We start from the raw sequence: 140,581 nt of genomic DNA on the forward strand, positions 1-140,581 counted from the left end.
TCTGTGCCTTTAGTCCAGTTAGGGATGGATTTTTGGTGACTGAGTTTTTTGTGGTTCCTTCTCTCAGGCCGGAAGAATGGGTAAGGAAAAGACCAAAAAAAAAAAAAAAAGGGAAAAGCCAAGCTGCCGTGGAGCCAGAGCCGTTCTCCCTCTGGCTCAGGAAATTCCAATGTTAATGAAGCCACCTTGGAAGGGTGGGGGAGGGTTCAGAGAAATAGGAGAGTAGCACCTCGGAATATAGCCAAAGTGGCTTATCTTACTTGGAATGACAATTTTATCTGAGATTCCCGAGGGGCGTGTCGCCTATGTGTGTGCTGGCTGTGTGGAGATTGCCCCTGAGGGTCTGTCCCGCTGAAGCCGCGGTCAGATCCTCCGCTGCCAGTCCAAAGCCCAGCATCAAGGTTCCCCTGCTGGGACGCTGCACTCCCAGCTCCAAAATCACTTGCTGGCTCCTGGGGACTTCTCGTCCCGCCAGCCGCGTAACCGTGCTGCCCCCGCAGACTGGCTGGGCCCCCTCCCGGGTCAGTTCATGGGGGTAGAGCTGCGCCCCTTGTCTGGGCCATCACAAGATTTTAAGTTCAGCTCCCCTGGCCCAGACCTAAGCCCGGCGCCAAGGTTACCTGACTGGGACGCTGGCTCCAGGCTCCGAAAACAGTCGCTGCTTCCCCATATTTGTTCGTTCTCCATCTCTAAATCTGTGTTTGTTGTTCAGGGTTCGTAGTTTGTTATGTATGTGATCGATTCACTTGTTTTTCCGAGTCTTTGTTGCAAGAGGGACCCGAGGTAGCGTCTACCTAGTCCGCCATCTTGGCCCCACCTCCTCTTCTACTTTCTTGATGACCCTCTACTTTACCAAGCATGACATCCTTCTCCTTTAACAATTCCCTACTGATAACATGTCCAAAGTACGTCAGACAAAGTCTCGACATCCTTCCTTCCAAGAAGAATTCTGACTGTACTTCTCCCAAAACAGATTTGTTTATTCTTCTAGCAGTCCATGGTATATTCAACATTCTTTGCCAACACCACAATTCAAATGCATCAATTCTTTGGTCTGTCTTATTCAATGTTCAGTTTTAGCATGCATATGAGGTGAGTGAAAATACCGTAGCTTGGGTAAGGCGCACCTTAGTCCTCAAGATGACATCTTCTTTGCTCTTTATACTTTAAAGAGGTCTTTTGCAGCAGATTTGCCCAATGCAATACATCGTTTGATTTCTTGACCGCTGCTTCAATGGGTGTTGTTTGTGGATCCAAGGAAAATGAAATCTTTGAAAACTTCAAGAATGTTTAAAATGATGTCTCTTCAGTTTTCAGATATGAATTTTAGTTTTCAGACTTGGATTATAAAGTGTTTGGAAACTATCGAGGACTGCAGAAAACTAACAATGTTGAATGTAAACAAGTGATGGATATGTGAGGGCTCTCTGAATTCACCCAACAATTCCTTTTTACTTTTTTTTACTTATTTTTTATCACCCACAAAACTGTGAGCCACTGAGTACCAGAATACTGTCTTATTTACCATTGTATCTGCACAAGAGATTATTGTCTATAAAATGTAGATATCAGTAAATGTTGATTGATGTAATGTTAATATTGGACACTAAAATTTGAATTTTTTTTTTTACTTTCAATAAGACCTACATTTGAATACTGAATCAGTAATTTAATTTGATGTATGATGTTAGACAAGTAATTCATTCACACTGTGTCAAGATTTCTCGTTATAAAGTGTTGGTAAGAATAGAAAATGAACGAATAGTATCATTGGGAGGATTAGAATAGGTAACCCAGATTAAAGGGATCAGAGAAATGCCTCTAATTAGTAAACAATAAATATCGGCTTTTACTATCCTTTTAAAGTTATCATCATTAATGTTGTCAATACAGATAATACCACATTAATAATGACTTCTTGGCCAGTGCCTTATCTATTCCACAGAGAGCTAATTTAAACTTTTCCCATGTCCCTCAAACCTTCTTTCACATTTCAGGCATTCTAGCTTCATGTAAATGGCTTTATATCTGATATCACTTAAGATTTTATGGTTCTCAATGCATAAGTTCATAAATTATCTCACAAATGTTAATTTCTAAATATACCTACAGTTATGGTTACCACATTGCTACCCATTTTTTAAACTGGTGTCTTAAATCTGGGTTTATGATTATTCAGTAAAGCAATTGTTTACTTCAAGGACCATACAATAAGTGTTCAGCCCTGGAAATATGCTGCTCTTCCCATTCAATTTCTCAGATGATGATAGCCCGGCAATTAAAGCAAAACTTTTAGTCATAAATTATTTTAACAGAAAGCACATATTTCTTTATTTAAAAAAATGAATTCAATATATTACTTGATGGTGCTTCAAAGTGAGGTACTTATTAACAAGGAGTTGTTGGAGGTAATACTTTTTCACCCAATGATTTTCACAGCAACCGATGATTCTTGCCCCAATAAATGATTATTAACGTTATGGGGGTTGCAAAATAATTTTCCATATCCATAAGTCATCTTACATTTACTGTCATCTCCTAAGATGGTTTATTTAGTGCCTCCAGGACATTGTCAAAGACCCAGGTTCTCTCAATTCTCTGTTATCATCAGGGTGTTTGCTTTTGACTCTAGGCTGGTGAACATTGTGTCACAAAATGTCAGTTCCAGGCATCATATAGAAACACCGTCCAGAGGCATTTGTCTCTGGACAGAGTTTCTTTTTAGAAGCAAGGAAACCTCTTGTAGAATTCTCCTAATAGTCATCCTTCCATATCGTACTGCGGAAAACAGACTCAAATGACCGTTATAACCAGTCACTGACAGAAGGACCGTTAAGACTATGTTACATAAAATGGGACCCACTCTCTGTTGGTGGGAACTAGAAGTGAATTACCGATTCCCATGTCCATTTAGAGTAGACGACATAAATAAACAAAAATGGAATTTTACTAGGGATCTGGAACCATGGTGGTAAAGACCATGGTTGAAAAATTAACATTAGCTGAAGATCATGAAGAATCTCTGTTCCCCAGCATCTGTTTTCTGTCTTATATAATATATTAACACTAATCTCACGCTCAGGAGTATTATTGACAATTTTGACAATGCACTGCTTTAAAAAACCATTAGAAAATAATTTTCTGTCTTTTTTTTTCTTTTCTCTCCTCAGAAACAAGTATTCCAACTTCCTCCAGAATGAATTCTTCTGCTCCATCTGCATGAGTTCTTTCATAGATCCAGTCACCATAGGCTGTGGGCACAGCTTTTGCAGGCCCTGTCTCTGTATCCGCTGGGAGGAAGCCCCAAATCCTCCTTGCTGCCCTGTGTGCACGGAATCATCATATCAAATGAGCTTTAAAACCAACATAGTTTTGAAGACACAAGTGTTCCTCACCAGAAGAGCAAGACTCTCCTACTTACCAAGTTCTGCACAACAGATGTGTGGGATACACATGAAAACAAAGAACTTCTTCTGTGAAGTTGTCAAAGACATACTCTGCTTGCTCTGCTGTAAGTCTAAGGAGCACAAGGCTCACAGACACTGTTCCATTGATTGGACTGCTGAGGAATACTCGGTAAGCAATGGATGTCAAAGGAGGTTGAACCTGGGGCATCCCATACCTGAGACATTAGGAAGAAGAAAGTGAACATAATTATTAGTAATTCATGTAACATACATATTTACTGAGCCCTAGTCATTTTAGTCACCAATCCTGGTGACATAGTGGTTAAGAGCTATGGCTGCTAACCAAAAAGTGGGCAGTTGGAATTCACCAAGCACTCCTTAGAAACACTATGGGGCAGTTCCATTCTGTCTTATAGGGTCACTATGAGTTGAAATCGACTCAGTGTCAATGGGTTTGGTTTGGGTTTATATGCAAGTCACTAGGGATAAATGAGGAAAGAAAAATTGTCACCAATCTTATATAGCTTATATTCTTACCATTTAACATCTTACAACTAGTGTTAATAATGATGATGATGTTGGTGGTGGTTGGAATTATGATAATCCATTGTAAGACTGAGGTGAACAAATCCGTAAATTCCATTTATCATTACTAGTAACTCTAACCATGATTGCCAACAGCCTAATCTAATGAAATCCACTTAGAAACACTGGTTTATAGCTAAAAGCTACAAGAGAAGGAAGCAAGAACTAGCATCAGACAACTAAATCTGAAAAGAAGATTCAGTTAGGAAACTTGGTCAGGGGATATAAAATTTGAGGGCCAGATATCTCAGTGGTAGAAGACCCTTAACACGATAAGATATTTATTCTACTGTTAGAATAAAGTTTCCAAGATTTGACAATTAAGCAGTGAAAATGCAGGAGCTCCTCTGAGCTCTTCAGTGCTCATTTACTTCACATTTCTGCCCCTCTCCATCAGTGGATCCAATATCTTCAATATTAGCTTCTTTAATGCCCACCTTCATGGTTTTTTTTTTTGCAGCAAAAGCTCCTCAAACAAATGAGGGCTGTATGGGAAAAGACACAAGAAAATCAGAGAAATCTTAACAGAGAAACCAGCAAAATCAGAACTTGGGAGGTAAGTAAGGGACTCTTTCCCTCAGAACCATCTTGGGACACATTGTAATTTTACAGTAAGAAATCGAGCTAAAATCATAATATCTGTTGGCTTGTAAGAGGTTAGAAACAGAGGCAGGTACCTATCTGGTAGAGAGAATGAAATTGAACATGTCTCAAACTAAATGTATTTTCCTACCCCAAACTTGCCTTTCCTTCTCTATTGTAAAGGCCCTGAGTTCTGATGTGAAATTTGAGTGTGACTTTTTTATGAGAAATATACTAACATAAGCATACCAGATGAATGGAATTGCACGTGGAATGAACCAGACTCAAAAAAAAAAAAAAAAAAAAGACTCAAGGAGACAGACTGCTTGTTTATTGGGGAGCCTTATGTTTAATATGACAGGAGTGTATAAAGAGAGAGGATCAATAGAGTCCCAGATTAAGAGACAAAGATAAGTTCATGCCATATACTGCAAGTTCACCTAGCATATACTAATAAGTTCAAGTATATTCCGAGTACAAATAAAAGCCTCTGAAGGATTTTAAATAAACAAATATGATCATGATTATTTTTTGTAAAGTTCATTCAGTCTGCAGTTTAGAGAGACAGGATTGGAAAATTTCAAAATGTAAGCCAAGAAAGCAAGTAGAAGAAGTTGCAAGAATCCTTATAGAAAAGATCAGAAATAAATTGATCACCAACAATGGGAAGTGAAAGGATTCAAGAGAGATTCTTGATAGAGAATACCAGAAAACAGTGATTTGTTTGAGGCACAATGTTAAAAGGGTAAAATCAAGAATGAGTGACATATTTGGCTTTGAAACTGAGGCAACCTGAGGTTAGTAATGGAGGAGGTGAAGCTGGGTTGGATTTGGTGGGATAATAAATTTAGGTTGAGAGGTGTTAGCTTTTAAGATTTTGTGAGCTATCCAAGTTGAAATATGTAGTAAGCAATTGATTGAGAATGATTGAGTCTGGACCGGGATATTTCACTATCATCAGCATATTCTAGGTTTTGGAGTAGATGATAGCACACGATGAGAATTTTTAGAGAGAAAAAAGTTTTCAGGTGGAAGAAAAAAAATAACTTGAGGACTCCCTGTGCTGATGTGTCCGGCTAGGAAAGGGGAACTGGTAAAAGTGGACTGATAGAGGAAAACCACCAAAGGATTTGTTCGAAGACTAGTTACATGGGTTTTATACAAGGAAGTGTTGGTAAACTGTAAGGAAAGCCTTAGTAATATGGAAATAAATGTTTGGATTCAACAAAGGAGGATCTTGATGAGGTGAAAAGTCTGGTTTCAGTAAAGTGTTGGGAATGGAAGAGAGATTTCATTGAACTGATGAAAGATTGAGAGTTTCACAAATGAGTACAGTAAATATACACATGTGGTCAATATTAGATGTTTTGATTTGTTTCAAGACAATCGGCGTAAATAAAGCATATTTGAAAAGTTGAGAGGAAAGTAAGGAAACAAACTGAACATAAGACGGAGGGAATTAATACTGAAAGGGGGTTGTCTGTTGAACAATGCCTCTAAGAACCCTATGGAAGTTGGCTAAGTGGCATGTGTGACCTTGGATAAAAAGAGCAAATTGAACACATAGAGATAGACAAGGTTCTGGTTAGTATGCAATTTGTGGACCTGGTGGTAAAATTTTTAGAAAGGTCACATCTTATCCTATGATGTAATATTGGCTATTCTTGAAAGTGAAGAGTTACTCTACAGAGTATGTGAGGATAAAGGAGACTAAAAACTCTTAGTAGTAAGTAGGTTTTAGTATGTTACATGGATAGGAGCCCTGGTGACACAATGGTTAAACTCTGACCTGCTGACCAAAAGGATGAAGGTTTGCACTCACCAGCTGCTCCACTGGAAAAAGATGTGGCAATTTGCTTCTGTAAAGATCACAGCCTTGAAAGTACTATGGGCAGTTCTACTCTGCCTTGTAGGGTCTCAATGAGTCAGAATAGACTCCAGGGCACATGGTAACAACAGCATATTATATAACACAATTAAGTATAAAACCACAAATTCCTTTTTTAAAAGAAAATGTGGACATTTGAGGGAAGTGGTTGGAGATATTACTATTGTTGAAATTAAAAAAATAATGAAGTGGAAGAAAAGAAAAAAAGCAAAAGAAACCCCCAAATTTTTGGTTTAATAAACATAGCAAATTGACAGAAGACAAAACAGTAGCTTAGAAGACATGGACGAAGACAACCTAGTAAATATTCCATGTATTCACTACCAATTCAGGGTTATGTGAATCTACGCAGGAAGATGATCTATGCTGAATATCGAAAGGTGCATCTATTGCTCTATGAAGAAGAGCAAAAATATTTAGAGAGACTAGAAAAGGAAAGCAAAGAGATTTTTCAACAACTCCAGGAAAGTGAAAACACTATGGCCCTGAAGGGGAAAATCCTAAGGGGAATGTATGAGGAGCTGAAGGAAATGTGCCATAAACCAGACATGGAACTGCTCCAGGTAAGGACAAAGGAAGGGGAGTCAAGACGCTGCTTGGAAATGATGTCCGCGTTCTCTTTGTCTTCCATCATTGGCTTGGAATGTGCTCTCTGATGACACGATAAGGATACTGTCTATCCAGGTAATACTGCAGATCAAGGGTCAATCTTGCCTCATTCAGGACCAGTGAAGCTTTGTAAAAAAAGTAGGCATTACCACCCCAGAGAAAGTGCTCTTCTAAAAATTCTCCTAATATGCATTCAATGACTGAAAAACTACAACGGAGAGCCTTATTTTAATATATTTACATTTGTATCTTGATTTGACAATAGAAACAAATTTGGGAATCTATACAATATATTTTCTTATTCTGTTTCCATGTCTTTGATAAGCACTGCCATCATGTTTGGGTTACCCTATCCTTTGGAATAGGGTTTTATGTGAGAACACTATGAATCTTGTTAAATAAATACTAAAACTTTCTTTATTCTTTTGCAACATTTCACAGACCTGATGAAAAGGTAAGCTTGCACCTATATTTTAGTTGTAAGAATTGTGACAGTGATTATACTGAGTGGGAGCATAATTTATTTATTATAATAATATAATTTCAGAGTCTACTTATCTTTCTCAAAAGGTAGAGAAGGCTTGGTTGTCTAGCCTAAGAAGAAGCGGGGTGGTGGTGTTAATTGCAGGTGTCTACAAAGAAGTTGTATGATGACAATTCCATTGCTGCTTATGATTTTCACAAGTATAAACACATGTCAGGGGTGACTGGTGTGGATTAAAAACCACAGCATTCTTGTGCAGTATGTCCTCCTGGTCATCAGGTCATTTTTCACACCCAACCCCTGTACTTGGGAGGAAGTAACCAGACACAGTCATGACTGAGATGTAATTGTATACCAGGACTGAATGGCAGATTCGATTTTAGTGGGATTAGATCTTATTTTCATAAAATAAATTGCCATTTGCAGCATCTCCCCCTTTCAGGGAACATAATTGTGAGGATCCTGAGGAAGCATCTTTAGTGGAACACTGACATAATCACTGGGATGAAAACTCTGGGCCCAGTAACAGTAACTGAGTCTTCTTCTTTGCAGGAGTGAGCTGGTGCAGCTGCTCGTGCTCCAGCTGGTGAACCCAGAGATCAGTTCGTGGCCCATCACTGGATTGATAAACAGGCTCACTCGTTTCCAAGGTAACAGACAGCCCTTTGGTGCAATAGCACCTCTGGGTCCTTTTTCTCCATTACTGCATCTATGGTTTCATTTCAGGAAACTTTTAGAATCAAAATTTCCATTTTAGAAAAAGCTAAATAAAATCTGAGGAAAAGCCAAATATGATACATTGTAATAAGCTGGACACCCTGGTTGTGTAGTGGTTAAGTGCTACAGCTGCTAATCAAAGGGTCAGCAGTTCAAATATGCCAGGCGCTCCTTGGAAACTCTGTGGGGGAGTTTTACTCTGTCCCATAGGGTCACTATGAGTCGGAATCAATTCCACAGCACTGTGTTACTGGGGTATCTACACAGTAATCAATCATAATCATCCAAATGAAATATGCCACTAAAAGTAAGACACTATGTAAAGCCCCTGTCCTTCAGGACTTGGTAACTGTTTTTTTTTTTTTTTTTTCTTTCTGCAGTTCATATTTCCTTGGACCATGAAATAGTCACTAGCCATGTTCCCGTGTTTGAAGATCTGAGACGTGTGGTCTTTAGTGGTGATCATCTCGATGTGGACCACAATTCAACAAGATCTAAGAGTTTTCTTGCCTGGGGAGCCCAGACCTTTATATCTGGCAAATATTACTGGGAGGTGGATGTGGGGCACTGTTGGAACGGGGTTATTGGACTTTGTAATGATTCTTGGACAATGAGCAATGACATGCTGGTTAGCTCCGAGGGAATTTTTCTACTTTTTTGTGTCAAAGAGAACAATCAGTACAGTCTCTTTACCTCGTCCCCACTCTTACCTCAGTGTGTAAAAAGACCTCTAGGACACGTAGGGGTGTTTCTGGATTATGAACGTGGTGTAGTGAGCTTTGTTAATGTGAATAATGATACCCGCATTTGTAGATTGCTTTCATGTTCCTTCTCTTCCCCTCTCAGGCCTTTCCTTTGCTGTGGACCCCAAGGATCAGGGACAGTTCAGAAATTTGTCCATGTCTGAGAATGCTAATACCTGAGACCCTTTCCTAGTGCCAACTTGCTTATCTTTAACCTCATTTACATTTATTATTAGACTACTGGTTGTATTATTCTTAAAAGTGTGATAATGTTAAGTGCAGGAATTTGATTTGATTTTCTTTAAATAAAAACAACTCTCCTGGAATACTGTGCAATCTTTATGCTGTGTCTATCATTGGATTTCTAAGCCAGCTGAACGTAAAAGAATACCTGGCTGTTTGATCCATTTTTTTAATGGGTTAATGCAAGAGCACAGAGCTTTCTTAGTACTGACATTGTCACAGTTATCTTAAACCATATAATTACTAGAATAAACAGTAAAATTCACTCTTTGCTTTGAAAAAAACAGAATATTCAACAGCCAAGGTCCTTTTTAATTAGGTGCAAAAATCCCAACCCAATTGCAGTTTTGACTCTTTCTCATCCCATAAAAAAGTGACTAGCTGACACCCTCTCTCCTCCCACTTCTCTCAATGAGAAAGCTTCATTTCCTACAGGTAGGAATCCCTCTCTTCATTCTAGGGCCTCTCATAGCTGCCTCCAAGTCAGTGCTAACTCACTGAACTGAAATGTTTGGTCTCTTGGCCTTCAGTAAACTGTAAGCTCCTCCAGGCCAGATATAATATTCTCTACTATTTATCTTTGAATCTCCAGCCTCCTTTGCCCTGCTGCCCATGAGACAATAGTTTATAAAATGGTGTATTGGTTCATTAAATATAAAATATTTGTCACCTGCAGTATACTGTGAACACTGGTATGTAATGAATCTGGCAATATGGAACTATACTATTGTAAAGCAGACCGATTGATTAACAACATCGTAAAGCCAGTGTCTATCCCCAGCACTGAGACACACCAGGAGAAACTCTGAGTGCCACAATTTCAACCCAAAGGGATTCTCATTCCCACCTTTCCTGGCCCAGCTGCTCTTTCATCTAAGCGCTGAGGGCAGCCCAGGCTTGGGTCCCTGGGAATGCTAGCACTGGTGCTGAAGGGTGCAGACTCAAGAGTCTCAGGGTGAAGTGGAGCAGTTTGGGGGCCACGCCGCCGCCCCTTTGCCTTCAGCACTCATCAAGCAACACCCACCGTGTGGGCCTGGTCTCCCTCCGCGCCTTCCCCGCGGGAGGCACTGGGTGAAGCAGCCCGCCTGGGCCTCAGGGTCCTAGGAGCGAGCTCTGGAGGTGGGCACGGGGGACTGTTAAGGTTTAGGCTCCAGGGCAGCCACGGGCCTGAGCAGGGAACGCCTGGATCTCGGCCACAAAACTCCGCAGGGTCCCCATCTGACCCAGGGTCCCCATCTGACCCAGGGTCTCCGCAGGTTTCTCGCATCTGAGTCCCGACACAGACGCCGCCGGCAGGTCACGTACCTGTGCGAACACCCGGACCACCACCTTCCAGCACCACCATTTCCTTCAAGAGCCTCCAGGACCCCTTGGCACCGCCAGTCGCTCCGGACAGGACTGTAAATTCCTAGAGAACCGCTCATTTCACGCCCTAAAGTCTCCCCGGGAAACCTTCCTGGCCGAGGGACGCTAAGGCCTTTCCTTGGACCCTCCTGAGATTAAGTCCTTGAGAGTGAGAAGCCCGCACCGAACCCCACGTTCCTGAGAGCCTGAGTCTGAAGCATTGCCGTCCTGGAGAACCCCTTAATCGTCCCCGGGCTGGGACCACAAATAATGCCTTCCTGCTGCTGCCCTGCCGCCTGGATGAAAACGTGCGATTTCTCCAGAGGCGGAGCTTGCTCCAAGCTGGCGAGAAGGTCTTCTGTACCTACCGAGCCTGGGAGCTGGGTTTGTTGGTGCAGGAGCCATCTAGGGTAGCTGGATGCTGGGGCCAGGGGCTGAACCTAACCTCCTTGAACTTGGCTGCCCTCTGCCCTGGACAAGGAAGGCGGGATCTCTGAGTCAGAGTCCAGCGGTGCGTGTTCACTGCCTGATCTGAGGACCAGCTTTACCCTTCCACACTCTATTTTTCCATAGCTCAACTTATACTTTTACTAATTTGTTTAATTTTTGGTAAAATAACCTCATAAAGCTAAACGATAATCAATATGATTTACATTTTCAAAAGATAACAAAAATAGTTTAAAAGTGCAATTTATCTATATTTAAAAAAATCAAAGCATATAAATTGCAAACAATAAATAAATTTTTGACATTGATTACAGGACTAAAAATTCCTGAAAGAGGAGACTAGAATTGTTTTCAGACAGAAGAACTTGATTTCTGTTCTTTTCCTTCTCTTTTTGAGAAAACATGATATGCAGAAATAAGCTTGTGTATGTCCAACGTCAGTGCTCTCAATGGTAAAGTCAAATTCCTTTTTCTGGTCGAGGTTTTGATGCCTAAGAAAAACTACCTAAAGTATTTTCAGGTTCATTGCTTTTGTTATTGTGTGCCCTTGAGTCCATTATGACCCTGATTAATATCCACAAAAAAATAGGTAACTTTGTGCACAAGACGTAAATACTATTGCTAAGAACTGAATCGAGGCAAATCCATGTCATTTTTGACTGAGATTTGATTTATATACTATCTGCAAACAGTACACATAGCCTTCAAAACTCTCACTATCAATGGACACCTAAAACTTACAGCCTTTCCGTAACCTCAAGTGTTCTATCTTAGGCGAGAGTGGCAAAACCAAAAAACCAAACCCACTGCTGTCAAGTCAATTCCGACTCATAGTGACCCTGTAGGACAGAGTAGTTCTGCCGGATAGAGCTTCCAAGGAGGGCCTGGCAGATTCCAGCTGCCGACCTCTTGGTTAGCAGCCATAACGCTTAACCACTACCCACCAGGGTTTCCAGGAGAGAGTGGCAGGAGCCCTGAATACTTCACTGTAGCAGGTGACACTATTGATACTGGGCCATAGACCCCTGTCGGTCCTCTGGGGATTTGATGTGGCTGCTTCGGGGCTGGAGCCCTGGTGGAGAAGTGGTTAAGAGCTAAAGCTGCTAACCAAAAGGTGGGCAGTTGGAATCTACCAGCCTTTCCTTGGGAACTCTATGCGGCAGTTCTACTCTGCCCTATAGGGTTGCTATGAGTAGGAATCCACTCGACAGCAATGGGGTTTGTTTTTGTCCTTGTTTTTTTTTTTTTGCTTTGGGCCAAAATAAAAGTTCTAATTTTTTTTTTTTTTCTGGGAACACAATCTGTGGGTGGCGAGCTAAGGTGCCAGGTCTCTCACTCTTGGCTCTTGCCTTCTGCAGCAATCATGAAAGGAACATGAACTGCCAGCTACAGAGAGCTGCCCTGTGTATGTGCAGAGGGGCACGCTGGGAAACACTTGGATGGGGATTGCTTCCTGCTGCCAACACACGCACATGCAGGGATCTGGTTTCTTTTCTAAGGGCTTCTCCACTGTTCCCTATTCAGTCCTGCTTCCTGTCTCCTCAGGCATTGCTGAATCAGGCCATGCTGTATCCTCCTGCTGGACGCTAGTGGATATAGCAACATTCTCCAGGTCCCTATTTTGTAAGGACATTGTTCTCATAATTTTCCAGGAACATAAGAGATGCAGATACCCTGTAGGTGGTGCCACACTGGTTCCCAGTGATGGGGGCTGCAGGAGTCCTGGAACCCTGCATTGCCCCTGAGTCTGAGTCGTATTCATCCCACTAGGCTCCTCATCCAGGGGATTATTTAGGACCCAGGATTAGGTGAGTCATCAACCACTCCAGCTAGCGCAAGACTACACTGTATCACCACAGTCCAGAGGAACCCATCAAAATTTTATACCCACATACCCTTTAATGCAGCGTATCATCTAGTCCAGTGTCCATTAAAGATAAGACTTGTAGGCTATAGAAGGATGGATGATTAAAAAAGGAAAATAAAATCTTTTTAGAAAGCACAAGGATGGAAGCCCAGGCTGTGGACTTGTCACTGTAGCTTCTTGTAGTCTGTGGTGGGCAGAAGGGAGTGGAGGGAATTGCAGCCCCTTTTGCCCATCCAGGCAGGGGCCTATTTATAGAAAATAGCACCCATGGCAGTTTTAAATTGCTGAGTGATCTTTCACAGCTGGGGCTGGAAACAGCAATGGCCGATAGGAGCTGCTCATTAGTGCCCCTCCTCAAGCAGCACCCAGGTCATGTGCTCTTCCTGTCATACCGTAGTTACCCCTCAGCATCCAGGTGTAGTGCTCGGTTGCAGGATGAGGTGGTGGCTATTGTGCACCCAACCTCACACCCCCGTGGTTTTCAGGACCCAAGCACTAAAGAAATGTTTGGGGGCCCAGGGAGCCTCACCTTGTGCCATCCCCTTCACCACCCCTGAGTAGATCAGGGAATGAGTCTTCATGATAGGTATTCTCAAAGTGAGGTCCTAAGACCCCTGGAAGTACATACAATCAGAATTATTTTTATCCTAATACTTGGGCATTATTTGCCTTTTTGACTTTTATTCCCTCGTGAAAGTAGGGTAAACATATACAGGGTTACATGACATAAGATGTCATAAAAGACTGGACAGACAAACAGATAAGAGAATGTGGAGGTATTGTATTAAGCCTGACATTAAAGAGATTTGTTAAAAAGTTAAAAAATAAAAAAAGCTGCTCATCTGATTAATATATTTATTGTTATGGTTTTAAAATATATGCTTTTTTTTTAAATACTATGTTCCATATTGTAGTTTTACAAACATTATTCTCAATGATTATATAAAAAGTGTCATTTTTTCAGTTTTTGTTTCTAATACGGCAAACATTGACATTAAAAAACTTTTGGCTTAAAAGTTCCGTGGGTTCTCAATAATTTTTTATCAGCTTAATTGAGGTAAAATGTACATACCATGAAATTCACCAACTCAGTTTCTACACTTTGATTATTTTTAATAAGTTCCTATTAAATGTATTTGTGCAGCCATCACAACATCTATTTTTATAACACTTCCTTCCCTCCCTTCCTGCCCTTCTGCAGTCTATCCCTACTCTTACCCCCAGGAAATCACTGATCTTTCTCAGTAGTTTTGTCCTTTTTTAGAAACATCATAAACATGTAATTATAGAATATATAACCCTTTTGTGTCTGGTTACTTTCATTTAACATAATATTTTTGAGGCTCATCCGTTTTTTTCGTGCATATCAGTAGTTTGCTCCTTTGTATTGTTAACTGGTATTTCACAGTATGAATGTATCCCATTTTGTTATCCGTTCACTAACTGATTGATACTGGATTGTTTCCAGTTTGGGGCCTTTATGAATAATGATGTTATGAACATTTACATGCAAGTTTTTGTGCGGACATATGTTTTCATTTCTCTTGGGTGGATACTTAAGGGTAAAAGTTCTGGGTTATTTGGTATATACATTTTTAATTTCTTAGGAACCTACCAAACTGCTTTTTTCTAAGTGGCTTTACCACTTTGCTTTGTTACTAGGAATCTATGAGTGTTCCAGTTCCTCCACATTCTCGTGAAAGCTTAGTATTGTCGGCCATTTTTTATGTAAGCCATCCCATTCTTTAACGTGTAGTGGTATCTCACTGTGGTTTTAATTTGTATATATGTTACTAATGAAGAATGATGTTGAGCATCTTTTATTCCTTGGTTCTTCTCCCTCTAACTACATTTACTTTCAATATTCTAGGGAAGAGGATAAGGGATGTCCTTCGATTTAATTTAATATTCAGTATGTGTCCTGATTTTTGACCTTGGATCTTAGTACTCTGAAAAAAAAAAAAATTGAAATCTAGATCATCAAAAATGATAAAAGGGAATGAATTGAATAAAATACCCAGAAGTTTTGTGAAAATGTGATATTCCTGGCATAGGAAAGCCAGAGAGTTTGCCTAAACTCCAGTCATACTGACAATACAGCATAACTTAGTTGGTTTATTTCTGGATTATGATGAGGTTTTGATATTAGGTAATTCACTAAAACAATTCCCAACGTTAATATGTTGTTGTTGTTATTGGGTGCCACTGAACCAGTTCTGACTCACAGCAATCCTATGTACAACAGAATGAAACACTGCCCGCACCCGTGCCATCCTCACCATTGTTGTTATGCCTGAGGTCATGGTTGCAGCCACTGTGTCAATTCATTCGTTGAGGGTCTTCCTCTTTTTCACTGACCCTCTACTTTACCAAGCATGATGTCCTTCTTCAGGGACTGGTCTCTCCTGATAACATGTCCACAGTATGCCTGGCTGTACTTCTTCCAAGACAAATTTCTTCATTCTTCTGGTAGTACATGGCATATTCAATATTCTTCACCAGCACCATAATTCAAAGGTGTCAATTCTTCTTTGGTCTTCCTGATTCATTTTCCACATTTCACATGCATATGAGGTGATTCAAAATACCATGGCTTAGGTCAGCTGTACCTTAGTCCTCAAAATGATATCTTTGCTTTTTAAACTTTAAAGAGGCCTTTTGCAGCAGATTTGGCCAATGCAATAAATATATCATTTGATTCCTTGATTGCTGCTTCCGTGGGTGTTGATTGTAGATCCAAGTAGATTGAAGTCCTTGACAGCTTCAATATTTTCTCCATTTATCATGATGTTGCTTATTAGTCCAGTTGTCAGGATTTTTGTTTTCTTTATGTTGAGATCCAATTCTTACTGAAGACAGAAAGAAGTCTTTGATCTGCATCAGCAAATGCTTCAAGTCCAATTCACCCTGAGAAAGCAAGGTGGTGTCATCTGCATATTGTAGATTGTTAATGAGTCTTCCTCCAATTCTGATCCTGCATTCTTCTTCATATAGTCCAATTTCTCAGATTATATTCTCAGAATACAGACTGAATAAGTATGGTGAAAGGATACAACCCTGACACACAACTTTCCTAACTTTAAACCACGCAGTATCCCCTTGTTCTGTGAGAAAGACTATCTCTTGGTCTATGTACAGGTTCCGTATGAGCACAATTAAGTGTTCTGGAATTCCTGTTCTTCACAATGTTATCCATAATTTGTTATGATCCACAGAGTCAAATGCCTTTGTATGGTCAATAAAACACAGTTAAACATCTTTCTGGTGTTCTACCTTTGGTTTATTTAATATTCTCATTTCTCATCTGCATTTCTATAATGGGAGGCTAAATGGCCTTTCTTACCTTCAGAACAGACTCTTTCCAATATGATTTCTAGTTGAATATGTTTGAAATACAAAGCTGAACATTATTACCCAGTTACTGTGACTTTTCTCCATCACCGTAGAAATAAAACTCAAATTATTCAATGTGACATAGAAGTCCCTTTAAGGAGGCATTGATTCTCATTCTAAATGGTGTTCAGTACACTCATTCCCTGTGATCCACTATTACCCAATTGCTTGTAGTTTACCACTTCATGTTTTCTCCGGCCTCATTATTGTACTTGTGAGCCTCTGTCTGGTAAGTCTACCCCTTCTGGGATAAATGTAGGTGTGCTTTAAAGCTCAGGAACAGCACTATCTCCACTGGGGCCCAAGGACGTGTCAACAGCCCTTTCTATCTTGGTTTCCTAGTCCCTGTGAGTTAGCTTTGGATGACTTTATTACAGTGTGAACTAGATGCTCCCTTAAATAGCTGTTATTGATACTACAGCAGTCATTTCAAAGAACCTATCTTGGTTATCTGTTGTCACTAGGTGTGCCTATCCAGGCTTGGAAATGACAAGCGCAGAGCTCTAGATGACAGTGATACCCAAACTTGTCTACACTTTGCAATCATATGGAGAATTTCAAAATGTGCAGATGTCTATGCCCCATTCCTAGGGATCGTACATTAATTGATTTAAGGCGTGGCACTGGCTCTGTAGTGTTTAAAACATTTCAGGGTAATTGCAACATGCAGACGTGGTTCCTGGAATCCTGGGCATTTGCTAGGGAGCCATGATTTTTAAGCTAGTTCTGAAAAAGTTCATTTGACACATAGTCATGATACTAAACTGTGGCCCTCTTTTTAGTTGATGAGTGAAAAATAAGGGTCTGAGAGTTGCAGATAAGAAGTAGGGAATTTGTGAGAGAACATTCAGCAGCATGGAAAAACAGGCAGCTGAACATCCATAACCCAGGAGCATCCCTGAGTTGTTTAACTCTATCTGCATATGATAGAATGATTGTCATCCTTCATGTAACAGAGCAGAGAGGCTTCCCCAGGATCACCTGTCTTACCATTTCTCCTTGTCTGGACTTACTAACAAACTACAACAACCCAATGCCAACAGTCTCACATATGCTCTTCCCATGATGTCTGCTACTGCAGTTAAGACCTGAGCTCCCCAGCAATATAATCACAGAATCCCGGGGAACTGATATGACACATGGTTTTATGGCTCTTATAAACCTCGTATTTCTCAAAACCTCAGGTAATATTATGTAAATAAAGCCTCACTATTCACAGATTTGGTGTTGTGAATTCGCTTACTTGCTAAAATTTTCTTGTAACCCCCAAACTCACTGCTCCTTCTAGGTCATTCCAGGACAAGCTGTAAGAGCAAATACAAATTAGAAGTAGGAAAGAGAGAGAGGCTTAACTCACCCTGTTGAGAAAGGGAAAAGACTCCCCGCTCCCTTTTCTTAGAGCATTTACTTTAGAGAGCTTGTAATCAATCAGGATTTTTTTATTTGGAAACTCTGTGGGGCAGTTCTACTCTGTCCTATTGGGTCGCTACGAGTCAGAATCGACTAGACTGCACTGGGTTTGGCTTTGGTTTATTTGAAAAATAGGTAAAATCTTTTAAAGGCTAAGTAAGCCTCTTTCCAGTTTTACAATCCATGAAGTTCCTAGAGGACCTGGCAGCCATCTCTTGACTCTAGATGTAAAAGAACTTTTCCATATATTTCCAAAATCCATAGGAAAAAAAGTGTTAGCTCAGACCAGACTGGAAATCTTGGTTCTGTAGGACCCCAAGCGTTGCCATCACTTTAAAAACAAATGAAATCTGTACCTTTCAAAACTCTGAGGCAGTAGCAGCCACTTTACACTTCAGCTGCCACCATTAGATGTTCCTTTCCTGTCTGTGATGGACAGTGAGTCTCAGGGACCGTGGTCCTGTGTGTGTCTGGGAGGAGATGCTGTATTTGGAGCCTCTAAACCAGGACAGGAAGAGCTTTTTTTTTTAATAGGAAATGAGAAGGTGAAAAGTGGGAAGCTAATTCCTCCCGTCTCCCCACCACAGGTTCAGAGGTGGAGGTTTAGGGGCAGTAGAGCTGCCAGGAGCCAGAGCCCAAGTGCTGCTGGGCTACAGCACCCTTATATTGACTCAGCTCAAACTCCCAGCCTCCACTTCTGCTCAGCCAAGGAGGGAGACCGCTCTCCTCATGTCAACAGAGCCCAGGAGCAGAGAGGGAATATCAGAGTGCCTGGGCCTCTGCTACGGGTCTGTTTGGTTTATTATGGTTATATTCATTTACAATGTTGCTGAACATTATTACATCATTAATATATAAAAAAATCTATGGGATGTGTAAATATGTAAACAATGACAACTGTTCTGAAGTTTTTGTATCACACTATTGCTTACCTTTTAAATTTACCACCTATGTTTATAACCCTCAATAATACACAGTTTTGTAGATTTTGAACTTTTTAGAAATAACTATTGTGTGTATTCTGCAATTTTCTTTTTTACCTTAGCATTGTGTTCCTGAGATGTATCCAGATTGTTCCATGTAGCTGTAGTTTATACATTTTCAGTATACTTGATACTCTTTCAGAGACCTTGGGTGCTGAGGAGGGTTAAGTATTCAAATACTAGCCGAAAGGTTGTCACTTCAAACCCACACGGAGGTGCCTTGGAAGACAAACTTCGGGATCTGCTTCTAAAATGTCACAGCCTTGAAAACCCTACGGAGTAGTTACACTCTGCACACATGTGGCCACCATGCGTGGAAATCAACTTCATAGCAGCTAACAATGACACGTACTCTTTCATAGCAATATACTTGAATATATTTATCTGTTCCACTACTTATGGAGTTGAGATTGATTTCAGGTGTTTCTTTATCATAATTATTTTCGTGATTGTAAACGGGGGTTAAAGCCACTTTCGAACCTGACACACACAAGACTTGCTTTAATCTAGACTATTTATCCAGGAATTGCACACAACTTCAGCTTCACTACAGATTGGTTTCCAAGAGTTGTACCACTTTATACTCCCGCAGCACGACATAATACTTCAGGTTGCTCTATATCATCACCGAAACTTCATATTTTTTAAAAGTATCCATCTGATGGTAGTGATTATAACTTTCATTTTTATTTCTCTCATTACTAAATATTTTTTACATGTGTTTTTGTTCTTCTCTCCTATGAAGCAATTGTCCTGACTTTTCGTTCTTTGGATGGGTGGGAGGTTCAACAAATTTTTCTTGTATATTTGAAAACATTTGTTATATATTCTGGATGCTTATTCTTTGGTGGTTATATGTGTTACAGTATTTTACTCCCAGCTTTTCACTTCCATTATTTTGTCTTTTGCTGACTGAAATCCTTAATTTTTGCAATTAAATTGATCATTATTTCACGTATTTTTGCTTTTTTGTTTCCTCTTTAAGAAATCACACCCTAACATATGTCTAAAAGTATTCATATATTCAACTTCTTTTAAACGATGAATTTGCCTGTCACATGGAATTTAAACCTTAATGTACTTGAAATTGATTTTTTTTAATATGAGGGAAATATCCCAGCATATGCATAGGGAAGTATATCTCTTTTACATCCATTTGAAATGCCTTTCTGCTCAGTCATAAAGCAGGTATCCACACAGCAAGTGAGTCTTAGAATTTCTCTTTGAATTTTGTGGTTTTATTCTCCATCTCCCTGCACCACTGGCTCATAGCTTAATGGCTACACTGTCTCTAGACCATTGGCTCTTCCACTAATTTCTGGAATATATATTTGATATTTTGACCCACAAAGGAAGCTCTATGGGGCAGTTCTACTCTGTCCTATAGGGTCGCTATGAGTCAGAATCGACTCGATGGCAGTGGGTTTGGTTTTGGTATTTGGGTGCTCTAATATTGCTTACATTACATTCCTATCGAGTAGAAAAATTTATATGTATAAAGCCACACCGTGGGATCTTCTCCTCATAGGATGGTATTCCCAGAGTTTTAAACACATCCAACAATAATATACCTGCAAAACTGATAGCAGTGTCCTTTCCTACTAATTCTCAAGAAAGCATGCTCATTAATTATTTGAGCTATGTACCTGTGGAAAGTTGTCTTGACTATTGTCTGTTCCCTTTATTTTGCAAGCTAAAGAAAAGATTTTTCTCTCTTGATGTAATTGAATGGTTCCAGATTTATGAGTTGATGTAGCTTTCATAACAATAACCTATAATACAAAATTTTTTATTTGTTTTCTGAGTCCCTAATAGTCTGCTTAAGATCTTACTTTCCCTGTTATTCTTTGTTCACTAAAAGCAACATACTTAAACAACCATATTGAACAACTTGTTTCTAGCTCTTGTTTGGTTCCGAGATGTAGGAAATTTACTGAGCCTTTATATCTATAAATCAGATTAATTCCGTGTTTCTTATTTACAGCTTTCATCAGAATTGTTAATGCACAGATTACAGGCCCTTCCCCATTGCATAATTTTCTTTATGAGTAGGAATGGATTCGATGGCAATAAGTTTGGTAAGTTTTGGTTCTGACCCAAGAACTTGCCTTGCTAACAATGTTCAGCGATACTAATGTTGCTGGAAACTGCACCAGACAGAATCACTGATCTGTGTCACTGTTTTATGCCATGTTGATCTCAGCGCTCCTTATCCCATTGGTTTAACCTATATTTTATGTTTTTTTTAATGGTCTATGGCATTTACTTTCATGAATATTCTCAATTATTAATCAGAAAACTTTGAAACCGTGTGTCGTAGAACAACCTTTCTATCAGAAATGAAATTCGGTGAAAATACTGCATAGTGTGAATCACGAGAGCAAAGATATGGAGCAGCACCCACTGTCAACCCTATTGCAGACAGGGCAAGTATCTCATTCACTTATTGTTCATTCAGACATTTGTTAAGAGCCTGTTATGTCTTAGGCATTGTGTTACCTGTAGGAAATAGCAGTGAATACAAGAGACACTTCCTTTATCTCATAATTCATATGGTTAAAAGGGAAAGGACAAAATAACGGACTTATTTATAAAGACAGGTCTGTCCTGGTCCTGAGGATCCAGGAATATTTCCCTGTAAAGAGTTTTTCCCTAAGGATGAATTGAGAAGGATTTTAAGAGATCAAGATGAGGGAGAAGAATATTCCAGACTGACACATATATTGTAGACAACCGGGTTTCTTTATGATACAAACACTCTGTGTTCCTCTATTACACCATTAAGATGGAATCACACTCATACAGTAAAATCTGTGAAAGCTGGAACCCATATAAAGTGGAAACCTGTCAGGAGGAAAAATCAAATATTTTTGCTGTGTGATTAATTATTTTTGTGTATGGCCTTTCTAGCCATGATCTGGGAACTCACACTCAGTTGATTGTGTGATAGGCTAATTGTGGCCTACCAACGGGATTGGTCAGTTATGCCTTAAGAGGGAGCCAGAGCAGAGAGGAACCCACCACCACCAAAGAAGGAGAGACAAACAGGAGAGACCCAGCAGCAGAGACCTAGCAGCAGGAGAGGGTACAGTAGCTTCCCAATCTGCAGAAGACAAAGTTGAGTGCCTTTGGGCAGAGACTGAGGGCCAAGGAGAATCAAACTTGTGAGCACGGCTGGGAAGAGGCTATCCTGATGGAAGACTCTTATCTTGAATGTTCCAGGGCCTGAATTGTAATTGTTACTTCCCTTATAAGAAACCCTATAATCCTGAGTATAGCCTGAGTTCTGTGTGGCCATTGCAAAGAATTATTGCATCCAGCAGAGAAGTAGAGAGTGCTGTGTGAGGGGTGGTTGGTTTCAGAATTAGTAAAGATGGTAGAGAGAAGAGACTTGTCTGGCCTCTGCCTCCTGGGAATCAACTTTGCGCTGTTGATCTTGGTTCCCCTATCCTCTTGTGGGGCTGGAGGAGGTCAGACACCACCCCCAAGAAGTTTTTAACAATTTTCCACTTAACAAAGATCAAAATACAAGGCAGTCCCCTCAAGTTCCAGCTTTCAAAGTTTTTGTTATATATGCTTCTAACTCTAGCAAGCTCATAAAACACTTGAATAATCACAGTATATATGCAATGTAATGTGCCAAAAGAGATGATTTTAATTAAAAAAAATTGAACTAGCGAAAGTTTTCATTTCCAACTTTTTTTCATAGTTAATAACAACAAAATGTTACTTTAAAGAAGAACAAAATAAAAGACAATAAAATATTATTGATCAGCTTCAACTGAGAAGGACTCCCTCAGATATGGAGTTTCCAGGTTCCTGAATTCACCACTATCATGTGTGGCCAGTACAAAAGAAAGGCCTGAGAGGGTAATTGAAGGAGCAGGCTGGGTATCTCCATATGAGGGAACTTTTGGCAACATTAACAAAACTCATACTTCTACTGTCAAAATCTATATACACACCAACTCGCCCCAGAGGTTTCTCTATATACTGAGGAAACACTGGGGAAGTGGTCAAGAGATTGTAACGATTAACATCCTTCACACATAAAAGAAGAAATACATTCTCAGATTCAACCAGTGAGCCATTCTTCCTTAACCAGGTATCCTTACAGACTCCTACAGCCCAGTCCCAAGAGTCGTCCACATCTATCTCCCAGTAGTGTTTTCCAGAGGTGAAGGCCTGGTCCCCCCATGCAGCAAAGTACTGAGATCTTCTAGAAGGAAAAGGCACCTCTTGAAGGTCACGTCTTAGCCTCAGACTTCTCACGTCATCAAACACCATGATATTCTGACTGCTTATTTCATAACGGAAGGAAATTTCCCCTGTGGAAAAAGAGAATATTTCAGTTCAAATCAGTTTTTCAATTTCTATGGGATGAGGGGGTCACTGGGTCTAGAGTATCACTGGAAAAACAGGCCACCACTACAAGGGAAGTTATGGATAGAAAATATCAGATTGAGGGCTATCAGCGGATGTGCAGAAGAAACGGATACCTAAATACACTGGAAAAAAACTCCTCAAATCCCAGGGAATGTAGAGGAGGGAGGTCATGTAAACGTCTGGTTCATTGCTTTTCACAGCACATTAAAAATCAGAAACCTGCACTGATACCAAGTCCACAGCAACATGACTTATCTCCATTTTCTCTTCTCAGGGCAAAAAATCCCAACCTGAATAAATGGTGATCACATTGCCAAGTATAAGATAAGCAAGTAGGCTTAAATTCAAGAATAAAATCCAGGTATGCCTTCTTAGAAGAGGACCTGGTGGGGCAGTGGTTAAAGCACTCAGCTGCTAACTTAAAGGTCAGTGGTGGGAAACCACCAGCTGCTCCTAGGGAGAAAGACGTGGCAGTCTGCTTCCATAAAGATTGAAAGCCTTGGAAGCCCTATGAGGCCATTCTACTCTGTCCTATAGGATAGCTGTGAGTTGAAATCCACTTGGCGGTAATGTCTTCAGTTTTGGGGCTTGACTTATATCTTCTTAGAAGGGGTCTCCTACTCAGAATGTCCTGGCTTTTAAACCTGGTTCCATCTCAGGCTTAGTCATTCTCTGCCTGCAGGCTAACCCCGTTGGACTAGGTCGAACATGGAGCTCTGCGTACTGCCTCAACCACCCACTTGTTTTATTGTTGCTCATAAATTCTGCTTTTCTGTATATCACTTTTTTATGTTTATTTATGTATTTCTCAGAACGTATTCATTAAAATGCACATTATTACAAATTCAATTACTATGAGACTTTAAATGAAAAATATTTAAAAATAAAATACCAGGGACCCTACCACCATAAGCAACTGCACTTAATTTGAAATTGAAATGTTCTGAAATAATATGTCCTTCTGTATGACTCACTGAATGACTAACATTGTATCTGGGAATGCTTCTAGGTCTCAAGGAGCCATTTTCAGATCATTTTCTTTTTCTCATTAACTATTTAATACTGGCCAGAATAACATATCTCTTTTCCCACCATTTATGTAGATATTTTTCATATTATCATAGGGCAAATATGATTATTCACAGGCTGCTCTCCTCCCAAAATCAAGAATCAATAAAGAGGGAATGATTGCCCATAGAAAACCATTATTGGAAGACGTTGTATGTGGTCCCACCACTGGGCTGACACTCACCTCGGAACTGCCGGAACCTGTCTATCAGGCCAGTGATGGGCCTAGCACTGAGCGCTGGGTTCACAGGCTGGGGCATGTCCAGCTGCACGGACTCACTCCTGCAAGTCAGAGAATCAGTTAATCTTTCAGGTGCCAGAGGGGCCATCACAGTATGTAAAAAAGATGGCAACCAACTCATCAGACATGGAAGGGACTGGACAATGGGTTGGAGAGAGATGTTGACGAAGAGTGAGCTACTTGTATCAGGGGGACACTTGAGACTGTGTTGGCATCTCCGGTCTGGAGGGGAGGTAGGAGGGTAGAGAGGGTTAGAAACTGGCAAAATTGTCATGAAAGGAGAGACTGAAAGGAGGGAGGGGGTGACTCATTAGGGGGAGAGTAAGTGGGAGTATGGAGTAAGGTGTATACAAGCTTATATGTGACAGAGTAACTTGATTTGTAAACTTTCACTTAAAGCACAACAAAAATTATTTAAAAAAAAAAGAAGTCAGCATTAACTGAAAATGTTTCATCAGAACCCGTTACCAATATTGTGGTATATCTCCAGTATCCTGGGATGGAATTATGCAACTCTTAGGGAATCATTCTTTCTTCTCTGCCTGCTTCCTTCTCCTGCCCCTCAGAGGTACATGCCTCTCTCACCTACCACCTGGCACAAACTAGGCCATTCACTTCACTAAGTTTACGTGTTTGAAACCTAAACTCAAAGATAGCTATCTTCTAGACACTTATGCACTGAGCCCTGCAAAACACACCTCCCTGATTCACAAGAAAGAAACAACGCTAATTTGTGAGTTGTGGAATGACATCAAGGACATCATACGTGAAGAAAGCAAGAGGTCATTAAAAGACAGGAGAGAAAGTAAACACCTAAATGGGTGTCAGAAGAGACTCTGAAACTTGCTCTTGAATGTTGAGTAGCTAAAGCAAAAGGAAAAAATGATGAAGTAAAAAAGAAGAACAGAAGATTTCAAAGGGTAGAAGACAAAGTAAAGTATTATGATGACATGTGCAAAGGCCTGCAGATAGAAAACAAAAAGGGAAGAACACTCTCAGCATTTCATAAGCTGAAAGAACTGAAGAAAAAAATTCAAGCCTTGAGTTGCAATACTGAAGGATTCTATGGGGAAAATACTAAGCGACGCAGGAAGCATCAAAAGAAGATGGAAGGAATACACAGAGTCATTGTACCAAGAACTGGTTGATCTTCAGCCATTTCAGGAGGTAGAATATGATTAGGAACCCATGGTATTGAAGGAAGAGTTCCAGGCTGCACTGAAGGCATTAGTAAAAAACAAGGCCACAGGAATTGATGGAATATCAATTGAGATGTTTCAACAATCGGAAGCAGCACTAGAATTGCTCACTCTTAGGCCAAGAAATCTGGAAGACAGCTTCCTGTCTACCTGACTGGAAGAGATCCATATTTATGCCTACTCCCAAGAAAGGTGATCCAAGTGAATGCAGAACTTATCCAACAATATCCTTAATATCACGTGCAAGTAAAATTTTGCTGAAGATCATTGAAAAGCAGCTGCAGCAGTACATTGACAGGGATCTGCCAGAAAGTCTGTCCAGGTTCAGAAGAAGATGTGGAACCAGGGATATTATAGCGGATGTCAAATGGATCCTGGCTGAAAGCAGAGAATACCAGAAAGATGTTTACCTGTGTTTTCATTCACTATACTAAGGCATTCGACTGTGTGGGTCACAACAAATTATGGACAGCACTGCAAAGAATGGGAATTCTGAAACACTTAATTGTGCTCATGAGGAACCTGTACATAGATCAAGAGACAGTCATTTGAACAGAACAAGGGGATACTGCATGGTTTAAAATCAGGAAAAGTGTGCATAAAGATTTTATCTTTTCACCATACCTATTGAATCTGTATGTTGAGCAAATAATCCGAGAAGCTGGACTATAGGAACAAGAATGGGGCAACAGCATTGGAGGAGGACTCACTAACAATCTGTGCTATGCAGATGACACAACCTTGCTTGCTGAAAGTGAAGAGGACTTGAAGCACTTACTAATGAAGACCAAAGACCACAGCCTTCAGTATGGATTGCATCTTAACATAAAGAAAACAAAAATCCTCACAACTGGAAGACTCATCAACAACATGCATTATGCAGTTGACACAACCTTGCTTGCTGAAAGTGCAGAGAACTTGAAGCATTTACTGATGAAGATCAAAGACCACAGCCTTCAGTATGGATTCTACCTCAACATAAAAACCTCAGCATAGAGGCGGAGCCAAGGCGGCGGACTAGGCAGATGCTACCTCAGATCCCTCTTACAACAAAGACACGGAAAAACAAGTGAATCGGTCACATACATAACAATCTAGGAACCCTGAACAACAAACACAGATTTTGAGACGGAGAACGAACTAATACGGGGTAGCAGCGATTGTTTTCAGATCCTGGAGCCAGCATACCAGTCAGGTACAGCACAAGCACAGAGAGCTGCTCCACCCCCCTGAACTAACCCCGGGAGGGGGACCAGCCGGTTCCGCGGGCGGCGTGGGACGAAGCCGGTGGGAGAAGTCCCTGGGAGGCAGTGACTGGTATTGGAGCGGGGAGAACAGCATCCCAGCCGGGACACTCGGTCATGGCATAAGCACGGGGAGCTGCTCCACCCACCTGAACTAACCCCGGGAGGCAGCCCAACTAGTTTTCAGGGGCGGCACGGCAATGCGGCTGGAGGGACGAGAAGTCCCCGGGAGGCAGCGACTGATTTTGGAGTCGAGAGTGCATCGTCCCAGTAGGGGAGCCTTTACGCTGGGCGTGGGGCTGGAAGGGGAGGATCTGACCTTGACTGCAGCGGGTCAGACCCCCCGGGGGCAATCTCCACACAGCCAGCACACATAGGCGATGCGCCCCGCGGGAGTCTCAGATATAATAGTCATTCCAAGCAAGGCAAGCAACTCTGGCTATATTCTGAGGTGCTACTCTCCTATCTCTCTGTTACCTCCCCCACCCTCCCCAGGCGGCTTCATTAACATCCGAATAGCCTGAACCAGAGGGAGAACTCTGATAGGATTCTGACTGCATTTTTTTTTTTAGCGGATTTTCTGGAAAAACTAGTTTCCCAGTGATGGCTCGGAGACAACAATCCATATCAAACCACTTAAAGAAGCAGACCATGACAGCTTCTCCAACCCCCCAAACAAAAGAATCAAAATCTTTCCCAAATGAAGATACAATCCCGGAATTATCAGATACAGAATATAAAAAACTAATTTACAGAATGCTTCAAGACATCACAAATGAAATAAGGCAAACTACACAAAAAGCCAAGGAACACACTCATAAAACTGTTGAAGAACTCAAAAAGATTATTCAAAAACATAGTGGAAAAATTAATAAGTTGCAAGAATCCATAGAGAGACAGCATGTAGAAATCCAAAAGATTAACAATAAAATTACAGAATTAGACAACGCAATAGGAATTCAGAGGAGCAGACTCGAGCAATTAGAATGCAGACTGGGACATCTGGAGGACCAGGGAATCAACACCAACATAGCTGAAAAAAAATCAGATAAAAGAATTTAAAAAAATGAAGAAACCCTAAGAATCATGTGGGACTCTATCAAGAAGAATAACCTGCGGGTGATTGGAGTCCCAGAACAGGGAGGGGGGACAGAAAACACAGAGAAAATAGTTGAAGAACTCCTGACACAAAACTTCCCTGACATCATGAAAGACGAAAGGATATCTATCCAAGATGCTCATCGAACCCCATTTAAGACTGATCCAAAAAGAAAAACACCAAGACATATTATCATCAAACTCGCCAAAACCAAAGATAAAGAGAAAATTTTAAAAGCAGCCAGGGAGAAAAGAAAGGTTTCCTTCAAGGGAGAATCAATAAGAATAAGTTCAGACTACTCAGCAGAAACCATGCAGGCAAGAAGGGAATGGGACGACATATACAGAACACTGAAGGAGAAAAACTGCCAGCCAAGGATCATGCATCCAGCAAAACTCTCTCTGAAATATGAAGGTGAAATTAAGATATTTACAGATAAACACAAGTTTAGAGAATTTGCAAAAACCAAACCAAAGCTACAAGAAATACTAAAGGATATTGTTTGGTCAGAGAACCAATAATATCAGATATCAGCACAACACAAGGTCACAAAACAGAACGTCCTGATATCAACTCAAATAGGGAAATCACAAAAACAAACAAATTAAGATTAATTAAAAAAAAATACACATAACAGGGAATCATGGAAGTCAATAGGTAAAAGATCACAATAATCAAAAAGAGGGACTAAATACAGGAGGCATTGAACTGCCAGATGGAGAGTGATATCAGGTGATATAGAACAATACAAGTTAGGTTTTTACTTAGAAAAATAGGGGTAAATATTAAGGTAACCACAAAGAGGTATAACAACTCCATAACTCAAGATAAAAGCCAAGAAAAATGTAATGACTCAACAAACATAAAGTCAAACACTATGAAAATGAGGATCTCACAATTTACTAAGAAAAACGCCTCAGCACAAAAAAGTATGTGGAAAAATGAAATTGTCAACAACACACATAAAAAGGCATCAAAATGACAGCACTAAAAACTTATTTATCTATAATTACCCTGAATGTAAATGGACTAAATGCACCAATAAAGAGACAGAGAGTCACAGACTGGATAAAGAAACACGATCCATCTATATGCTGCCTACAAGAGACACACCTTAGACTTAGAGACACAAACAAACTAAAACTCAAAGGATGGAAAAAAATATATCAAGCAAACAATAAGCAAAAAAGAAGAGGAGTAGCAATATTAATTTCTGACAAAATAGACTTTAGACTTAAATCCACCACAAAGGATAAAGAAGGACACTATATAATGATAAAAGGGACAATTGATCAGGAAGATATAACCATATTAAATATTTATGCACCCAATGACAGGGCTGCAAGATACATAAATCAAATTTTAACAGAATTGAAAAGTGAGATAGATACCTCCACAATTATAGTAGGAGACTTCAACACACCACTTTTGGAGAAGGACAGGACATCCAGTAAGAAGCTCAATAGAGACACGGAAGATCTAATTACAACAATCAACCAACTTGACCTCATTGACTTATACAGAACTCTCCACCCAACTGCTGCAAAATATACTTTTTTTTCTAGCGCACATGGAACATTCTCTAGAAGAGACCACATATTAGGTCATAAAACATACCTTTGCAGAGTCCAAAACATCGAAATATTACAAAGCATCTTCTCAGACCACAAGGCAATAAAACTAGAGATCAATAACAGAAAAACTAAGGAAAAGAAATCAAATACTTGGAAAATGAACAATACCCTCCTGAAAAAAGACTGGCTTATAGAAGACATCAAGGAGGGAATAAGGAAATTCTTAGAAAGCAACGAGAATGAAAATACTTCCTATCAAAACCTCTGGGACACAGCAAAAGCAGTGCTCAGAGGCCAAGTTATATCGATAAATGCACACATACAAAAAGAAGAAAGAGCCAAAATCAGAGAACTGTCCCTACAACTTGAACAAATAGAAAGTGAGCAACAAAAGAATCCATCAGGCACCAGAAGAAAACAAATAATAAAAATTAGAGCTCAACTAAATGAATTAGAGAACAGAAAAACAATTGAAAGAATTAACAAAGCCAAAAGCTGGTTCTTTGAAAAAATTAACAAAATCGATAAACCATTGGCTAGACTGACTAAAGAAATACAGGAAAAAAAACAACCAGAATAAGAAACGAGAAGGACCACATCACAACAGAACCAAATGAAATTAAAAGAATCATTTCAGATTATTATGAAAAATTGTACTCTAACAAATTTGAAAACCTAGAAGAAATGGATGAATTCCTGGAAAAACACTACCTACCTAAACTAACACATTCAGAAGTAGAATAACTAAATACACCCATAACAAAAAAAGAGATTGAAATGGTAATCAAAAAACTCCCAACAAAAAAAAGCCCTGGCCTGGACGGCTTCACTGCAGAGTTCTACAAAACTTTCAGAGAAGAGTTAACACCACTACTTTTGAAGGTATTCCAAAGCATAGAAAATGATGGAATACTACCCAACTCATTCTATGAAGCCACCATCTCCCTGATACCAAAACCAGGTAAAGACATTACAAAAAAAGAAAATTATAGACCTATATCCCTCATGAACATAGATGCAAAAATCCTCAACAAAATTCTAGGCAATAGAATCCAACAACACATCAAAAAAATAATTCATCATGATCAAGTGGGATTTATATCAGGTATGGAAGGCTGGTTTAATGTTAGAAAAACCATTAATGTAATCCACCACATAAATAAAACAAAAGACAAAAACCACATGATCTTATCAATTGATGCAGAAAAGGCATTTGACAAAGTCCAACACCCATTTATGATAAAAACTCTTACCAAAATAGGAATTGAAGGAAAATTCCTCAACATAATAAAGGGCATCTATGCAAAGCCAACAGCCAATATCACTCTAAATGGAGAGAACCTGAAAGCATTTCCCTTGAGAACGGGAACCAGACAAGGATGCCCTTTATCACCGCTCTTATTCAACATTGTGCTAAAAGTCCTAGCCAGAGCAATTAGGCTAGACAAAGAAATAAAGGGCATCCGGATTGGCAAGGAGGAAGTGAAATTATCTCTATTTGCAGATGACATGATCTTATACACAGAAAACCCTAAGGAATCCTCCAGAAAACTACTGAAACTAATAGAAGAGTTTGGCAGAGTCTCAGGTTACAAGAGAAACATACAAAAATCACTTGGATTCCTCTACATCAACAAAAAGAACACCAAAGAGGAAATAACCAAATCAATACCATTCACAGTAGCCCCCAAGAAGATAAAATATTTAGGAATAAATCTTACCAAGGATGGAAAAGACCTATACAAAGAAAACTACAAAGCTCTACTACAAGAAATTCAAAAGGATATACTTAAGTGGAAAAACATACCTTGCTCATGGATAGGAAGACTTAACATAGTAAAAATGTCTATTCTACCAAAAGCCATTTATACATTTAATGCACTTCCGATCCAAATTCCAATGTCATATTTTAAGGGGATAGAGAAACAAATCACCAATTTCATATGGAAGGAAAAGAAGCCCCGGATAAGCAAAGCATTACTGAAAAAGAAGAAGAAAGTGGGAGGCCTCACTTTACCTGATTTCAGAACCTATTATACAGCCACAGTAGCCAAAACAGCCTGGTACTGGTACAACAACAGGCACATAGACCAATGGAACAGAATTGAGAACCCGGACATAGATCCATCCACGTATGAGCAGCTGATATTTGACAAAGGATCAGTGTCAGTTAATTGGGGAAAAGAAAGCCTTTTTAACAAATGGTGCTGGCATAACTGGATATTCATTTGCAAAAAAATGAAACAGGACCCATACCTTACACCATGCACAAAAACTAACTCCAAGTGGATCAAAGACCTAAACATAAAGACTAAAACGATAAAGATCATGGAAGAAAAAATTGGGACAACCCTAGGAGCCCTAACGCAAGGCATAAACAGAATACAAAACATTACCAAAAATGTTGAAGAGAAACCCGATAACTGGAAGCCCCTAAAATCAAACACCTATGCTCATCTAAAGACTTCACCAAAAGAGTAAAAAGACCACCTACAGACTGGGAAAGAATTTTCAGCTATGACTTCTCCGACCAGCGCCTCATCTCTAAAATCTACATGATTCTGTCAAAACTCAACCACAAAAAGACAAACAACCCAATCAAAAAGTGGGCAAAGGATATGAACACACATTTCACTAAAGAAGATATTCAGGCAGCCAACAGATACATGAGAAAATGCTCACGATCATTAGCCATTAGAGAAATGCAAATTAAAACCACCATGAGATTCCATCTCACACCAGCAAGGCTGGCATTAATCCAAAAAACACAAAATAATAAATGTTGGAGAGGCTGCGGAGAGATTGGAACTCTCATACACTGCTGGTGGGAATGTAAAATGGTACAACCACTTTGGAAATCTATCTGGCGTTATCTTAAACAGTTAGAAATAGAACTACCATATAACCCAGAAATCCCACCCCTGGGAATATACCCTAGAGATACAAGAGCCTTCATACAAACAGATATATGCACACCCATGTTTATTGCAGCTCTGTTTACAATAGCAAAAATTTGGAAGCAACCAAGGTGTCCGTCAACGGATGAATGGGTAAATAAATTGTGGTATATTCACACAATGGAATACTACGCATCGATAAAGAACAGTGACGAATCTGTGAAACATTTCATAACATGGAGGAACCTGGAAGGCATTATGCTGAGTGAAATGAGTCAGAGGCAAAAGGACAAATATTGTATAAGACCCCTATTATAAGATCTTGAGTAATAGTAAACCTGAGAAGAACACATACTTTTGTGGTTACGAGGGGGGGAGGGAGGGAGGGTGGGAGAGGGTTATTTATTGATTAATCAGTAGATAAGAAATGCTTTAGGCGAAGGGAAAGACAACACTCAATACATGGAAGGTCAGCTCAATTGGACTGGACCAAAAGCAAAGAAGTTTCCAGGATAAAATGAATGCTTCAAAGGTCAGCGGACCAAGGGCGGGGGTCTGGGGAACATGGTTTGCCGGGACTTCTAAGTCAATTGGCAAAATAATTCTATTATGAAAGCATTCTGCAACCCACTTTGAAATGTGGTGTCTGGGGTCTTAAATGCTAACAAGCGGCCATCTAAGATGCATCAATTGGTCTCAACCCACCTGGAGCAAAGGAAAATGAAGAACACCAAGGCCACACGACAACTAAGAGCCCAAGAGACAGAAAGGGCCACATGAACCAGAGACCTACATCATCCTGAGACCAGAAGAACTAGTTGGTGCCCGGCCACAATCGATGACTGCCCTGACAGGGAGCACAATAGAGGACCCCTGAGGGAGCAGGAGATCAGTGGGATACAGACCCCAAATTCTCATAAAAAGACCAAACTTAATGGTCTGACTGAGACTAGAGGAATCCCGGCGGCCGTGGTCCCCAGACCTTCTGTTGGCACAGGACAGGAACCATCCCCGAAGACAACTCATCAGGCATGAAAGGGACTGGTCAGCGGGTGGGAGAGAGATGCTGATGAAGAGTGAGCTAATTATATCAGGTGGACACTTGAGATTGTGTTGGCAACTCTTGTCTGGTGGGGCGATGGGAGGATAGAGAGAGAGAGAAGCCGGCAAAATTGTCTCAAAAGGAGAGACTGAAAGGGCTGACTCAAGAGGGGGAGAGCAAGTGGGAGTAGGGAGTGAGATGTATGTAAACTTATATGTGACAGACTGATTGGATTTGTAAACGTTCACTTGAAGCTTAATAAAAGTTAATAAAAAAAAAAAAAACTTCAGCATAAAGAAAGCAAAAATCCTCACAACTGGGCCAATAAGCAACCTCATGACAAATGGAAAAAAGATTGAATTTGTCAAGGATTTCATTTGACTTGCATCCACAATCAACACCCATGGAAGCAGCAGTCAAGAAATCAAAGGATGCACTGGGCTGGGCGAAAAAACAAAGCTGTCACCTTGAGGACTAAGGTGAGCCTGACCCAAGCCATGGTGTTTTTAATCACCTCATATGCATGTGAAAGCTGGAGGATGAATAGGGAAGACCAAAGAAGAATTTACATCTTTTGAATTGTGGTGTTCACGAAGAATATCGAATGAACTGCCAAAAGAATGAGCAAATCTGTCTTGGAAGAAGTACAACCAGAATGCTCCTCAGAAGCAAAGATGGCGAGACTACGCCTCACATACTTTGGACATGTTATCTGGAGGAACCAGTCCCTGGACAAGGACATCATACTTGGTAAAGTAGAGGTTCAGTGAAAAAGAGGAAGACCCTCAACGAGATGGAGTGACACAGTGGCTTCGACAATGAGCTCAAGCGTAGCAACAATTGTGAGGATGGCACAGGACCGGGCAGTGTTTTGTTTGGATGTGCATAGGGTCGCTGTGAGTCAGAACTGACTTGACAGCACCTAACAACAACAAAATTTGTGATAGAGGGAACAGGAAAACATATTCAGCAAAACATACACAGCATGCATACACAGAAAATATCTAGTATCTCCATAAGTTACGTTCGCACTTTGTTAGAAACACTGTGGTCTCTTTAACAGGCTGCACGGTGCTCTAGTTTGCAGGAAAGGCCAAACTTACCTGGTCAATATGTCTCCCAAATCCTGTGAAGAGAGGAAAAAGTTTAGAATTCTAACAAATGGGTGAGTCTGCCCATTCAATCTTTAGGTTTGGGCATATTCGGAAAAGTACCAACCAACCAGCACCACACTTCTTTGGTAAATTCATTTTTTTTTTTTTAAGTAGGATCCCACTACAACATGTGAATAGAAACTGAATTCTCAGTGAATTCAGAAACCTGAGGGTGAATGAATAAAGAGAAGGATGTGAGTATAGATGGTAGCCATGCAACCGTCAGCTGTCTGCAAAGTGGTCTTTCCCATGGCTTGTCTCCAAAGGGTAGTGTGCCCCAGAACAGAGGCAACTCAATTCGGGGACTTTAAAACAGAAGGAGGAAGTAAAAGTTATCTCTTCCCAAATTTCTCCATATTGCCTGCCTGGAGACAAAAGTGGAATGCTCATGGGTAAGATGTTTCTTTCTTGATTTTAGAGAAGCAAGGTAGAGAAGAAGACTTTTAGGAGGGAGTACTGTATTTTCCACAAATAATTTGTGCCTTCTATGTTGGTTTGCCATGTTGCTGTAAAAAAAATTAACTTTGCACACTTATGAAAATATCTGGGGTGGAGGGAGGGCAGGACATGGATGGCAAACAAAAGTAGAAGGCATTCATTTGTCGAAAAATACAGTATTCCCTGGGAAATCTACTCTCATAATTACATAAAGCTTTGTTGTTCATGGCTAAGACAGGAGTTACAGTTTATGTCTATTATTCTCAGTTGGGAAATGACCACCAAAGGAAAAAAATTTGTGCCTTTGGTACCAAATATCTAATGGAGGTCCAGGATGTGAACTTTAGCTAATACAAATGATTTCCAGGCGCGTCCTCGGTTCTTACCTGGAGCAACTCCACATCTGATTTATGGCACATATTCCTCAGCTCCTCATACATTTCTCTCAGGTGCCTCCCCTTTTGAACCATTGTGGCTTCACTTTTCTTCAGTTGCTGAAATATCTTCTTGCCTTCATTTTTCAGTCCCTCTAAATGTTGTTTTTCTTCCTCAAGGAGATTCGGATGCAATTTCTGATACTCAGACCTGATAATCTCTGACAGTAGAAACACATAATACTGCAAAGACATGGATTTCTTAGATCATATGTGCAATGCAAGTTAACCCCCTTCCCCTTAAACCTCACCTGTTTCTCTCCGACTCACATCCTCTACCAATCAACTGCACTCAACCTAAATCCACGTCTTCCTACTTGTCAGGAACCACAGAATGACCCTTCAGTTTCATTCCTTCATTTGTTTTCCATTCAAAAGTCAAACCCATGCTCCCTTCAAAACACCTTCATTCACTTCAAAAGCTCCTGAAATGTCTGGAGAAGTGCCACATGCTTATTTTCTGAGTTGCTGATATACCGGGTTTACAAATCTGAACAAGTGTCATACAGCCTTACACTGAAAAGGCAGGTTATCTTTCCTTTTGATAAACCACTCACAGAAGCTCACGGCCCACCATGATTTCAGCTCAAATTCTTCATGGACAAATCTCCAGCAAGTCTGTCACAAGCTGGTTCCAAAGAAAACAGCCTCATACTTACTACCCACAGCTTGATAATTAGGCTCTCCTCATTCAGATTTCTCCAATTTTTTTGAATATTTTCCCATAAAGATCTCATTTCCTTTAGGAGCTTCTCCTACAAAGGAATCATGAATATGAGTACCAGAGAAACAAATCCTATGCATTTCATACCAGAATAAATGGATATAGTCAAGAGATACTAGATCGATGTACTTTAGGGCGAGTGGAAGGATGATAATATTCCCTTGTTAACCTTCCACAATTACCAATTCTGGGAAATTTCAGGCAGTAGAAACACAAAATTTAGTGGAATGTTTTGCCTAAAGAAACTGAGGAATGAGGATTTTATGTAACATTGCTAATTTTCAGATAAACAACTTGTTCCAGAATTCGGATGTACTGATGCCGTTGTTATTGAGTTGATTTCAACTCATAGGGGCCCTACAAGACAGGGTCAAACTGCCCCATAGGGTTTCCTAGGCTGTAATCTTAGCGGACCAGATTGCCAGGTCTTGTCTCCTGTGGAGCCACTGGAGGGCTTGAACCACCTACCTTTTCGTTAGCAGTCTGGAGGTTAATCTTTAAGTTACCAGAGCTCCTCTACTGATGTTAGGCCCTGCTATTTTCTAGCATGCTTGAAACTCTGGTGGCATAGTGGTTAAGAGTTCCGCTGCTAAGCAAAAGGTTGGCAGTTCAAATCCACCAGGCCTCCTAGGATACCATATTAAAAAAACAAACAAAAAAACAAAACAAAACGCAAACCCATTGCCATCTAGTCAATCCAACTCATAGTGATCCTACGGGAGAGAGTAGAGTTGCTCCATAGCATTTTCAAGGAGCATCTGGTGGATTTAAACTGCCAGCCTTTTGCTTAGCAGCTGAACCCTTAACCACTATGCTGTGAGTCGGAATCTCCTCAGCAGCAACGGGCTTGGTTTTTGGTTATTTGACCTGTATTACTAAACATGCTTCCAATAGGAGAACCTCTTTGCTCATGTATTTTTGCTATCTGAAAATGAGGACTTCACAGCACCTTGAGCATTATATTGCATATTCAAAAGAATAGTCCTTAACTTAATAATGTCTCATCTCCTTGCTGGAATACAAACTCTGTGAAGGCAGATATGTTTATGTATTTTATTCACACTTTTCTCCTTCCTGCCTAGGACACAAGCTAGCACATACTAGACTCTCAGCGATGAGTGGATTACTCATCATCACCGTGCTCATCTTCCTTGTACTCTCTTAGCTCTACTATCCTGCAGCTTTCAAAGTGCTTTTAGACGTATCACTCACCTGGTATTCCTCAACAGCGCATTCTATGGAACAATGTCTGTGAGCCTCGTGCTCCTGAGAGTTAGAGCAGAGAAAACAGAGCAGGTTCTTGCTCTCTTCACAGAACATCTTCCTTGTCTCTTTGTGAGTCCCACACATCTGTTCCTCAGAGCTCAGAAATTGCCAGAGGCTGGCTTGTCTGGCAAGGGACACCAGATTCTTCACAAGAATATTGGTTTTGAATGCTGTCTGCTCTGATGTTTCCCTGCACAGTGGGCAACAGGCAGGAGTTTTCAGCTTTTTCCCAGGAAAGGCAGAGACAGGGCCTACAGAAGTTGTGCCCACAGCCTATGGTGACAGGGTCTGTAAGGTAGTTCAAGCAGATGAAGCAGGTGAGTTCTTTCTGGAAGGCTGGATCCATTTTCCTGAAGGAAGAAAATCAGAAAAGGTTATTATTCTGCCCTGGAGAGACAAAGGCCTAAGGAAAATTTTACCCTGATTGTGACCTAAAAATACACTTGTGTGAAATTCAAATTCCTAAAAAATGCAAGACTTACTAGACCAATAGAGACTAGAGAAATCCCCAAAACTACTGCCCTAAGATACCCTTGGAACTTGGAAATGAAGCCACTCTTGGAGGCCTTCTTTTAGCCTCATAATAGACTGACTTATAAAATAAACAATGTAATCTTAATTAATGTAATCCCTTAAACAATCCACTATATGTGCGCGAAAGGTCAATATTTACCCAAAAGCAAAGATGAAAGGGTGGGCAGGAAAGTTAGATCAATGTAAACAGAACAAACAGAATGGAAATAATGAGAATGCTGACACACTGTGAATATCGTAACCAATGTCTTGGAACAATTTGTATAAAAATTGTTAAATGGAAACTTAATGTGGTATGTAAGCTTTCACCTAAAACATAATAAAAATTTAAAAAACAACATAGAGAAGAATATTAATATAGAAAGATGTTTAATGTTCATTGTTAATATGGAGAATGTGAGAAAAAAAAAAAAAACCCGTTGCCATCAAGTTGATTTCGACTCATAGCGATCCTAAAGGACACAGTAGAACTGCCCTATACGGTTTCTAAGGAGTGCCTGGTGGATTTGAACCGCTGAAGTTTTGGCTAGCAGACGTAGCTCTTAACCACTATGCCTCACGTAAAGATGTTATCAGATGGCATGTACTTCGACCCCACTTTTTACCAAATACAAAGACAGTATTTTACTAAAAAAAAAATGAGGTGTTTGAAACCTTAGTGAGCAACTGATCAGTTTTGTCTTCCTAACCAAAAAAACCAAACCTGTTGCCGTCGAGTTGATTATGACTCATAGCAACTCTATAGGACAAAGTAGAACTGCTCGATAGAGTTTCCAAGGAGTGCCTGGGAGATTCCAACTGCCAAACTTTTGGTTAGCAGACGTAACTCTTAACCTCTATACCACCAGGATTTCCCTTGTCTTCCTACTCGGCTTAAAATGAGCCATTCCAGAGGCAGAAGGAGGGAACCTCACTACCACCAAGAAAAAAGAGCTGGGAGGTGGAGCACATCCCATGGATCCAGGGTCCTTGTGCTGTGAACCTCCTAGACGAGGAGACAGACAGAGAGAGACAGAGCTGTAACAGAGAAAAAATCAGCAGAACCAGGAGACCGATACAAGATGGTGCAGTGGGATTCAAAGCCTGTGAAGCAACACAGCTACAGTTGGTTTGGTACAGTGGGTGTGCCACCCACAGTGCAAGAGAAATGAGAGCCTTGAGGCAGGAGGCTTCTCAAGGGACTGGGTTGCCACCAGGCCCTTGTCAAAGAAGCTAAGCTTGTGAACAGATGGAACAAGAGAGCTGAGTACCTTCAGGCTGAGGCTTCTGGTGGAGTGGGGTGCCTTTGGGCACTTACTTGAGGAGCTAAAGAACTTTGTGACACTTGCCTGAGCAGGGCAGAGGCTGGGTGGAGGGGCTGAGAGAGAGAGGCTTGCCTGCAGGACAGCCAAGAAGCTTTTGTGACTTAATAACTATATCCTGAGTAGTTGCTGATCCTGAATTATAACCTATTACATCCCTAATAAACTCCATAATTGTAAGTAAGGTCTATGAGTTCTGTGTGGCGATTGCAATGAATTACTGAACACAGCAGAAAAGTAGAGAGTCCCATGGGAGGGATGGCTGGTGTCGGAATTGGCAAAACGATTTAAAAGAGGAGGTATTTCTGACCACCACCTCACAGGGATCAGCTTTGGGCTGATGGTGATTCTCCCCTCTCGTGTAGTTAGATGAGAAGGTCAGACCATGGAATGCAGCCATCTCACAAAAGGTTAATATAACAATATCTTTATAAGGGAGGTAATAAAGATTAAGAAAAATAAGTCATTGATTTAAGATGCAGAAATGTACAGAATGCCATCAGTCTGTACTTGTCTTCTATCCCTCACCCATGATCCAGAAAATGCCTCTCTGAAAAGCCATGGATAAAAATGTATGAGAAACACTTATATACAAGATATACCCACAAAACCAAATTTTCTATTTTATCTATTTTCTTTTATCTTAAACAAAATACACTACTCTAAAGAGCTTCTAGGAGCCCTGATGGCACAGGGTTTTAAGTGCTTGGTTGCTAATCAAAAGATTGGTGGTTTGAAACTACCACAGGATCAAGATGTGACAGTCTTGGAAGCCCTATGGGGCAACTCTGCTCTGTCCTTGTCCTATAGGGTTGCTATGAGTGGGAATCGACTTGATGGCAATGTGTTCGATTTTTGGTTAAAACAACTTCTAGATACATAAGGATTAACAAGGATTAATTTAATAATAAAATTGCATCAGACTTCATCCAGAATCTTCTTATGTGAATATACTTGATGTTGAATTTGCCCTATCTTTATAATTTATACCACGGTGTTCAAACAAGTTTAAAAGCAAAGATGTCACTTTGAGTACTAAAGTCAGCCTGGCCCAAGCCATGCTTTTTTCAGTTGCATCATATGTATGCGAAAGCTAGACAATAAGTGAGGAAGAACAAAGAATTCATGCCTTTGAATGATGGTTTTGGCAATGAATATTCAATATACCAGGGATTGCCCGCACAACAAATATGTCTTGGAAGATGTACAGCCAGAATGCTCCTTAGATGCAAGGATGACGAGACTTTGTCTCATGTACTTTGTACATGTTATCAGGAGGGACTAGTCCCTAGAGAAGGACATCATGCTTAGTCAATTAGAGGGTCAGCTAAAAAGAGGAAGATCCTCACGAGATGAATTGACACAGTGGCTGCAACAATGGGCTCAAAATGCAATTGTGAGGATGGTGCATAACCAAGCAATGTTTCATTCTGTTGTACGTAGGGTCACTATGACTCAGAACCCACTCCAAGGCATCTAACCACAACATTCAAACAAACAAGAAATAAAGAGAGGAGAAGAGCAATATCTTCCAAATTCATTCACACTATTATAAAGTACCTCTTTACATTGTGAAAAAATATAATTCTCATGCAAGAATGATCAGCACCAGAAAACAAATAATGCTTATAAAAATTGACTTTGCTAGCTCACAAGGTAATTATGAGCCCAAGAGACAGAAAGGGCTACATGAACTAGAGGCTGCATCATCCTGAGACCAGAAGAACTAGATGGTGCCGGGCCACAACCTATGACTGCCCTGACAGCGAACACAACAGAGAACCCCTGAGGGAGCAGGAGAACCATGGGATGCAGACCACAAATTCTCATAAAAAGACCGAACTTAACGGTCTGACTGAGACTAGAAGGATCCCAGTGGTCCAGGTCCCCAAACCTTCTGTTCGTCCAGGACAGGAACCATTCCCAAAGCCAACTCATCAGACATGGATTGGACTGGACAATGGGTTGGAGAGAGATGCTGATGAGGAGTGAGCTACTTGGTTCAGGTGGACACTTGAGACACGGTCTGGAGGGGAGATGGGAGAGTAGAGGGGGTTAGAAACTGGCAAAATGGTCATAAAAGGAGAGACTGAAAGGAGGGAGCGGGCTGACTCGTTAGAGGGAGAGTAAATAGGAATATGTAGTAAGGTATATGTAAGTTTACATGTGAAAGGCTGACTTGATTTGTAAACGTTCACTTAAAGCACAATAAAAACTATTTAAAAAAATTGACTTTGCTAAATAGTTCTCACTTCTGTACTCTCTGAGTGCAGATGACACTCTCATTTCTGTTATTTCAGCATGGTCATCAGTGTTACTTTTCTAGAGGCCCGATCATTTCTTGGCTTCTTTAAAATTTAAGTCAAAGTATTGTTATTTCTGAACAGACAACATTTACCACAGTCAAAAACAATATTTTCCCTAAATCATACAATGTATTACTTATATTTTATAGAACAATCTGTCTCCTATGTATACATTTATATACCACTTGTAGAGTAATACATTTAGGCATGACATAAAAAAATAACCAAACCCATTTTTAGCATCTACACCTGGGTTGGACACCAAGTACAAAATTACAAGATATCTGGCAGCTACATTCTGATTCCTTATAACACATAAGAACCAAGAATCACTTAAATTAATAAAAATAACATTAATCATCAAATTAACCCCCCAAATATAAAGAAAAGATGATGTCAGTTTCCTAAGTAGGCAAATAATATAATTTCCAAGAAACCACCTCAGTTTGCCAAAGAATCAAATAAAATTATGATTTTTTGTTTGTTTATGGTTTGGGGAAAGTAGCAGGAATTCCTCTTCTGTAAATTGTGTACTCACCTAAGAAATATGTGAAGGCTTTCCCCGATGCTTGCTGTACAAGTAGTGTTATAGAAATTAGTTCAGGGATCAAGTCCCCACGGTGTGGTTACAGTAGCTTTCAGAAGACTCCGCAGGCAGGAGAGTTGCAAAGGCAGTCTCTCCAGAAGCCTCTTCTGGAGAAGAGGGAGTGAGCCTGGTTCGCTGGGTCCCTTTTATTGGACCACACCCATTTCTTCCCAGTGATTGCATTTCACAGGTCTTCAAATAGGAATGATTAGCCTATGTCAATGAGAAGATGGGGTTAAGTAACGCCTTTGCTAATCTTCATAAACTAATCTCTGCAAACATCAACTCATCAAAATGGTTCTTGTGAAAATGAACCTACAAGGCTGACTTTCACTGTAAATTAGTATTGAAGCAAGACTTTTATTTTTTAACTTATAAAAACTTAGAAAAGAAAATGTCATTAGTTAATGATTTTAAGGTAGGTCTGGTGAGATTGGGTAGAAGGCTGGCTGGCACAAGAGGTTAAGTGCGGATGTAGCATCTGAAAACTAAATGTAAATTTCAATTAAGAGATTGGGCAAGTTTTTATTTATACTGTTAAGGTTAAACTAAATCACACAAGGAATATGTCTCAAGTAAGATGTTTTTCTCATTCATTCCAGGAAGAGAGTAATTTTTCTTTTCTTTCTCTTCAGAATCATAGTATCAGACACACTGCAGGACCTCAAGAAATAATTCACTCCCTGAATGTTGAGAGGGAAGAAGTTTGAGCTCCTGTTGAGGTTTCTGGACGGCTAGGGCCATAAATGTAGCCCAAAGACCTAAAAATGTCATTGCCTAAGGCCAAGACCACTGTGTAACCAGACTTCCAGGTTTGCTCAGCCAGGCTAGGAAGGCACACAGAGCAGATGAAAGCAAAAGAAGCAGCTTTATTTAGTTGGCCAAGTAAAGGAGCACATCAGGACCCCGGTTGCCAAGGTATCTCACAGAACAATAGCCCGGGGAGTTTTTATGGGTAAAGTAAGTCGGGTCTGGCGTCCCCAGGAACACCCCAGGGTGGGGCAAGCTTACTGATTGATTTGACTGAGAAGGAGATCTTGGGGCGGTCCGGTCTCCAGCGCCCGTTTGTCTAGAGTTAGGATTATTTCTTGATGAGATTATGTTTGTTGAGTCGGTTTATGGAGATTACCAAGGTGTTAAATCAATCATTGCTTTTGAAGAAACCTAATCATTCTATTAACTCTAATTGGAAGACACATGAAATATAATCAAAGGGAAAAATCAGGTGTGGTCTTCAGGGTTCAATAAAAGGCATCCAAGGAAACAAGCTCACTCTTCTCCAGAAGGGACAAGAGTGCCTGTGGAAGTCTGCTGCCTGCGGAGTCTCCTGAAAACACCGGGAGGATCTGGATCCCCGAACTGACTCCGGTAACACTACTTCGACGGCAAGCATTGGCGAAACGCTTCGCATATTCCTTAGGTGAGTTACGTGAGTACACAACTTACAGAAGAAGACTTCCTGCTACTTTCTGAAACCAAAACAAACTAAAAATAATTTTAGTTTATCAATCAGGAATTGGGGTATTTTTCTATGAAATGATTATCATTTGTTTATAAAAATTAGTCCTTTCCTTAACCTGTGTAGGAATTTGAAACCCCAGTGGTGCAGTGGTTAAGAGCTGCGGCTGCTAACGGAAAGGTCGGCAGCTCCAAACCACCAGGCGCTCCTTGGAAACTTCGGGGCAGTTCTACTCCGGTCCTATATGAATTAATCTATTTTGTCAATATTGCTATATATTGGAATTAATAGGGTGGTTATATTTTGTCTTATTTTTATGTATGCCTTGGATTGTTCATATGGATTATAAGGACTCAGAAAGTAGTTGCCAGATATCTTGTAATTTTGTACTTAGTATGGTTCCTAAAAAAATGAACAGAATTTTGTGGTTCCTAAAAAATGAACAGAATTATCTTACTTTCTACAAAGTTCATAAATGTACTACTCTAAAAGTAGTGCATGCTTGTATATGTAAGAGGAATATTCTACTATAAATATGTAATACAGTGATTGGTTTTGGAGAAGAAAAAAGGTTTTGATCCTGGTAAATGTCTCTTTAGAAAATTCTGTTAACTGACCTTAAGAAGCCAGGAAATTCTTGGGCACAAAATTTTACTGTTGGCCATGCAGGGATATTAGAAATGAGAAGGCTATCTGTATTCATTTAATGTAAAAGTGAGGACCCAATTTTTTATCAAAATTCATTTTAAAAAGCAGTTTGTTGTTTGGTGCTGATTTTCACTGTTTCATGATACTTTCATCTTTCACAGTGTGCAAGGGTGCTTGCTAATAGAAAGGGCATGGAGAGTTTAGTCTCTAATTTTTGGTTTGTTTTAATGCCCAGTGTCGATAACAACATATTTTAAAAGCTTGTTGTTGGGAGCTATTGAGTCGATTCTGACTCATAGTAACTCAGCATAACAGTGTACAAGTGTCCCATTGGGTTTTCTTGGCAAATTTCCTGGTCTTCTGATGAGCCTCTGGGTGGGTTGGAACCACCAACCTTTCTGTTACAGCTGGGTGCTTAACCCTTTGCACCACCAGGGCTCCTTCATATATGGTCATACATAAAAGTTCTGATTGAAATCTGATTCAGTTTTACAAAGCTTAGTTTAATTCTTATTAACACTTTTCTATTCAGACATTGAATTTTTTGTTGCATTCTGTCTGAATCAAACAAAGAATTTCAAAAGAGAAACTATGGTATTGTGAATATGTTTTGCATGTACATATTTCTAATGCATTTTTTACAATGAGTTTCAAGAAGGACATTTTCTATATTATAGGAGAGTGACAGAAGACAAATGTGAGTAATTATTATTATACCAATTATTTACCCTATGAAAATTGATAAGCATAGATGAGCCAGGGGCTATACTGTGACTATATTTCTTTTTCTTAGAATATCTTTGTTTCCTCTGTAGTTTATAAGTTTCAGTTCTCTGACTTTTTTTCGTCAGTTTGGCCAATGATTTATTGATTTTGTTGATCTTTTCTAGGAACCAGCTTTTGGTCTTGTTAACTCTTTGAATTGTTTTTCTACTCTCTTTCATTTATTTCTGCTCGAATTTTTATTATTTCCTTTCTTCTGGTGCCCTTGGACTTCTTTTGCTACCTGCTTTCTATTTGTTCGAGTTGTAGGGTTATTGTTTTGATTTTGGCCCTTTCTTCTTTTTGGATGTGTGCGTTTATTACTATAAATTGACCTCTGAACACTGTTTTTGCTGTGTCCCAAAAGTTCTGGTAGGATATGCTTCCAATCTCTCTTTTTTTTTAAGTTTTTTATTGTGCTTTAAGTGAAAGCTTACAAATCAAGTCAGGTTCTCATACAAAAATTTATATACACCTTGCTATATACTTCTAGTTACTCTCCCCCTCGTGAGACAACACACTTCACTCTCTATTTTCCCGTCAATTGGGCCAGCTTCTGACCCCCTCTGCCCTCTCATCTCCCCTCCAGACAGGAGCTACCCACATAGCCTTATGTGTCTACTTGATCAAAGAAGCTCACTCTTCACCAGTATCATTTTCTATCCCATAGTCCAGTCCAATCCCTGTCTGAAGAGTTGGCTTTGGGAATGGTTACTGTCTTGGGCTAATCCATTCTCTTTTGATTCTGTGAATTTTTTATTCCAGCCTTAATTTCTTCTACAACGGAGTAGTTTTTGAGCATGGTGTTGTTCAGTTTCCATGTATTTGATTTTTTCCCCTTGCTTTTTCTATTATTGATTTCTACTTCTATGGCTTTATGGTCAGAAAAGAGGCATTGTAATAGTTCAATGTTTTGGATTCTTTTAAGGTTTGCTTTGTGGCCTAATATTTGGTCTATTCTGAAGAATGTTCCATGTGTGTTGGAAAAGAAAATATCCTTGGCTGCTGTTGGGTGGAGTGTTCTGTGTACATCTGTAAGATCAAGTTGGTTGATTGTAGCATTTAAATCTGTTCCTTTATTGAGCTTTCTGGATGTTCTGTCATTCAGAGAAAGTGGTGTGTTGAAGTTTCCTACTACTATTGTGGAGCTGTCTATTTCTCTTTTCAATCCTGTTACAGTTTGTTTTACATATTTTGGAGTCCTGTCATTGGGTGCATAAATATTTATTATGGTTATGTCCTCCTGGTGTACTGATACTTTTATCATTATATAGTGTCCTCCCTTTTCCTTTGTGGTGGATTTAGCTTTAAAGTCTATTTTGTCAGAGATTAATGTTGCCACTCCTACTCTTTTTTGATAGTTGTTTGCTTGATATATTTTTTCCATCCTTTGAGTTTTAGTTTGTGTCTTTGAGTCTAACATGTGACTCTTGTAGGCAGCCTATAGACAGCTCTTGTTTTTTAATCCATTCTGCCACCCTGTATCTCTTTATTGCTGCATTTAGTTCATTAACATTCAGCGTATTTATGGATAGGTATGAGTTTAGTGCTGTCATTTTGATGTATTTTTTTTTTGTATGTGTTGTTGACAGTTTCTTTGTTCCACTTAATTTTCTGTGCTGAGTCGTATTTCTTTATGTATTTTCTTTCATCTCTTTTCGTTGTTGATGATTTTGTATTTGCTAAGTCCTTATGTTTTTCTTGCTTTTTATCTGGATGTGTATGTAGGACAGTTAGTTTGCTTTGTGGTTACCTTAATATTTACCACTATTTTTCTAAGTTTAAACCAATCTTTTATTTCTTGATACCACCTTGACTTCTTCTCCATATGAAAGTTCTATGAGTCCATTATTTAGTCCCTCTTTTTTGTTTTAACGTTGTCATCATTTATATTTTAACTTCTCTGTTTCTCTATTTTCAGTGTTTAGCTTTGATTTATTTTTGTGACTTCCCTATCTGGGTTGATATCTGGTTGTTCTGACCTGTGTTCTAGTCTTGAGTTGTTATCTGATGTTATTGATTTTCTAACACTAGGACCCCCTTTAGTATTTCTTATAATTTTGATTTGGTTTTACAAATTGCCTAAACTTCTATTCATCTGGAAATGCACTAATTTTGCCCTCGTATTTTATATGAGAGACAATTTTGCTGAAAATATAATTTTCGGCAGGCAATTTTTTTCCTTCAAGGCTTTATATATGACATCCCATTTCCTTATTGCCTGCATAGTTTCTGCTGAGTAGTCAGAGTTTAGTCTTATTGACTTTCCTTCATAGATCATTTTTCACTTTTCCCTAGCTGCTTTTAAAATTCTCTTTATTTTTGGTTTTGGCAAGTTTGATCATAGTATGGCTTGGTGACTTTCTTTTGGCATCTACCCTGTGTGCGGTTTCATGACCTTCTTGGATCTTATCATCTTTTACAATATCAGGGAAGTTTTCTGCCAACAAATCTTCAACAATTCTCTCTGTATTTTCTGTTATCCTCCCTGTTCTGGTACTCCAGTCACTCGTAGGCTCCTTGTCTTGATAGAGTCCCACATAATTCTTTGGGTTCTTTCATTTTTTTTTAAATTCTTTTATCTGATTTTTCCTCAAATAAGTTCATGTCAAGTGCTTTCTCTTCAATCTCAGTGATTCTGAGTAGTTCTCTGCCTTTCACTAAACCCTCACAAACTCATTCTCAAGCTCTGACCTGAAAGCCTTTTCTCAGGATTTAAAAGTACACTGGCTAATCCCTCAATTTCACCTGGAGTTGTTTTGCCATCTTCAGGTTTAAGGGTGGCAATAGCATCCTACCTTTGCTAGATTTTGGGGGCTTCATCCCCTTATTGGTTCCCTTCACCTTTCATGCAACATTGTGAGGAGCCCCTTCATGAAATCCCCTGAAACCCTCTGTATTAGAGTGTGTTTCCTACTTTCCTGACTGATAACATCTACCTTTACAACCTTTTAATTGTTTTTCTACTATGTCAATTTTATTGTGGTAATTGGTTGGATGGATTGAAATGAGGAAAAATCAGATCTGATGTTTGTTTACTTTCCAGTAAGTGTCAAGTATTTTGAAGGGATTTTCTAAAGGTTGTAAAACTTTGAGGCTTAAAGATGAGTAACAACCAAATATTTTTAATGTTATATAAGTCTCATTGAATCCTTTCCATTTGAAAGAAAAATCAGTATGGTTCATCCAAAAGCATTCATTCTCAAGCAAGAGTGCAAAAGAACCCATAGATTAGTCATTTAATTCATGTTCAAGTTTTGATTTGCAACTCTTGAAAAAAATTCCACAAGTATGCATTTTTTGTGAGAAGACGGAGGGCTACCTGGCTCCATGGAGAAGGTGGCCACTCTCAGGCACTATGGAGTGAAAGTCATTTCTGTTTTAGTCATTTCTCTTTTTATTTTAACCCTTTTCCCTGGAACTTTCCCTCATCCCAAGCCTCTTGAGTTAGTGGCCGATCATTCTCCTTTACTTCTATTTAATGTAGGTCTGGTGAGAATGGGCGGAAGACAAGCTGGGGCAAGAGAATATGTGCAAATGTATCATCTGAAAACGTAAGTGTAATTTAAACTCAGCGTTTGGTGGAGTTTTTGTTTATATTATTAAATCACAGAAGGAATATATCTCAAGCATTCTGTGTTTTTCTGATTGATTGCAGGAAGAGAGTAATTTTTCTTCTCCTTCTCTTTAGATCAGTCGTGTCACAAACACTACAGGATCTCAAGAAATACCTTATTTGCTGAATCTTGAGAGTGAAAAACTTTGAGCTCCTGTTGAAGTTTCTGGACAGCTAGGGCCATAAAAGTGGCTCAAAGACCTAAAAATGTCATTGCCTAAAGCTCAAGACCACTGGTCTGAAGAGGACATACTGATGTTACTGGAAAGCACGGAGAATAAACTCTCACCCAATGACAAGCGAAAGTTCAAAACAACCCAGTCACGTATGAACTGGGAAAAGGTAGCTTTTAGAGGTTTTACTGGAGAAATGTGCAAAAGCAAATGGTTAGAGGTTTCTTATACTTTGAGGAAATCTCGCACTTTGAAAGAATTAGTCCTGGAAGCTCAGGAACGTGTTAAAAAACTCTCCAAAAACAAAAAATTCAAGACACATCCAGACTTCCCCAAGAAGCCCTTGACTACTTATTTCCACTTCTTCAAGGAGAAGTGTTCCCAGTACTCCCAAATGCACCCTGAGCTGAGCAACCAGGAGCTGACCAGGGTTCTATCCAAGAAATATAAAGAGCTCCCAGAGAAGATGAAACTAAAATATATTCATGATTTCCAGAAGGAGAGACAGGAATTTGAAGAAAAACTAGCTCAATTCAAGAAAGACCACCCTGATCTCATCCAGAGCAGCAAGAGATCTGTTGTCCCCAAGAGGCACCGAACTGAAACCCAAAAGAGTTCTCTGGGAAATAGGAACAAAATGGGGTCTTCTCTGGAGAATGGTGACTTTTCCAAGCAGATGAAATTCCATGGAGAGCCCGAGAAGCCCCCCATGAATGGATACCACAAGTTCCACCAGGATATGTGGTTGAGTAGGGAGCTGCAATAGGTGCCCATGAGAGAGCACAGGGTGGAGATTAGCAGACGCTGGCAGCACATCCCACAGAGCCTGAAGAACCATTATAAGAACCTGGCTGAGGAGCTGCAGAAACAGTACAAGGTGGACCTGGATCTCTGGCTCAGGAGCCTGTCTCCTGAAGAATATGCAGCATACAGAAATGCAACCTATTCTATGGGCAAGAATATGAGCAAACTCAGAGAGATGTCTCTGCAGTGCCCATCAGTGAAGTGTTTGCAAGAAGGGCCTGGAGAGGAGTGGGAGCTACAGGTTCCAGGCACAGATTCACCAGAAACTATTCAAGTCAGTCATCATCCTCCATGGGGGTCAGCACAAAATAAGAAGGAAGATGGGCAAGTGGTGGAAGGCAGTGACTCCTCAGACTCTAACAGTGAGGGTGAGGATAGAGATGAGGGGTCTGAAGACAGCGACTCCAGCTCATCTTCCTCATAAGATTCAGACTCCAACTGAGCCAGACCCTAATGAAAATGAATCTCTCATATTTCCCTCCTATTTTTCTTCTTTCCTTTCCCTTCTTCCACCTCAGTACAAAGTAGGAAAAGTTGGCAGAAAGGGAACTTGAAGTTGGGGGTCAGGGGTATCCTTTTGGGAAAATAACTAGAAGACTTAGCCAGTATTAGGCTCCATACATCTCGATATCATCCCTCTCCCAAGAAATTCCATGTCATTGGGGCTCTTGGAATACACAATGAGATGGCTAGGGAGTGGGAACTCTCTAGATTAGACAGTATTTCTGAAATGTGAAGCTTTGTTCTCATCTTCTGCCTGCTAGAGTTGGTAAGAGGACACTCATAAATCTGTGCCCTCTACCTTCCCTGTTGATCTCTGAATTCCTGCACTGGAATTGGGTTGAGAAATATTTGATGGGAGGTAGGATAGGTGCCTTTAAGAAAATTGTCGAACTCCTGGGATCTCTCTCATCCACTGCCTGCGGGAAGGAGTTGGGCATTTCCAATACTACAGTTGGCAGAGTAATGTGGGCAATAGTGATTATGTCTATATACTTAACTGGTAGCTGTCAATGTATTTTTATTTCTGAATTAAAAAAATAACATTAAAAATAAGAACTTAACTGTTTCATTTGAATGAGCGTCTCCATACAATCAGTGCCCTTTAATTTTTGGCACTAGTTTCCAGGAAACGTTTGTGTTTACCCTGAGCAGAAATCACATGTTTTCTGCTGCTACAGGTAGAAGTGAATCTCACCGTTTGCATTATATATATATATATATATATATATATATATATATATACACATATATGAATTTCCCCTGCTAGTCTCCTGTCAGGCTCCTGGTTCTGCTGCCTCTACTGCTAATGTTTCCCTGCTGCTGCTTGCCATCTTGCCACCTTCAGGGTTACAGCTCTCTCTCTGTCTTCTGGGTCTGGGAGGTTCTCAGCACAGGGATCCCAGTTCCAAAGGACTTGCTCAATCCTGGCTATTCTTTCGTGGTTGTTTTGAGATCTATCTTCCACCTCTGGGATGGCTCACTTTAAGCCTAGCCGGATATCAAAATGGACCAATCCCCTTGGTGGACCGCAGTTACCTTATGTACACAGTCCAACCCAATTACCTAGGTGGCAGTTACAGGACCATGGCAACAAAGGCCATACAAAAGCAATCCATTGCACAGCAAACAACAACAACAAATAAATTGAGATTGACTAACTCTTCTTGACAGTGAGTCTCAGAGAGGTATGGTAGGGTAGGATCAAGCCTCCTTGGCCCCCACAGTCTGAGGCTTAAGTTGCTCCAGTGGATATTTTGAAGAAAGGAGTCCTGACCTGGTGAAAACCCTTTAATATAAAAGAAAATAAGATAAATAATGTGGACATTGATAATGTTTAAAATAAGAAAAATACTGTCTTAATAAAGTTGTCAGAAATTGGGTGGATCCCCATCATAAAAGAACCATAAACAAGTTTTCTGTATTTTATAAGAATTTGAAAAAGTCTAAAGATAAGCACCCTCAATGAGACACTTGGCACAGCAGCTACAACAGTGGGTGCAAACATATCAATGATTGTGAGGATGGTGCAGACACTGTGTTGTTCAGTTGTGTATCATGTCGCTGTGAGTTGGAATCAACTCTATGGCACCTAACAGCAACAACAAAAGATACGGATCACAATGAGACATACCTGGTCACCCAAGAGCTCTGATAGAGATGTACAGGGAGATTAATATTGTTTTCATGCCTTTTAATACAACATCCATTCTTCAGTCCATGGATCAAGGTGTAATTTCAATTTTCAAGTCTCATTAAGAAACACATTTTGTAAGGTTGTAGCTGCCATAGATGGTGATTCTTCTGATGAATCTGGGCAAAGTAATTTGAAAACATTCTGAAAATGATTCACCATTCTAGATGCCATTATGAACATTTGTGATTTCTAGGGGGAGGTCAAAATATCAACATTAACAGGAATTTGGAAGAAGTTGATTCCAACTCTCATGGATGACTTGGAGGGGTCCAGAGTTTTAGTGGAGAAAGTAACTGCAGTTGTGGAAATAGCACGACAACTAGAATCAGAAGCGGGGCCTGAAGATGTGCCTGGATTGCTGCAATCTCATAATAAAGTTTGAACGGACAAGGAGTTGTTTCTTATGGATGAGCAAAGAAAGTGGCTTTTTGAGATGGAGTCTGCTCCTGGTGAAGATGCTGTGAACACTGTTGAAAGAGCAACAAAGGATTTAGAATATTACATAAACTTATTTGATAAAGCAGCTACAGGTTAGAGAGCATTGGCTCCAATTTTGAAAGAAGTTCTCCTGTGGGTAAAATGCTATTAAACAGCATCTCATGCTACAGAGAAATCTTTTGTGAAAGGAGGAGTCAACCGCTGCAGCAAACTTCCTTGTTGTTGTACCTTAAGAAATTGCCACAGACACCCAAACCTTCAGCAGCCACCACTTGGATCAATCAGCAGCCATCAACATAGAGGCAAGACCCTCCACCAGCAAGAAGATTAAGACTCGCTGAAGGCTCAGATGATGGTTAACATTTGTTAGCAATAAACTATTTTTTAGTTAAGGTATGTACTTTTTTTTTAGACATAATGCTATTGCATACTTAATAGACTATAGTATAGGGTAGGCACAACTTTTATATGCACTGGGAAACAAAAATTCATGTGCCTCTATTGTGATATTCACTTCATGGCAATGGTCTGGAACTGAAACCTCAGTATCTCTGAGGTATGCCTGTGTATTCCTGGTGGAAATGCCTACACATACTCAGTAAAAGTCACGCAAAATGTTATCTTTTCATCACTCCTCAGAATAGCCCCAAATTGGAAACCAGTTTCAATCAACAGTAGTATGCTTGAGCCGTGCAACAATGGGCTCAAACAGCAGGAATTGGGAGGATGGCACAGGATGGGGCAGTGTTTCATTCTGTTGTGAATGGAGTCACTATGAGTCACAACAATTCAAAAGCACCTAACAACAACAACACTTAAAAGCAGTTTCTGTTGGGAGACCAGAAAAAGTATGGAAGGAAGACTTAAGTGGGGAGCAGTCATTGAGCAAAACCTGGCTGGAGAACCATCCAACCCTAGAAGAATATAAAACATTTGGTGCACCTGAAGTGACTATCCCAAACCTATTGCCTATAGATTCCGACTCATAGTGACCCTATAGGACATAATAGGACTGGCCCATAGGGTTTCCAAGGCTGTAAATCGTTATGGAAGCAGACTGCCACATCTTTCTCCAGGGTTTGAACTGTCCAACTTTTGGTCATCAGCTGAGTGCTTTAACCACTGCACCAACAGGGATCCTTGAAAGTAACTATAGGATCAACAAATCCATAAACAAACTCATTCCTGGCTAGACTAAGTCATACCCCTCCCATTCCACATACACAAGGCCTACTGTAAGGGAAAACAAGCCTGCTTTCAGGCATAAAACACCATCTCAATCTCTCATGTTTTACCCAAGATTACTGGCCTTCTGAAAAAGTTACAAGATGCTCAAAAAACAAAAATAAGAAAGAAAGAATCTGTTAACAGACAAAGCATTCAACAGATTTCTGTGACCCTTTGTCTTCATACATCCCTCTCTCCACAACTCAGCTCTACCAGTTCTGGTCACCTAGGCTTTTCTGAGCTCTGAGCTGTGTATCCTTGCCTCAGCAAGGTGGCCAGTATGAGGATCAGCCATTCCCTTTTCCTTCAAACAAAGGGTACACCCAATACATTTACATTTTATATTCTGCATGCATAAGTATCACATGCTACTCACCAACATTTTATAAAATACAGAAAAAAATGAAATCAATTTAATCTTATCATTCGTAGAGAATATCAACATTTTGGCATAAAATATATTTTATTAATAATTTTGTAATTAGTATATATACAGAAATGATTCTATAACAACAATAAATATTAATGTATATAATTATACATTAATATTTATTGTTATTATAGAATCATTTCTGTAGGTTTGTCCAGTTATTGAAAATGTCTAACTCTTGTTAACAAACTGTCAATAAATATCCTTCCATTCTGAGAAATATTATGTACCTTTATAATGACATGGAAGGCTGAGCTGGAATTTAGACCTTGGTCTGGAGTGCTGTTGGCATGGTCTGGCCTGCGGAAAACAGATCTGAGAGAAAAGCCAGTATAGCCCTTGATTTAGGCAGGAAATTCTGGGGTATGGATACCAGGAAGGACTATAAAACCAAAAACCCCGTTGCCATTGAGTCAGTTTAGTAGAACTGCTCCACAGAGTTTCCAGGGAGCAGCTGGTGGATTCAAACTGCCAACCGTTTACTTAGCAACCATAGCTCAATGTAACTCTTAACCACTGTGTCACCAGGACTCCAATAAAGCAGGAAATCCAGCAGACCTCTCTCTGCCTGTGGTGTTGGGCTGGGAGCCACCAGAGGAGGGCAGAGAGATGAGTTCTACTGCCTTGGCCTCAGAGCAAGGGCAACCTCCCCTCCTGCTGGAGCCATTGCTTGTTCCTGGAACAAAGAGGCAAGTTTCTTCCAAACAGCAGTCTTGAGAAAATAGCCTCCCCCCTCCCCATGTTATTTTTAATCTGTCATTTCCCTCCATCCAGACTTCCCTCAGATCAACCCTCCCCCATCTGGCTGGCTCCATCCACTGGTGCTGGACAATCAGGAGATCACTGGGGTTGCTAGTTGTTATGGATTGAATTGTGTCCCCCCCAAAATGTGTGCAATATGCCTAAGCCATGGTTCCCAGTATTGTGTGATTGTCCATCCTTTTGTCATCCGATGAGATTTTCCTATGTGTTGTACATCCTACGTCTATGATATTAATCAGGCAGGATTAGAGGCAGTTATGTTAATGAGGAATGACTCACTCTACAAGATTAGGTTTTGTCTTAAGTCAATCACTTTCGAGACACAAAGGAAATAAGCCAGCAGAGAGACAGGGGGACCACATGCCACCAAGAAAGTTGTGACCCAGGTTGCTGTGAGAGAAGCTCCTAGAACAGGGAAATATTGATGACAAGGACCTTCCTCCACAGCAGACAGAGGGAGAAAGTCTGCCCCTTGAGCCGGCACCCTGAAATTGGACTTCTAGGCTCCCAGACTGTGAGAGAACAAACTTGTTTGTAAGAGCCATCTACTTTTATTTCTGTTGTAGCAGCTCTAGACAACTAAGACACAGGACCCAACATGTCACTCCCCTCTCTACTCCCTCTACCCCCTATGCAGCCAGACATGTGCTTAGCTGGTCCCCTTAATGCAGATACACTGTCACTGCTGAACCTCTGGTCTCTTCTCCCAGATCTGGACCTCACCTCTTGCCCTATCCCTGGAAGGCTCAATTCAGGGAAAACCCAAGATTTCAGAAGGCTCAAGCAAAGCTTTGGTGGCCTTTTGGGTGCTCACTGAGCTTCCTGCACACACAATGGGGGCATCCTGGAAACTGGGGCTCCCACGTTCCCTCTCTCTTCCTGACAGTGACCTCTGCTCCTCAGAGCCTTTCTCCATGTCTCAGCTGGCTCAGGCTGTTGTGGGCCCCAGGATCTCTGTGCCCACAAGGAGGTGCTTTAAACACTCTTGTGCAGAGATCTGAGCTGCTTCTCCAGATCCACAGTTTGGCTTTCGCAGACCCCAGGAAGGATATCTGGTGACAATTATAATAGAAGGAGGGTTTCTCAAGGGTCCAAGGTAGCATCTCAATTTATCCCATCAGTAGTGGGCTAAATGAATTGGGGACATAAACCTGTCATTAATACTTTCTCAAGTAGAAATAAAATCCAATTTACCTGAACCCGATTCCTCTTTCTCATCCCTGTTCATGGGTCCCTGAGCTGGGGCTTCCTAGCCATTCTTTCCTGTTTTCCCTGAGTTGGGATGGGAAGTGCCAGACAGAGAATCCTGGTCCTCCTGCTGTTCTTGAGCCTTTAGAGGCTTGATCTGGAGTGTGCAGGGTGGGGGAAACCTCCATTCTGGAGTGGAGGCCAAAGCTGGCCTTACATTAAATTCTTGCATTAAAATACAAAAATAAATCAGTAAATAAAATACAAACTATTCCTACCTGAAGGCTATAATTAAAGCAACCTCAGGCAAACCATTTCCAAATTTTCCAAAACATTTGCTAAAATCATAAACTGATGACATCCTCTTTCCTACTTTTTTATACAATTAAAACTAAAAGTTAAGAAAAATTATATATAAATTTAGGATGTGGGGTTTCATAGCTGAAAAAATATTTCATTTTTATTCGAAATGATTTTTTTTTATACACTAAATTCTGGTGAATATTGGGTTTGTTTCTAGCATCGCTTCCGGTCGATTCATCTTTGTCGTTGTTCCTGTACCAGTACTGCACTTGCAAGTGTGGATGCAAAAAATTATATTCCAATCTTACTAAAAGTAAGTTTTTTATACTGTACAGAACTGGGAAGAGTCTAGGGGACTGGAGTGGGTCACATGGGTCAGTCTGCATCTAAATCACTGGGGCCCATGTACCAGCAGACAGCATCAGAGTGAAGCTCCACCAACTGATTTCTCTGTCCACGGCTGTTACTAAAGCCCGGCTCTGCTGTGTGTCCTGGCCGAGCAGACGTCCCACCCTTCCAGCCTATGGTCCCAGCACCACCATCACACAGTTTCCCTTGACCTTGGAAATCAGGGTCTGACACACACAAGTATCTGGGCTCAGGACGTCTTCAATTGTCATCTTGATGTTGTAATATTTGCTGCCCTTGTGTAGCTTGTCCACAACCCACACGCCCAGGTCTCTGCAAAAATGGTATGGCTCCCGGGGGCTGCTTTCTCCTTCTTGTCAGTCCAGAGGGTGTTTCTGCTTTCTTTCGGAGTCCTCCTGCTGAACATGTAGGTCTTTATCCCTGAAGGCCTTCCATAACAAGGCAGTTCCTTTCAGTTGTTCTGAGGAAGCTTTGCTCACTTGGCTGAGATCCAAGAAGTTCTTGTCAAACCTATGCAAGGAGACAGGCCACAGGCAGTACTAACAAACAGTCACCACTTGGCTCTCCACTGCCAGAACCATGGCCCAAACATTGTCAGGATTGAGGCATTTCACCTTCCAATAGAAGCCTCAGTGGAGGCCAAACAGGACCACTACAGTTCCTCAAGGCACCGGTTCCGTGAGGTTGTTCTTCCTTCTCCTTCTCTTGTACCTCATCTGGCTTTGGCAGTCGGGGGGGCTGGTGGGGGCCTTGGCATGGGTCGGGCTGGCACCTACCCCTAACCCCTTGGGCCTCTGTGAATTGACATGGGGCTTCACTGCTTGACTGAAAGTTCGGCTGATGTTCTTGCCAGGTTTCCAGCCCATGACCTGCAGTATGGACAGCTCATAGACCTCCACAGGGATGGCCTCATAATCTGCCTCCCCTGGCAGTAAGCCTGGTGTTCGGTGTCTGCCGCTTCGCCTTTGGGGATGCGTTCTTTCTGGATCATGGGGATAGCGATCCTGGAGTCGACACCCACATTGTCTCTGTGTTCCAGAGACTACTTGAATTCCTCAATGAGCTCCTTCACAGCCTAGTATATCAGCACCCCATCCACCAAGGCCTCAGCATCTCTGGATGTTCAGGGGCCTGGGTCAGTAGCTGCCTGCAGTATTCATTCCAGATCAAAGGGATGACAAACTCCTTGGGAGTTTCTGAGGGCTTCACATTTTTCAGCTCTCTCCCTTCCACACTTTTTAAGAAATCCTTCTCCTTCAGGGCAGCCCTCACACTGCCTCACAGGTCCACCACCTGCCTCTGGGTGGACATGCAAATGAAGGGGAAAAAAACTGGGGTGCTAGACACTGCTGCACGCCGGGAACATTTTCTTCAGTGTCAGCATCCGCCATCTTGTCCCTCTTTGCAGGCGTGTGCTGTGTTTGCCAAAAGTTAGTACATATTTCTTGATGAGATGATGTTTGTGGAGGTTTGTTTACTTATGGAGGGTATTAAGGTGTTAAATCAATCATTTCTTTTGTTTTGAAGAAACCTAATCATTCTCAGTAACACCTATTAGACGACCCACGAAACACAATCACTGGGAAGAGCTGGGCGTGGTCTTCTGGGCTCAATAAAAGGCACCCAAGAAACCACGCTCACTCTTCTCCAGAAGAGACAGAGTGCCCTTGGATCTCTCCTGCCTGCGGAGTCTTCTGCTGAAAGCTCCTGTGACCACATCGGAAGGAGTTGAACCCAGAACTGACTTCCATAACACTACTTCTACAGCAAGCGTTGGTGAAATCCTTCACATATTCCTTAGGCGACTTAGGTGAGTGTACAATATACAGAAGTGGAGTTCCCGCTACTTTCCCAAACCAAAACAAACCAAAAATAATTTCAGTTTATCAATCGGGAAATTGAGGTGTTTTTCTATGAAATGATTTCATTTGTCTACTTTGCAAAAATTAGTCCTTTCCTTAACCTACATATGAATTAATCCGTTTTGTCAATATTAGTATGTATTAGATTTAATAGGGTGATTGCATTTTGTCTTATTTTTATGTATGCCTTGAATGTTTATATGGATTATAAGGACTAAGAAAGTAGTAGCCAGGTATCTTGTAATTTTGTACTTTGTGTGGTTCCTGAAAAGGGAATAAAAAACCAAACCCACGGCCGAGGAGTCAATTCTGATTCATAGCAACCCTATAGGACAGACTAGAACTGTCCCGTAGGATTTCCAAGGAGCGCCTGGTGGATTTGGACTGCTTACCTTTTGGTTAGCAGCCAAACTCTTAACCACTACACCACCAGGGTTTCAAAAAAAGGAATAGAAGTACTTTATTCTCTAAGAAGTTGATAAATGTAGTAGTCTAAATGTAGTGCATAAGTCAATGTATAAGAAAACTATTCTACTATAAGTGTATAATGCAATGAATGGTTTGGACCAAAAAAAAAAAAAACCTTTTTGATACTGGTGTCTCTTTAGAAAATTCTGTTTACTGATGTAAATTTTTAAGAAGCCAGGAAATGTTTGGGCACAAAATTGTTACTGGTTACCATGCAGGAATATCAGAAATGTGACTCCCGTCTATATTCATTGAGTGTAAAGATGAGAACCCAATGTTTTAGCTAAATCAATTTTAAAAAGCACAGTTTGTTATTTTGTGCTGATTTTCACTATTACATGATACTTTCATCTTTTCACAGCGTGAAGGGGTGCGTGCTAATAGTTTGAAAGGGTGCGGAAGATACTGCTAGTCTCTTTAATTTTTGATTTCTTTAGATGCCTAGTGTAGATAAAAAGATGTTTTCAAAAGCTTGTTGTTAGGAGCTGATGAGTAGATTCTCTCTTGTAATAACTCCACGTGACTCAGTAGAACTGCCCCATAGGATTTTCCTGGCAGATTACTGGGTCTTTCTCCTAAGGAGCCACTGGATGCATTGGAACCACCAACATTGCTTAACTGTTTGCACCACCAGGGCTTCTTCATATATGTCCATATATAAAGATTCTGACTGAAATCTGATCCAATTTTACGACCAAAGAAAACAAAACAAAAGGCCTGTTGCCGTTAAGTTCATTTCGACTCATAGCGAACCTACAGGACAGGGGAGAACTGCCCAACAGAGTTTCCAAGGAGTGTATGGTGGACTTGAACTGCGGACCTTTTGGTTAGCAGCGAAAGCTATTACCCACTATACCAGCAGAGTTTCCCAATTTTACAAAGCTTTGTTAAATTCTTATTAACACTTTTGTATTCCGAAATTGAATTTTTATTACATTCTGTTTGAATTAAGAGTTTCAAAGAAGAAATTTTGATTTTGTGACTATGTTTCTCATGTACATATTTCTAATGCATTTTTTACAGTGAGTTTCAAGAAAGACACTTTCTGTATTATAGGTGAGGGGCAGGAGACAAATGTGCATTCTGCCCATTACTGTATTTTATTATTTTCAACTTTTATTCTCTCTTTAAGGATTTTGTATTAGAATTATAACCCTACTTCACAGACAGTCTTGGCGAGGAAAAATACCAGAACTGTTCGCTTAAATTAAAATAGTTGATAAGAACCTGGCTGGTTGATTCTGTCTGTATGGTATCTTGGAGAGTAATGGTTAGCAGATTTTAATTTTAGTCAAAGGTATGAGTTTTGGCTCCAACATTAACTATCGGTATGATTTTGGATTAGTCATCCTTATAGGATGGTTTTGTCAATTAAATGAAATAGTAAAGGTAAAAAGTTTAGTCGCATGAGCTTTGCTAAGCCAATCAGTCACTAGGAACGTTATGATTGGCTTTTACACCAATCAGAATACTAGAGATTGAGTCAAACTATTGAAGCACAAGCCCAAGAACGAAAGGACACAAACAGGTTCTTTTATGGAGGAGAAATGGAGTTGATGGTGTAGATCATGTTAATCAGGAAGCCAACCAAGTTTTCAACAGAGCTCTAGAGCTGTCTTTGTGTCAGTTTCCAGTTTTTGTCATTAGTAAAAGAAACTATATCAGGCCTAGACGTAAGTATAGTATTGAATCACAACTGGAGTAAAAGTTTGCTTAGTCTTTTGTCTCTCTGGGGCAAATGACAAACTCTCCTGATTTTCTTCCCTCAGGAAAATGGACTCCAACATCTCCCAAGCCTTCCGAAAGGAACTCACCTGCTGCATCTGCTTGAACTACCTTATAGACCCTGTCACCATAGGCTGTGGGCACAGCTTCTGTAGGCCCTGTCTATACATTTCCTGGGAAGAAGCCAAAACTACCCGTTGTCCTCTATGTGGGGAAACATCAAAGAAGACAGACATCAAATCCAATATTCTTGTGAAGAATCTGGTGTCCCTTGCTAGACAAGCCAGTCTCTGCCAGTTCCTGAGCTCTGAGGATCAGATGTGTGGGACACACAAGGAGACAAAGAAGATGTTCTGTGAAGAGAGCAAGAACCTACTCTGTTTGCTCTGTTCTTCCTCTCAGGAGCACGAGGCTCACAGACACTGTTCCACTGAATACGCTGTTGAGAAGTACCGGGTAAGTGATGCTTCTGAAAGCCTTTGAAAGCTGGAGAATAATAGAGCTAAGAGAGTATAAGGAAGATGAGTACCGTGATTATGATTAATTCACTCATCACTGGGAGTCTTATATGTGCTGGGTACTGTTCTAGGTGGGAAGGGTAAAGCTGTGAATAAAATAGGTAAGGAAATCTGCTTTCACAGAGGCTGTATTCGAGTGGCAGGGCGATTCGCTTAATGATTATTAGTTTGATTATGCAAAGTGAAGCACAGGACACCATAACACTCACATTTTTAGAAATAGCTCCTGGCCACAAAAATTACATGTTTAACAAGTGCTTTTTTTTTTTTTTTACTGGAAGCATATTTAGTAATACTGGACAAACATGTAGGATAATAGTATAGAGAATTAGCAAGATATTTATAGGAAATTTAATTACATTACATAAAGCCTTTATTTGTCGGTTTTCCCAGGAAAATTGTTTCATTACTTTATGTGGCTCTATAGCCTGAAACTCCCAGAAGTGATGACTATCGGGTAGCCAGTGAAACATGACCCTTCCACTTTCCTGAAAGTATGTTCATCTAACATCCCTGGTCTTTAGCTGTCAGTAACGGTCTGAAATCTATAATATTTGTTCTGTTGGTGCTTAATTCAGTATTTTTGTTTTTACAGGAGAAGCTTTTAAAACAAATGAGGTCTTTATGGGAAAAGATCCAAGAAAATCAGAGAAATCTAAACGAGGAGTGCAGAATATTCAACCTGTGGATGGTAAGCATGAGACCACGTTTTCCTCATAACCAGCTTGGTACAGACATGCTGGGACCTTACCTGTTGAGAACTTGAGCTTTAATCAAGGGAGAAAAAGGCCATCAGAACAAAGTGCAAAAAGTGCTGAAATGGAGGCACATGCAGGGATTTGGAGAAGTTCAAAAACCGTTGGTCAGGAGTTGAGAAAAAGTTTCAGAGAGAGGTTCACAATCAATTTGAGTTTTAAAGGACAAGTGTAAAAAAGCCATGGACATTTCAAGCAGAGATTTCTGACTGAGGTGAAATCTAGAAATTAAACAGTACATAATGGGGAACTACAGGGATGTCATACAGATTAGTATAAAGATGGCCATGAGGAGAAAAAGGTTTAAATAGCAATTTAGGAAGTGTACCTGTGATAGTGAAAAGCGATAATGTAGTAGCTAGAGAATGATATAGGATCAACTGGGAGAAATTTTAACATGTTGAAAAACTGGGGGAAAAGAGAAAGGAAAGGACTTGGTGAGGAGAGAATGAATACATGGGTATTGGCAGGGGTCATGCAATGGGGTAAGGGTTAATGTTCCTATAATGTTAGGACAAAATGAGACCCTGAAGCCTTAAGTACTCATTACCAGGAAGGAATCCCATCCATGGCAACAAGGGATAGTGATGGGAGAAATCAGATTAAGGGTATGGGATTAGGAATTTTAGGGAGGTTTTGTCTGATGATTTCTAATCCTCAGACTAGTAGGCAACATTTCGGCTAAGAGTGAATGATCAGGCTAGGATTGAGGAAATTTGAGAGGAGAGGCTAAATTAGTAACAGATCAGAATATTAAATAATCAAGCATAAATTTATCTTTTTACATGTAATCTTTCATATTTTAGAGAACATATATTGGTAAAGCAGAGGGTCAGGAAAAAGAAGAAGACCCTCAATGAGATGGACTTACACAGTGACTGCAACAATAAGTTTAAACATAAAAAAGATTGTTGGGGTAGGATGGCTCGGGACCAGGCAGTTTTTCATTCTGTTGTACATAGTGTCCTTGTGAGTTGGAACCGACTCAGTAGCATCTAACAACAACAACGTATTTTAAAAATTAACTGTGAAAAAAATTTCTACAGGAATTTCGGGAACTTAAGAAGTGAATTGTAGTATTCTGAGGAAAGGATGGGTTTCTGTAGTTAACAAAGAATGAAAAATAAAGTAAGGAAAGAGGGATGAGCATGGTTTCTGGTGAGTGGAAAGACATGAATTTAACATGTATGTAGGTTGGTGGATTACGTGATCATGAATCAAAGAGAAGTGAGTGAGGTTTAAGTGGTGAAGGATAAAGGAAGCCTGGGTGTGTGATCTAGGAAATCCATGTCCCTGCAGGATTATATATGCCTACGGAGAGACATGATCAGAGATCACTATCGGAAGTTGCATCCAGTTCTCCACAGGGAAGAAAAACAACATTTAGAGGGACTGAAAAGTGAACGCAAAAGGATTTTACAGCAACTCAAGAAAAGTCAAACCACAATGGTTCGAAAACAAAAACACCTAAGAGAAATGTTTGAGAAGCTGCTGAATTTGTGCCGTAAACCAGATGTGGAGCTGCTCCAGGTAAGAAATGAGGATATTAGTTCAAGTTCACATCTTTGACTTCCATTACATATTTCAAACCAAAATCTTATTTCTGCATCTTCTGCTCCTGTCAAGACTATTATTGTCCAAGTGAATATGATATAAACTTCAACTCTTATCCTAACCAGGAACAACAAAACTTTGGGGAATTGTGAGAGTAGTTTCCCTTCTCAGTTCTCTTTATTTAATTCACTTTTCTATCCAACAGAAAGGAACAACTTATTTGTAGACCTTTTTGTCTCCAGGTGGGCAATATGACGAAGACGAAAAGCTAGCATTCATGTCCTCCTTCTGTTTGGAAGTCCTAGGCTTGAGTTGTGCTCGTTTTGAGGCACATTACCCTTTCGAAACAAGCCCTGTGAAAAGACCACCTTGTAGACACCTGATGGTTGTAGCAATGCAGTCCCTACTCATGTCCTGCTCTGTCTTTGCTCACCCTCAGAGCCCTTAGCCATCGAGAATTTATTTTCTGTCAATGTGTGGTACTGTGATTTTCTTTTAAAGAGGAAAAGTAAAAGACATTTATAAAATCCGGGGTGGGGGGGAGGAAAGGAGGGTTTGAAATTTTTTTGAAATTTCCCAAATCCAAAGATTAGGCATAACAAAAAAAGAATTTCTGAAGAATTCTGTGTTTTTCCTTTTATTTCTCTTTACAGAATTTGGAAGACACATTGACAAGGTAAGTTTGGCCTTCAATGCAAACTGGAGCACCATGAAAGCTAGTAAAGAGATCAAAGTGTTTTTACCAAAATGAAGTTACTGAGATAGTAAATCTTCGTTTGCATGTGTGTTTGTGTGAGCGCATGTATTTGTGTGTGTTTTACTGAATATAATTTTCTATCCCACTCTATCAGAAGTTAGTTTTGTTTTGTCTTTCTGTGCTCATGGAGGTATACATTGTAGGGTTCAACACAGAAGTCACTAGAAAACAGGTATGCATGACTTTAGTTTTCAAAATCATAAACATATTAAAGTGCATGGACTAGCTTTTCCAGGCGTTAGAGGAGAGGCAGGCATCTATGATAAGAAGGGGGTGGAGGCAGGGACAGAAGAAAAGAAAGAATCCCTAAGAATTGCACAGTCTTATCCCAGGATCATGGAGGTACACTACAATATCAGAAAGGAGTTCCGATGAAACATATTATTCTGTTGAATGCTGACATCTTTTGCACATACTGTGATGACCCCTTTGGCACCTGAAAGATTACCTGAATCTTTCCCCTTGTAGGAGTGAGTCCATGCAACTGCACATGCCCCAGCCTGTGAACCCAGAGCTCAGTGCCAGGCCCATCACTGGACTGATAGACAGGTTCAACCAATTCCAAGGTGAGTGGCAACCCAATGATGGAACCCCATACATTGTCCTTCAATAATGGTTTTCTTTGGATAATATGGAGCCCTGGTGCCAGAGCAATTAAGAGCTTGGCTGCTAACAAAAAGGTCTGCAGTTGGAATCCACCAGCTGCTCCTTGGAAACCCTATGGGACAGTTCTATTCTGTCCTGTAGGGTCACTATGAGTTGGAATCCACTTGACACTAATGGGTTTGGTTTTTTATGCCCAATGTTTCCCCTTTTTATTAACCCTTGATTTAGGAGAGAACAGCCTCCTAAGAGACATTTATAGTCATAGTTGCCTTGTGATAACATGAAAAAATCTAAATGAAAGCTGGTGAAAGGATAAATGTGATTCATGCCTGTAAGAAATTAGACAATGAGAAACAGGAAACAATCAAAAAGGGCTCCTAGTGCTGTGGGGACCATGGTCTCAGGAAAAATCTAGCTCAATTGGCATAACACAGTTCGTAGAGACTATGGTCTGCTTTCTACTTTAATAAGTAGCATCTGGGGTCTTAACGGCCTGTGAGTGGCCATCTAAGATACTCCACTGGTCCCTCCCCTTCGGGAGCAAGGCAGAATGAAGAAAACTAAAGACACAAGGGAAAGATTAGTCCAAAGGACTAATGGACCACAACTAACATGGCCTCCACCAGACTGAGTCCAGTACAACTGGACGGTACCTGACTACCACCGACTGCTCTGACAGGGATCACAATAGAGAGTCTTGGACAGAGCTGGAGAAAAATGTAAAACAAAGTTCTAACTCAAAATAAAAGACCAAACTTACTGGTCTGAGAGAGACTGGAGAAAACCCTGAGAGTATGGCCCCTGGATACACTTTTAGCTTTGTAATGAAGTCATTCCTGAAGTTTCACCTTTCATCCAAAGGTTAGACAGGCTCATAAAACAAAACGACACTAAAGGGGCATAGGAGCCCAAGGGCAAGGACTAGAGGGCAGGAGGGGACAGGAAGGCTGGTAATGGGGAACCCAAGGTCAAGAAGGGAGAATGTTGACATGTTGTGGGGTTGTTAACCAATTTCATAGAACAATATGTGTACTAACTGTTTAATGAGAAGCTAGCTTGTTCTGTAAACCTTCAGGCAAAGTACAATAAAAAAATGTTCAGTAGAAAAAAAATGAAATATATATTTAAACTCTGAAAAAAAGGGGGGGCTCCTAGAACCATTCTGAGATAAAATACCAGTTATTCATTCATTTAGTCATATAGAACTGCATATTTAGTTAGGGAATTCAAGTTTTAACTAAAGTACAGTTAGTTATGGTGATAGGATTGATGTTTTAATTACCTAGTGCTGCTATGACAGAAATACCACAGATGAGTGGCTTCAACAAACACAAATTTATTTTGTCACAGTTTAGGAGGCTAGAAGTTGGAATTCAGGGTGCCGGATCTAAGGGAAGGCTTACCCTCTGTTTGCCCTGGGGAAGTTCTTATTCCTTTGCTCCTTGGTGAACTTCATTTGGCATGGTGTCTTTCCTCTCCCACCTCTGCTTGCTGGCTTGCTTTTTAATCTCTTTTATATCTCAAAAAGATTGACTCAAGACATCCTACAGTAATTCTGCCTCATTGGCACAACAAAGATAATCCGTTCCCAAGTGGGATTATAAACATGGACATAGAAGTTAGGATTTGTGACACATATTTTGGTGAGGCACAATTGAACCCGTAACAGTTGGCAAATTTTAATTTTTTAAATATTTTTGCTGTAAAGCTTCTTAGTAATTGAATTTGTAATAATGCACATTGTAGTTGATATAGCTAGAGAATTTTGTCCATAAACATAAAATAATGAAAGGCATAAAATAAGAATTTGTGAAGAACAACAGTAAAACAAGTTGGTGGTTGATGAGACAGTATACAGAATTCCATAGTAGATCTAAACCAGGGAGGTTAGACTGGCATGCAGATGAAGACCAAGCCTGAGGTGAAACCAGGAGTAAAATCCAGAAAATTCTTAGTAGAAAACTTCTTCTAAGAAGATGTATTTAGATCTTTTTATTCTTAATTGGAATTTGTTTCCTTAACTGGAATACCATAGTATGCCTGGCAAAGTGATCACCAATTATTTATCTCTAAGGATCTTCTTTCCCCTGAAGAGGGGCACTGAAGTTAATTTCATAGCAATGACTACGCCTTATGGGAAGGTCTTCTGTTTCTAATGGGAAGTGAAATGTAAAAAATCTTTGTGATTTTTTTCCATTGAGATTAGGTATTTGTTAATTCTGCAGATATACTGGTAGCCCCTGAATCTAATGACATTTTCCAACCAAGCTGCACTTAAAGTCTTGGTCGGTTTTCCAATGACACTTTAGATCTCGTAAGACTTTAAAAACGGATTTTGACTGGAATATTCTTTTCTTTCCGCAGTGAACATTTCCTTGAATTATGAAGCAAGCAGTCACGATATCATGCTGTCTGATGACGTGAGAAGTTTGATATTTAGGCATGACCTTCAAGAGGTGCCTTTTCCATCTGGAAGATCCAACTACTTTGCTACATGGGGAGCCCAGGCCTTCACCTCTGGAAAACACTACTGGGAGATGCATGTGGACAGCTCTTGGGACTGGGCTATAGGGGTCTGTAAGGATACTTGGCTAAGGAAGAACTGCTCAGTGATTGAATCTGGGGACACATTTCTTCTTTTATGTGTGAAGGGGGATAATGGTTACCATCTCTTCACCACCTCCCCAGTGCTTTCTCAGTACATAGAGAAACCTCTGGGGAAGGTTGGTGTGTTTGTTGATTTTAACAGTGGAAGTGTGAGTTTTGTTAATGTTGCCAAAAATTCCCTCATATGGGAATACCCCGCTTACTCCTTCAATTACTCGCTCCGGCCTTTTTTTTGCACTGGCCACACATGATCATGGAGAAGTGATGAACTTGGGAACTCCATATTTGAAGGAGCCCACACATGATCATGGAGAAGTGAGGAACTTGGGAACTCCATATCTGAAGGAGCCCGTCTCAGTTGAAGCTGATCAATCATACTTTACTCTCCCTGAGGTTGTTCCATTTTAATGTAACTTTGTTTTATCATTGGTAAATATAAAGCTGGTGTGGCAATGCAAAATTGGTTGGCTTAATTTTCTTTCAATTAAAATCAAGTCCTGTGGTCCTTTTCCTGAAACACATACTGTTTTTATTCACCTACTTTGTGAGTTGGCTAGAATTACAAGAGTATATGACTGGGATTCCATCTTAACAGTTTAATGCAGGATCACAGAGTGTTTGCATCATAAAGAGACTTGTTTATCTACAGTGCAAATGTCAGTCTGAAATATTCTACTCCCTCATCATGATCTAGTAAAATCATACTCAACAATTCACCCTTGTTGGTGTTAGGTGCCAGGAAGTCGACTCTGACTCATAGCAACCCTGTGTACAACAGAAGGAAGCACTGCCCAGTCGTGTGCCACTTCACAGTCTTTGCTGTGCTTGAGCCCATTGTTGCAGCCACAGTGTCAATCCATCTCCTTGAGGGTCATACTTTTTTTCATTGACCTTTCACTTTACCAAGCACGATGTCCCTCTCTAGAGGCTGATCCCTCCTGATAACTTGTCCAAACTGCTTGAGACAAAGCCTCACCATCCTTGCTTCTAGGGAGCATTCTTGTAGTTCTTTCAAGACAGATTTGTTATTTCTTCTGGCAGTCAATGATATGTTCAATATTTTTCTCCAACGACATAATTCAAAGTCGCCATGTCTTATTTGGTATTCCTTACTCATTGTCCAGGTTTCACGTGCATATGAGGCACCTGAAAATACTGTGGCTTGTGTCAGGAGCACCTTAATCCTCAAGGTGACATCCTAGTTTTTCATCACTTTCAAGAGGCCTTTTGCCACAGATTTGCCCAACGCAATATGTCATCTGATTTCTTGACTGCTGATTCCTTGGGTATTGATTGTGAACCCAAGTAAATTGAAATCCTTGAAAACTTCAATCCTTTCTCCATTTATCATGTTGTGGCTTAATGGTTCAGTTGTGAGGATTTTTGTTTTCTTAATCTGAGATGCAGTCCATACAGAAGGCTATAGTATTTGATCAGTAAGTGCTTCAAGCAGTCTGCACTTTCAGCAGTCAAGGTTGTGTCATCTACACATGGCAGGTTGTTAATGAGCCTTCCTCCAATCCTGATACCAGGTTCTGGGATTATTTGCTCAGCACACAAATTGAATAAATATGCTGCACGAATACGACCCTGACCCACACCTTTCCTGACTCTAAACCACACAGTAATCCCTCGTTCTGTTCTGTCCAAACAAATGTCTGTTGGTTTATGTACAGATTCCTCATGAGCATGGTTAAGTGTTCTGGAATTCCACTTCTTCACAGTGTTATCCATAATTTGTTATGATCCACACAGTCAAATGCCTTTGCATAGTCAATAAAACAAAAGTAAGCATCTTTCTTGTATTCTCTGCTTTCAGCCAAGGTTCATGTGACATCAGCAATGACACCCCTCTTTCCATGTCCTTTTCTGAATCCAGCTTGAATTTCTGGTAGTTCCCGGTGGATGTGTTGCTGGAACGGCTTTTGAAGGATCTTCAGCAAAATTTGACTTGTGTGTTGGATCACCTTTCTTTGGAATTGGCACAAATATGGATCTCTTTCATTTGGTTGGCCAGGAAACTATTCCAAATTTCACAACATAGAGGAGTGAACGCTTCCAGCACTGCATCCATTTGTTGAAACATCTCAATTGGTATTTTGTCAGTTCCTAGAGCCTTGTTTTTTGCCATTTCCTTCAGTGCACCTTGGACTTCTTCCTTCAGTACTATCATCTCTTGATCATAGGCTACCTCCTGAAATAGTTGACTGTAGACCAATTCCTTCAGGTACACTGACTCAGTGTATTCCTCCCATTTTCTTGTAATGCTACCTGAGTGGTTCAATATTTCTCCCATAGAATCCTTCAGTATCACACCTAGAGATTTGAATTCTATCTTCAGTTCTTTCAGCTTGAGAAATGCTGAACATGTTCTTCCTTTTTGATTTTCTAACTTCAGGTCTTTGCATATTTCATTATAATTCTTTACTTTGTCTTCTCAAGACATCCTTTGAAATCTTCTTTTTGTATTTTATTTCTGTCTGTCTTTTTAATGCCCTTTGCTTTCCTCATGTATAATGTAACTGATGTCATCCCATAACTTCTCTGGTTTTAGTCATTAGTGTTCAATGCACCAAATGTATTCTTGAGATGGTCTCTAAATTCAGGTGGGATTCTGACCATCTTACTTTGCCTCTCATGGACTTGTTTAATTTCTTTCAACTTCACCTTGACCTTGCACATGTACAGTTCATGGCCTGTTCAGTGGTCTGCCACTGGCCTTGTTCTAAGTGATGATATTGAGCTTCTCCATAGTCTCTCCACAAATGTAGTAGATTTAATTCCTATGTATTTCATCCAGCAAGGTCCATGCATATAGTGATGGTTTATGTTGTAAAAACTTATTTGTAAGAAAAAAGCGATGGATGGATAAAAAAAAAAAAAACAGGATCCATCAGTATGCTCTCTATAAGAGACACACCTTAGAAACAAAGATGTAAATTTATTAAAAATCAAAGGATAGAAAAAAATATATCAAGCAAATAACTACCAAAAAAGAGCAGGAGTGGCAATACTAATTTCAGATAAGATAAACTTGAAAACAAAATCCACCATAAAAGACAAAGAATATAATTACTAAAGGGATGATCCATCATGAAGACTTAACCATAATAAACATCTACATACCCAATGATAGGGGTCCAAAATCCATACGACAAACTCTTAACAGCACTACAAACAGAAATTGACAGTGCCACAATAATAGTAGGAGACTTCAACACACCACTGTCAGTAAAGGACAGAACATCTAGTAAGAAAATCAACAAAAATTCAGAAGAGCTGAAGAGCACAATCAGCCAACTTGATCTCAGAGACATATATAGAACACTCCACCCAACAGCTGCAAAGTACACATTCTTTTCCAACACACATGGATCATTCTCCAGAACAGGCCACATCTTAGGCCACAGAGCAACCCTCGACAAATTCCAAAACATTGAGATAATACAAAGTATCTTCTCTGACCACAATGCCATCAAAATATAAATTAACAACAGGAGAAGTAAGGGGAAAAAATCAATTATATGTAAAGTGGATAACACCCTGCTGAAAAACCACTGGGTAATAGAAGAAATTAAAGATGGAATCACGAAGTTCCTGGAATCAAAAGAGAATGAAAACATATCATACCAAAACTTTTGGGACACAGTAAAGGCAGTCCTTAGGTGTCAATTTATAGCACTAGATGCACACATCAAAAAGAAGAAAAGGACAAAATCAAAACATTAGTTACACAACTTGAACAAATAGAAAAAGAACAGCAAAAGCAATGCACAGCCACCAGAAGAAAGGAAATAATAAAGACCAGAGCAGAAATAAATAAAACAGAGAATAGAAAAATAATAGCATCAACAAAACAAAAGTTGGTTCCTTGAAAGGATCAACAAAGTTGGCAGACCACTGGCCAAACTAAAAAAAAAAAAAAAAAAAGCAGGAGAGAATGCAAATAACCCAATTAAGACAGGAAATGGAGGCATTACAACAGGCACAACTGAAATAAAATGGATTATAACAGAGTATTATTAAAAACTATACTCTGACAAATTTGAAAACCTAGAGGGAATGGACAAATTTCTAGAGACATACTACCTACCCAAACTGAAACAAAATGTTGAAAATCTGAACATACCTATAACTAGAGAAGAGATTGGAAAAGTAATTTAAAAAAACTCCTAACCAAAAAAATTCCTGGCCCAGATGGCTTCACTGGAGAATTCTACCAAACATTCAGAGAAGAGCTTACACCAGTTTAACTCAAACTATTACAGATCATAGAGAAGGAAGCGATACTTCCAAATTCATTCTATGAAGCCAGCATAACTCTGATACCAAAACCAAGGAAAGACAACACAAAAAAAGAAAATTATACACCAATATTTCTCATGAATATAGATGCAAAAAATTCCCCGCAAAATTCTAGCCAATAGAACTCAGCATCATATCAAAAAAAAAAAAAAATGACTAAATAGGATTCATACCAGTTATGCAAGAATGGTTCAACATTAGAAAGTCAATCAATGTAATCCACTACATAAATAAAAGGAAAGAAAAGGATCACATGATCAGCTCAATCGACGCACAAAAGGCATTTGACAGTCCAACACCCATTCCTGATAAAAAAACTCTCAATAAAATAGGCATAGAAGGGAAGTTTCTCAACATAATAAAGGGCATCTATGCAAAACCAACAGCCAACATCATTCTCAATGGACAGAGGTTGAAAACATTCTCTCTCAGAACGGGAACAAGACAAGGATGCCCTTGATCACCACTCCTATTTAAAATTGTGTTGGAAGTTCTAACGAGAGCAATAAGGCAAGAAACAGAAATAAAGTGCATCCAGATTGGTAATGAGGAAGTTAAACTGTCCCTATTCGCAGATGATACGACACTATACTTAGGAAATCCAAAAGACTCCATGAAAAAACCACTGGAACTAATAGATTCAGCAGAGTAGCAGGATAGAAGATCAACACACAAAAATCAGTTGGATTCCTATACAGCAATAAAAAGAATGATGAAAAGGAAATCAGGAAAGCAATAGCAATTATCATAAAAAAAAAAAAAAATCATAGCCCCTAAAAAATAAAATACTTGGGAATAAATCTAACCAGGATGTAAGAGACCTATACAAAGAAAACTACAAAACACTACCACAAGAAACCAAAAGAGATCTACATAAATGGAAAAAACATGCTCAGGGGTAGGTAGACTCAACACTGTGAAACTGACAATTCTACCCAAAGTGGTTTTCAAATACAATGCAATATTGACCCAAATACCAACAACATTCTTTAAAGAGATGGAAACATTTATCATTAACTTTATGTGGAAAGGGAAGAGGCTGCAAAGAAGTAAAGCACTATAGAAGAAGAAGAATAAAGTAGGAGGGCTCACACTACCAGACCTCAGAACCTGCTCAAAACAGCCTTGTACTGGTACAATGACAGATACATTGACCAATGGAACAAAATTAAGAACCCGGATGTAAATCCATCCACCTATGGTCACCTGATCTTTGACAAGGGCCCAAAGTCCACCAAATAGGGAAAAGACAAATGGTGCTGGCAAAACTGGATGTCCCATCTGAAAAAAAGTGAGACAGGACTCATACCCCACAACATATACAAAAATTAACTCAAGATGGATCAAAGACCCAAATATAAAGCCAAAAACTGTGAAGTTCATAGAAGAAAAAACAGGGTCAAGACTAGAGGCCCTAATACATGGCATTAACAGGATACAAATCACAATCAACAACACACAAGCTACAGAGGATAAGTCAATAACTGGGATCTTCTAAAAATTAAACAGTCATGCTCATCAAAAGACTTCACCAAAAGAGTAAAAACAGAACCTACAGACTGGGAAAAAAAATTTGGCTATTACAAACCAGACAAAGATCTAGTCTCTAAGATCCACAAGAAAATCCAATGCCTCTACAACCAAAAGACAAAAAACCCAACCAAAGAAGCGGGCAAAGGAAATGAACAGACACTTCAACAAAGACATTTAAGCTGTCAACAGACACATGAGGAAATGCTCAAGATCTCTAGCCATCAGAGAAATGCAAATCAAAACCACAATGAGATACCATCTCACCCCAACATTACTGGCACAAATGAATAAGACAGAAAATAACAAATGTTGGAGAGGCTGCGGGGATATTGGAACTCTCATGCACTGCTGGTGGGAATGCAAAATGATACAACCATTTTGGAAAATGATATGGCACTTCCTTAGAAAGCTAGAAATAAAAATACTATATGATCCAGCAATCCTACTCCTAGGAATATATCCTAGAGAAATTAAGATTTGTCACACGAATAGACATATGAACACCCATGTTCATTGCAGCATTGTTCACAATAGCAAAAAGATGGAAACAACCTGGATGCTCATTGACAGATGAATGGATAAACAAACTGAGGTACATACACACAGTGGAGTATTATGCAACACTAAAGAACAACGATGAATCCGTGAAGCATCTCATAACATGGATGCACCTGGAGGACACTATGCTGAGTGAAATAAGTCAATCACGAAAGGACAAATATTGTATGAGACCCCTACTGTAAAAACTCATGAAAAGGTTTATACATAAAAAGAATAATTTTTGATGGAGACAAGGGAGGGGTGGGGTAGGGATGGAAAAATGCTTCATAGACGATAGACAAGCAGCAACTTTGGTGAACCTGTGAACAAGACAGTACACAATACTGGGGAAGCCAACACAACCTGTACAAGGCAAGCCCATGGTAGCTCCATAGACACATCCAAACTCCCTGAGTGACCGAATTGCTGTGCTGAGGGCTGTGGGGACCATAGTCTCAGGGAACATCTAGCTCAATTAGCATAACGGAGTTTATGAAGAAAATGTTCTACATTCTACTTTGGTGAGTAGCATCTGGGGTCTTAATAGCCTGTGAGCGGCCATCTAGGATACTCCACTGGTCTCAGCCCTTCGGGAGCAAGTAAGAATGAAGAAAACTAAAGATACAAGGGAAAAATTACTTCAAAGGACTAATGGACCACATCTACCACGGCATCCACCGGACTGAGTCTAGTACAACTAGATGGTGCCTACTGGCTGCTCTGATTGGGATCACAATAGAGGGTCCCGGACAGAGCTGGAGAAAAATGTATAACAAAATTCCAATTGAAAAAGACAGACCAGACTTGCTGGCCTGACAGAGACTGGAGAAACCCTGAGAGTACGGCCCCCAGACACCTCTTCAGCTCAGTATTGAGCCCACTCCTGAGGTTCACCCTTTAGCCAAAAATTAAACAGATCCATGGAAAAAAACAAGGCTAAAGGGGTGCACCAACCCTGAGGCAGGAACTGGGAGGTAGGAGGGAACAGGAAAGCTGGTAATAGGGAACCCAGGGTTGAGAAGGGAGAGTGTTGACATGTCATGGGGTTGTTAACCAATGTCATACAACAATGTATGACCTGTTTGATGAGAAACTAGGTTGTTCTGTAAACCTTCATCTAAAGTTCGATTAAAAAAAAAAAGAATAACAACAACAAAAAAAGCCGGTGGTCTTTCAAAATTCTATCATGTCATCTCTGGCATCGTTTCTATTACCAAGGCCATATTTTCCAACTACTGATCCTTCTTCTTTGCTTCCAACTTTCCATTTTCAATCAGCAGTAATTATCAATGCATCTTGATAATTTTGATCAATTTCAGACCACAGAAGTTGGTAAAAATATTCAATTTCCTCATCTTTGCCATTAGTGGTTAGTGCATTTCGGGAGAGCTTTTAGACTGAGACAGACTAAGAAGAACCTGGGGGTCTACCTTTGAAAAAACTGGCCAGTGAAAACCTTACGAAGAACAGGAAAACATTGTCTGATAGAGTCCCGGAAAATGAGCACCACAGTTTGGAATGCACTCAAAATACAACTGGGGAAGAACTGCATCCTCAAAGTAGAGTCTGCCTTAATGACACGGATGGAGTCAAGCTTCAGGACCTTTATTTACTGATGTGGCAGGACTCAAAATGGGAAGAAACAACTGCAAACATCCAATAATAATCAGAACATGGAATGTGCAAAATATGAATCTGGGAAAATTGGAAATCATTAAAACTAAAACGGAACCCAGAAAGCTGGATATCCTCGGCATTAGTGAGCTGAAATGGACTGGTATTGGACATTTTGAATCAGGCAATCATATGGTTTACTATGCCAGAAATGACAAATTGAAGAGGAATGGCGTCACATTTATTGTCAAAAAGAACATTTCAAGATCTATCCTGAAGTACAACTCTGTCAGGGATAATATCCATAAGCATACAAGGAAGTCTAGTTAATAAGACTATTTACACACCAACCACTAAGGCCAAAGATAAATTGAATTTTTTTTACCAACTTCTGCAGTCTGAAATTGATTAAACATGCAATCAAGATGCATTGATAATTACTGGTGATTGAAATGCAAAAGTTGGAAGCAAAGAAGGATTGGTACTTGGAAAATATGGCCTTGGTGATAGCAATGATGCCGGAGATCACATGATCAAATTTTGGTAGCCCAATGACTTCTTTATTGTAAATACCTTTTTCAACAACAGAAATGGTGAGTAAACATGTGGACCTCACAGGAATCAAATCAACTACATTTGTGGAAAGAGACAATGGAAAAGTTCAATATTATCAGTCCGAACAAGACAGAAGTCCACTGAGGAATGGAACATCAATTGCTCATATTCAAGTTCAAGCTGGATAACAGTGCCAAGAATGGGAATCCCTGAAGACTTAATTATGCCCTTGGGGAAACTGTACTTAGACCAAGAGGCAGGTGTTCCAACAGAACAAGTGGATACTGCACGGTTTAGAGTTAGTGAAGGTGTGCATCAGGGCTGTAACATTTGACCATACTTATTCAATGTGCATGCTGAGCAATTAATCTGAAAAACTGGATTATGAAGAAGAACAGGGCATCAGGATTGGTGGAAGCCTCATTAACAACCTGACATATGTAGATGACACAACCTTGCTTGTTGAAAATGAAGAGGATTTGAAGCACTTATTGAAGAAGATAAAAGACCACACCCTTCAGTATGGATTACGCCTCAACATAAAGCAAAAATCCTCACAACTGAATCAATAAGCAACATCAAGATAAATGGAGAAAAGATTGAACTTCTCAAGCATTTATTTGGTTTGGATCTATAATCCACAGCCACAAAAGCAGCAGTCAAGAAATCAGATGACGCATTGCATTGGACAAATCTGCTGTAGGAGATCTCTTTAAAGTTTTAAAAAGCAAAGATTTCACTTTAAGGAATAAGTGAGCCTGACCCAAGCCGTGGTGTTTTCAGTTGCCTCATATGCATGTGAAAGCTGGGCAGTGAATAAAGAGGACCAAAGAAGAATAGATGCTTTTGAATTATGGTGGTGTTCAGAAAGAATATCCGATATACCATGGACTGCCAGAAGAACGAACAAATCTGTCTTGGAAAAAGTAGAGCCAGAGTGCTCATCAGAAGCAAAGATGACTAGACTTCCTGTCACATAGTTAGGACTTGTTACCAGGAGGGACCAGTCCTAGGAGAAGGACATCATGCTTGGTAAAGTGGAAGGTCAGCAAAAAAGAGGAAGAGCCTCCTTGAAAGGGATTAATACAGTGGCTACAACAATGGGCTCAAACATCGCAATGATTGTGAGTATGGCTCAGGAACTGGGAGTGTTTCCTTCTGTTGTATATAGGGTCGCTATGAGTCAGAATAGACTAAATGGCACCTCCAACAACAACAAAGATAGGAGCAATGTAAATACACAAAACCCAATTAGTTTTCCATAAAAAGGATACCACTACTTATGTATTACTAATATTCATAAGAACAAAAAATAGGCAGACAGGAAGTTTCCAAAATTAAAAAAAAAAAACGAGAGGGCACTAGATTTGGACAGATTCTCAAACATACCAGTAAACTAAAATAATTAGAGCAGTATGGTACTGGTACATGAATTCACAAACACACAAACAGATTCAGATTCAGATATACCCATCCATTGCCATCAAGACGATTCTGACTCATAATGACCCTGTAGATATAGATATATACAAATTTACTCTATTCTAACATGAGATCCACTTGCACCTGGAGCAGTAGGAAAGAGCTGAGACTTGTGCCCAGAATAAGTGAAGACATTGCTTAGAAAGCCAGTGCCTAAGGTCAGCGGAGACTGACTGTAAGGAACAGTTCATTCAAATAATACATGTGAATTAAAAAAAAAAAAAATGAATTTCTCGGTTTTAGACTCAGTAAGAAAAATCTCACTGGCAGCTTAAAGTTTAAATATAGAAATGGAAACACAGGTGAAGCATGAATCTACCAAATTTCAAGTTTGGGAATGGCCAACTCCTTCCCTCAGGGAGTAGAAAATAGTCATCAGAAGTGTAGCTCCCCCCCCCGCCCCCAAGGTGCCTACCTTCCCTCCCACCCCAGTTCAGCACAGGGGTAGAGAGGACAGTTCCCTCTAGAAGGAAGGGGCCATAGTTTCACACATGTCTTCCTGCCAACTCTGGCAGGAAGATGGAACAAAACTGCTCACATCAGAAATATTCAGTCTAAAGTGGTGTATACCCCCTTGCTCAATCATCTCATTCTTTATTCCAAGACCCTTACTTGCACGGAGTTCCTCAAGGGGGTGGTATTGTGCTGTAGGAAATCCCCTACAGGCTCTTTCTAGAATTCTACCCCCAGCATAGTCCCCCAGGGACTGAAATTAAAATATTCACTGGGAGAGTCAAGAACTTGATAACAATTATTTTAATGCTAGATTTTAAAAAAGGAATGTGCCAGAAAATAAAAGACGACTTTGTATTGCAGCCTTAAGATGGAATTGCACTCATATATTCTTGTAATTCCAGCAAGCTCATAATACAGGTGAATAACCATATTTATTCCAGGTAATGGGCCACTAGACACGTTTTCATTTAAAAATATTAAATCATCGCAGTTTTGCATTTCAGGCTACATTCCTAATTAATAACATCCAAATGTTACATTAAGTAGAACAACCTAAGAGACAATGAAGTGTTGATTAGCTTTGATGGAGAAAGGCTCCTTCAGATAGGGCATTCCCAGGTTCCTGACTTCTCCCTGATCATATGAGGTCAGTGTAAAAGAAAGGCCTGAGCGGGTAATTGAAGGGGATAATACAACTCTCTATGAGGGAACTTTTGGCAACATTAACAAAACTCATACTTCCATTGTCAAAATCAACAAACACACCAATCCGCCCCATGGTTTCTCTACATACTGAGAGAGCATTAGGGACGTGGTGAAGAGATGATAACGATTATCCTCCTTCACGCATGAAAGTACTACGTCCTCAGACTCGATCACTGAGCAGTTCTTCCTTATCCAAGAATCCTTATTACAAACTCCAACAGCCCAGTCCTAAGAGTCATCCACATCTGTCTCTCAGTAGAGTTTTCCAGAGGTGAAAGCCTGGGATCCCCATGCAGCAGAGCAGTTAGATCTTCCAGAAGGAAAAGGTACCTCTTGAAGCTCATGACTAAGCCACTAACTTCTCACTTCATCAAATAGCATGATATTCTGACTGCTTATTTCATAATTGAAAGAAATTTCCACTGTGGAAAAAAGAGCATCTCCCAGTCAAGATCAGTTTTTAAATTCCTATGGAATGAGAAGGTCACTTTATCTAGAGTGTCAATGGAAAAATAGGCCAAGACTATAAGGGAAGTTCTAGCCTGAAAATATCAGACTGAGGAGTATCAGTGGATGTGCAGAAGACAAAAACACCTAACAATGTCAATAGACCAAAAAAAAAAAAAAAGTCCTAAAATATCAGCGCATGTACAAGGGAGGGAGGTCATGCCATCTTCTGGATGGTTGCTTTTCATGACACTTTAAAATCCAGAACTGTCCATTGATGGCAGTCCATAGACTATAATTTACCTCCACCATCCCTTTTCTCAGACATAAATAAATGGTGATTACTTTCCAGGCATGTTATAATGTTTGTTTAGCAAACAAATTTAATCTTAAGAATAGTATTTGAGTATGCGTTTTAGAATGGGTCTCCTACTAAGCATTTTCTGGCTTTTAACCCTGGTTCCATCTCAGGCCTAGTCTTTCTCTGCCTGCTAGGCTAAACCCCTGGTTTGGGTCTACCATGGAGCTCTGCATGCTGCCTCATCAAGCACCAACTTTATTGTTGTTCATAGATTCTGGTTTTCTGCCTACTGCTTTTTTATGTTTATTCGTGTATTTTTATGATCATATTAATTAAAATACATTATTACAAATTCAATTACTAAGAAACATTAATGGAAAAATTTTTTTCAAATACCTGCATTTAACCTGAAATTTGAAATTTCTAAAGTAACATTCAGGTCTGTATGACACACCCAGTAATTGATGTTGTATCTGAGAATGGTTCTAGCTCTCAAGGAGCCCTTTTTCTGATCGTTTCCTCTCAATTTTAAGTAATTTATTACAGATCTGACTCACATTTAGCCTTTCCCTAACTTTCATTTAGATATTTTCCATATTATCATGTGGCAAATACAACTATAAATGTCTTTTCACAGGCTGTTCTCTCCTAAATCAAGAATCAATAAAGAAGGAAAGAATGCCCATAGAAAACCAAAACTGAAGGACACTGTATGTGATCCCACTACTGGGCTGACACTCACCTCGGAACTGGATGAACCGGTCTATCAGGCCAGTGATGGGTCTGGCACTGAGCGCTGGGTTCTCAGGCTGGGGCATGTGCAGCTGCATGGACTCACCACCCCTGCAAGGGGGAGAATCAGTTAATCTTTCAGGTGCCAAATGCGTCATCACAGTATGTAAAAGAAGATGCCAGCATTAACTGAAAATGTTTCAGCAGAACCCATTGCTTATATTGTGCTGTGTCTCCACAAGCCTGTGATGGGCTTGTACCATTCTTAGAGAATCATTCTTTCTTCTCTGCCTGCTTCCTTCTCCTGCCCCTCAGAGGTACTTGCCTCTCTCACCCACAACCTGGCATAAACTAGTCCATTCACTTCAATAACTTTATGTGTTTGAAACCTAAAACCGTAGGTAGTTGTCTTCTAGCCACTTATGAACCGAGCCTTGCAACACATACTTCCCTGAGTCTCAGGGAAGAAACAATGCTAATTTGTGACAGATGGAGCAGTAAAACATACACAACGTACCTGCACAGAAAATATCTAATCCTTCTATAAATTAGGTTCTCACATTGTTAGAAACACCATGGCCTCTTTCACAGCCCTCATGGAGCTCTGATTTGTAGTGAAGGCCACATTTACCCTGTCAATATATCTCCCAAATCCTGTGAAGAGAATAAAAAGAAAAGTTTAGAATTATTTGCAAATTGGTGGTTCTGCCAACCTAGTCTTCAGGTTTGAGCAAGTTCAGAAGGTACCACCCAGCCACCACCATGGTTTTTTGGTAAATTGAGTTTTCCTTTCCTCTCTAAGGATAATCGCAGCACAACATGTGGATAGAATCTGAATTCATCAACAATTCTCAGTGAGTTCAGAAACCTGAGGGTGAATGGATAAAGAGAAGGACGTGAGTACAGACTGCAGTGATACAACGGTCAGCTGTCTGCAAAGTGGTCTTTCCCAGGACTTATCTCCAAAGGGTAATGTGCCCCAGAACAAGGGCAATTTAAATCTAGGATTTTGAAATGGAAGGAAGAAGTAAAAGTAAGCTCTTCCTAAATTTCTCCATATTACCCAGCTGGAGACGGAATGCTTGTGAGGAAGTTGTTCCTTTCTTTACACAAATGTTACATACTTCAGAATTAGAAGCTACGAGATGAGATCTTCCTATAATTCCTAACCAGGCTTTCAAACTGGTATCTATCCTCTAACCCTTGTTTCTGCCTTTCTTGTCTCTCAATTTGATTTTCTCCTCCTATCTAATGCCACAGGCTTCCATTCTGCCCTGCCATTTTAAGGATATTAATTCTCATTCTTTTGCGTATCTTTTCCCATATATATCTATTCATTCTCTCTTCCACCCACTTTCTTTGTTCTTTTCTTTAGCTTTTCATCATGTTCGATTTTGTTTTGTTTTGTTTTTGAGAAGTGGCTGATATATTAGGGTTTATTTTTCTTAGCTAAGATTCATGCTACCTCACATTACAAAGGCAGATTACCGTACTCTTCCATACTGATAAACCACTCACAGCATCTCAAGGAACACCACAATTTCAGCTCAAGTTCTTAAGGGACAAAAATCCAGCAAGTGTGTCACAACTGGTTCTGCAGAAAACAGTCTCATACTTACATTCCACTCCCTGGCTATTTCTCTCTCCTTATTTAGATTTCTCTGATTTTCTTGGCTCTTTTGCCATAAAGACCTGGTTTGCTTTAACAGTTTCTCCTGCAAAAGAATCATGAATAGGAGTATCAGAGAAGTCAATTTTATACATTTCATACCTTAACGAATGAATAGAGGCAAAGGTTGATGTACTTTAGGGCGAGTGGAAGGACCGTAATGTTTCCCTGTTTACCCTCCATAATTATCAAATCTGGGAAATTGCAAGCTGTAGAATCACAAAATTTGGTATCATTATTTGCCTAAGGAAACCGACAAATGAGGATTTTATGTAACATGGCTAATTTTGAGATAAACTTCTTTCCACAGAATTTGGGTCTTCTGATGCTGTTTTTGTTGTGTGCCATCAAGTGGATTCTGACTCATACCCATGCTATAGGACAGAGTACAACTGTCTCTTAAGGTTTCCTAGGCTGTAATCATTAGGGGAGCAGATTGCCAGGTCTTTTCTCCCTCGGAGCTGCTGGCGGGCCGAACTGTCAACATTTTGCCCAGCAGCCAAGAGCTTAACCACTGTGGCACCAGGGTTCCTCTACTGATGCTAGTTCCCTGCGATAGGTTCTGGAGAAGCAGCTCAGACTCCCTCCCAAGAGTTTCTAGATCAAGGCCTTGTGTGCAGAGACACTAGGGCCTGGCATCAGCCTAAGCCAGGTAAAAGATGGAGGGAGGTTCTGAGAAGTAGGAGGAACTGCCAGGAGGAGGCAGCATGTGAGTAGCTGGGTAGGCACCTACGAGGCCACCATCCTTTTGTCTGACTCCTCTGATATCTTGCAGTTTCTCTGGTTTCAGTCTTCCAGGGATAGGACAATAGGTGAGGCCTGGCTCTGGAGTCAGATAGTAGGGATTTAGCAAGGACAGTGTCCCTATGGGAAAGGGACTCAGCTGAGCCTATGCCTGGGTGCATGGGGAACAAATGGGTGAGGAGGGTAGAGTTGGGAGTAGCTTTTGGGACCTGCAAGCCTCAAGGATGTCCAGAGTAAGACATTCCTGCAAAGTGAAAGATTAGATGTTGCAAGGGGTGGGGGGGTATAGCTGTTGCAAAGGGGTGGAGGTGGCTTTTCTGTTGTGACCGCTGGACAGAACATGCTCCCCTGTTAGCTTCAGAAGCAAGCAATGGCTGCCCAGGGAAGAGTTCCTGTGCTCTGGAAGAAAGGAAGTAGAACTCTTCTCTCTGCCCCTCTGTGGAGCTAAGCCCAACCACACAGACAGAGAGGTCTACAGGGCTTCTTGCATTCTAGAGGGCCTCCTGGTGGCCCAGACCCCAGAATTCCCTCCCTAAATCAGTGGCCACCCAGGATTTGCTCCCTGGTGTGTTTTTTCTCAGGGCCAATCATGCCAGCTCTATGCCAATGATATTGCCATTCCCAGGCCAGCATCTTTAAAGATCACTTTTCTCTCTTTTTATGGCTTAGTTTATAACTTTCATCATAACAAAACCAAAATGATGGAAAAAATGACAAAGAAAGAATATTTGAAGAATAAATAACTCATATTCCAATTTTGCTAAAATTTGATAATTAAACCATATGCTTTCCTCTCCTAATGTACGTCTCACCAAAGGTTTTAGTGCTCAGGATGCAGAGATTTTAGAAGGACAAGGAACCACCTGGCCTCTAAACCTTGCATAGGAGCCCTGGTGGGTCAGTGGTTAAGTACTAGGCTCCTAACCAAAAGGCCTTCAGTATGGCCCCACCAGCCATTTGGCCACAACACAGGAGAAGGATGTGCTGATCATTTCTCATAAAGAATACAGCTTAGGAAACAATATGGGACAATTCTCCTCTGTCCTATAGGGCCACAATGAGTCAGAATCAACTTGATGGCAAACAGGGTTTGATTTTTTGAAAACGTCCGTGATACATGTACAGATATTTCGAGTATGATGCTAGTAAGGCTTTGTTGTTATTGTTAGGCTTAAGAAGACAAAGTAAAGAAATATGATGACATGTGCAAAGACCTGGAGATAGAAAACCAAAAGGGAAGAACACATTCAGCATTTCTCAAGCTGAAAAAAATGAAGAAACAATTCAAGCCTCGAGCTGCAATCCTGAAGGATTCTACGGGGAAAATGTTAAACGACACAGCAAGTAAGGCTTTACGCTTCTGCTTTTAAAAGTGATCTTAGATTCCAAAGCACAACTACTCACTCATCGGGGGCCCACAGTTTTTAAAAACACCCAAAAGGATTTCTTTTTATTTCTTAACCAACTTTCCTAGTACCATCCTTTCTGTTCTGAAGTAAGAGATACCTATTTAATAATAAAATAACATATCATTCCAAAATATTCATACAGGTTCTTTAGGAAATATGGGATTAAAGTGAGTTCATGTTATTCTTTTGCTTTTCTGTGTTTTACAAAATGTTGGTGATTTACATGTAATACTTGTGTAAACCAAAAATAAAATTGAAATGTGCTCCTCTTGCAAGACTTCGAGGGTTTTATCCCATCGTTGGTTCCCTTCACCTTTCACACAACGTTGTGTGGACCTCCTTCACTAAAATCTCTTAAACTCTCTTTTTATAGGGTATTTCCCACTTTTCTGACAGATAACATCTATTTTTACAACCTCTTAATTGTTATTCTACTCTCTCAATTTTATTTTGGTAACTGGTTGGATACACTGAGATGAGGAAAAATAGGAGGAATCAGATCTGACATTTATTTACTCTCCAGTAACTGTCAGGTATTTTGATGGGGTTTTGTAAAGGATGTAAAACTTTGGCTGAGACTTAAAGATGAGTAACAGTTAACCAGAGAAATATTTTAAATGTTACATAATTCTCATTGAATCCTTTCCATTCGAAGGAAGAATCAGTTTGGTTCCTCAGAAAGCATTTATTCCCAAGCGCAGGGTCCAAAAGAATCCATAAATCAGTCATTTAATTCAGGTTCAGGTTTTGATATACAACTCATAAAAAAATTTTACAACAGCATGCATTTTCTGGGAGGAGAGGGAGGGCTACCTGGCTCTAAATAGAAGCTGGCCACCCTCAGGGCACTATGGACTGAAAGTCACTTCCCTTTTAGCTATTTCTCTTATTTTAATGTTTTTATTCCTTCCCCTGAAAATTCCTCTTATCCCAAGCCTCTTGAATAAGCGGCCAGTCTTTTTTTCTTGCTTCTAATTAAGGTAGTTCTGGTGAGACTGGATAGAAGGTCAGCTGGGATAAGAGGATAAGTGCAGATGTAGCATCTGAAAACTAAGTGTAAATTTAAACTCAGAGATTGGGCAAATTTTTATTTATATTGCTAAGGCTAAATTATCGACTCAACGGCACTCGGTTTTTTCAGTAAGGTTAAACTAAACCACACAAGGAATATATCTCAAGTAGGGTGAGTTATTCTCATTCATTCCAGGAAGAGAGTAATTTTTTTAATCTCTTTTTCTTCAGAACAATAGTATCACAAACACTGTAGGACTTCAATAATTCACTTGCTGAATCTTGAAAGTGAAGAAGGTTGAGCTCCTATTGAGGTTTCTGGATATCTAGGATTATGAAAGTGGCCCAAAGACTTAAAAATGTCATTGGCTAAAGGCCAAGATCGCTGGTCTAAAGAAGATGCCCTAATGTTACCGGAAAGTGTGGAGAATAACCTCCCTCCTAAAGATAAGCAAAAGTTCAAAACAACTCAGTCACATATGAACTGGGAAAATGGTAGCTTTCAGAGTTTTTTTCTGGAGAAATGTACAAAAACACAGGGTTGGAGATTTCTTATAATTTAAGGAAGTCTAGTACTTTGAAATAATTAGTCCTGGAAGCTGAGGAACATGTTAAAAATCTCTCCAAAATGAAAAAAATATAAGAAACATCCGGACTTCCCCCAAGGAGAAGTGTTCCCAGTACTCCCAATTGCACCCTGAGCTGAGCAACCAGGAGCTGGCCAAGGTTCCATCCCAGGAATTTAAAAAGCTCCCAGAGAAGATGAAACTAAAATATACTCAAGATTTCCAGAAGGAGAGAAAGGAATTTGAAGAAAAACTGGCTCAGTATCAGAAAGACTGCCCTGATCGCATCCAGAACTGCAAGAAATCCGATGTCCCCAAGAACTGCCAGACTCAAACCCAAAAATGTTCGCAGAGAAATGTGAACAAAATGAGGTCTTCTCTGGAGACTGGTCACTTCAGAAGGAGTTGAAATTCCACAGAGAGCACAAAAAGCACGCCCCATGGATGGATACCACAAGTTCTACCCAGATTTGTGGTTCAGTAGGGAGCTGCAGCATGTGCCCATGAGAGAACGCAGGGTGGAGATTGGTAGACGCTGGCAGCACATCCCACAGAGCCTGAAGGACCATTATAAGAACCTGGTTGAGGAGGTGCTGAAATAGTCCAAGGTGGACCTTTACCTTCTCTGTTGAGCTCTGTGAATTCCTGCACTGGAATTGGGTTGAGAAATATTTGATAGGTGCCGTGAAGGAGACTATCCACCTCCTAGGATCTCTCTTACCCACTCCTTGAGGGAAGGAGTTGGTCATTTCCAATCCTAGTAGTTGTCAGAGTCATGTAGGCTGCAGTATTTATGTCTGTATATTTAACTCATAGCTTTCACAGGTATTTTTATTTCTGAATTCAAAAATTAAAAAAATAGTACTTACTTATTTCTTTTGCATAATCTTCTCCATACAATCAGTGCCCTCTAATTTGGGGCACTAGTTTTCCAGGCAATGTCTGCATTTATTCTGGGCAGAAATCCCATGTACTTTCTGGTGCTCCAGATGCAACTGAATCTCACCTTCAGCATACTTATAGTGTATATACTCTACATATAGCATATATAGATATATATACACACATAGGTACATATATATGTGTGTATATATATACTACATGTAGAGTATATTTTTTATACATATACTAGCATTTCCTAGTATATATCATATGTATACGTATATCATATTATATGTATATGAATTTCTCCTGCAGATCTCCTGCCAGTCTCTTGGTTCTACTGCCTGTACTGCCGATATTTTTCTGTTGCTGCTTCTCGTTGTCTTGCCGTTTCACTGCAAAAGCCTTCTCTATGTCTCCTGGATCTGGGAGGGTCTCAGCACAGGGATTCCTGGTCCAAAGGACTTGCTCCACTCCTGGCTGTCCTTTCACGGTAGTTCTGAGATCCTCATTTGCACAGACCCACCGAATCACTTAGCGGGAGTTACAAAGCCCGGACAAGAAAGGGCATACAAAATCAATCCGTGGCACAGCAAACAACAACAAACAAATCGAGACTCACTGATTCTTCTTAACTATGAGCTGCAGAGAGGGATGACTGGGCAGGATCAAGCTTCCTTGGTCTCCAGCCTCTGAGGCTTATGGTGCTTCCCTCCCAACCTGGCAAAATCCCTTCAGTACAAAAGAAAGTGCGATAAATAATGTGAACGTTGATAAGGTTTAAAATAAGAAAAATGATATCTTGATAAAGTTATCAGAAATCAGATGAATCCCCATCATTAAAGAACCATAAACAAGTTTTCTCTATTGCACAGGAATTTGAGAAAGCCTAAAGATGAGGGCCATCAACAAAATGGGCTGACACAGCAGCTGCAACAATGCGCTCACACATAGCAAAAATGATGAGGACAGTACATTATTGGGCAGGGTTTTGTTCTGTTGTGCATAGGGTCCCTGTGAGTAGGAGCTTACTCAAGGGCACCTGAAAACAGCAACAGGAAGGTATTTCAAAGGAGAGTACAGGGAGCTGGTGCCTCAGAGCAAGGGGAACCTCATCTTACTGGTGGAGCCATTGCGTGTTTCTGGAGCAAAGAGAGTTTCTTCTGTCTAGCGGTCTTGAGAGGTAGCCCCCTTTTCCCTATGATTTTCAGTCACGCATTTCCCTCCTCCCAGACTTCCCTCAGATCACCCCTCCCCCATCTGACTGGTTCCATCCACTGGTGCTGGAGGATCAGGAGATCCCTGGGGCTTGCAGGTCCCAAAACATCACTTCCCACCCTCCTACCCCCACCCCCTATGCAGCCAGACATGTGCCTAGCTGGTCCCCTTAATGCAGATACACTCTCCCTGCTGAGTTTCTGCCCTCTGTCCCCAGAGCTGGACCTCGCTTTTCGTCCTATTCCCGGAAGGCTCAATTCAGGGAAAATCCAAGATTTCAGAGGACTAAAGCAAAGGGTTGGTGGCCTTCTGGGTGCTCACAGAGCTTCCTGAACATATGAAAGGGGTATCGGGGAAACTGCGGCTTCCTCCTTCCCTCTCTCTTCCTGATGGTAACTTCTGCTCCTCAGAGCCTCTCTCCATCTCTCATCTGGCTCAGGCTATTGTGGGCCCCAGAATCTCTGTGTCCACGAGGAGATGCTTTAAGCACTCTTGTGCAGAGCTCTGAGCTGCTTCTCCAGATCCACAGCTTGGCTTTCCAGAAACCACAAAGGGTATCTGGGTTCAATAGTAAAAGAAGGAGGGTTTCTCAAGGGTCCAAGGTCGTATCTCAATTCACCCCATCGACAGTGCACTAAATGGATTGGAGACATAAACCTGTCATTATCACCTTCTCAAGTAGAAATAAAATCCAATTTACCTGAACGCAACTCTTTCTCTTCCCTGTTCAGGAGGTCCCCCTGAGTTGGGGCTTCTCAGCCTTTCGTTCCTCTTTCTCCTGAGTTGGGATGGGGAGTGCCAGACAGAGAATCCGGGCCCTGCTCTAGTTCTTGAGCCCTTGGAGGCTTGATCTGGAGTCTGCAGGGCAAAAGAAATCTCCATTCTGTAGTGGTGGTCAAAGCTGGCCTTACATAAAATTCTTGCATTGAAATGAAAAAATAAAATCAATAACTAAAATACAACTGTTCCTAAAGCCAACCTCAGGCAAACCATTTCCAAATTTTCCAAGACATTTGCTAGAATCATAAACTACTGACTCATCTTTTCTACCTTTTTAAACTGTTAAAAATAAAAGTCCTTAGTTAAAAAAAAAAAAAAATTTAGAAAGCTGGTATGTGGGGGTTCATTTGCTGAAAAGTTAATTTTTTTTTAATTTGAAACGATTTTCGTGAATTTGGGTTTGTTTCTAGCATAGTTTCTGGCCCATTTATCTTTCTCCTTGTTCCTATATCAATACTGCACTTTCAAGAGGTAGATTCAAAAATAATATTCCAGTCTTACTGAAAACAAGTTTTTTATAGTGTAGAAAACTGGGAAGAGACTGGGAGATTGGAATGGGTCACAGAGGTCAGTCTCCATCTGAGTCATCCAGCCTAGCGCCTTGGGACTCTGTGAGTTGACACAAGGCTTCACCACTTGCTTGAAAGGATGGCCGATGGCCTCACTAGGTTTCCGGTCCATGCGCCGCAGCATGGCTAGCCCATAGGCCTCCACAGGCACTGTCTCGTAATCTGCCTCCTCACTGTCTGCCCCTTCTCTTTGAGGATGCATTCTTTCTGGATCATGGAGACAGTGAGCCTGGAGTTGACACCCTCATTCTCTGTCTCCTCCAGACTTTTCTCAGATTCCTCAATGAGCTTCTTCATGGCCTAGGACATTACCACCCCAACCATCAAGGCCTCAGCATCTCTGGATGCTCCAGGTGGCTGGGTCAGTAGCTGCCTGCAATGTCCATTCTGGATCAAGATGATGACAAATTCCCTGGGGGCTTCTAAGGGCTTCATACTCTTCAGCTTCCTCCTTTTCACAGTCTTGAAGAAAAATTTCTCCTCCAGGGTGGCCCTCACACTGTCTCTAAGGTCCACCACCCACCGCTGGGTGGAGATGTGACTGAAGGGGAAAGAAATTGGGGCAGTAGAGACTGCCACTGGCTTCAAAACCTTCTCTTCAGCAACATTGTCCAACATCTTGCTCCGATTCCCCTGCAGGTGCCCTGTTTGCGTGGTTCCTTGGCCTCTCCCACCTCGGGCCTCACTCTCACATCTGCCCTACTGGGGCAAGTGTACAAAAACACTGTAGCTCCACTGATAAGTGCCTGGAGGCACCCCACTCTGCCAGTAAACTTCAGCCAGAAGGCACTCAACTCTCATGCTCTGTGGGTTGGCAAGCGTAGCTCCACCAATCAGTGCCCAGAGGCACCCCCCTTTGCCAGGAAGCCTGCTCTACAAAGGCTCTCAGCTCTCTCATTCTGTGGGTTGGCTCCAGAACTGTCTGGCATTGGTCTCCTGGTTCTGCTGCTGGCCAGTTCTTTGTTGCTGCTTCTCACCATCTGCCCTGTCTCCAGTGTAAACCGTTTTCCTCACTTTCTTCTGAGCCCTCTAACCATTCAGTTTCAAAACCACTTCCACATTTTAGGTATCTGTTAGAGCAACACCCCACTCCCAGTACCACAACAATATATCTATGATGATGGGAGGATGATGCATTGTTCACCCTCATGCAAGCATTCAACTGCCAATTTGTATAAATTTTCTGAAGAAATATCAAGAAAAGAATGGATGTAGATTCAGAGAGTTCAAGTCCATGTTTTGGGGTTCATTTATTTAAAAAATAACAAATTCATGACTTTCATAGGTTGACTCAAGGCATGACTTCCTACTAGACATTGAGTGTGGCACTTTCTTTAAGCAGATTGAAAAGTAGTTAATTCAATCATTGGCATCAGAGTGTTTCTCTATTATGCAAAACAAAATCTAATCATCTACACCAATCCCTTTCTGAAAGCTTCATAAACGCAGTTTGAGAAAATGGGTGTGGCCTTCAGAGGGTCTATAAAACATCACCCAAGGAGACAAACTCATTCTTCTTCAGATCCACTGTGTTTTGAGTTGCCTCGGCCGTGGAGACTTCTGAAATGGACTGCTACCATAGATGACCACCTAATCCCTGAAGTGAATTTAGCTGGACTTTTGAACTTGACGGCACCTAACAGCAACAATTCATTGAACGATAATGGGAAAACCCATTACCAGTGCACACAGGTGAGTAAACAGTTTCCACAAATTCAACTTCTCCTATTTCTCTTCAAAAATCGGAATTTTAATTCATCTGCCTGTCTGCCAATCTAAGAATTTAGTAGCTAGAAATGATTTCATTACTTTAAACTTACCAACTGCCATCAAGTCAATTCCTACCCATGGTGATCTTATGTGTGTCAGAGTAGAATTGTGCCCCATAGGGTTTTCAATGGCTGAAACTTTTGGGAAGCAGATTTCCAAGCCTTTCTTCTGAGGGATGCTTGGATGAACTTGAACTTCCAACCTTTCAGTTAGCGGTTTAACAGTCGCGCAAGTTAACCATTTGTACCACCCAAAGACATGCAGTCTCTTCTTCCTATATATTTTATGAATTAATAAGATAAATTATTTTTGCTCTATTAGTTTATATATTACTTGATTGTCTGTGTATATTGTGAGTGTGACTAGATAATTATCTCCAGGTAGCTTGCAATGTTTTAGCTGGTGAAATCCTTGTGTTGTTGATGTTGTTTGGTGCTGTGGAGTCAATTTTGACTCATATCAACCCTAGAGGACAGAGTAGAACTGCCCTGTAGGATTTTCCTGTCTGTAATTGTTATGGGAGCAGATCACCAGGCTTTTCTCCCAAGGTGCCACTGGGAGGGATCAAATGCCCAATCTTTCAGTTAGCAGCTGAGCACCAACAGGGCCCTTTGTGTATTTGTTTGTATATATTGTTGGCCTATGTGATGTGTTGAATTAAGAAATACTCATTGTAAGATTGTTGTTGTTGGGAGGTGCCTTTGAGTTGGGGCCGCCTCATAGTAACCCTGTGTACAGCAGAATGAAACACTGCACACTCTTGTACCATTCTCACAATCCTTGCTATGTGTGAGCCTATGGCTGCAGCCACTGTGTCAGTCCACCTCACTGAGGCTCTTCTACTTTTTTTTTTTTTAATTAACTTTTATTGAGCTTAAAGTGAACATTTACAAATCAAGTCAGACTGTCACATATAAGTTTATATACATCTTACTCTCTACTTCCACTTGCTCTCCCCCTAATGAGTCAGCCCTTGTAGTCTCTCCTTTCGTGACAATTTTGCCAGCTTCCAACTCCCTCTATCCTCCCATCCCCCCTCCAGACAGGAGATGCCAACACAGTCTCAAGTGTCCACCTGATACAATTAGCTCACTCTTCATCAGCATCTCTCTCCTACCCACTGTCCAGTCCCTTTCATGTCTGATGAGTTGTCTTCGGGGATGGTTCCTGTCCTGTGCCAACAGAAGGTTTGGGGACCATGACCGCTGGGATTCCTCTAGTCTCAGTCAGACCATTAAGTATGATCTTTTTATGAGAATTTGGGGTCTGCATCCCACTGATCTCCTGCTCCCTCAGGGGTCCTCTGTTGTGCTCCCTGTCAGGGCAGTCATCGATTGTGGCCGGGCACCAACTAGTTCTTCTGGTCTCAGGATGATGTAGGTCTCTGGTTCATGTGGTCCTTTCTGTCTCTTGGGCTCTTAGTTATCGTGTGACCTTGGTGTCCTTCATTCTCCTTTGATCCAGGTGGATTGAGACCAATTGATGCATCTTAGATGGCCGCTTGTTAGCATTTAAGACCCCAGACTCCACATTTCAAAGTGGGATGAAGAATGTTTTCATAATAGAATTATTTTGCCAATTGACTTCGAAGTCCCCTTAAACCATGGTCCCCAAACCCCCACCATTGCTTCATTGACCTTTGAAGCATTCATTTTATCCCGGAAACTTCTTTGCTTTTGGTCCAGTCCATTTGAGCTGCTCTTCCAAGTATTGAGTATTGTCCTTCCCTTCACCTAAACCAGTTCTTATCTACTAATTAATCAGTGAAAAACCCTCTCCCACCCTCCCTCCCTCCTCCTCTCGTAACCACAAAAGTATGTGTTCTTCTCAGTTTGTAATATTTCTCAAGATCTTATAATAGTGGTCTTATACAATATTTGTCCTTTGGCCTCTGACTAATTTCGCTCAGCATAATGCCTTCCAGGTTCCTCCATGTTATGAAATGTTTCACAGATTCATGACTGTTCTTTATCGTGCGTAGTATTCCATTGTGTGAATATACCACAATTTATTTACCCATTCATCCATTGATGGACACCTTGGTTGCTTCCAGCTTTTTGCTATTGTAAACAGAGCTGCAATAAACATGGGTGTGCATGTATCTGTTTGTGTGAAGGCTCTTATTTCTCTAGGGTATATTCCGAGGAGTGGGATTTCTGGGTTGTATGGTAGTTCTATTTCTAACTGTTTAAGATAACACCAGATAGATTTCCAAAGTGGTTGTGCCATTTTACATTCCCACCAGCAGTGTATAAGAGTTCCAATCTCTCCACAGCCTCTCCAACATTTATTATTTTGTGATTTTTGGATTAATGCCAGCCTTGTTGGAGTGAGATGGAATCTCATGGTGGTTTTAATTTGCATTTCTCTAATGGCTAATGATCGAGAGCATTTTCTCATGTATCTGTTAGCTGCCTGAATAGCTTCCTTAGTGAAGTGTGTGTTCATATCCTTTGCCCACTTATTGATTGGGTTGTTTGTCTTTTTGTGGTTGAGTTTTGACAGGATTATGTAGATTTTAGAGCTCAGGCACTGTTCGGAGATCTATTAGCTGAAAATTCTTTCCCAGTCTGTAGGTGGTCTTTTTACTCTTTTGGTGAAGTCTTTAGATGAGAATAGGTGTTTGATTTTTAGGAGTTCCCAGTTATCTGGTTTCTCTTCGTCATTTTTGGTAATGTTTTGTATTCTATTTATGCCTTGTATTAGGGCTTCTAAGGTTGTCCCTATTTCTTATTCTGTGATCGTTAAAGTTTTAGTCTTTATGTTTTGGTCTTTGAGCCACTTGGGGTTAATTTTTGTGCTTGGTGTGAGGTATGTGTCCTGTTTCATTTTTTTGCAAATGGATATCCAGTTATGCCAGCACCATTTGTTAAAAAGACTATCTTTTCCTCAATTAACTGACACTGGGCCTTTGTCAAATATCAGCTGCTCATATGTGGATGGATTTATATCTGGGTTCTCAATTCTGTTCCACTGGTCTATGTGCCTGTTGTTGTACCAATACCAGGCTGTTTTGACTACTGTGGCTGTATAATAGGTTCTGAAATCAGATAGAGTGAGGCCTCCCACTTCCTTCTTCTTTTTCAGTAATGCTTTGCTTATCCGAGGCTACTTTCCCTTCCATATGAAGTTGGTGATTTGTTTCTCTATCACCTTAAAAAATGACATTGGAATTTGGATCGGAAGTGCATTGTATGTATAGATGGCATTTGGCAGAATAGACATTTTTACTATGTTAAGTCTTCCTATCCATGAGCAAGGTATGTTTTTCCACTCGAGTAGGTCCTTTTCAATTTCTCATAGTAGAGCTTTGTAGTTTTCTTTGTACAGGTCTTTTACATCCTTGGTAAGATTTATTCCTAAGTATTTTATCTTCTTGGGGGCTACTGTGAATGGTATTGATTTGGTGATTTCCTCTTCGATGTTCTTTTTGTTGATGTAGAGGAATCCAAGTGATTTTTGTATGTTTCTCTTGTAACCTGAGACTCTGCCAAACTCTTCTATTAGTTTCAGTAGTTTTCTGGAGGATTCCTCAGGGTTTTCTGTGTATAAGATCATGTCATCTGCAAATAGAGATAATTTTACTTCCTTCTTGCCAATCCGGATGCCCTTTATTTCTTTGTCTAGCCTAATTGCTCTGGCTAGGACTTCTAGCACAATGTTGAATAAGAGTGGTGATAAAGGGCATCCTTGTCTGGTTCCCGTTCTCAAGGGAAATGCTTTCAGGTTCTCTCCATTTAGAGTGATGTTGGCTGTTGGCTTTGCATAGATGCCCTTTATTATGTTGAGGAATTTTCCTTCAATTCCTATTTTGGTGAGAGTTTTTATCATAAATGGGTGTTGGACTTTGTCAAATGCCTTTTCTGCATCAATTGATAAGATCCTGTGGTTTTTGTCTTTTGTTTTATTTATGTGGTGGATTACATTAATAGTTTTTCTAATATTAAACCAGCCTTGCATACCTGGTATAAATCCCACTTGGTCGGGGTGAATTATTTTTTTGATATGTTGTTGAATTCTATTGGCTAGAATTTTGTTGAGGATTTTTGCATCTATGTTCCTGAGGGATATAGGTCTGTAATTTTCTTTTTTTGTAATGTCTTTACCTGGTTTTGGTATCAGGGAGACGGTGGCTTCATAGAATGAGTCGGGTAGTATTCCGTCATCTTCTATGCTTTGAAATACCTTTAGTAGTAGTGGTGTTAACTCTTCTCTAAAAGTTTGGTAGAACTCTGCAGTGAAGCCGTCCGGGCCGGGGCTTTTTTTGTTGGGAGTTTTTGATTACCGTTTCAATCTCTTTTTTTGTTATGGGTCTATTTAGTTGTTCTACTTCTGAATGTGTTAGTTTAGGTAGGTAGTGTTTTTCCAGGAATTCATCCATTTCTTCTAGGTTTTCAAATTTGTTAGAGTACAATTTTTTGTAATAATCTGATATGATTCTTTTAATTTCAGTTGGGTCTGTTGTGATGTGGTCCTTCTCGTTTCTTATTCGGGTTATTTGTTTCCTTTCCTGTATTTCTTTAGTCAGTCTAGCCAATGGTTTATCAATTTTGTTAATTTTTTCAAAGAACCAGCTTTTGGCTTTGTTAATTCTTTGGATTGTTTTTCTGTTCTCTAATTCATTTAGTTGAGCTCTAATTTTTATTATTTGTTTTCTTCTGGTGCCTGATGGATTCTTTTGTTGCTCACTTTCTATTTGTTCAAGTTGTAGGGACAGTTCTCTGATTTTGGCTCTTTCTTCTTTTTGTATGTGTGCATTTATCGATATAAATTGGCCTCTGAGCACTGCTTTTGCTGTGTCCCAGAGCTTTTGATAAGAAGTATTTTCATTCTCATTGCATTCTAGGAATTTCCTTATTCCCTCCTCAATGTCTTTTATAACCCAGTCTTTTTTCAGGAGGGTATTGTTCAGTTTCCAAGTATTTGATTTCTTTTCCTTAGTTTTTCTGTTATTGATTTCTAGTTTTATTGCCTTGTGGTCTGAAAAGATGCTTTGTAATATTTCGATGTTTTGGATTCTGCAAAGGTTTGTTTTATGACCTAATATGTGGTCTATTCTAGAGAATGTTCCATGTGCTCTAGAAAAAAAAGTATACTTTGCAGCAGTTGGGTGGAGAGCTCTGTATAAGTCAATGAGGTCAAGTTGGTTGATTGTTGTAATTAGGTCTTCCGTGTCTCTATTGAGCTTCTTACTGGATGTCCTGTCCTTCTCTGAAAGTGGTGTGTTGAAGTCTCCTACTATAATTGTGGAGATGTCTATCTCACTTTTCAGTTCTGTTAAAATTTGATTTATGTATCTTGCAGTCCTGTCATTGGGTGCGTAAATATTTAATATGGTTATGTCTTCCTGATCAATTGTCCCTTTTATCGTTACATAGTGTCCTTCTTTATCCTTTGTGGTGGATTTAAGTCTAAAGACTATTTTGTCAGAGATTAATATTGCTACTCCTCTTCTTTTTTGCTTATTGTTTGCTTGATATATTCTTTTCCATCCTTTGAGTTTTAGTTTGTTTGTGTCTCTAAGACTAAGGTGTGTCTCTTGTAGGCAGCATATAGACGGGTCGAGTTTCTTTATCCAATCTGAGACTCTCTGTCTCTTTATTGGTGCATTTAGTCCATTTACGTTCAGGGTAATTATAGATAAATAAGTGTTTAGCGTTGTCATTTTGATGCCTTTTTATGTGTGTTGTTGACAATTTCATTTTTCCACTTACTTTTTTGTGCTGAGACGTTTTTCTTAGTAAATTGTGAGATCCTCATTTTCGTAGTGTTTGACTTTATGTTTGTTGAGTCGTTACGTTTTTCTTGGCTTTTATCTTCAGTTATGGAGTTGTTATACCTCTTTGTGGTTACCTTAATATTTACCCCTATTTTTCTAATTAAAAACCTAACTTGTATTGTCCTATATTGCCTTAACCCTCTCCATATGGCAGTTCTATGCCACGGTTATTTAGTCCCTGTTTTTGATTATTGTGATCTTTTACATATTGACTTCAATGATTCCCTGTTATGAGCATTTTTTTCTTAATTAATCTTAACTTGTTTTTGTGATTTCCCTATTTGAGTTGATATCAGGATGTTCTGTTTTGTGACCTTGTGTTGTGCTGGTATCTGATGTTATTGGTTTTCTGACCAATTTCCTTTAGTTTTTCTTGTAGCTTTGGTTTGGTTTTTGCAAATTCTCTAAACTTGTGTTTATCTGTAAATATCTTAATTTCACCTTCATATTTCAGAGAGAGTTTTGCTGGATATATGATCCTTGGCTGGCAGTTTTTCTCCTTCGGTGCTCTGTGTATGTGATCCCATCGCCTTCTTGCCTGCATGGTTTCTACTGAGTAGTCTGAACTTATTCTTATTGATTCTCCCTTGAAGGAGACCTTTCTTTTATCCCTGGCTGTTTTTAAAATTTTCTCTTTATCTTTGGTTTTGGCAAGTTTGATGATAATATGTCTTGGTGTTTTTCTTTTTGGATCAATCTTAAATGGGGTTCGATGAGCATCTTGGATAGATATCCTTTCGTCTTTCATGATGTCAGGGAAGTTTTCTGTCAGCAGATCTTCAACTATTTTCTCTGTGTTTTCTGTCCTCCATCCCGTCTGGGACTCCAATCACACACAACGTATCCTTCTTGATAGAGTCCCACATGATTCTTAGGGTTTCTTCATTTTTTTAAATTCTTTTATCTGATTTTTTTTCAGCTATGTTGGTGTTAATTCCCTGGTCCTCCAGATGTCCCAGTCTGCATTCTAATTGCTTGAGTCTGCTCCTCTGACTTCCTATTGCGTTGTCTAATTCTGTAATTTTATTGTTACTCTTTTGGATTTCTACATGCTGTCTCTCTATGGATTCTTGCAACTTATTAATTTTTCCACTCTGTTCTTGAATAATCTTTTTTGAGTTCCTCAACTGTTTTATCAGTGTGTTCCTTGGCTTTTTCTGCAGTTTGCCTTATTTCGTTTCTGAGGTCATCCCTGATGTCTTGAAGCATTCTGTAAATTACTTTTTTATATTCTGTATCTGATAATTCCAGGATTGTATCTTCATTTGGGAAAGATTTTGATTCTTTTGTTTGGGGGGTTGGAGAAGCTGTCATGGTCTGCTTCCTTATGTGGTTTGATATCGACTGCTGTCTCCAAGCCATCACTAAGATGTAGAAGTGGTTTATTCTATAATTGCTCACTGAGTCTTATCTTGTTTTGTTTTCTTTCAATATACGTGGATGGGCTACTAGATTGTGCTGTCTTGTTTGTTGTAGCCCTTGACTTACTTATGACCTATTACCAGCTGGTTTGGGCTGTTGCCAGATATATATGCCTGAGTCTATTCACTATTCTTGAGTAGAATCTGATTTTGGGTCATCAAGTGTGTGCTGCACCCTAACACCTATCCACCTCGAGAAGTAGGGGTGATAGTTGTTTGCACCAGATTCTATTAGCAGCTGGAGTTCACCCTCCAGGGGGGGCAGGATGCTGACAGGCTTCCCCCAAGTGTCAGTGAGGTAGGTGTGTCTCTATTCCTATAGCACCTTGGTGGGAGGGCACTGCAGCTGAGCCTTAGGGCCCCAGTGCAAGTACCTCTACTAATTGGTAGGTGTCACCCTCCTTAGACCCCTAAGGCAAGAGGCTAGGTGGTCTGGGGGGGAGCTTCAGCCCTCAGTTCCCTGTTGTGGGTCTGTTAGGGCTCTGTTGAATAAGCAGAGATATCAGACCTGGGAAACTTGTTTTTCCAGAAAATCCGCTAAAAATAAAATGCAGTCAGATCCCTTTCAGAACTGCCTTTGGATTAGAACCGCCACCTTGTTCCCTGTAAGGATGAAAGTCCGAGATTTGGATCATATATGCTTGGCTGGAGCTGGTTCTGTGTTTTTAGTCCAATTAGGGATGGATGTTTGGTCCCTGGGTTTTTGTGGTTCCTTCTCTCAGGCCGGAAGAATGGGTTAGGAAAAGACCATTAAAAAAAAAAAAGGGAAAAGCAAAGCTGCCGCGGAGCCGGAGCCGTTCTCCCTCTGGCTCAGGAAATTCCAATGTTAATGAAGCTGCCTGGGAAGGGTTGGGGAGGGTTCAGAGAAATAGGATAGTAGCACCTCGGAACATAGCCAAAGTTGCTTATCTTGCTTGGAATGACTATTTTATCTGAGATTCCTGAGGGGCGTGTCGCCTATGTGTGCTGGCTGTGTGGAGACTGCCCCCGAGGGTCTGTCCCGCTGAAGCCATGGTCAGATCCTCCGTTGCCAATCCAAAGCCCAGCATCAAGGTTCCCCTGCTGGGACGCTGCACTCCCGGCTCCAAAATTAGTCGCTGCCTCCCAGAGAGTTCCCATCCCACCAGCCGCTTCTCTGCGCCGCCTCCGCAGACCGGCTGGGCCCCCTCCCGGGGTTAGTTCAGGGGAGTAGGGCTGTGCCCCGTGCTTGCGCCGTGACAGCGCCCAGTCAAAGGTCCGGCGCCAAGTTTCCCCAGCTGGGACGCTGCACTCCCGGCTCTAAAACCAGTCACTGCCTCCCGGGGACTTCTCCCACTAGCGGCGTTGCCACGCCACCCGCGCGGACCAGCTGGGCCCCCTCCAGGGGTCAGTTCAGGGGGGTACGGCTGCGCCCCTTGTTTGCGCCGTCACAAGATTTTAAGTTTATGTCCCCTGGGCCCAGACCTGAGCCCGACGCCAAGGTAACCTGACTGGGACGCTGGCTCCAGGCTCTGAAAACAGTTGCTGCTTCTCCGTATTTGTTCATTCTCTGTCTCTAAATCTGTGTTTGTTGTTCAGAGTTCGTAGATTGTTATGTATGTGATTGATTCACTTGTTTTTCTGAGACTTTGTTGCAAGAGGGATCCGAGGTAGCGTCTACCTAGTCTGCCATCTTGGCCCCGCCTCCTCTTCTGCTTTTTTGATGACCCTCTACTTTACCAAGCATGACATCCTTCTCCATTAACAATTCTCTACTGATAACATGTCCAAAGTATGTCAGACAAAGTCTCTACATCCTTCCTTCCAAGAAGAATTCTGACTGTACTTCTCCCAAAACAGATTTGTTTGTTCTTCTGGCAGTCCATGGTATATTCAACATTCTTTGCCAACACCACAATTCAAATGCATCAATTCTTTGGTCTGTCTTATTCAATGTTCAGTTTTAGCACGCATATAAGGTGAGTGAAAATACCGTAGCTTGGGTAAGGCGCACCTTAGTCCTCAAGATGACATCTTCTTTGCTCTTTATACTTGAAAGAGGTCTTTGCAGCAGATTTGCCCAATGCAATACATCGTTTGAATTCTTGACCGCTGCTTCAATGGGTGTTGTTTGTGGATCCAAGGAAAATGAAATCTTTGAAAACTTCAAGAATGTTTAAAATGATGTCTCTTCAGTTTTCAGATATGAATTTTAGTTTTCAGACATGGATTATAAAGTGTTTGGAAACTATCGAGGACTGCAGAAAACTAACAATGTTGAATGTAAACAAGTGATAGATATGTGAGGGCTCTCTGAATTCACCCAACAATTCCTTTTTACTTTTTTTTTACTTATTTTTTATCACCCACAAAACTGTGAGCCACTGAGTACCAGAATATTGTCTTATTTACCATTGTACCTGCACAAGAGATTACTGTCTATAAAATGTAGATATCAGTAAATGTTGATTGATTTAATGTTAATATTGGACACTACAATTTGAATTTTTTTTTTTTTGCTTTCAATAAGACCTACATTTGAATACTGAATCAGTAATTCAATTTGATGTATTTTTTTTTTTTTATGATGTTAGACAAGTAATTCATTCACCCTGTCAAGATTTCTCATTATAAAGTGTTGGTAAGGATAGAAAATGAATGAATAGTATCATTGGGAGGATTAGAATAGGTAACCCAGATAAAAGGGATCAGAGAAATGCCTATAAGTAGTAAACAATAAATATCGGCTTCTACTATCTGTTTAAAGTTATCATCATTAATGTTGTCAATATAGATAATACCACATTAATAATGACTTCTTGGCCAGTGCCTTATCTATTCCACAGAGAGCTAGTTTAAACTTTTCCCATGTCCCTCAAACCTTCTTTCACATTTCAGGCATTCTAGCTTCATGTAAATGGCTTTATATCTGATATCACTTAAGATTTTATGGTTCTCAATGCATAAGTTCATAAATTATCTCACAAATGTTAATTTCTAAATATACCTACAGTTATGGTTACCACATTGCTACCCATTTTTTAAAGTGGTATATTAAATCTGGGTTTATGATTATTCAGTAAAGCAATTGTTTACTTCAAGGACCAAACAATAAGTGTTCAGCCCTGGAAATATGCTGCTCTTCCCATTCAATTTCTCAGATGACGATAGCCCAGCAATTAAAGCAAAACTTTTAATCATAAATTATTTTAACAGAAAGCACGAATTTCTTTATTTAAAAAAATGAATTCAATATATTACTTGATGGTGCTTAAGAGCAAGGTACTTATTAACAAGGAGTTGTTGGAGGTAATACTTTTTCACCCAATGATTTTCACAGCAACCGATGATTCTTGCCCCAATAAATGATTATTATGGTGGTTGTAAAATAATTTTCTATTTCCATTACTGTCATCTCCTAAGATGGTTTATTTAGTGCCTCCAGGACATTGTCAAAGACCCAGGTTCTTTCAATTCTCTGTTATCATCAGGGTGTTTGCTTTTGACTCTAGGCTTGTGAACATTGTGTCACAAAATGTCAGTTCCAGGTATCATATACAAACACCATCCACAGGCAGTTGTCTCTGGACAGAGTTTCTTTTCAGAAGCAAGGAAACCTCTTGTAGAATTCTCCTAATAGTCATCCTTCCATATCGTACAGCAGAAAACAGACTCAAATGACCCTTATAACCAATCACTGACAGAAGGACTGTTACGATTATGTTACATAAAATGGGACCCACTCTCTGTTGGGGGGAACTGGAAGTGAATTACCGATTCCCATGTCCATTTAGAGTAGACGACATAAATAAACAAAAATGGAATTTTACTAGGGATCTGGAACCATGGTGGTAAAGACCATGGTTGAAAAATTAACGTTAGCTGAAGATCATGAAGAATCTCTGTTCCCCAGCATCTGTTTTCTGCCTTATATAATATATTAAAACTAATCTCATGCTCAGGAGTATTGTTGAGAATTTTGACAATGCATTTCTTTAAAAAACCATTAGAAAATAATTTTTTGTCTTTTCTTTTCTTTTCTCTCCTCAGAAACAAGTATTCCAACTTCCTCCAGAATGAATTCTTCTGCTCCATCTGCATGAGGTATTTCATAGATCCAGTCACCATAGGCTGTGGGCACAGCTTTTGCAGGCCCTGTCTCTGTATCCGCTGGGAGGAAGCCCCAAATCCTCCTTGCTGCCCCGTGTGCATGGAATCATCATATGAAATGAACTTTAAAACCAACATAGTTTTGAAGACACAAGTGTTCCTCGCCAGAAGAGCAAGACTCTCCTACTTACCAAGTTCTGCACAACAGATGTGTGGGATACACATGAAAACAAAGAACTTCTTCTGTGAAGTTGTCAAAGACATACTCTGCTTGCTCTGCTGCAAGTCTAAGGAGCACAAGGCTCACAGACACTGTTCCATTGATTGGACTGCTGAGGAATACTGGGTAAGCAATGAATGTCAAAGGAGGTTGAACCTGGGGCATCCCATACCCGACAGATTAGGAAGAAGAAAGTGAACAGAATTATTAGTCATTCATGTAACATACATATTTACTGAATTTTATATGCTAGTCACCAACCCTGGTGACATGGTGGTTAAGAGCTATGGCTGCTAACCAAAAGGTGGGCAGTTGGAATTCACCAAGCACTCCTTAGAAACACTATGGGGCAGTTCCACTCTGTCTTATACGGTCACTATGAGTTGGAATCGACTCAGTGGCAATGGGTTTGGTTTGGCTTTATATGCTAGTCACTAGGAATAAATCAGGAAAGAAAAGTTGTCACCAATCTTAAATAGCTTACATTCTTACAACGTGTTAATAATGATGATGATGTTGGTGGTGGTTGGAATTATGATAATCCATTGTAAGACTGAGGTTAACAAATCCTTAAATTCCATTTATCGTTATTAGTAACTATAACCATGATTGCCAACAGCCTAATCTAATGAAATCCATCTAGAAACACTGGTTTATAGCTAAAAAGTACAAGAGAAGGAAGAAAGAACTAGCATCAGACAACTAAATCTGAAAGAAGATTCAGTTAGGAAAATTGGTCAGGGGACATAAAATTTGAGGGCCAGATATCTTAGTGGTAGGAGACCCTTAACACAATAAGATCTTTATTCCACTGTTAGAAAAAGTTTCCAAGATTTGACAATTAAACAGTGAAAATGCAGGAGCTCCTCTGAGCTCTTCAGTGCTCATTTACTTCACATTTCTGCCCCTCTCCATCAGTGGATCCAACATCTTCAATATTAGCTTCTTTAATGCCCACCTTCATGGTTTTTTTTGCAGCAGAAGCTCCTCAAACAAATGAGGGCTGTATGGGAAAAGACACAAGAAATTCAGAGAAATCTTAACAGAGAAACCAGCAAAATCAGAACTTGGGAGGTAAGTAAGGGACTCTTTCTCTCAGAACCATCTTGGGACACATTGTAATTATACAGTCAGAAATTGAGCTAAAATCATAATATCTGTTGGCTTCTAAGAGGTTAGAAACAGAGGCAGGTACCTATGTGGTAGAGAGAATGAAATTGAACATGTCTCAAACTAAATGTATTTTCCTACCCCAAACTTGCCTTTCCTTCTCTATTGTAAAGGCCCTGAGTTCTGATGTGAAATTTGAGTGTGACTTATTTATGAGAAATATAGTAACATAAGCATGCCAGGTGAATGGAATTGCACGTGGAATGAACCAGACTCAAGGAGACAGAAAAAAAGGAGACAGACTGCTTGCTTATTGGGGAGCCTTAAGTTTAATATGACAGGAGTGTATAAAGAGAGAGGATCAATCGAGTCCCAGATTAAGAGACAAAGATAAGTTCATGCCATATACTGCATGTTCACCTAGCATATACTAATAAGTTCAAGTATATTCCGAGTACAAATGAAAGCCTCTGAAGGATTTTAAATAAACAAATATGATCATGATTATTTTTTGTAAAGTTCATTCAGTCTGCAGTTTAGAGAGACAGGGTTGGAAAATTTCAAAATGTAAGCCAAGAAAGCAAGTAGAAGTAGTTGCAAGAATCCTTATAGAAAAGACCAGAAATAAATTGATCACCAACAATGGGAAGTGAAAGGATTCAAGAGAGATTCTTGATAGAGAATACCAGAAAATAGTGATTTGTTTGAGGCACAATGTTAAAAGGGTAAAATCAAGAATGACAGACATATTTGGCTTTGAAACTGAGGCAACCTGAGGTTAGTAATGAAGGAGGTGAAGCTGGGTTGGATTTGGTGGGATAATAAATTTAGGTTGAGACGTGTTAGCTTTTAAGATTTTGTGAGCTATCCAAGTTGAAATATGTAGTAAGCAATTGGATGAGAAAGACTGAGTCTGGACCGGGATATTTCACTATCATCAGCATATTCTAGGTTTTGGAGTAGATGATAGTACACGATGAGAATTTTTAGAGAGAAAAAAGTTTTCAGGTGGAAGAAAAAAAATAACTTGAGGACTCCCTGTGCTGATGTGTCCGGCTAGGAAAGGGGAACTGGTAAAAGTGGACTGATAGAGGAAAACCACCAAAGGATTTGTTCGAAGACTAGTTACATGGGTTTTATACAAGGAAGTGTTGGTAAACTGTAAGGAAAGCCTTAGTAATATGGAAATAAATGTTTGGATTCAACAAAGGAGGATCTTGATGAGATGAAAAGTCTGGTTTCAGTAAAGTGTTGGGAATGGAAGAGAGATTTCATTGAACTGATGAAAGATCCAGAGTTAGACAAATGAGTACAGTAAATATACACATGTGGTCAATATTAGATGTTTTGATTTGTTTCAACACAATCAGTGTAAATAAAGCATATTTGAAAAGTTGAGAGGAAAGTAAGGAAACAAACTGAACGTAAGACAGAGGGAATTAATACTGAAACAGGGTTGTCTGTTGAACAATGCCTCTAAGGACCCTATGGAAGTTGGCTAAGTGGCATGTGTGACCTTGGATAAAAAGAGCAAATTGAACACATAGAGATAGACAAGGTTCTGGTTAGTATGCAATTTGTGGACCTGGTGGTAAAATTTTTAGAAAGGTCACATCTTATCCTATGATGTAATATTGGCTATTCTTGAAAGTGAAGAGTTACTCTACAGAATATGTGAGGATAAAGGAGACTAGAAACTCTTAGTAGTAAGTAGGTTTTAGTATGTTACATGGATAGGAGCCCTGGTGGCACAATGGTTAAACTCTGACCTGCTGACCAAAAGGATGAAGATTTGCACTCACCAGCTGCTCCACTGGAAAAAGATGTGGCAATTTGCTTCTGTAAAGATTACAGCCTTGAAAGTACTATGGGCAGTTCTATTCTGCCTTGTAGGGTCTCAAAGAGTCAGAATAGACTCAACGGCACACGGTAACAGCAATATATTATATAAGACAATTAAGAATAAAACCAAAAATTCCTTTTTTAAAAGAAAATGTGGACATTTGATGGAAGTGGTTGGAGATATTACTATTGTTGAAATTAAAAAAAATAATGAAGTGGAAGAAAAGAAAAAAAGCAAAAGAAACCCCCAAATTTTTGGTTTAATAAACATAGCAAATTGACAGAAGATAAACCAGTAGCTTAGAAGACATGGACGAAGACAACCTAGTAAATATTCCATGTATTCACTACCAATTCAGGGTTATGTGAATCTACGCAGGAAGATGATCCATGCTGAATATCGAACGGTGCATCTATTGCTCTATGAAGAAGAGCAAAAATATTTAGAGAGGCTAGAAAAGGAAAGCAAAGAGACTTTTCAACAACTCCAGGAAAGTGAAAACACTATGGCCCTGAAGGGGAAACTCCTAAGGGGAATGTATGAGGAGCTGAAGGAAATGTGCCATAAACCAGACATGGAACTGCTCCAGGTAAGGACAAAGGAAGGGGAGTCAAGGCGTTGCTTGGGAATGATGTCCGCATTCTCTTTGTCTTCCATCATTGGCTTGGAATGTGCTCTCTGATGACACGATAAGGATACTGTCTATCCAGGTAATACTGCAGATCAAGGGTCAATCTTGCCTCATTCAGAAGCAGTGAAGCTTTGTAAAAAAAGTAGGCATTACCACCCCAGAGAAAGTGCTCTTCTAAAAATTCTCCTAATATGCATTCAATGACTGAAAAACTACAACGGAGAGCCTTATTTTAATACATTTACATTTGTATCTTGATTTGACAGTATTAACAAATTTGGGAATCTATACAATATATTTTCTTATCCTGTTTCCATGTCTTTGATAAACACTGCCATCATGTTTGGGTTACCCTATCCTTTGGATTAGGGTTTCATGTGAGAACACTATGAATCTTGTTAAATAAATACTAAAACTTTCTTTATTCTTTTGAAGCATTTCACAGACGTGATGAAAAGGTAAGCTTGCACCTATATTTTAGTTGTAAGAATTGTGACAGTGATTATACTGAGCGGGAGCATAATTTATTTATTATAATAATATAATTTCAGAGTCTACTTATCTTTCTGAAAAGGTAGAGAAGGCTTGGTTGTCTAGCCTAAGAAGAAGCGGGGTGGTGGTGTTAATTGCAGGTGTCTACATAGAAGTTGTATGATGACAATTCCATTGCTGCTTTTGATTTTCACAAGTATAAACACATGTCAGCGGTGACTAGTGTGGATTAAAAACCACAGTGTTCTTGTGCAGTATGTCCTCCTGGTCATCAGGTCATTTTTCACACCCAACCCCTGTAGTTGGGAGGAAGTAACCAGACACAGTCATGACTGAGATGTAATTGTATACCAGGACTGAATGGCAGATTCGATTTTAGTGGGATTAGATCTTATTTTCAGAAAATAAATTGCCATTTGCAGCATCTCCCCCATTCAGGGAACATAATTGTGAGGATCCTGAGGGAGCATCTTTAGTGGAACACTGACATAATCACTGGGATGAAAACTCTGGGCCCAGTAACAGTAACTAAGTCTTCTTCTTTGCAGGAGTGAGCTGGTGCAGCTGCACGTGCCCCAGCCAGTGAACCCAGAGATCAGTTCCTGGCCCATCACTGGATTGATAAACAGGCTCACTCGTTTCCAAGGTAACAGACAGCCCTTTGGTTCAATAGCACCTCCGCGTCCTTTTTCTCCATTACTGCATCTATGGTTTTATTTCAGGAAACTTTTAGAATCAAAATTTCCATTTTAGAAAAAGCTAAATAAAATCTGAGGAAAAGCCAAATATGATACGTTCTAATAAGGTGGAAACCCTCGTGGTGTAGTGGTTAAGTGCTACAGCTGCTAATCAAAGGGTCAGCAGTTCAAATATGCCAGGCGCTCCTTGGAAACTCTGTGGGGGAGTTTTACTCTGTCCCATAGGGTCGCTATGAGTCGGAATCGATTCCACAGCACTGTGTTACTGGGGTATCTACACAGTAATCAATCATAATCATCCAAATGAAATATGCCACTAAAAGTAAGACACTATGTAAAGTCCCTGTCCTTCAGGACTTGGTAACTGTTTTTTTTGTTTTTCTTTCTGCAGTGTATATTTCGTTGGACCATGAAAGAGTCACTTGCCATGTTCCCGTGTTTGAAGATCTGAGACGTGTGCTCTTTAGCGGTGATCATCTCGATGTGGACCACAATTCAACAAGATCTAAGAGTTTTCTTGCCTGGGGAGCCCAGACCTTTATATCTGGCAAATATTACTGGGAGGTGGATGTGGGGCACTGTTGGCACTGGGTTATTGGACTTTGTAATGATTCTTGGACAATGAGGCATGACATGCTGCTTAGCTCCGAGGGAATTTTTCTACTTTTTTGTGTCAAAGAGAACAATCAGTACAGTCTCTTTACCTCGTCCCCACTCTTACCTCAGTATGTAGAAAGACCTCTAGGACACGTAGGGGTGTTTCTGGATTATGAACTCGGTGTAGTGAGCTTTGTTCATGTGAATAATGATACCCTCATTTGTAGTTTGCTTTCATGTTCCTTCTCTTCCCCTCTCAGGCCTTTCCTTTGCTGTGGATCCCAAGGATCAGGGACAGTTTAGAAACTTGCCCATGTCTGAGAATGCTAATACCTGAGACCCTTTCCTAGTGCCAACTTGCTTATCTTTAACCTCATTTACATTTATTATTAGACTACTGGTTGTATTATTCTTAAAAGTGTGATAATGTTAAGTGCAGGAATTTGATTTGATTTTCTTTAAATAAAAACAATTCTCCTGGAATACTGTGCAATCTTTATGCTGTGTCTATCATTTGATTTCTAAGCCAGCTGAACGTAAAAGAATACCCGGCTGTTTGATCCATTTTTTTAATGGGTTAATGCAAGAGCACAGAGCTTTCTTACTACTGACATTGTCACAGTTATCTTAAACCACATAATTACTAGAATAAACAGTAAAACTTACACTTTGCTTTGAAAAATACAGAATATTCAACAGCCAAGGTCCACTTTAATTAGGTGCAAAAATCCCAACCCAATTGCAGTTTTGACTCTTTCTCATCCCATAAAAAAGTGACTACCTGATACCCTCTCTCCCCCGACTTCTCTCAATGAGAAAGCTTCATTTGCTACAGGTAGGAATCCCTCTTTTCATTCTAGGGCCTCTCATAGCTGCCTCCAAGTCAGTGCTAACTCACTAAACTGAAATGTTTTGGTCTCTTTGGCCTTCAGTAAACTGTAAGCCCCTCCAGGCCAGATATAATATTCTCTACTATTTATCTTTGAATCTCCAGCCTCCTTTGCCCTGCTGCCCATGAGACAATAGTTTATAAAATGGTGTATTGGTTGATTAAGTATAAAATATTTGTCACCTGAAGTATACTGTGAACACTGGTATGTAATGAATTTGGCAATATGGAAATATATTATTGTAAAGCAGACCCATAGATTAACAACTTCGTAAAGCCAGTGTCTATCCCCAGCACTGAGAAACACCAGGAGAAACTCGAGTGCCACAATTTCCACCCAAAGGGATTCTCATTCCCACCTTTCCTGGCCCAGCTGCTCTTTCATCTAAGCGCTGAGGGCAGCCCAGGCTTGGGTCCCTGGGAATGCTAGCACTGGAGCTGAAGGGTGCAGACTCAGAGTCTCAGGGTGAAGGGGAGCAGTTTGGGGCCATGCTGGCGCCCCTTTGCCTTCAGCACTCATCGAGCAACACCCATCGTGTGGGCCTGGTCTCCCTCCACGCGTTCCCCGCGGGAGGCGCTGGGTGAAGCAGCCCGCCTGGGCCTCAGGGTCCTAGGAGCGAGCTCTGGAGGTGGGCACGGGAGACTGTTAAGGTTTAGGCTCCAGGGCAGCCACGGGCCTGAGCAGGGAGCGCCTGGATCTCGGCCACGAAACTCCGCCCGGTCCCCGTCTGACCCACGGTCCCCGCAGGTTTCCCGCATCTGAGTCCAGACACAAACGCCGCCGGCAGGTCACGTACCTGTGCGAACACCCGGACCACCACCTTCCAGCACCACCATTTCCTTCAAGAGCCTCCAGGACCCCTTGGCACCGCCAGTCGCTCTGGACAGGACTGCTGCTCATTTCACGCCCTAAAGTCTCCCCGGGAAACCTTCCTGGCTGAGGGACGCGAAGGCCTTTCCTTGGACCCTCCTGAGATCAAGTCCTTGAGAGTGAGAAGCCCGCACCGAACCCCACGTTCCTGAGAGCCTGAGTCTCAAGCATTGCCGTCCTGGAGAACCCCTTCATTGTCCCCGGGCTGGGAGCACAAATAATGCCTTCCCACTGCTGCCCTGCCGCCTGGATGAAAACGTGCGATTTCTCCAGAGGCGGAGCTTGCTCCAAGCTGGCGAGAAGGTCTTCTGTACCTAGGGAGCCTGAGAGCTGGTTTTGTTGGTGCCGGAGCCATCTAGGGTAGCTGGGTGCTGGGGTATATCCACACATCCAAAAAATCCATAATTCAGTCATATTTATGTACTGTTTTGTAAAGCTAACACTTTAAGAGTTTTATTAATTTAGGCTTTTCCTAATAATATACTATTTTTAGATACATTCAGATAACTACAAGTTGGAAACTCATTTTGAAATAAAATTTTTAGGTGGAAGGGGAAATCAATTCTGAAAGGTAAGTATGAAGCCTGATATTGTCGGATATTATTTGTCCAAATAAGTCATCAATTCAATCAAGGTATACTTAGGACCAATTTGAATTTGGTCAAATTGTTTTTAACCATATCTCCTGGGTATTTTTCGTTTTCTATCCCATCTCTCTGAACCCCAGACTTAAATCATCTAGGATGCCAGACATGTATGCCTCTACTTCTCCTTTTCCCAAACCATTCACAATAATCATTCACGTTTTATTCCCAAATGACACATTCAGCTCTAAAAATTATCAGGACTGAGGGATTTAAACAGCCATCTGGACGTGAAATTATATCAGATCCTAGACCATAGCAAAGAAAAGGCTAAAAAAAAAAACTATTAGAAACACTAAACAAAGAACAAACACATCCAAATTAGTAGGTAGAAATTTTAGGTTTGAAATATATAATATTTAAAATAAGGAAAACAATATGTGGAAAGAATGTAAAACAGATGCAGGTACGGAAGGAATTAGCTCATTGAAAAACCTGAATGAAAATTTTCCTTAGGAAATCAGGAAAGAACGTAGATGTTTTTTAACTTACACAAGAAAAAGGTTAAAAGATGTGGAAGATAGTGTGAAGAGTGCCAACATCTAAAAAGTAGTACTAGGACCAAAAAAGAGTAGGTAGGGGAGAGGAAGTAAGGGCAGATATGTGTAGAAGTATGGGCAAAAAAAAATCCCAGAGTGAAAGATGAAAGACTTCAGATCAAATGGCCTATAAGGTACAAAATGGAAGAAAAAAGGAAAAACTTACATCTAAACTCCATATCTAAACATCTTGTGGTGAAATTTAACAATATTAAAGACAACAAGAATGTACACAAACTCTCAGAGAAAAAGAGAAGATTGCCTCAAAGGAACAACAATTAGACTAGTTTTTTTAAGACCTTGTTAAAGTAATGCTGGATACAAGAGAAAACTCGAATAATGTTTAAATTACTAAAAGAAAATAAATTTAAGCATGAAATTCTGTACACAAATTATCATTTAAATATGAGGGCATAATAAAGCTTTTATCAATTACGCCCCCCCCCCAAAAAAAAAAACCCGCTACAGTTGAGTTGATTCCCACTCATAGCAACCCTCGAGGACAGAGTAGAACAGCCCCATAGGGTTTCCAAAGGCTGCAATCTTTATGAACGTACATGGCCACATCTTTCTCCTTTAGAGTGGCTGGTGGGTTAAATTCGCCAGCCTTTCAGTTAGCAGCTAAGCACTTAACCACTGTGCGCTACCAGGGCTCCTGTTTATCAAGCATACTAGATAAAAAAGTTTTGCCAGGCAAAGATATATTTCAATAACAATTTTAAGGTTCTCAAATATCAGTTCTGAAATAACACAAAATCCATAGGATTCTACAAAAATATGAGAAACAGGGATGACCAATGCCTTCACAAAGTTCATTGTCATCAAAAAAAAAAAAAAACCTAAGATCAAAGCAAAGAAAAAGAATATATGTATGTGTATATATATAATATGTATATACATGGTGGAAACCCTGGTGGCATAGTGGTTAAGTGCTACGGCTGCTAACCAAGAGGTCAGCAGTTCGAATCCACCAGGTCCTCCTTGGGAACTCTATGGGGCAGTTCTGCTCTGTTCTATAGGGTCACTATGAGTCAGAATCGACTCAACAGCAGTGGGTTTGGCTTGGTTTGGGTTTTTTATATACATATATATATATATATACATATACATACATTTGTATACACATATGCGTGTATATACAAATGTATGTATATACTCAGAATTTACATTTTTGACAATATTAACACAACAAAGTTGTAGAAAGGGGAAACACAATTGAAAGCTTGCTTGTCTTGCTTGGGGGATGATATCACCATCACTGTAAAAAAATGGATGTAAAGATTAACTTTCAAAATTAAGATAGTAAAATGAGACCATACACATATGTCAACAATTGGAATTAATATAAACTCATTCAATTTACCAGGTTTTTTTTTCATATTTGACTGAAGAAGAATAAACAGCAATCTATTTTTATAAGAGACACTAGTTTGTTATGTGTGGATCATAACAAATTATGGATAACATTGCGAAGAATGGTAATTCCAGATCACTTAATTGTGCTCATGAGGAATCTGTACATAGATCAAGAGGCAGTTGTTGGAACAGAACATGGGGATGCCACGAGATTTAAAGTCAGGAAAGATGTGCATCAGGGTTGTATCCTTTCACCATACTTATTCAATTTGTATGCTGGGCAAATAATCCAAGAAGCTGGACTCTGTGAAGAAGAATGGGAAATTAGGATTGGAGGAACACTCCTTAACAACCTGCATTAAAAAGATAACACAGCCTTGCTTGCTGAAAGTGAAAAGGACTTGAAGCACTTACTAATGAGGCTCAAAGACCACAGTTTTCAGTATCGGTTACAGCTCAACATAAAAACAAAAATCCTCACAACTGGGCCAATAAATGGAGAAAAAGATTAAAGTTATCAAGGATTTCATTTTACTTGGATGTACAATCAACACCCATGAAAGCAGCAGTCAAGAAAAGAAACTACACATTGCACTTGGCAAATCTGCTACAAAAGACCTCTTTAAAGTGTTAAAAACCAAAGACATCACTTTAAAGGCTAAGGTGTGCCTGACTCCAGCCATGGTGTTTTCAATTGACTCATTTGCACTCAAAAGCTGGGCAATGAATAAGGAAGACCAAAGAAGAATCGACACTTTGAATTAGGGTGTTGGTAAGGAATATTGAATATACCATGGACTGTGAAAGGAATGAACAAATCTTTCTTGGAAGAAGTACAGCCAGAATGCTCCTTAGAAGCAAGGATAGTGAGACTTCATCTCACATACTTCGGATATGTTTTCAGGAGGGACTAGTCCCTGTAGAAGGACATCATTCTTGGTAAAATAAAGGGTCAGTGAAAAAAAGGAAGACCCTCAATGAGATGGATTGACACAGTGGCTGAAACAATGGGCTCAAGCATAACAAAAATCAGGAGGGTGGCACAGGACTGGGTTATGTTTCATTCAGTTGTCGCTATGAGTCAAAACCGACCTGACGGCACCTAACAACAACCAGGTTTTTTTTGTTTTTTGTTTTTATCTGGATGAACATATAAGGCAGTAAAAGATAAGATCATCAGTAGAAGACTTGCTTATAAGAACATAAGTATTTCAGCAAATAAGTGATACTATAAAAGAAAAATGTATCAAATTGGTTTGTTATATAGTCAAGTCACCTTTTTCTTCAGAAAGGATACCATTTTTAATATCTGCAAAACTACAGATAAGTGGTGCAGTGGTTAAGTGCTGGTCAGCTAACTGAAAGGTCAAATGTTAGAGCCCACCAGCCACTCCTCCAGAGAAAGATGTGGCAGTCTGCTCCCATAAAGATATACAGCCTTGGAAACCCTATGGGGCAGTTCTACTCTGTCCTACAGGGTCATTATGAGTTGGAATCAAGGGCGATAGGTTTTGTTTTGTTTTGTTTTCTGATTTAAGGATAGGATGCCGTAGGAAAAAATAGCCTACACACTCTGTTCTTATCTGGTGTTTGAAGAATGTTACCACAAATTTGTTGAGAAGTGACATCAAATTAGTGGCGTTTTTGCTGAGGTCCTGCTTCACTTGATACGGGAAACTTCCCGACAGCTATGTAGAAATTGTGTTGATCTTCCAGGGGCAAGGCTAGTAAAATCACACAAATTTCTTATAAGCATCCTTTTTGTTTTTGACTCTTGCAGGCTGCTCCCTTTCAATTAATGTGATTTATCTTCCAAATAGCATTATGGTAATACAGTGTTGGTTGTGGCTGTTCCCTAAACTCTTCGGAGATGGACTACTTACAAACGAGGGGGAATCGTCCAAACTGACTCAAAGGCAAACTGACTGGGCTCTTTTGGGGAGTGGGGAGGACGGGATAAAGAAACACATGAGTGTATGGATGATCTTTGCCCCGATTAGGTTGTAGGAAACAATTGCTACTCATCTTTCCAATAGCAATTACATTTCCCTTCTTTTCCAGTTTTCTGTATATTTCTGCCCTTCTTTTCACGAAGTTCTCTCCTTTCTGATTTTCTCAGGTGAGTGAACTAGGAATTTAAGATCCCGTTTTCCAACATGCTGACACGCTTTTCTTCTTGGGTGAGTCTCATGGAGTAGGTTGGAACCCCGGACGAGTTCGGGGTTCTGGGCTACCGACGGCCCACTTACTCCTGGGCTCTCCCTTGAGCCGCCCTCCTGGGGCCCGTGTGTCGGCTTCCGCACTGCCAGGTGTCGGACCGCGATGCCTCCTCCTGCCTCCAGTGCCCAAGGGCGGCGGGGCGCGGGCGTCATGGTACCTCTAACCCGCGTGCCCCCTGCTGCAGGCACCCAAGGTGGCCGCGACTTTAAAGTGAGCTTGCCCCGCTCCTCCTCGAGGCTCCGTGCCCCTCGTCAGGCGTCCTCCCCGCAGGGTTGTTAGGAAAGGCTGGTGGAGTAGTGGTTAAGGGCTACCCGCCTATCCAAAAGGTCGGCTGTTCGAATCCACCAGGCGCTGCTTGGAAACTCGATGGAAGAGTTCTACCCTGTCCTATAGGGTCGCTATGAGTCAGAATCTGCTCCACCGCAATGGGTTTTTGTTTTTGTTTTGTTTCCTTCCAACATGGGCAATTCGGTAGATTTCAGAGCCCCCTTAACTTTGAAATGTTCAGGAGTCTCAAAGACGATTATGTACTAGGCGACTACAGCCTTCGTTAAGGAAGCCTCACATGAATATCAAAGACAGGAAATTAATTCTCATCAAATTATAGAACTGAGAGGCACAAGATGTTAAAGAATCGGCAGTGGGTGGGTTTATATCCAAACATAAAATAAGCAATCAAAGAGATACGAGGAAATTTGCCCAATCGCACACATCAGGGGTTGAGTTGGAGACAGAAATACTATTTTCTGACTTGAAAGCAGTGCAGTGTCCATTATCTAATAACAGCATATTATTTCATGTAATCCTGAATCCTTGGCCACTAGGAATGACTCCCAGTCTAGGCCTCACCTTGGCTGTAGTTAGAGCATTTTTTAAGCAAATAATGCAACTTCTTCATTTGTTTGCCACTGGCTCTCCCCCTTCCCGCCCCCAAGGTGTTATCGTTAGTGGAGCTATGCCAGAAAAAAATTTTTTACATGAAGACAAAGGATATAATGCTGGTAAAAGTGAGGACACTTGGCATCATTCCTTTTTTTATTTTGCCACACATACTATTCTTTCTACTTCATTTTTTGACTCACTTTAGTTCCCTTTGTGATCTCATTTTCCTTAGTTTGTCTTTTAATGTATGGCTTTTCCAGAATTCTATCGTTGACCGCATGCTCTTCTTTCTCACTTATGCATTCTTCCTTTTACGCTTTCATCAATGAAGTTTTAACTACACAGATACTGATGAGTTATCATTTGATTTCTCTTTCTTCCTTTTGACTGTTAGCAACCTCAGCTTGGATGATACATAAGCCAATATCAAACCAAACCCATTGCCATTGAGTTGATTCGGACTGGTAGAGACCCTATAGGACAGAGTAGAACTGCCCCATAGGGTTTCCAAGGAGCACCTGAACTGCCGACCTTTTGATTAGCAGCCAAATGCTTAACCACTGTGCCACATAGTCACTTCAAATTTTGAATGACCCATGTGATGTCATTGTTTACTCCACACATCAAAACTTCAGGACATCATCATCTCCCCATAATTGAAGTCATAGTATAAAGAGTCACTTTGATACCTGGTGGCACAGTGGTTAGGAGCTTGGCTGCTAGCCAAAGTTTGAATCCACCAGCAGCTCTTTGGAAACCCTATGGGGCAGTTCTACTCTGTCCTACAGGGTCACCAGGAATCCGAATTGACTCAACTGCAACTTTTTTTTTTTAAGCAATTTATTTTTCTGTGAGTCTGTATGGAAATAGCTCCTAAATTAATGTTACTCCTGCTTCACATATATTTCAGAAATGTGTTTTTTGTATCTTGGTTTACTTTCATTTTCTCATTTCTCACCTATATTTCTACAACAGGAGGCTAAACGGCCTTTTTTACTTCAGAATATACTCTTCCCAATATGCCTTTTAGATGAATATGTTTGAAACACAAAGCTGAACATTATCATTTGGTTACTGTAACTTTTCTCAATCATTTTAGGAATAAAATCAAACTTATTTGATGTGACATAGGAGGCCCTTTAGGAAGGCATTAATTGATTTTCATTCCAAACTGTCTTCAGTCTCATCTCGTTGCTCACTCAATCTCTGTGATCCAATATTACCTAATTCCTTATAATTTCTCCCCAGACTTCACCATTCTATCCTACCTCATTCATTGCACTTGTGAGCCTCTGTCTGGAAAGCCTACCCCTCCTGGGATAAATGTAGGTGTGCTTTAAAGCTCACAGACAGCACTATCTCCACTGGGGCCAACACTGTGTCATCAGCCCATCTTCTGGGTTTCCCTAGTCCCTGTGATCCTTTGGATTACATCATTGCAGTGTGAACTAGATGCTCCCTCAAGTGGCTATTATTGACACTACAGCAGTCATTTCAAAGAATGTATCTTTGTTATTGGAAACTCTAGTGGCGTAAAGGTTAAGAGCTATAGCTGTAACCAAAAGGTTGGCAGTTCAGATCCACCAGGTGCTCCTTGGAAACTCTATGGGGCAGTTCTAATCTGTCCTATAGAGTCTCTACAAGTAGGAATTGACTTGATGGCAGTGGGTTTGGTTTTGGTTTGGATCTTTGTTATCTGTTGTCACTAGGTATGCCTACCCAGTTGGGGAAAGGACAAGTGCAGAACGCCAGAGGACAGTGATAACCAAACTTGTCAGCACATTGTAATCATTTGTAGAATTTCAAAATGTACAGATGCCTATGCTCCATTCCTGGGGATTCTGCATTAATTGGTTTGGAGTGTGGTCATGGTTTGGGGTGTTTAAAAGATCTCTAGGTGATTGCAATGTGCAGATGAGTTGCCTGGAAATCCTGGGCATTTGCTAGGGAACCATGATTTTTAGGCTAGTTCTGAAAAAGTTCATTTGACACATAGTCAAGATACTAAAATGTGGCCCTCTTTTTAGCTTATGAGTGAAAAATAAGGGTCTGAGAGTTGGAGATAAGAAGTAGGGAATTTGTGAGAGAACATTCAACAGCATGGAAAAACAGGCAGCTGAACATCCATAACCCAGAAGCATCCCTAAGTTGTTTAACTCTATTTGCGTATGATAGAATGATTGTCATCCTTCATGTAACAGAGCAGAGAGGCTTCCCCAGGATCACCTGTCTTACCATTTCTCCTTGTCTGGACTTACTAACAAACTACAACAACCCAATGGCAACAGTCTCACGTATGCTCTTCCCATAATGTCTGCTGTTGCAGGTAAGACCTGAGCTCCCCAGCAATGTAATCGCTGAATCCCTGGGAATTGATACGACACAGGGTTTTATGGCTCTTATACACCTCATATTTCTCAAGATCTCATTATTCACAGATCCTGTGTTGTGAATTTGCCTACTCACTAAAATTTTCATGTAACCCCAAAACTCACTGCTCATTTGAGGTCATTTTGCAGACTTTCTATAAGGGCAAATAGAAGTTAGAAAGAGATGCTTAATTCTCCTTGTTGAAAAGGGTAGAGACTCCCCCTCCCATTTCTTAGAGCATTTACTTTAGACAGCTTGTAATTTTAAGGGTTTTTTGTTTTTTTTTTTTTTGCCTATATGAAATGTGTGTGAACTTTTTTAAATGCCGAATAAGCCTCTCAGCATTTTGACAACCCAGGACTGTTCCTCAAGGACCTGGCAGCCATCTCTTGACTGTAGGTGCAAAAATACCTTTTCCATATATTTCCAAAATCTATGGGAAAAAGAAAGTGTCTGTACAGGCTAAGGGTCTAGGTTCTGTAGGACCCCAAATGACCAAGGGCAGGTGCCCTGTGTTGCCATCACTTTTGAAAGAAAAGAAATCTGTAGCTTCCAAAACTCGGATGCACCAGCAGTTTTGTCCTGTGTGTGTCAGGGAGGAAATGCTGTCTTTGGAGCCCCTAAACCAGACAGGAAGAGGATTTTTTTTTTTTTTTTAATAGGAAATGAGAAGGTGGGAGGTGGGAAGCTAATTCCTCCAGTCTCCCCACCACAGGTTCAGAGTTGGTGGCAAGGGGCAGTAGAGCTGCCAAGAGCCAGAGCCCAAGTCCTGCTGGACTACAGCGCCCTTGTATTGTGTGGTCGTATGGTTCTCAGTGGCTAATGCAGAGGGATGAGGAACATCACTGGATCTCCAGGCTCCTGTACAACTGGGGCTCTGTCATCCTCTCTCTCTCAGACCTGGCACTCACACTCTGCCTTGGGAAGAACTTGAGGAAAGCATCTGTCCAGTACAAGTAAGTCCTATTGACCCAACTCTAACCCCCAGCCCCCATTTCTGCACAACTGAGCAGGAAGATCGCCTTCCTCATGTCAGCAGAGCCCAGGAGCAGAGAAGGACCCCCAGAGGGCCTGGGTCTCTGCTATGATCTGTTTGGTTTACTATGGTTATATTGATTTACAGTGTTGCTGAGTATTATTAAATCATTAATATTTACATAAATTGTGGTGTTGGAGAAGAATTTTGAATATACCATGGACTGCCAAAAAAAATGAACAAATCTGTCTTGGAAGAAATACAACCAGAATGCTCCTTAGCAGCAAGGATGGCAAGGCTACATCTCATGTACTTTGGACGTGTGAGGAGGAATCAGTCCCTAGAGAAGGACATCATCCTTGGTAAAGTAGAGGCTCATCGAAAAAGAGGAAGACCCTCAAGGAGATGAATTGACACAGTGGCTGCAACTATGGGCTTAAGCATGACAACGACTGTTGTGATAGGGCACATCCAACAATTGTGAGGATGGTGCAGGACCAGGCAGTGTCTCATTCTGTTGCACATAGGGTTGGTATGAGTCGGAACCGCCTCAATGGCACCGAACAACATACAACAATAGCTATGGAATGTGTAAATATATAAACAATGACAACTGTTCTGAAGTTTTTGTATCACACTATTACCTTTTTAGTTTACCATCTACGTTTATAACCCTCAATGATATACAGTTTTGTAGATTTTGAACTGTATGCAAATATTATGTGTACTCTTCTGTAGTTTTCTTTTTACCTTAACATTGTTTCTTAGATGTATCTAAATTGTTCCATGCAGCTGCAGTTTATACATTTTCACTACACTTTATACTTTAGAGACCCTGGATGGTACAAAATGTTAAGCACTCAAATACTAGCTGAAAGATTGTCAGTTCAAAGCCACCCAGAGGTACTTTGGAAGACAAGCCTGGGGATCTGCTTATAAAAGGTCACAGCCTTGAAAACCTATGGAGCAGTTATACTCTGTATACATGGGGTCATTGTGAGTCAAAATCACCTCCACGGCAACTGAAAACAACATACACTCTTCCATAGGAATATGTTTGAATGTATTTATCCGTTCAGCTACAGACGGAGTTGGGATTGATTTCAGGTGTTCCTTTATCATAATTATTTCTGTAATTTTAAATACCAAAAAACAAAAGCCCATTGGCCCTGAGTTGAACTGCCCCATGGGGTTTCCCAGGAGAGGCCGCTGAAATCAAATTGCCCACTTTGGTTAGCAGCTGTAGCTTACCATAGCTCTTAACCACTGCGCCACCACACACAAGATTGGCTTTAGATTATCCTTCTAGGAATTGCGCACGACTTCAGTTTTACCAGAGACTGGTTTCTAAAAGAGTTGTGCCGCTTTACACTCCCACAGCGTGGGATAATATTTCAAGTTGTTCCACATCATCACAAAACTTAATAGCTTTTCTAATATCCATCTGATGACAGTGATTATAACTTTCATTTTTATTTCTCTGATTATTAAATACTGTTTACATGCATTTCTACCTGTCTCTTCTATGAAGCAATTGTTCTGAGCTTTTGTTCTTTGAGGGGCTGGGAGGTTGAATATATTTTTCTTATACATTTGAAGGCATTCTTTATGTATTCTGGACACTTATTCTTTGGTGATTACATGTGTTACGGCATTTAACTCCCAACTTTTCGCTTCCATTATTGATGATGGAAATCCATAATTTTTGTAGTTAAATTGATCATTATTTCTCTTATTTGTGCTTTTTGTTTCTTTATCAAGAAATCACTTTCTAACATAGGATCTAAAGGTATTCACATGGTCACTTTTTCTAATGATGAATTTGCTTGTCACGTTGAATTTGAACTCTTAATGTACCTGAAATTGATTTTTCTGAATATGAGGGAGATATCCCAGCATATGCACAGGGAAGTCTATCTCTTTTACATCCATTTGAAATGCCTTTCTACTCAGTCATAAATCAGGTATCCATACAGCAAGTGAGTCTTAGACTTTCTTTTTGAATTCTATGGTCTTATTCTCTACCCCTGCACCAATGGCTTATGATTTCGTAATTAGGGTCTTTGACCATTGTCTCTGACACCAATATCTGGGAAGAAATATTTGATATTTCACCTATGAAAGCACACTGCTATAATATTGCTGACATTCTTATCTAGTACAAAAATTACATGTATAGTTAAATACTGTGGGATCTTTTCATCATAGAATGGTATTCCCAGAGTTTTAGATACATCCATTGATAACATACCTGCAAAGGTGATGGCAATGTCCTTTCTGACTAATTCTCAAGAAAGTAAAGTAAGCTCATTAATTGAGCTATGTACCTGTGGCATACTTTCTTGACTGCTGTTTGTTCCCTGTATTTTGCAAGCTAAAGAAAAAGTTTTTCTCTGTGGATGTAATTAAATGGCTCAAGATTAAAGAGTTGATGTATCTTTCATGACAATAATCTCTAGTACAATTTTTAAACTTATTTTCTGAATCCCCCATATTCTGTTTAATATCTTACCCATTATACTATTTTTATTAAAAACAATATACTTAAACAACCACATTGGATCAAATAGTTCCCAGCTCTTGTTTGGTTCTGAGATGTAGGAAATACACTGAGCCTTGGATCCATAAATCAGATTAATTCCATGTTTCTTTATAGCTTTCATCAGGGTGGCTAATCTGCAGATTGCAGGCCCTCCCCCACTGCAGAATGTTCACTATGAGTAGGAACCTATGTGATGGCGATGAGTTTGTTAAGTTTTGGTTCTGACCCAAGAACTTGCATTTCTAACAATGTTCATTGATTCTAATGTGCTGGAACCAGGACCGGACTTCAGAATCACTGGTCTATGTCACTGTTTTACTCCATGTTGTCCTCAGTACTCCTATCCCGTTGGTTTAACCTATATTTTCTAACTCTTTTTAATAGTCTGTGGCATTTCCGAACACCAACAAAATACAACCGCGATGCTATTCCATTATTCCCGGCAGCTCGGGCCTGCTTTGAACACTCTAATTTTTTCAAAGTAATAAGTGGTTTAGTGGTTAAGTGATACGGCTGCTAACCAAAAGGTTGGCAGTTCAAATCCACCAGGCACTCCTTCGAAGCTCTCTGGGGCAGTTCCGCTCTGTCCTATAGGGTTGCTATGAGTCGGAATCGACTCAACGGCAATTTTTTTTTTTTTTTTTATGGCATTTACTTTTATGAATGTTCTCAATGATTAACCAGAAACCTTTTTTTTTTTTTTTTTGGAACCATGTGTTGCAGAACTACCTTTCTTTCTATCAGTAATGAAATTCAGTGAAAATACTGCATATTAGAAATCACCACAGCAAAGATATGGAGCAGAACCCACTGTCAGCCCTGTTGCAAAAAAGATAAATATCTCATTCACTTATTATTCACTCAGATATTTGTTAAGTGCCTGCTATGTCTTAGACATCGTATTACCTGTTGGGAAATGGCAGTGAATATAAGAGACGCTTCCTCTGTCTCATAATTCATTCAGTAAAAGAGGAAAAGGAGCGCATAAAGTGTTCATCCAACCACAGACCTGTCCAGGTCCTGAGGATTCAGGGATATTTCTCTGTAAAGAGATTTCCCTAAGGATGAATTGAGGAGTTTACGAGATGAAGATGATGGAGAAGAATATTCCAGACTGACATAATGCTACGGCTGTTAACCAAAGGGTCGGCAGTTCGAATCTGCCAGGCGCTCCTTGGAAACTCTATGGGGCAGTTCTACTCTGCACTATAGGGTCACTATGAGTCAGAATCGACTCAACGGCAGTGGGTTTTTTGGGTACTATATATGCTTCTAATGCCACAAAGCTCGTAAAACACATGAATAACCACAGCATATATTTCATATAATGTGCTGCGAGAGATTATTTTAATGTAAAGAAAATTGAACTAACAAAAGTTTTCAATTCAGACTACCAACATAATCAATAGCAAAATGTTCCATTAAAGGAGAACAACGTAAAAGACAGTAAAATATTATTTATCAGCTTCAGTTGGGAAGGGGTCCCTCAGATATGACTTGACCATGATCATGTGTGGCCAGTGTAAAAGAAAGGCCTGAGGGGATAATTGAAGGAGCAAGCTGGGTATGCCCATATGAGGGAACTTTTGGCAACATTAACAAAACTCACACTTCTACTGTCAAAATCTACATACACACCTACCTGCTCCAGAGGTTTCTCTATATACTGAGAAAGCACTGGGGAGGTGGTCAAGAGATTGTAACGATTATCCTCCTTCACACATAAAAAAAGAAAAGTGTCCTCAGACGGGACCCTTGAGCTGTCCTTCCTTAACCAAGTATCCTTACAGACTCCTGCAGCCCAGTCCCAAGAGCTATCCACTTCTATCTCCCAGTAGTATTTTCCAGAGGTGAAGGCCTGGTCTCCCCATGCGGCAAAGTAGTGAGATCTTCCAGAAGGAAAAGGTGCCTCTTGAAGGTCACGTCTAAGCCTCAGACTTCTCACGTCATCAAACAGCATGATATTCTGACTGCTTATTTCATAACTGAAGGAAATTTCCACTGTGGAAAAAAGAGAATATTTCAGGCAAAATCTGTTTTTATACTCCTATGGGATGAGAGAGTCACTGGATCTAGAGTGTCACTGGAAAAACAGGCCAACACTACAAGGGAAGTTTACTAGCCAGAAAATATCAGATTGAAGGGTATCGGTGGATGTGCAGAAGAAACAAATACCTAGTGACACAATGGAAAAAAATTCCTAAAATCTCAGAGAATGTACAGAGGAGGGAGGTCATGCAAACTTCTGGCTCATTGCTTTTCACGGCACATTAAAAATCAGAAACCTGTGCACTGACACCAAGTCCACAGCAATACGACTTATTTCTACTGCACTGGGTTTGGTTTTTTTTTCTCAGGGCAAAAAACAAAAAATCTTAGACCTAAATAAATGGTGAACACTTTGCCAGGTATATTATGTTAGTTAAGCAAGCAGATTTAAATTTAAGATTAAAATCAAACCATGCCTTCTTAGAAGGAGGCTTCGTGGCGCAGTAGTTAAAGCGCTTGGCTGCTCAGCAAAAGGTCAGTGGTACAAACCCCCCAGTTGCTCCAAGGGCAAAAGATGCAGCTGTTTGCTTTCATAAAGATTTATAGCCTTGGAAACTATATGAGGCTCTTCTCTGTCCTACAGAGTCAGTAGGAGCTGAAAATAACTGGGCAACACTGGGTTTGTTTTTGGGATTTGGCTTATGCCTTCTTAGAAGGAGTCTCCTACTCAGCATGATCTGGGTTTTAAACCTGGTTCCATTTCAGGCCTACTCGTTCTCTGCCTGCTGGGCTAACCTCACTCGATTAGTGAGCTCTGCGTACTGCCTCAACCACCTACTTCTTTTACTGTTGCTCATAAATTCTGGTTTTCTGTATATCACTTTTTCATGTTTATTCACGTGTTTCTCAGATCATATTTATTAAAATTGACATTATTCCAAATTCAGTTACTAAGAAACTTTAATATTTTAAAATATTTAAAAGTAAAGCACCAAGGAACTTATCAGCATAATCAACTGCACTTAATTTGAAATCGAAATGTTCTGAGATAATGTCTTTCTGTATGACTCTTTGAATGACTGACATTGCATCTATGAATGGTTTTAGGTCTCAAGGAGCCGTTTTTTGGATCATTTCCTTTTTCTCATTAACTATTTAATACAGGCCGGAATAACATTTCTCTTTTCCTACCATTTATGTAGATATTTTTCATATTATCATAGGGGAAATATGACTATTCACAGGCTGCTCTCCTCCCAAAATCAAGAATTAATAAAGAGGGAATGATTGCCTATAGAAAACCATTATTGGAGGACATTGTATCCGGTCCCACCACTGGGCTGACACTCACCTCGGAACTGGCGGAACCTGTCTATCAGGCCAGTGATGGGCCAGGCACTGAGCGCTGGGTTCACAGGCTGGGGCATGTTCAGCTGCATGGACTCGCTCCTGCAAGGGGAAGATTCAGTTAACCTTTCAGGTGCCTAAGGGGCCATCACAGTATGTAAAAAGGACATCAGCATTAACTGAAAATGTTTTTCTGCAGAACCCATTGCTGATATTTCTGTGTACCTTTACAATCCTGGAATGAGGTTGTACCGTTCTTTGAGAATCTTTCTTTATTCTCTGCCTGCTTCCTTCTCCTGCCCCTCAGAGGAACTTGCCTCTCTCACCTACCACCTGACACAAACTAGTCCATTCACATCAATAAGTTTATGCATTTGAAACCTAAAATCATAGGTAGCATCTTCTAGCCACTTATGCACTGAGCCCTGCAACCTATACCATCCTGAGTCACAGGAAAGAAACAAGGCTGATTTGTGATACAGGGAACGGGAAAACATATTCAGTATGACATACACAACATGCATACACAGAAAATATCTAATATCTCTCTAAATTGTGTTCTCGCTGTGTTGGAAACACCATGATCTCTTTCACAGCCCTCATGAAGCTCTAGTCTGCAGTGAAGGCCAAACTTACCTTGTCAAAATGTCTCCCAAATCCTGTGAAGAGAATACAAAGAAAAGTTTAGAATTCTTCACAAATTGGCAATTCTGTTCTTTCAGTCTTTAAGTTTAGGCAAGTTCTCAAAGGTACCAACCACCCACTAGCACATTTTTTTAGTAAATCCATTTTTCCTTTCCTCTCTAAACCCAGTACACCACTTGGATAGAATCTGATTTCTCAATGAATTCAGAAACCTGAAGGTGAATGAATAAAGAGAATATGAGTGCAGATTGTACTGGTGCGACTGCCAGCTGTCCGCAAAGTGGTCTTTCCAAGCGCTTGTCTCCAAAGGATAATGTGTTCCAGAGCAAGGGCAATTCAAATCTGGGACTTGAAAAAAAGGAGGAAGTAAATGTTAGTGCTTCACATATGTCTCCATATTGCCAAACTGGAGACAAAAAGGGAATGCCCACGAGGAAGTTGTTCCTTTCGGGGTTTTTAAAGAAGCAAGGTAGAGAAGAAGACTTTTAGAAGGGAGTACAGTATTTTTACGCAAATAACTGGTGCCTTCTACATTTGTTTGCTGACCAGGCTTCTCTCCCGCTCCCCCACCCTCCTGGGAGGTATTTTCATAAGGGCTGCTATGCAACATTTTTTACTCCTTGCTGGAAAAAAAAAATTGGTTTTGCTCACTTACGAAAATACCGGGGGTGGGGGGAGGGCAAAGTTGGCAACCAAAGTAGAAGGCACTCATTATTGGTGAAAAAATACAGTATTCCCTGGGGAATCTACTCTCATATTTCCATGAAACTTTGTTGTTCATGGCTAGGATAGGAGTTACAGTTTATGTCTGTTATAGTCAGGTGGAAAACGACTTCCATCACAGGAAAAAAAATTATGTGTTTGGTACCCAATATCTCATGGAGGTCGAGGATGTGAACTTCAGCTACTATAGATGATTTCCAGGTACGTCCTCGGTTCTTACCTGGAGCAACTCCACATCTGATTTATGGCACATATTCATCAGCTCCTCATACATTTCTCTCAGGTGCCTCCCCTTTTGAACCATTGTGGCTTCACTTTTCTTCAGTTGCTGTAATATCTTCTTGCCTTCATTTTTCAGTCCCTCTAAATGTTGTTTTTCTTCCTCAAGGAGAATCGGATGCAATTTCTGATACTCAGAGCTGATAATCTCTGACAGTAGACACACATAATACTGCAAAGACATGGATTTCTTAAATCATATATGCAATGCAAGTTAACCCCCTTCCCCTTAAACCTCACCTGTTTCTCTCTGACTCACATCCTCTACCAATCAACTACACTCGACCTAAACCCATGTCCTCCTATTTATCAGAAACCATAAAATCATCTCTCAGTTTCATTCCTTCATTTGTTTTCCATTCAAGAGCCAAACCCACCCTCCCGTCAAAAACCAAAAACCAAACCTGCTGCCATGGAGTAGGTTCTGACTCATAGCGACCCTATAGGACAGAGTAGAACTGGCCCATAGGGTTTCCAAGGAGAAGCTAGCTGGTAGATTAGAACTGCAGACCTTTTGTTTAGCAGCTGAGCTCTTAAGCATTGTGCCACTAGGGCTCCATCCTCCCTTCAAAACTTCTCCATTCACTTCAAAACTTCCTGAAACATCTGAAGAAATGCCTCATAGTCGATTTCTTTAATTTTGTAAAACATCCTCTTTTCTGAGTTGCTGATACATTAGAGTTTACAAATCTGAACTGTCATGCTGCCTTACATTGAAGAGGTGGATTACTTTTCCTGTTGGTAGATCACTCACAGAATCTGTCACACCATGATTTCAGCTCAAGTTCATCATGAACAAATCTCCAGGAAGTATGTCACAAGCTCGTTCTGGGGAAAACAGTCTCATACTTACTCTCCACAGGTTGGTTATTTTGCTCTCCTCATTCAGATTTCTCTGATTTTTTTGAATATTTTTCCATAAAGATCTCATTTCCTTTATGAGCTTCTCCTGCAAAAGAACCATGAATGAGTGCCAGAAAAGCAAATGTTAGGGATTTCATACCATAATGAACAGAAAGAGACAGGGGATGTTCAATCGATGTACTTAAGGGAGAATGGAAGGATCATGTTTCCCTGTTTACCCTTCATAATTACCAATTCTGGGAAATTTCACGCTGTAGAAAGACAAAATATAGTGTCTTTGTCTTCCAAAGGAAACTGACAAATAAGAATTTTATGAAACATGGCTAATTTTCAGATAGACAACTTGCTATAGAATTTGGATCTACTGATTCTGTTGTTGTAGTGACCCTAGAGTACAAAATAGAACTGACCCATAGGATTTCTTAGGACCTTCTTTGGCTGATGTGGCACGACTCAAAATGAGAAGAAACAGCTGCAAACATCCATTCATAATTGGAATCTGGAATGTACAAAGCATGAATCTGGAATGTACGAAGCATGAATCTGGGAAAACTGGGAATCAAGAGTGAAATGGAATGCATAAACATTGATATCCTAGCATTAGTAAGCTGAAATGGACTGGTATTGGCCATTTTGAATTGGACAACCATACGGTCCACTATGCCAGGAATGACAATTTACAGAGGAATAGTGTTGCATTCATCATCAGAAAGAAAATTTCAAGATCTGTCCTGAAGTACAACACTGTCAGTGATGATAATATACATAACCCTACAAGGAAGACCAGTTAATACAACTATTATTCAAATTTACGCACCAACCACTAAGGCCAAAGATAAAAAAATTGAAGATTTTCACCAACTTCCGCAGTCTGAAATTGATCAAACATGCAATCAGGATGCATTGATAATTACTGGTGATTGAATGTGAAAGCTGAAACAAAGAAGGATCCATAGTTGGAAAATATGGCCTTGGTGATAGAAACAATGCCAGAGAACACATGATAGAATTTTGCAAGACCAATGACTTCTTCATTGCAAATACCTTTTTTCACTACCATAAATGGCGACTATGCATGTGGACTTCGCCAGATGGAATACATAAGAATCAAATCGATTACATCTCTGGAAAGAGACGATGGAGAAGCTCAATATCATCACTCAGGACAAGGCTACGGGTCAGAACAGACCATCAATTGCTTATATGCAAGTTCAAGTTGAAACTGAAGAAAATTAGAACAAGTCAGCAAGACCCAAAATACAACCCTTGGTTATATTCCACCTGAATTTAGAGACCATCTCGAGAATAGATTTGATGTGTTGAACACTAATGCTCGAAGACCAGACAAGTTGTGGAATGACATCAAAGATATACATGAAGAAAGCAAAAGGTCATTAAAAAGATAGGAAAGAAAAGACCAAAATGGATGTCAGAAAAGACTCTGAAACTTGTTCTTGAATATCAAGTAACTAAAGCAAAAGGAAGAAATGATGACTTGAACAGAAAATTTCAAAGGGCAGCTCATGAAGACAAAGTATTCTAATGACAAGTGCAAAGAACTGGAGATAGAAAACCAAAAGGGAAGAACACACTCACCATTTCTCAAGCTGAAAGAACTGAATTAAAAATTCAGGCCTCGAGTTGCAATAGTGAAGAATTCTGCAGGGAAAGTATAAATGAAGCAGGAACCATCAAAGGAAGATAGAAGGAATACACAGTCACGCAAAAAGAACTGGTCAATGTTCAACCATTTCAGGAGGTAGCATATGATCAGGAACTGATGGTACTGAAGGAAGAAGTCCAAGCTTCACTGAAGGCACTGGCAAAAAACAAAGACTCCAGGAATTGATGGAGTATCAGTTGAGATGTTTCAACAAACGGATGCAGTTCTGTAAGTGCTCACTCATCTATGGCAAGAAATTGGGATACCTGGCCAAGTGACTGGAAGAGATCCATATTTATGCCTATTCCCAAAAAAGGTGATCCGACCGAATGCGTGAATTCTCAAACAATATCATTACTACCACATGCAAGTAAAATTTTGCTGAAGATCATTCTAAAGCAGCTGCAGCAGGACATTGACAGGGAACTGCCAGAAATTCCAACAGGATTCAGAAGAGGTGGTGGAACCAGGGATATCATTGCTGCTGTCAGATGGATCCTGGCTGAAAGCAGAGAATACCAGAAGGATTTTACCTGTGTTTTATTGACTACGCAAAGGCATTCCACTCTGTGTATCATAACAAACTATGGATAACATTGTGAAGAATGGGAATTCCAGAACACTTAATAGTGCTCGTGAGGAACCTGTATATAGCTCAAGAGGCAATGGTTCGAACAGAACAAGGTGACACTTCACGGTTTAAAGTCAGGAAAGGTGTGCATAAGGGCTGTATCCTTTTACCATACCTACTCCATCTATATGCTGAGCAATTAATCCTAGAAGCTGGACTCTGTGAAGAGGAATGGAATATCAAGATTGGAGGGAAATGGATTAACCTGGGATATGCAGATGACACAACCTTGCTTGGTGAAAGTGAAGAGGACTTGAAACACTTACTAATAAGGTCAAAGAACACAGCCTTCAGTATGGATTACATCTCAACAAAGAAAACAAAAATCCTCACAACTGGACCGACAAGCAATATCATGATAAATGGAGAAAAGATTGAAGTTGTCAAGGCTTTCATTTTACTCAGATCCGCAATCAACACCCATAGAAGCCGGGTTAAGAAATCTAAAGACTCCTTGCATTGGGCAAATGTGCTGCAAAAAAAGTAAAGATGTCACCTTGAAGACTAAGGTGAGTCTGACTCAAGCCATGGTGTTTTCAATCCCCTCATATGCATGCAAAAGCTGAACAATGAATAAGGAAGACCAAAGAAGAATTGACACCTTTGAATTGTGGTGTTGGAGAAGAATATTGAGTATACCACGGACTTCTAAAAGAACAAACAAATCTGTCTTGGAAGAAGTACAAACAGAATACTCCATAGAAGCAAGGATGGCAAGACTACATCTCACATACTTTGGACATGTTACCAGGAGGGATCAGTCCCTGGAGAAGGACATCATGCTTGGTAAGGTAGAGGGTCAGAGAAAAAGAGGAAGATCCTCAAAGAGATGGATTGACCCAGTGGTTGCAACAACGGGCTCAAGCATAAGAACAATTGTGATTATGGTGCAGGACAGGGCAGTGTTTCGTTCTGCTGTACCTAGGGTTGGAACCAACTCAATGACACCTAAGAACAACAACAAACAATCTTTAGGGGATCAGAATGCCAGGTCTTTTTTCCTGTGGAGCTGCAGGTAGGTTGGAAATGCCTACCTTTTGGTTACCAGTCAAGAACTTAATGATTACCCCACGGGGGCTCCTCAAGTGATGCTAGGTCTTTAATATTTTCCAGCATACTATTTGATCTGTATTACTAAATATACTTTCAATATAAAAACCTTTTTGATCCTATATTCTGCTATCTTAAAATGAGAACTTCAGACTGCCCTGAGCGTTATACTACATATTCAAAATAATAATCATTATCTTAATCACAGCCCCTTCCTGGAAAACAAACTCGATGAAAGCAAGCATGCTTATGTAATTATTTGCAGCTTTATCTGTGGTGTCTAGAACAGTGCCTGACATGATTCTCAGTAATGAGTGGACTAATCATCATTATGGTTTCCATCTTCCTTATACTCTTTTAGCTCTACTATCCTGCAGCTTTCAAAGTGCTTTCAGAGACATTGCTTACCCGGTATTCCTCAACAGCGCATTCTATGGAACAGTGACTGTGAGCTTCGTGCTCTTGAGAGTTAGAGCAGAGCAAACAGAGCAGGTTCTTGCTCTCTTCGCAGAACATCTTCTTTGTCTCCTTGTGTGTCCCACACATCTGTTTCTCAGAGCTCAGGAACTGGCAGAGACTGGCTTGTCTGGCAAGGGACACCAGATTCTTCAGTAGAATATTGGTTCTGAACTCTGTTTGCTCTGATGTGTTCCTGCATATGGGGCAACGGGCAGGAATTTTGGCTCCTTCCCAGGAAAGGCAGACACAGGCCTGACAGAAGCTGTGTCCACAGCCTATGGTGACAGGATCTGTAAGGTACTTCAAGCAGATGAAGCAGGTGAGTTCCTTCTGGAAGGCTGAATCCATTTTCCTAGGGAAGAAAATCAGAAGAGTTTATTATTATTCTGCCCTGGAGAGACAAAAGCCTAAGCAAAATTTTACTCTGATTATAACCCAAAAAGACACTTGTGTGAAATCCAAATTCCTAAAAAACCCCAGACTTCCTGGACTGATAGAGACAAGGGGAACCCCAGAAACTATCACCCTGATACCCTTTGAACTTGGAAATGAAGCCAGTCCTGGAGGTCGCCTTTCAGCCAAATAGTGGATTGCCTTATAAAGTAAACGATATCACCTGTGAATAATATAATTCCTTACACAATCAAGTATATGTGACCAAATAATCAACATTTATCCAAATGCAAAGGTGAGAAGGCAAGGAATCTAGATCAATGGAAAGAGAACAAAGAGAATGGAAATAATAAGACTGCTGAGACCTTGTGAAAATTGTAACCAATGTCATGGAACAATTTGCATGCAAATTGTTAAATGGGAACTTAATTTGCTATATAAACTTTCATCTAAAACACAATAAAATATTTAAAAAATAACAGAAATATGTTTAATGTTCATTGTTAATGTGGGGAATGTGAAGATGTTATCAAATGGTACTTACTGTATGGTCCCACTTTTTACAAAAAAAAAAATTTTTTTTTTTACTGAAAAAATATCCAATGGGAAAAAAATACACTTCAGTGTAGAGCAGGATAGAGTGTTTTTGTTTTGTTTTTTGCATATGACACAAATGGAAAACTGAGGCACAAAGGCAACTCTCAACTTCTATAGCAAACTTGTTGGTCGCCAATCAACATGCATCTACTGCCATCAATCCTTTTGTTCCTACATAAAAGAACTTCACTTTTGTTGATGTGTCACTTCCCTACATGGGCTTGTGAATCACCATGACTCATTCTATAGCTCCAGGGGAGTGGATCCTGATTGGTCTGAAAACCAATCATAACACAACTTTCTGGTGACTGGCTTAGCAAAGGTGTTGACTAAGCTCTTTTACATTCATTATTTAATTCAATTGTCACAACTATCCTATCATGACTAAAATCACACTGCTTGAAAGTGGAGTTAGAACTCATACCTTTTACCAAAATTAAAACCTACTCTTGAAGAGGCAAGTAGCAAGCTGCCCCTCTTGATATCTAAGCAAAGAGCCAAGAGTAGAGCACATCCTTTCAAGACCCAGGAGACAGAGAGAAAGAGCTGTAAGAGTGGAGCAGCAGAGAAACCTCAGCAGCAGAACCAGAAGACTGGCATGAGACCCCACAGTCAGCTTCCCAGCCAAAGGAGCAAGGCAACAACAGTGGGTGTCCCAACCCATGGAGCAAGAGGACTGAAAGTCTTCTGGCAGAAAGCTTCCTGGCAGAGTGGTTGCTTCCAGGCATTTGATGGAGCTAGGCTTGTTGATTCACGGAGTGTGAGAGCTGAGTGCCTTCAGGCAGAGGCTTCTGGTGGAGCAGGGTGTGTCTTGGCATTTACAGGGACAACTAAACAGCTTTGAACACTGGCCTGAGCAGGGCAGAGGCTGGGCCTAGGAGCAGAGAGAGAAAGTCCTGCCTGCAGGCACAGCTGAAAAGCTCTCCTGATCAAAGAACTACATTCTAAGTTGCTTCTGAGCTCCTGAATTATAACCTCTTAACTTCCCTAACATACCCCATAATTGTCAGTATGGTCTGTGAGTTCTGTGTGGCCATTGCAATGAATTATCAAATCCAGCAGAGAAGTACAGAGTGCCATAGGATGGGTAGTTGGTGTCAGAATTGGTAAAATGGTTGGTGAGAGGAAGTATGTCTGACCACCATCTCATAGGGATCAGCTTTGAGCTGATGGTGATTTTTTCCCCCTCGTGAAGTTAGACAAGGAGGTCCAATGAGGCTGGACTGCCATTTTTACAAAAGATTAATATAATAACATCTTTAAAAGGTAGATAATCAAGGTTAAGGAAAATAGATCAATTGATAAGATGGAGGAATGTATAAAATGCCATCAATCTGTACTTGTCTTCTATCCCTTACCCAGGATCCAGAAAATGCCACTCCTGTAATCCACAGATAAAAATGCATGAGAAACTCTTATATGCAAGATATACCCACAAAATCAAATTTCCTATTTTGATGTCTTTTATCTTAAAATACACTGCCCTAAAACAACACAGGGTGCAGTGGTTTAAATGTTCAGTTGTTAACCAAAAGGTTGGCAGTTTGAACCTATCAGCTGCTCATCAGGATGAAACCACTATGTGTCAGAATTGGCTCGAAGGCAATGGCTTTGGTTTTTGGTTAAAACAACTTCTGAATACATAATAGTTAGTAATGAATAAACTGAAAAATAAAACTGGATCAGACTTCATTCAGAATCTTCTCTTATGAATATACTTGCTGCTGAATTTGCCCTATTTTTGTAATTTATACCACTGTATTCAAACAACCAAAAAATAAAGGGAATAGCAATATCTCACAAATGCTTTCATACCATTATAGATTACCCCTTCACATTGTGAAAAGATGTAACTACCATGCAACAATGATCAGCATCAAAAAATAAATTCTGCTTACAAAAATTGATTTTACTAAATAGTTCTAACTTCAACACCAGATGAATACAGATGACACTCTCGTTTCTGATATTTCATCATGTCACTTTTCTAGAAAACCCCATTGCTGTCAATTCCGACTCATAGTGACCCTATAGGACAGAGCAGAACTCCCTCTGTAGGATTTCCAAGGAGCAGCTGGTAGATTCAAACTGCCGATTTTTGGTTAGCACCGAAGCTCCCAGTCATTTCCTGGCTTCTTTAAAATTTAAGTCAAAATACTGTCATTTCTGAACTGACAACAGTTACCACACTCAAAAACAATATTCTCACCAAATTATCCAATGCAGTTTCTAATTATATTTTACAGACTATTCTGTCTCTTACGTATAGTAATGTACCACTTGTAGAGTAGAATGTAACACATTCAGACACTACATGTAGAATAAAACATTCAAACCTATTTTAGCATCTATACCAAGCACAAAATTATAAGATATATGCCAACTACATTCTGAGTCCTTATAACACGTATGAAGAACCATGAAGCACTTAAAATAGTAGAAATAATGTTAATCATCAAATTAACTCTAAAAATGAGTGGCATCTCGGGTCTTAAATGCTAGCAAGTGGCCATCTAAGATGCATCAATTGGTCTCAACCCACTTGGAGCAAAGGAGAATGAAGAACACCAAGGACACAAGGTAATTATGAGCCCAAGAGACAGAAAGGACCACATAAACCAGAGACCACCTCAGCCTGAGACCAGAAGAACTAGATGGTGCCAGGCTAAAACCGATGACTGCCCTGACAGGGAACACATCAAAGAACCCTGAGGTAGAAGGAGAGCAGTAGGATACAGACCCCAAATTCTTCTAAAAAGACCAGACTTAATGGTCTGATTGAGACCAGAAGGACCCCCGTGGTCATGGCCCCCAGACCTTCTGTTAGCCCAAGACAGGAACCATTCCCAAAGCTAACTCTTCAGACAGGGATTGGACTGGACTATAAGATAGAAAAGGATACTGGTGAAGAATGAGCTTCTTGGATCAAGGAGACACTTGAGACAATGTTGGCATCTCCTATCTGTAGGGGAGATGAGAGGGCAGAGGGGGTCAGAAGCTGGGGGAATGGACACGAAAAGAGAGAGTGGAGGGAAGGAACGGGCTGTCTCATTAGGACAAGAGCAATTAGGAGTACATAGCAAGGTGTATAAAAATTTTTGTATGAGAGACTGACTTGATTTGTAAACTTTCAATTAAGCACAATAAAATTTTTTAAAAATTAACTCCAAAAATATAAAGAAAAGATAGTAAAAATAGAATAGTTTAATTCATAAATAAGTTAAAGGAATGGAAATTTCTTTACTAAGTAGGCAAACAATATCATTTCAAAGAAACAACCTCAGTTTGCTGATGGATCAATAAAATTATGACCTATTTTTGTGGCTTTGGATTGGGAAAGAAGCAGGAACTCCTGTTCTGTAAATTGCGTACTCACCTAAGTCACCTAAAGAATATACCAAAGGTTTCCCCAATGCTTGCAGTAGCAGTAGTGTGATGGAAGTTAGTTCAGAGATCAAGTCCTCCCTGTGTGCTAGCAGCTGCTTGCAGAAGACTCTGTAGGTAGGAGAATTCCAAAGGCACTCTCTCTTCTGGAGAAGAGCGTGCTTCCTTGGATGCCTTTTATTCAACCCTGAAGACCACGCCCAATTTTCCCCAGTGATTGTATTTCATGTGTCTTCCAATAGGAGTTAATAGAATGATTAGGTTTCTTCCAAACAAAGGAAATGATTGATTTAACACCTTGATGGTCTTCATAAGCCCACCTCTACAAACATCATCTCAGAAGTAATACTAACTTTTCAGCAAATGAACCATCGTATGCCAACTTCATATATAAATTTTTTTTCAACTGAGGACATTTATTTTTAACTGTTTAAAAAGGTAGAAAGGAGGATGCCATCAGTTTATGATTTTAGCAAATGTCTTGGAAAAGTTGGAAATGGTTTGCCTGAGGTTGACTGTAATGATGCTTATCATGTAGGAACAGTGGTTTTATGTTTGATTTATTTTTGTATTTTGAAGGAAGAACTTAATGTAAGGACCACTTTGGCCCCCACTCCATGGGAATGATTAGATTTTACCAAGGAAAAGAGGGGATTATGTAACACCTTTGCTAATTTCCATAAACTAATCCCCGCAAACGTCATCTCATCAAAAGAAACTGATTTTTTTTTTTTTAAATGAACCTCCAATGCTGACTTTCTATGAAAATTAGTTTTGGAACAAGACTTTTTACTTACATTTTGTAAAAAGGTAGAAAATAGGATGTTATTAGTTAATGATCTTAGCAAATGTCTTGGAATATTTGGAAATGTTTTACCCAAGGTTGTTGTTGTTAGGTGCTGTCGAGTCAGAATCATAGCGACCCTATGCACAACAGAATGAAACACTGCCTGGTCCTGTGCCATGCTTACAATCGTTGTTATGCTTGAGCTCATTGCTGCAGCCACTGCGTCAATCCACCTTGTTGAGGGTCTTCCTCTTTTCCACTGATCCTGTACTCTGCCAAGCATGATGTCCTTCTCCAGGGACTCATCCTTCCTGACAACATATCCAATGTAAGACGCAGCCTTGCCATCCTTGCCTCTAGGGAGCATTCTGGCTGCACTTCTTCCAAGACAGATGTGTTTGTTCTTCTGGCAGTCCGTGGTATATTCAATATTCTTCACCAACACTGCAATTCAGAGGCGACAACTCTTCTTCGGTCTTCCTTATTCATTGTCCAGCTTTCACATGCTGATGTGATTGAAAATACCGTGGTTTGGGTCAGGCGCACCTTAGTCTTCAGGGTGACATCTTTGCTCTTCAACACTTTGAAGAGGTCCTTTGCAGCAGATTTGCCCAAGGCAACGCATCTTTTGATTTCTTGACTGCTGCTTCCATGGCTGTTGATTGTGGATCCAAGTAAAATGAACTCCTTAACAACTACAATTTTTTCTCTGTTTCTCATGATGTTCCTCATTGGTCCAGTTGTGAGGATTTTTGTTTTCTTTATGTTGAGGTGTAATCCATACTGAAGGCTGTGGGCTCTGATATTCATTAGTAAGTGCTTCAAGTCCTCTTCCCTTTCAGCAAGCAAGGTTGTGTCATCTGCATAACGCAGGTTTTTAATGAGTCTTCCTCCAATCCTGTTGCCCCGTTCTTCTTCATATAGTCCAGCTTCTTGGATTATTTGTTCAGCATACAGATTAAATAGATATGGTGAAAGAATACAACCTTGACGCACACCTTTCCTGACTTTAAACCAATCAGTATCCCCTTGTTCTATATGAACAACCACCTCTTGATCTATGTAAAGGTTCCTCGTGAGCACAATTAAGTGTTCTGGAATTCCCATTATTCACAGTGTTATCCATAGTTTCTTATGATCCACACAGTCAAATGCCTTTGCAGAGTCAATAAAACACAGGTAAACATCCTTCTGGTATTCTCTGCTTTCAGCCAGGATCCATCTGACATCAGCAATGATATCCCTGGGTCCACGTCCTCTTCTGAAACTGGCCTGAATTTCTGGCAGTTCCTTGTTGATATACTGCTGTAGCCACTTTTGAATGATCTTCAGCAAAATTTTGCTTGTATGTGATATTAATGATATTGTTCTATAATTTCCATATTTGGTTGGATCACCTTTCTTGGGAATAGGCATAAATATGGATCTCTTCCAATCAGTTGGCCAGGGAGCTGTCTTCCATAATTCTTGGCATAGATGAATGAGCACTTCCAGGGCTGCATCTGTTTGTTGAAACATCTCAACTGATATTCCAGCAATTCCTGGAGCCTTGTTTTTCGCAATGCCTTCAGAGCAGCTTGGACTTCTTCCTTCAGTACCATCGGTTCCTGATCATACGCCACCTCTTGAAATGGTTGAAAATTGACTAATTCTTTTTGATATAATGACTCTGTGTATTCCTTCCATCTTCTTTTGATGCTTCCTGCATCGTTTAATATTTTCCCCATGGAAACCTTCACAATTGCAACTCGAGGCTTGAACTTTTTCTTCAGTTCTTTCAGCTTGAGAAACACCGAGCGTGTTCTTCCCTTTTGGTTTTCCATCTCCAGCTCTTTGCACATGTCATTATATAATACTTTACTTTGTCTTCTCCAGATGCCCTTTGAAATCTTCTGTTCAGTTCTTTTCCTTCATCAATTCTTTCTTTTGCTTTAGCTGCTCGACGCTCAAGAGCAAGTTTCAGAGTCTCCTCTGACATCCATCTTGGTCTTTTCTTTCTTTCCTGTCTTTTCAGTGACCTCTTGCTTTCTTCATGGATAATGTCCTTGATGTCATTCCACAACTCGTCTGGTCTTCAGTCACTAGTGTTCAATGTGTCAAATCTATTCTTGAGATGGTCTCTAAATTCAGGTGGGATATACTCAAGGTCCTTTTTGGCTCTCATGGACTTGCTCTGATTTTCTTCAGTTTCAGCTTGAACTTGCATAGGAGCAATTGATGGTCTGTTCCACAGTCGGCCCCTGGCCTTGTTCTGACTGATGATATTGAGCTTTTCCATTGTCTGTTTCCACAGATGTAGTCAATTTGATTTCTGTGTGTTCCATCTGGTGAGGTCCATGTGTTTGGTCGCCGTTTATGTTGGTGAAAGAAGGTATTTGCAGTGAAGAAGTTGTTGGTCTTGAGAATTCTATCATTTGATCTCTGGCATTGTTTCTATCACCAAGGCCATATTTTCCAACTACTGATCCTTCTTCTTTGTTTCCAACTTTCACATTCCAATTGCCAGTAATTATCAATGCATCTTGATTGAATGTTCGATCAATTTCAGACTGCAGCAGCTGAAAAAAATCTTCTATTTCTTCATCTTTGGCCCTAGCGGTTGGTGTGTAAATTTGAATAATAGTCGTATTAACTGGCCTTCCTTGTAGGAGTATGGATATTATCCTCTCACTGACAGCGTTGTACTTCAGGATAGATCTTGAAACGTTCTTTTTGATGATGAATGTGAAACCATTCCTCTTCGAGTTGTCATTCCCAGCATAGTTGACTATATGATTGTCTGATTCAAAATGGCCAGTACCAGTCCATTTCAGCTCACTAATGCCTAGGATATCGAAGTTTATGCGTTCCATTTCATTTTGATGATTTCCAATTTTCCTAGATTCATACTTCATACATTCCAGGTTCCAATTATTAATGGATGTTTGCAGCTGTTTCTTCTCGTTTTGAGTCACGCCACATCAGCAAATGAAGGTACCAAAAACTTTACTCCATCCATGCCATTGAGGTCGACTCGACTTTGAGGAGGCATCTCTTCCCCAGTCATCTTTTGAGTGCCTTCCAACCAGGGGGGCTCATCTTCCAGCACTATATCAGATAATGTTCTGCTGCTATTCATAAACTGACAGACACGTGGGGGTTACCCAAGGTAAACCAAAAACCAAAGGCTTCCATTATATTCTGTCATGTATAAAGTGTTGCATTTTATTGATTGATTTTTGAATTTTACTGTAAGAACATCTCTGGCAACCACAACAGAAAGGAGACTTCTCCTGCCCTTCACACTCCAAATTAAGCCTAGCACAGCCTCCCAGCAACAGCAAGATATAGGATTCTCTGTTTGCCACTCTTCAATCCACCTAGGAGGGTACAGGGGGAAAAGGGTGGAAAGTCCCAATTCAGGAAAATCTGAGTGAAGTTTGGGTTATATCCCAACACATTTAGTCCTCTACTTATGAAATGAGGGTGGATGTTACCTTGGACCCTTAAGAAACATCTTCTAGTTTTGATTGGTCCCAGATATCCTTCATGCAGCCTGGGAAGCCAAGCTATAGATTCTGGAGAAGCAGCTCAGAGCCCCTCACTAGTGTCATCATCACCTTGTGTGCAGAGATCCTAGGGCCCAGTATCAGTCTGAGAAGGGTAAGAGATAGAGGGAGGCTCTGAGGAGCAGGAAGAACCGCCATGAAGAAGGAGTTCCAGTTTCCAGAATGCCTCCTTTGTGCCTGAAAATAGCTGGGTGGGCACCCAGTAGGCCACCATCTCTTTGCCTGACTCCTCTGATATCTTGCCGTTTCTCTGGTTTGAGCCTTCCAGGGATAGGACAGGAGGTGAGGTCTGGCTCTGGAGTCAGATGGCAGAGACTTAGCAGGGAGAGTCCTTATGGGAAGGGGATCCACCTGAACCTGTGCTGGGGTGCATGGGGAACAGATAGATGAGGAAGGTAGAGTTGGGAGTAGTCTTTTGGGAACTGTAAGCTTCAGAGATCTCCAGAACCTCTACCATCATTGCAAAGTGAGAGAGAAGTTGCAGGCCGGTGGGAGGCTTTTCCTGTTGTGACCATTGAACACAATATCCTCCCCTGTTAGCTTCAGAAACAAGCAATGGTTGCACAGGAAAGGGTTCCCATGCTCTGGAAGAAAGGTGGTAGAGCTGTTCTCTCTGTTCCTCTGTGGTGGAACCCAGCCCAACCACACAGGCAGAGAAGACTGCAGGGCTTGCTGCCTCCTAGATACCTCCTGGTATCCCAGACTCCAGAATTCCCTCCCTAAATCAGCTGCCACCAGAATTTTCTCCCTGGTTTATTTTTCCAAGGGCTGATCATGCCAGCGCCACGCAACACCAAGATCCCACAATTCTAAATTCCAACCTACCTAAAACATCCTTTATGAAGTTATACAATATTTGTCAAAGTGGAGTATAACAAATGATTTTTAAAATTTTGTTAAGAAAAACAAAATTTTGTTAGATCGGATTATACGTTTTAAAGACTTGGACATATGATGTGGGGGCCCCAATTTGCACTTATGCACTCTCCTCACCAATATACCTGGCTCCTGTAAAAACTCTCGTTGAAAGGTCGAGTCTAAATAATCAGGACGTAGGACCCTGTGGCTGTCAGTAAGTGAAGCCTTCCCTTGATAACTAGCTCTTGCCAGCCCAGTGCCTGTTCCCAGGCCAGCATTTTTAAAAATGCCTTTCGTCTCTTTTTAAGATTTAGTCTACAATTTCATTGCAACAAAACAGAAACAGTGGAAAAATGACAAAGAGAATATTTTTAAAATCAATAACTCACATCCCGACTCTGCTAAAATTTCATGTTTAAATCTAGATGCCTTTTCTTGTGATGTATGTCCATCTAAGCAATTCAGCTCTGAGGAAATGGAGATTTTATATGGAGTGGAACTTACT

At 40.3% G+C, this 140,581-nt stretch overlaps 4 protein-coding genes and 2 pseudogenes across 4 annotated transcripts; 3 read left to right on the plus strand and 3 right to left on the minus strand.

The window, feature by feature from the left end:
- Positions 1 to 21,260: 21,260 nt before the first annotated feature.
- LOC135231749 (tripartite motif-containing protein 43-like) lies at positions 21,261 to 38,034 on the minus strand (annotated as a pseudogene).
- A 4,727-nt stretch (positions 38,035 to 42,761) lies between these two features.
- On the plus strand, positions 42,762 to 49,619 carry LOC135232198 (upstream-binding factor 1-like protein 1). The gene is made up of 2 exons (XM_064289535.1): positions 42,762 to 42,770; positions 48,870 to 49,619. Exons 1-2 carry the CDS (start codon positions 42,762 to 42,764, stop codon positions 49,617 to 49,619), a joined length of 759 nt encoding a protein of 252 aa, XP_064145605.1.
- A 6,773-nt stretch (positions 49,620 to 56,392) lies between these two features.
- LOC135227230 (G-patch domain and KOW motifs-containing protein-like) lies at positions 56,393 to 90,102 on the minus strand (annotated as a pseudogene).
- Positions 60,675 to 67,795, plus strand: LOC100655341 (E3 ubiquitin-protein ligase TRIM48-like). Its single transcript, XM_064288928.1, has 5 exons — positions 60,675 to 61,082; positions 61,740 to 61,835; positions 64,107 to 64,129; positions 64,679 to 64,776; positions 67,172 to 67,795. Exons 1-5 carry the CDS (start codon positions 60,675 to 60,677, stop codon positions 67,672 to 67,674), a joined length of 1,128 nt encoding a protein of 375 aa, XP_064144998.1. The 3' UTR covers positions 67,675 to 67,795.
- Positions 90,103 to 101,854: 11,752 nt separating the features above from the next.
- On the plus strand, positions 101,855 to 108,913 carry LOC135232199 (tripartite motif-containing protein 43-like). Its single transcript, XM_064289536.1, has 5 exons — positions 101,855 to 102,325; positions 103,178 to 103,273; positions 105,511 to 105,831; positions 106,219 to 106,241; positions 107,297 to 108,913. Exons 1-5 carry the CDS (start codon positions 101,855 to 101,857, stop codon positions 107,871 to 107,873), a joined length of 1,488 nt encoding a protein of 495 aa, XP_064145606.1. The 3' UTR covers positions 107,874 to 108,913.
- A 12,811-nt stretch (positions 108,914 to 121,724) lies between these two features.
- On the minus strand, positions 121,725 to 130,857 carry LOC100669982 (tripartite motif-containing protein 43-like). The gene is made up of 5 exons (XM_064289537.1): positions 130,459 to 130,857; positions 125,784 to 126,014; positions 124,832 to 124,854; positions 124,200 to 124,297; positions 121,725 to 122,860 (listed from the first exon to the last, which is right to left on the minus strand). The coding sequence occupies exons 1-5, from the start codon at positions 130,855 to 130,857 to the stop codon at positions 122,367 to 122,369; spliced, it is 1,245 nt and encodes a 414-aa protein (XP_064145607.1). The 3' UTR covers positions 121,725 to 122,366.
- Positions 130,858 to 140,581: the final 9,724 nt, after the last annotated feature.

The sequence above is a fragment of the Loxodonta africana genome, chromosome 7, assembly GCF_030014295.1.
Source record: "Loxodonta africana isolate mLoxAfr1 chromosome 7, mLoxAfr1.hap2, whole genome shotgun sequence".
Taxonomy (NCBI): domain Eukaryota; kingdom Metazoa; phylum Chordata; class Mammalia; order Proboscidea; family Elephantidae; genus Loxodonta; species Loxodonta africana.

Excerpts from the sequence above, each read along its gene's own strand:
- LOC135232199 (XM_064289536.1), top strand. The coding sequence starts at position 101,855 with ATGCATTTCTTTAAAAAACCATTAGAAAATAATTTTTTGTCTTTTCTT. Across the intron at positions 103,274-105,510 it reads GCAAAATCAGAACTTGGGAG|GGTTATGTGAATCTACGCAG; the intron begins GTAAGTAAGGGA and ends CTACCAATTCAG. Across the intron at positions 105,832-106,218 it reads TTGGCTTGGAATGTGCTCTC|CATTTCACAGACGTGATGAA; the intron begins TGATGACACGAT and ends ATTCTTTTGAAG.
- LOC100655341 (XM_064288928.1), top strand. The coding sequence starts at position 60,675 with ATGGACTCCAACATCTCCCAAGCCTTCCGAAAGGAACTCACCTGCTGC. Across the intron at positions 61,083-61,739 it reads ACGCTGTTGAGAAGTACCGG|GAGAAGCTTTTAAAACAAAT; the intron begins GTAAGTGATGCT and ends TTGTTTTTACAG. Across the intron at positions 61,836-64,106 it reads GAATATTCAACCTGTGGATG|AATTTGGAAGACACATTGAC; the intron begins GTAAGCATGAGA and ends TTCTCTTTACAG.
- LOC100669982 (XM_064289537.1), bottom strand. The coding sequence starts at position 130,857 with ATGGATTCAGCCTTCCAGAAGGAACTCACCTGCTTCATCTGCTTGAAG. Across the intron at positions 124,298-124,831 it reads TTGGGAGACATTTTGACAAG|GAGCGAGTCCATGCAGCTGA; the intron begins GTAAGTTTGGCC and ends TTCCCCTTGCAG. Across the intron at positions 122,861-124,199 it reads CAGGTTCCGCCAGTTCCGAG|TGGAAATTTCCTTCAGTTAT; the intron begins GTGAGTGTCAGC and ends TTTTTTCCACAG.